A 143,092-nucleotide genomic window follows, 5' to 3' on the forward strand; every position below is an offset into this window, starting at 1 on the left:
GGACTGATGCGGACGGGGAGCCGGGGATGGCGAATGGTTGATGGGCTGGCGAGTGTTTGCCGGGCTGGCGAGTGTTTGCCGGGCCTTGGAGCAGCCTCAGTTCAAGAGTCATGGGCTGTCGGAGGCGTCGGAAGCATTGTGCCACTGCCGTGAGAGTCTCTATTCCAAATTTGCCCAGATGACTGGCATGGATCAGGCTGCGGCTCGGTGCATCCTGGAGGACAACCAGGGGCTGCTGGAAGTAAGTACCAAGAACTGGGTATAAGCGGTGGAAGATAGTGGCCTTCAAATTGGGGTGGTTGGAGAAAGCATCCTGCTTGCCTGCTAGATTTTCACTTACTGTAACTGCAGGAAAAATGTTCCCGATATTGGGGGAGTTCAGAACCAGGGGTCACAGTTTAAGAATAAGGGGTAGGACAGTTAGGACTGAGATGAGGACAAACTTTTTTCACGCAGAGAGTTGTGAATCTGTGGAATTCTCTGCCACAGAAGGCAGTGGAGGCCAATTCACTGGATGTTTTCAAGAGAGAGTTACATTTAGCTCTTGGGGCTAATGACATCAAGGGATATGGGGGAAAAGCAGGAAAGAGGTACTGATTTTTGATGAACAGCCATGATCATATTGAATGGCAGTGCTGGCTCGAAGGGCCGTATGGCCTATTCCTGCACCTATTTTCTATGTTTCTATGCTTGAGTACATGGCAATAAAACTCGGTCACTTGATTTTGAAGCATTCATGCATGGTGGAGGTATAATGTAGTCATTGAGTGATACAGTGTGAAAACAAGCCCTTCGGCCCAACTTGCCCATATCCGCCAACATGTCTCAGCTACACTACCTGCTTTTGGTCCATATCCCTCCAAACCTGTCCTATCCATGTATCAGTTTAACTGTTTCTTAAATGTTGGGATAGTTCCTGCCTCCTCTGGCAGCTTGTTCCATACACCCACCACCCTTAAAAAGTAACCTCTTAAAAATACTTTACACAAAAAACATTGAAATCATACTTCTATGATGCACTAAAACATGATTTTAATACATCAAATTTCAAAAAGTCCCTACCGTGGGAAGGGGAGACACCCTCCTCCCACACCCTCCCCCACTTGGTCGCTCCACTCCCTTGCCGAGTACCCCCAAGGCCAGTGATCGCTCAGCCCCCCCACTTTCAAAAACGCTCCGCAGACCCTGGTTCAGATGGAGGGCACTGCCAGATGTGAGCGGGGAACTGAGGCCAATTGTCCGTGATGTCTGGATCACAATGCTCAGCGCTTCATGTTTCTGAGTTGGCTAATGTTATTGATTTGTAATTAGCCTGATTTGTAATTAGTTGACAAAACCTTAATTTATTAATCCGGAATATCCAGGGGGATGGGATATCTGTAATATTAAAATGACATGCAGGGTGTCAGGCTGTCTGTCTCAACATACAGCCCTGATTATTTCCTTCAGTTAAATATTGGGAAGGTAGCACTATTGTCATTTGCCACATAACTATTATGTTTGTTTACCTCACTGACTATTTCTAACCCCCCCCCCCCAAATTCCTTTGACAGGCTGAATAGAAATGTCCCCAATCTCATTGTTTTATTAATTGAACACGTAGATGAACATCCTCAAGGAGTATAATCAGAATTGGGCCATTTGGCCCATCAAGTCCACACCGCCATTCAATAATGGCTGATCTATCTCTCCCTCCTAGCCCCATTCTCCTGCCATCTCCACATAACCTCTGACACCTGCACTAATCAAGACCTGTTTCTAATTATGCAACGTTCAGGGATTTTAGATTTCCTGCCAGTCATTTTATTTTGAGGAGATAAGAGTGTATTTGTAACATCTCTGGAGAGAAGGAATGGGTGACGTTTTGGGTCAAGACCCTTCTTCAGACTGATTTTTCAGTCAGTTTAAAGCAGAAGGTCATTCAGTCCATCCAATCCATGTTATCGCCAGTCAAGCAATCCTCTGCCCTGAAGATAGACATATAAAGTTGGAGTAACTCAGCAGGGTCAGGCAGCATCTCTGGAGAGAAGGAATAGGTGACTTTTTGAGTCGAGATCCTTCTTCAGACTCAGTAAGAAGAAGGGCCGCTACTCAACACGTCACCCATTCCTTCTCTCCAGAGATGCTGCCCAACCCGCTGAGTTACTCCAGCTTTTCGTGTCTATCTTCAGTGTAAACCAGCATCTGCAGTTCCCAATGGTCACCACCCAACACAAAACAACTTTGTTGAGTGGTGTGGGCTGAATCACCTGCAGCTCAACACCAACAAGGCTAAGGAGATTGTGGTGGACTTTAGGAGGAGAGGAACACCCCTGTCCCCTGTCTCCATCAATGGTGTGGATGTGCAGTTTACCAGGGAGTACTAATACCTTGGAGTTTAGCTGGACAGTAAACTGGACTGGTCCAGGAAAGCTGAGGCCCTGCACAAGTTGGGACAGAGCCGGCTGTATTTTTTGATAAGTCTCCACTCCTTCAACATCTGCAACAAGATGTTCTACCAATCGGTGGTAGCCAGTACCATCTTCTTCGCTGCCATGTGCTGGGGCAGCAGGGCAAAGGCTGCGGACGTCAATAGGATCAGCAAGCTCATCAGGAAGGCTGGCTCCGTCCTGGTGGCGGAGTTGGAGTTGGATTCATGGGAGGTTGGTCTTGGAGGGGAAGGATGCTCCTCAAACTGTGGAGCATCCTGGACAATACAGCTCACCCCCTCCGTGACACACTGGTCAACCTGAGGAGCAACTTCAGTAACAGACTGGTTCCACCAAGACGCAGCACAGAAGGCCACAGGAGATCCTTCATCTCTGTGGCTATCAAACTGTACAACTCCTCCCCCTTCTGTCGTGGGGTTAGACTGAGACTGACCCCTCACCTCCCCAATCTTTGCACATCCCCCATCCTTTCCACTCGTCACTTTAATTTCATGTTTTATGTATTTGGTGCTTTATTATGACTGTTGGCAGATCAATTTCCCTCCTGGGATAAATAAAGTTCCATCGTATCATGATGAAAAGGCATGATCACATTGAATGGCGGTGCTGGCTGCTGGAAGGGCCAAATGGTCTACTGCTACACCTAGTATCTAAGGTAGACAAAAGTGCTGGAGAAACTCAGCGGGTGCAGCAGCATCTATGGAGCAAAGGAAATGAGCAACGTTTCCCATTGGGTCCCAGCATCACACGGGAGGGCTAGTCACCAACGCAATATTCCACCTCTCCACCAATTCCAATATTGCTCGCCAGTGGGGGGGGGGGGGGGCTTTCTGTTGCGCTAGTATGGGTGTTGTGGGTCGAAGGTACTGGTTTCCAGAGCGCTAGGATTAGGTATGTTACAAAACCTACCTGAATCGCCATTGGGAATCTGCCCTCAGCCAGGCCCGCGATTTTGGCGCTGTTTGGAGGGGGCGGGTTTAAAACGCGATTTTTACTAGGCTGTACTAATCGCACATGTTCAACCTAGTAAATCATTAACGAAAAATCGCTGCAAGACCCGGTCGCAAAAGGTATTATTAGTTTTATAGGCCTCGATAATATAGTTCTAATAGATTTTAAATTACTGTTTCATCTCGCAACCATTCGCAGCCCCAGGGTTTTATAGAGCAAACAATTAAAGGTATGTACCTTATTTTTACATTAAATGGGGCATATATATAACCCTATATATCAAATTATCTATAACGAATAGCTCATTTTGGGCTTTTTATATCCCGCAGTATTTTTCTCGGCACTTGAGGGCACTAATCCAGCGCTATGTCAACGTTCTAAACCGGCGCGTTCCACATGAACCCACTAGAAAGCCGATTTAAATGAGCATTTATTTACAGCAATTGAACACTAAATTCCTTCCATTTGGCCTATAAATTAATGTAAATTAGATATAAAAATCATGTTATATTGTGAATTATTTGTGAATAATCTTTGGACACTTAGGCTATTTAAAAATGTTAATCTTTCCTTAAGAAATGGCCTGTTGACTATCCAAGATCACAGCTTTTTTGTAATGTCCATTGAAAATCAATAGGGAACAAGATGCTAATTTCCGAGTATGAAAATGGTCATAACTTTTTTAATACTTGAGATATGAAAGTGAATTTGGTGACAAATTAAACTTATTGTTATGCTTTATCTGATGGGATAAATTGCAGACTTGATTTTTTAAATCTCAAAATTTTGTAACATTGCTACTAGGATAGACATTGTGGGCCAAATGGATTCTTGGGCTGGCAGCCAACTGTTGCAACTGTTTAAAATCCAAGCCAAGGCAAACAATTTGGCTGCAGCCACCTGATAACCAAATTCCATTTTGTGAACACAAACTTTTTAAAAAGGCGAGGCAAACAATTGGGTTGCAGCCACCTGACAACCAAAATTCATTTTGTGGACACAAACGTTTTTAAAAAAAGGTAAACAATTTGGCAGCAGCCACATCGAGGGGACTCACCGTGGAGTAGACGTCCGTTCAGTGTTATTTGCAGCTCAGAGAGCCGTGATCCCCTCGCTACCTGGGTCTGGCAGAGACTGAGTGAGGCATGACACTTCTGGGTTTTATAGTCCCTTCCCCATCCCGCCAGCGGGGGCAGCAGAGAGAATGGGGAATTTTTAAAAACACTAATATCTCTCTGATTTTTCATAGATGGGAAAAATCCTCTGGTCCCGCAAGGCGGAGGGGGTCTCTGAGCGAGGTGGCCAAAAATGACAGCCGTAGGTGGCGGCGTTCTCTCGGAAATCTCGCCACAGTGGGCCAAAAGCGGTCAAGATCAGTCATTTAGTAATATATATATATAGAATATGATAGAACCGGTAGGCGGCGCGGCTCTGGCCAGCAGCGGCCTCTGCAGCCTGTCCGCGTTTTTATTATTTTTGTCTGTGTTTTTATGTAGTTTTTGTTATTTTATGTTGGGGTGTGTGTGTGGGGGGATGGGGGTGGGGTGGGAGGGGGGGGGGGGAAACTTTTTGAATCTCTCCCTGCACTGGAGACCCGACCTTTTCTCGTCGGGTCTCAGTCGTCGTTGAGGCCGCAACGAGGAGCGGCCTCCAACAGGAAGAAGCCGGGGACTCAGGTGCCGACTCACCTCACCGTCGCGGAGCTGGCCGAGTCCGGAGCGGTGGAGGAGCGCTGCTGCTGCTGCTGATGCTGTTGCTGTTGCTGCTGCTGCTGCTGCTGCTGCTGCTGCTGCTGCCGGAGAGTCGGAGGCTCTCTACAGGTCTGTGGACGACGGCGCCGGGAGCCCACGGCTCCCTGGAGGGAGACCGCTTTTCGGGGCTTCTGCGGCGGCGACTTCTCCCGCCCGAGTTGCGGGGTCGAAGAGCTCCTGGAGCGGGGCCTGACACCGCTGCCCCGCGCGGCTCCAACACCAAGACCCGGCGTGCGACCTCGCACCACCCGGCGTGGCTTTAATGGCCGCGGGACAATCGCCATCGCCAGCCGGGGGCTTTGACTTTGACTCTGCGGGGGGGGGGGGGAGAGTGCAGTGGAGAGATAAGTTTATTTGGCCTTCCATCACAGCGATGTGATGGATGTTTATGTTAAATGTAATTATGTTGTGTCTGGGGTCTATTTGTGGGTAATGTATGGCTGCAGAAACGGCATTTCATTTGGACCTCCAGGGGTCCAAACGACAATTAAATTGACTCTTGACTCTTGAAGATAGATAGAGGATGTATCGGATCATTGAGGCTCGCTGCGCTGCCGCCGCACGGCCGCTGGGGGGCGCACAGGAGGCGGGCGCTGCCGGTCTGAGTGACGGCACGCCCGGCCAATCGCAGGGCGGGTTTCCGAGGGTCGGAGGGGGAGCGCGTCGGATGGGCGGGACTTCCGGCGGGTGAGTGAGAGTCGGGTCGCGGCGGGCGGAAGTGAGTGGAACGTTGTGTCGTCCCCGGGAGCGAGTGGAACGTTGTGTCGTCCCCGGGACACAGAGATACAGCGGTGGCGGCTGCAGCCCGAGCCCCAGCCCAGCGGCCTGCAGGTACCTCTCCTCACCCTGCAACAGCGGCACGGCCTGCAGGTACCTCGACCCGTGCAATGCACCGCCACCCGTGCAATGCACCCTGCAGCCCTTGGCCTGGCCTGCAGGTACCTCTCCCCACCCTGCAACAGCGGCACGGCCTGCAGGTACCTCGACCTGTGCAATGCACCCTGCAGCCCTTGGCCTGGCCTGCAGGTACCTCTCCCACACCTCCCCTCCTCACCCTGCAACCCTGGCCCGGCCTGCAGGTACCTCGACCTGTGCAATGCACCCTGCAGCCCTTGGCTTGGCCTGCAGGTACTTCTCTCCCCCTCCTCACTCTGCAACCCCGGCACACAGAGCAGCCAGGCGCATCTCGACCCATGCAACGCACCCCGTCCTCCTCACCCTGGAAGCCCTCGGCCTGGCCTGCAGGCACCTCTCCCCTTCACCCCCATTTATGCATGCAATGCACCCATCTCTCCTTTCACTGCAACCCCGGGACGAAGCGGCGGCGGCAGCTGCAGCCCTTGACTCGGCCCGGCCTGCAGGTAGCTCTCCCACCGCCATTCACGCCAATCCTCTTCATGTTTAGGCCTGGAGGTACCTGTACCTCTCTCTCCATCGTGACCTGTGCAATATACCCCCCCCCCCCCTGCCCTGCAACCCTCGCCACAGACATGCTGTTCACCCCCCGCCCCGCCTGTGCATGCACGATGCACATTTTGCAGCTCAAATTCTCTCCAGAGATGCTGCCTGTCCCGCTGAGTTGCTCCAACATTTTCAGTTCCTACACATTAATGTGCAAAATGTTTTTGCCTCCCCCCCCCCCCCCCCCCCCCCCAAACTCTTCCTCAATGTGGGTCAACAATTGATGCAAACATCGTGGGATGAGAATCCGGGACTAGATTAGCTATTTAAGGGATATACAAATGGATGCAAAATCATATCTGAGGCACATGAGGCCAACGAGGGAGCAGCCACATAAGTGACATTTCCAGCTGCTTGTGAACGAAGGCCCGGGCTTTTAATTTACAAAAAAAAAAACCCCACTATTTATTTTGGAATATCTCATTCCAAAGACACTTAACAGCTTAATATGTATTTATAAATATGTATCATTGTCTGAAGAAGGGTCTCGACCCAAAACGTTGCCCATTCTTTTTCTCCAGAGATGCTGTCTGTCCTGCTGAGTTACTCCAACATTTTGTGTCTACCTTCAATTTAAACTAGCATCTGCAGTTCCATCCTGCAGCTAAATATGTATTTGTGTTACTGCATGCCAGAAATACCGAAGACTGGTTGTGACAATGTTTAATAGATGTTGATCAAAGTGATCGTTTGTCAATTGCAATGCCTTGTCAATTTCAATTCCTTGTCAAGTTCGAGACCTGAAGGGGAGGCCACAACATGGCAGGTTTGAGGATTTGAAGGTGCCGACCCTGAAGTTTGGGTCTTGGGACCAGTCTTAAGACAAAGAAGACGGATCTTTACTTGCAGGTATTCAGTCCCTGATATAACTATTGATATTCAGTCCCAGATGTAGGAGCCCCTGATAATGAATCTGACAATTTCCCGTGGGGAAAGTATTCAAAGCCTGACACCAACTCTTGTGTTCAGGGTCTGATGGTAAATAAGAAGCCAAATCTGAAGAGTGGTCCTGACCTGAAATGTCATTTAGGTTAAGAATAAGGAGTAGGCCATTAAGGAGTGAGACGAAGAAAAACTTTTTCACACCAAGAGTTGTGAATCTGTGGAATTTTCTGCCACAGAAGGCAGTGGAGGCTAATTCACTGGATGTTTTCAAGAGAGAGTTAAATATAGCTCTACGGGTTAACAGAATCAAGGGATATGGGGAGGAAGCAGGAACGGGGTACTGATTTTGGATGATCAGCCATGATCATATGGCGCGAAGGGCTGAAAGGCCTACTCCTGCACCTGTTTTCTATCTGACCATCTGACCATTCCCTCCATAGATGCTGCCTGACCCGCTGATTTCCTCCAATAGTTTGTAATTTGCTACAAAAACAAACACTAGCTTCAAAATGATACACTTTTTAATTCTACAAATGTACCCAGAAACAGTTATGTTGGTCTTCATTATGAAGTGAGTCAAATTAAAAATGTAATCAAACAAAACAGAAGTGCTTGAGGAATTTGGCAGGTCAGGTGGCATCGGTGGTGGGAATGGAAGGACAATGTTTTTCACACGGAGAGTAGTGAGTATGGAATTCTCTGCCTCAGAGGGCAGTGGAGGCCGGTTCTCTGGATACTTTCAGGAGAGAGCTAGAATTTCACAGACTCGCCACTCTCTGCGAGAAAAAGTGGATGAGAAAGTGGGATAACTATTGTGAATGGGTGATCGATGGTCAGTGCAGACTCGGTGAGCTGAAGGGCCGTTCAATGCTTTATTGTTTTTTTTTAACAGATGCTGCCTGTCCTGCTGAGTTCCACCAGTAATTGTGATCTGCAGTATTTAATCCCTGAAACTCTCCATCCCACTCCTCATCTGTTCTTTGCAGCCTGTCCTTCTGACCAAGCTGATGGGCACCTGTCCTAAAACTTTCTAAAATATAGGAGGCCATTCAGGCCTTTGAGTCTATGCTACCTCTCAGCAAACCAATCCCATCGGACCCATTGTGTAGGAAGGAACTGCAGATGCCGAATTAAACCGAAGGTAGACGTTACATGCTGGAGTAACTCAGCGGGACAGGCAGCATCTCTGGAGAGAAGGAAAGGGTGACGTTTTGTGAGCAGTGTTTGGACCCCATATCTGAGGGGGGATGTGCTGGCGTTAGAGAGGGTCCAGAGGAGGCATAGTGGCCTGAACTGAGCACAGCGGTAAAGTTGTTGCCTTGCAGCGCCAGAGACCCGAGTTCGATCCTGACTATGGGTGCTGTCTGTACAGAGTTTGTACACTCTCCCTGTGACTGCGTGGGTTTTCTCCGGGTGCTCCGGTTTCCTCCCACTATCAAAAGATGTACAGGTTTGAAGGTTAATTGGCTTCAGTAAAAATGATATATTGTCCACAGTGTGTGTGGGATAGTGCTAGTGTACAAGGTGTTTGCTGGTCCATGCAGGCTCAGTGGGCCGAAGGGACTATTTCTGTGCTGTATCTCTAAAGTCTGAAGAAGGTTTACGAGAATAATCTGGTGATGATTGGGATATGAGGAGTGATTGAAGGCTCTGGTTCTGTACTCACTGGAGTTTAGATGGATGGAGGGGGGGATCTCATTGAAACTTACCAAATAGAAAAGGCCTGTATAAAGTGGATGTGGAGAGGATATTTCCACTCAAGAGAGAGTTTAGAACCAGAGGGCACAACCTCAGAATATAAAGATGTGCCTATAGAAAGGAGATGAGGAGGCGTTTCTTTAGCCAGAGGGTGGTGAATCTGTGGAATTCATTGCCAGGCCAAGCCAGGCCATTTTTAAAGTGGAGATTGACAGCTTCTTGATTAATAAGAGTGTCGGGGGTTATGGGGAGAAGGCAGGAGAGAGCGATTGTGAGGGAAAAAATGATTGACTGTGTTTGAATGGTGGAGCAACTCTAGGTCGGGCTCCAGAGATGCTGCCTGACCCATTGAGTTGCTCCATGTCCTACTTTGTACTCCAGTGATGCTGCCTGACCCACTGTAAGACTGCTTGGTATTTTTTTTTAATCAAATTCTTTGCTGTTAAGATTCATTGCTAGTAAACCTTTTCCCTGGCCGATTCTGTTATAGAAACAGTGATTTAATCGGGAGGACGTTGGCGAGTCCTGACGGAACGACGAGACTGGCTTAAGGTCTACGCGAGACATCATAAACCTTGAGGTAAACGACTGTTGTTTCAGCTTGAATGCAACAGAAAGCGCATTGAGTGAAATGGTTGTAAAAGGTCGGCACAGTAATGCAGTGGCCATTGCTGCTGTCTGTGTGGAGTTTGCACGTTCTGAGGGAACTCTAGACTCTCCTATATCCCAGACATATGCAGGTTAATAGGGTCGGGTGGAGTTGACGGGCAGGTCATTGTCAATGCTGCTATGTTTGTCACAGTTTCAACTGCCCAGTGAAATTATTTTTGGATATATTCATCATCATCATCGGCGGTCACCCGAAACAAGTATGACTGTCCTCCCCTCTCCGTCCCTATATGGAGGACACCTGTGCGTGACTTTATCGTGGGGAGACTGGTGCACAGACGGCCATCCTTGACAGATCTGGGTCAGGATCCAGTGGCGTGGAGTCCAAGACGACCGGAGACCCTTTCCTGCTGCAGCCTTCATCCGCCTTCCCAGCCGTTGTGACGTTAGCTCCACTAAGGTCAGCCATCGTCCTCCGCCTGTTCCACCGTTGAGGTCTTGGTTGGATTGCTCGTTGTCAAGAGACCTCCCCCTCGACCTTACCGCCATGGGTGGCCCTACCAGCAGCGTAGCTCCAGACAGCATCGCTCTCAGGATCTCAGGACCACAAGCTTCTCCACCACGACAAGGTGACAACCCACGGAGACAATTACACATGCGGACGCCACCATTAAGTTCAAAGTCTGGTCGGCCCGCTCGGTCGATGTACTTCTGGAGCAGTTCCCGTGAACTAATGTCCCCTCCCATCTCACCCGTCCATCTTTGTGTCCTGGTGGCGCCTCCTGCAGCCTACCTGAAGGCACTGCAGGCATTACCACCCCTGTTCACCCTCCTACCCGACTTCCGGCATGTCTGGCCCCCTCATGGTTACACCGTCTGATGGGCCGTCAAAACCCACCGAGAGAAACAAATGAGGGAGGGGGCCTTGCTGCCACAGGCGAGGACATGTTGTCGACATTGGGTTGAGTTTATCCCTCTGATTCCCGGGAGAACGCTGAGCTTCTGTGTGGGAGGGGGAGCGAGATGGACGGGTCAGGGGATGCTGCTCCATCTGCTTCAGGGAAGCACGATGACTAATGGCAGGACTGGGGCCGGCCACGTGCTCCAGCTCCCGAGAGACAAGGTGTGGAAGAAGTTACTCCACTGGTTATATTAAATCTTTCCCCTCGCACCTTAAACCAATGTCACCTGGTTTGTGATTCCTCTACCCCGGGTCAAAGACTGTGCATCCACCCACTCTTTTGACCTCATGATTGTATACACGTCTGTAAGATCACCCCTCAGCTTCCTGCGCTCCAAGGAATAAAGTCCCAGCCTGCCCAACCTCTCCCTACAGCTCAGTCCTGGCAACATCCATGCAAATCTCTTGTTGGACTATCATCCAGTCTGTTGTATTAGTAGCTCATGGTTGTAGACTGTCTGTTGCAGTTGTACAAGACATCGGTGAGGCCACATTCAGAGCATTGCTTTCAGTTCTGATCACTCTGTCATAGTGAAGATGTTGTCATGTTGGAAAGGGCGTAGCGAAGAGTTATGGGGATGTTGCCAGGACTCAAGGGCCCAGATATAAAGGGAGAATTTGGCAGATTAGGTTTAGAGGGATATGGGCCAAATGGTGAGACTAGTGTAGATGGGGCATGTTGGTTGGTGTGGGCAAGTTAGGCCAAAGGGCCTGTTTCCAAACTATATTGGCACTATAACTCTATCTGTGTCAAAGCATGACATGATATGCTGACTGATGCCCCATATAGAGTTGCTGCCTTACAGCACCAGAGACCCGGGTTCGATCCCGACTATGGGTGCTGTCTGTACGGAATTTGTACGTTCTCCCCGTGACAGTGTGGGCTTGCTCCGGGTGCTCCAGTTTCCTCCAACACTCCAAGGACTTGCGGGCTTGCAGGTCAATTTGTTTCAGTAAAGATTGTAACTTGTACCCAATGTGTCGGATAGCGCTAGTGTGCGGGGATTGCTGGTTGGCGCGGACTCGGTGGGCAGAAGGGCATGTTTCCGCCCTAAACTAAAAAGCTCAATTTAATTCGGAGACTCGAACATTCTCTGCACTAGGGGCCAGAATGTTCACCAGTAAAATGAGTTTTTTCCGTAAATTGGCTTTTAAGAACCAGCAATGTAATTTCCTCAGAACATGTTGTGCAGCAAAGCAGATGGTAACAGTTCCAGCATTTATCTTTAAGTTGTTGGCAGTGCTTGAGATGAGGACGAGAATAGTTTCAGTTTAGTTTAGAGAGACACAGTGTGGAAACAGGCCCTTCAGCCCATCAGATCCACGCCGGCCGTAGATCATTTGTCCTCACTGATTCTGCGTTACCTCATTTTCGTATCATAGAAACATAGACATAGAAATTAGGTGCAGGAGTAGGCCATTCGGCCCTTCGAGCCTGCACCGCCATTCAATATGATCATGGCTGATCATCCAACTCAGTATCCCGTACCTGCCTTCTCTCCATACCCCCTGATCCCCTTAGCCACAAGGGCCACATCTAACTCCCTCTTAAATATAGCCAATGAACTGGCCTCAGATTCCACTCTCTGTGTGAAAAAAAGTTCATCTCATCTCAGTTTTAAAGGATTTCCCCCTTATCCTTAAGCTGTGACCCCTTGTCCTGGACTTCCCCAACATCGGGAACAATCTTCCTGCATCTAGCCTGTCCAACCCCTTAAGAATTTTGTAAGTTTCTATAAGATCCCCTCTCAATCTCCTAAATTCTAGAGAGTGTCCACTCCCTACACGCTGCAGGCAATTTACAGAGGGCCCATTAACCTACACATCTGTACGTCTTTGGAGTGTGGGAGGAAACCGGAGATCCTGGAGACAACCCACGGGGTCACTGGGAGAATGTGGGTTTCTGGCCCCTGATAGGCAGCAGCTCTAATGCTTGATGCAGCTTTACATGCGCTTCAGACGGAACAAGGCAAAATTAATATGAAATAAATTATCCGTTATTTTAGTGCATGTGCTCCCCGTGGGTTTTCTCCGAGATCTTCGGTTTCCTCCCACACTCCAAAGACGTACAGGTTTGTAGGTTAATTGGCTTGGTGTATATATAAATTGTCCCTAGTGTGTGTAGGATAATGTTGGTGTGCGGGGATTGCTGGTCGGCGCGGACTCTGCGGGATGAAGGGCCTGTTTCCGCCCTGTATCCACCCTAAACTAAACTAAATAAACTAGAGTACACAAAATTGCTGGAGAAACTCAGCGGGTGTTGCAGCATCTATGGAGCGAAGGAAATAGGCAACGTTTCGGGCCGAAACCCTTCTTCAGACTCATAAACTAGGGTAGCGCAGATGGTATGAGGAGGCACTGCCTCACACCGCCAGAGACCCGAGTTTGATTCTGACCTCGCGTGCTGCCTGTGTGGAGTTTGCATGTTCTCCCTGTCACTTCCCTGTGTATCTCTAAACGCCCAATGCACTAATGCTTCGGAAGGTGTGACTACAGTGGCTGCTTTCTGGGAAACTGTTGAACTCATCACGGACATCTTGGTCTCACATTTAGATCGGGTTTGTAGCTGAGCCGCCAGAGCCCCACGGGGACGTCGGGCCCCACCGGAGCCGCAGACCCCCCACCAGGCTTCACCCCTGGCCTCCACCCCCGGGACAGCATGAGTCAAGAGGTGCTCAACTCTGCTGCTGTTCCTCTCTATGCCGAGGACATCCAGGGAGACGGACGCTGGCACTCGCTGGTAAGTGGAGCCGGCCCTGCCTTACACAGCTGGTACATCTGCAACTCTGGGGTGTGTGTGTATGTGTACGGATATGTGTGTGTACATACACACACGCGCATATACACATATTTATATATTACATATATGTATATTTGTGTGTGCGTGTGTACATAAACACATAGATATATACACACTATATTTGTATATACATGTATGTATATTTGTGTATCTGTGTGTGTATATATATTTGTATATGTGTGTGCACATACACACACGCATATATTCACATATATATGTCAGTGCAGGCAGGGAGGGGCCGAATGGCCACCTGGGGCTCTCGCGCCGTCCGTGTCCCAGGCGAACGTTAACCCCGCTTCCACTCGGTGTCGGCCACGATAACCTCGAGCACCACGGGATTACGCCGGGTTTGCCGTGAAGCGGACACCACAGTCTAAGCGCTCTCTCCGCTTGCAGCACAGTCGTTTCGTCTTGGACTGCAAGGACAAGGAGCCCGACATTCTCTTTGTGGGTGATTCCATGGTGCAGCTTCTCCACCAGTACGAGGTACGTGTGTGTGTGTGTGTGTGTGTCCCCCCTCCCTTCCTCCTTCCTGGATCTCCCCCCCTCCCCCACTCTCCCCTCTTTCCCCTCTCTCCCCCTCTGTATCCCCCTTCTCTCCCCTCCCCCCCTCTCCCCTGTCTCTCCCCTGTATGTCCCCTCCCCCTCTCTCCCCTCCCCCTCTCTCCCCTACTCTCTCCCCTCCCCCCCCCTCCGCTCCCCCTCTCTTCCTCTCACATCTATCCCCTCTGTCAGTCCCTCTCCCCTCTCCCCCTCCCCCTCTCTCCCCCTCCCCCCCTCTCCATCCTCCTCCCTCCCCCTCATCCCCCCTCTTTCCCCCACTCCTCTCCCCCCCCCCTCCCCTCCCCCTCCCCACCACCCCCTCCCCCCTCCCCCCCCCCCTCCTCCCCTCCCCCTCTCTTGTCCCCCCTCTCTCCCCCTCCGCTAACCTTCCCCCCTCCTCCCCCTCGCCCCTTTGCCCTCTCCCCCGGACCCCCCTCTCCCCTCCTCCGCTCCCCTCCCCTCCTCCGCTTGCAGCAGCCTCCCTCCAGTCGTTTCGTCTTGGACTGCTCCCCCTCCTCCCCTCCCCCCCGACATTCTCCTCCCCCTCCTGATTCCATGGTCCCCCTTCTCCTCCTCCCAGTACGAGGTACGTTCCTCCCCTCCCTCCCCTCCTCCTCCTCCCCCCCTCCCCTTCTCCTCCTCCCCCCCCCCCCCCCACCTCCTCCTCCCCCCCCCCTCCCTCCCTCCCTCTCCCTCCCCCCCCTCCTCCTCCCTCCTTCCTTGATTGTCACCTGTAACTAGCTGCAGTGAGATTCTTTATTTCTGCACACACAGTAGACCAGAGTCACCACAAAGGCGTCGATAAATTTACAAAATGTCCTCATCCCCCCCCCCCCCCCCCCCCCCATTTTCCCCCTACCCCCTCCACATCAGCCCCCTCGAAGCTGTGATCTCGTCCGTGGGGACTCCGACCCCACCATCTCGCTCAGCCACTCGCCCCGTGCCGGCCAGCCGCGGTGCCCGTGGGCGAGACCTCCGCGGTGGGCGTGTCGCCGGTGCTGCCGCTGCGGTTGACCCCGACACTCCACTGTCCCTGGTGTTGCTGAGAACACGGTCGTCTAAGGAAGAGTACGTCCCCAATACACTAGAAGGTAAATAAGGGCGGACACCACAAGACTCTGAGTTTAGCTTCGAGATACAGCACGGAAACTGGCCCTTCGGCCCACCAGGTCCGATCCGACCAACGATGACCCCGTATACCAGCCCTATCCTACACGCTAGGGACAGTTTACAATTTACAATTTTTATGGAAGCCAATTAACCTGCAAACCTGGAGTGTGGGAGGAAACCGGAGCGTCCAGAGGTCACGGGGAGAACGGACAAACTCCGCACAGACAGCACCCGTAGGTGGTCAGGATCTAACCCGGGTGGGTGGTGCTGTCAGGCAGCAACTCTACCGCTGGGCCACCGTGCCGTGCTGTGCTGTGGTGGAATGGTGTGTGTCCTGGCGTCTGGTTCGCGCTGATTTAACTGTGCCGCCGTGCTCTTTGTCACGACAGATCTGGAGGGAGCTGTTCTCGCCTCTACATGCGCTCAACTTTGGCATCGGCGGCGACACCACGCGGCACGTGCTCTGGAGGCTGGAGAACGGGGAGCTGGAAAATATTAAACCCAAGGTGCGGGGGCAGAGGAGTTGGTCCCAAACAGACCCACGGGGTTGCAGCGTTCAACCTCCCATGAGCCAGGTTATTGCCTTGAAATTGCATGACCTAAGCTGCCTGTTTGCCAACACCTTGGTCTGTAGTATTAATATTCCTTTCGGCAAGAAAATGCGGCGTCTTTACCTGGTCCGGCATCTCGGGTGAGCGCTGGCTCACCAATGTGGTTAGTTGCCTCCTCAAGGTTAGTTTAGTTTGGGGATTCAGTTTGGAAACGGGCCCTTTGGCCCGTTGAGTCCGTGCCAACCAGTCATTGGGGGTTGGGGGTATTTGGGAATGGCCAATAACTGCTGATGTTGCCACGAAGGTCCGTCTCCTGTAAGTAGATAGTTTAGTCTGTTATTGTCATGTGTACTGAGGTACAGTGAAAAACTTTTCTCTTCTGTTTAAATGAGACTGGTCCACATTTTAGACTTAAGTTCATTGAGGTTGGTGCAATACATGTTTATTTTAGCGATACAGCATGGAAACAGGCCCTCCGTGTCCACGCCAAACATCGATCGCCCATTCACACTAGTTCCGTGTTATCCCACCCTCTCCTCCACTCCCGACACACCAGGTCCAATGTTACACCGGGCCAATCGACCCTGCGAAACCGCGGGTCTTAGAGATGTGGGAGGAAACCGGAGCACCCGGCGGAGACCCGCGCGGTCACAGGGAGAGCGTGCAAACCCCCGCACGCAGACGGCACCCGAGGTCAGGATCGAACCCGGGTCCCTGGGGCTGTGACGGTTGATGCTGAGTCGGGATGTTCGCTGCTTGTTCGCAGGTGGTCGTACTCTGGGTGGGGACCAACAATCACGAACACTCGGCAGAGGAAGTGGTCGGAGGGATCGAGGCAATCGTGCAGCTGATTAATGGCCGCCAGCCCCAGGCTAAGGTGCTGGTGTTGGTGAGTGAACGCTTTACCCTGCCCACTGCTTCTCAGATTCTCTTCCTGTTCCTCCTTTCCATCCTGTTCTTTTTATTTCTAACCCATTCTATTTTCTCTATTATCATTTTTAGTGTTAGGCTTGTATTCGCTGGAGTTTAGAAGGATGAGGGGGGATCTTATAGAAATATATAAAATTATATAAGGACTGGACAAGCTAGATGCAGGAAAAAAATATTCCCAATGTTGGGCGATTCCAGAACCAGGGGCCACACAGTCTTAGAATAAAGGGGAGGTCATTTAAGACTGAGGTGAGAAAAAACTTTTTCGCCCAGAGAGTTGTGAATTTATGGAATTCCCTGCCACAGAAGGCAGTGGAGGCCAAGTCACTGGATGGATTTAAGAGAGAGATAGATAGAGCTCTAGGGGCTAGTGGAGACAAGGGATATGGGGAGGAGGCAGGCAGGCACGGGTTATTGATAGGGGACGATCAGCCATGATCACAATAAATGCACCTATTTTCTATGTGTTTAAGAAGGAACTGCAGATGCTGGAGAATCGAAGGTTACACAAAAAAGCTGAAGAAGGGTTTCGGCCCGAAACGTTGCCTATTTTGCAAATGGGTGGATATAGTCTTCGAGTTCATCCAGCAGTTTTGACGGAGAAACAAGGAACTGCAGATGCTGGATTCCAAAGAAAGACACAATGTGCTGGAGTAACTCAGCCGGTCAGGAAACATCACTGGAGAACGTGGATGGGTGACGGTATGAAAAGTCACCTATCCATGTTTTGCTGCCCATCCCGCTGAGATAGTCCAGCACGTTGTGTCTACCTTCTGTGGGCAGGTGATGGTTTGGGTCCCGACATGGAGCGTCACCTCTCCACGCTGCTGCGTGGCCCGCTGAGATAGCCCAGTACGTTGTCTCACCCTTGGTAGACCGCGCTGCGTGCTGGTGTTATGGTGTCCACGTTACACGCTCTCACTGCCTGCTGACCCGTGCTCTGCTCTTCTCCCCATCAGAGTCTCCTGCCCCGGGGGGAGAAGCCGAACCCACTGCGGGAGAAGAACGGGCAGGTGAACCAGCTGCTGAAGAGCTCCCTGGTGAAGTTCCCCAAGATGCAGCTCCTCAACGTGGACGCGGGCTTTGTGCACTCGGACGGCACCATCTCCCACCATGACATGTTCGACTACCTGCACCTCACCCAGATGGGCTACGCCAAGGTGTGCAAGCCCGTCTACGAACTGCTGGTTCAGCTGCTGGAGGAAACACCCGAAGAGAAGCAGGCCACCCTGGCGTGATCACTTCACGGTCCTTCCCCCTCTCATCGCCGGAGCGGAGCCAACTCTCGAGACCCGTCACTGCCTGGAGCACCCAAGTAAAGGCACCTTTGTTGTATCAGTACAAGTGTAGGGTCCTCTCCGAATTGGATGCATTCATTCCCCATAGCAAAGCAGTCCATGCATTAGAGGCCACAGCGCAGCTAAATATATACATTGCTCTTTTTACTGTCGTTAGGCAAAATGTCTTTCCTATTAAAACATAAGTGTGTGTCTGCAGTAATTAGCCAGTGGTTTTCATGCAGTAGAATCAAGCACTCATGAATCGCACTGATTTTATAGCTGATTTGATATAACGGGCCCACTTCCAGCCAACTCTCTTTTAAACGTAGAGCAGCCAGAGTAGTTATAATATTTCCTTCTATATGGTGCAGAGTTCCCTTGTGTGTGTATATAGTTTCTCCACTGGGTGACACCAGTCTACATTGCTGTAAGTAACTACTGCCCGGTGTGGAGTTGCCATCTAGTGGTAGTGAGTGGAACACACAAGGGCTTGCATATTGACAATATTTCCTGCATTGTGTAAATATAGTATGTCACAGGGGAGGGGAGGGGGCTTTCTATTCACATCTCCAAGTTTTTAACCTGTTGTATTTGAATTGGAAGGAGAAAAATCCTGGTGCCCGTGTTGAGACGTTAACTGGTACTGATACAGTTTGCCCGAACAAGAATCAACGACGCCTAATGTGAAGGGAGGAACTGCAGGTGCTGGATACAGACAAAAAAAGCTGGAGTAACTCAGTGGGACAGGCAGCATCTCTGGAGAGAAGGAATGGGTGAAGACTGAATCGTCACCTAACCCTTTTCTCCTGAGATGCTGGCTGACTTGCTGAGTTACTCCAGATTTTTTTGGGTCTGTATCAGCCATCCTAACATGGGTTGCAAATTGAGCCTTTAGTTCGTTTTAATCGCTTTTAATGTCCTCCTCCCAGCATTTTATGATAGTTCCGGTTCCCCCTTACTTGTGCTGCCGGGAAAGTGATGTTTCGGTCTGGGTTTAGACACCTGCATGACGTTGTCTGAATCTTCGAGTTAGTTACTGCCGACCCAGATTCTGGATGCTCCATTGCAGTTAAGAGGTTTGCAGCAATTGCATAAAATGCACGGCTTCCCGCCCGCGACACATCGTAAAACTGCAGCGTTGCACAGGGTTGAGGTTCCTGACAACGTCAAACCATCCGCCAGAATAACGTGGCTCCCGCTGTGTTTACGGGCGGGTCAGGTGATTAAATCAATGAGGACACACAAGGAACTGTGGATGCTGCGAGCTTGCGTGGAACACAAGGTGCTGCAGTAACTCAGCGGGCCAGGCAGCATCTCTGGAGGACATGGATAGTTGACGCTTCCCAGTTTGAAGTACGGCTCCTGGCCTGAAACATCGCCCATCCACGTGCTCCACAGAGGCTGCCTGACCCACTGAGTTACTCTGGCACTTTGTGTCATGGTTAAATCAGTGATTTGCAGGGCATTGAATCCAGGAGAATGGAAGAGTGTTTAGAATGAGTTAGGACTTGGCCCCTCTGAGGAAGAATAAATATCTCATCGCCCTCGTCTGCATGCTGACTCTGACTTTACTAGGTGGCTTTTGCTTGGGTTCGCTGTGGACAAAGAGAAAACACTATTTACCCTGCACAGTTTGTCTGCAGGCATCTTTGTGTGTGTGTATGTGTGTGTCAGGGAGAGGAACTTTCTGTGCGAGCCCCTCACATTCTACTTTAAGTTGGATTAGTTTGCTAATCACGGGAAGCAAATGCTTGTGCTGATTTTAAAACTCTTTTTGTCGCTTAATCTCCACTGATGCTCTTTGCCGGGATCATGTTGCGCAGGGCACTGTAATGCAGTACGTACCCATCGCAGGCTGGGATTCACATTTCACACCAACCTGGTTTTGTTTCCTTCCATAGCCTGAGAAAAATTATTGTTTTTCTAACAAGAAATCTAAGAAGGAAAAAAAAAAAATCTTCTTTTATTTAGGTTCCTTATTTTTAAATCCTGATTGAAAAATACTCATTTGTAACCAAGGCCTCTGCACTGAGCCTGGTGAAGGAATGCGGGCTAATGCAGGCTGTGGGTTGTAGTATCTACTGCATCACTGCGCCTCCCAGTGGCTGAATGACCCCACTCCACCTAGAAGTGTACATGTTATCCAGTATTGGCATTGGCAGCTTACCCCATTAACCCTGCGCTGAATCAGATACCTGCCTGCTTTCTGAAACACCCCTGGCAGCGCTAAGCTTGTATTTTAACTTCCTGCCCCCTTTCAAATTCTTATGGAGTTGCTGCCACAGACTGACCGCGTCTTGTCAGTGGGGTAGTCACTGTGGGGTTCATCTTCCACATTAGTTCCACGCTTTTTGGAAAGGTTTACAGGTCGCAATAGGACTGATCCCGGAACTGGTCCCAGTGTTGGCAGGGCTGACAGTGTGGGGCCCAGGATAGGCGTGATCTGCTTATAAAGGGTTTGGTAAATAGAAAAATCGGTCTTTGCTAGAAGTACAGGTAAGAGACCTCCACACACACGGGCACTGTTTAGATAAAAACACGCACTCCACAGTAGAGATGCTTCACTTAAAGAGGAAAGTAGACCATGATCAACTAAATCCTTTAAATACCCACATGACGAGCTTTATAGACACCTCGAATGCGGCCGTTGCACTTTGTGTTTTTAGATGCCTGGTTTATTGTGATATATTTTTAACTTAATTCCGGCAAGTTGTGTGGCTTTGGGCAGCCCTGCTCTCGACTATCACCCAGACGTCACTCTTGGTTTGAGGGAGGGAACTCTGCAGAAGGACTCTGTAGCGGCATTGCTCCCGGAAATCTAATGAGAAAATGACTTGCTTTGGCTACTTTGACCCCCGAGTTCTTCGGCAAAACAGTGAATGCCAGCCGCGAGCCACTCCAGCGAAGGGGGTCACTTGTAGATTGGTCACTTGCAAGCGTGCTGTAGATTTTCCTGATGATCTGAGTGTATCTTCAGCGGGACCGAGTCTGTTCTTGTGCGGGAAGGATTAACAATTTGGTGTGTGTGTGTGTCGGATAAGGTAGTGACTTCATGTAATTTATTACCCTCCATCTACATTGAATGTACCTGAAAATGCCCCAGTTTAAAATACATTGCATTGCAAGATGCATTACTGACCTTGCAGCCTAACGATAAGATATTTTGACATTACACAATCTTCTGAAATCCGCAAAGTAGATGTTGACGTCAAATTATAAGGGATTCCTGCACGTACTTCCTCCCTGGGTAGTTGAGCAGAGCCGTAGATTTGCTACACAGGAGGAGGCCATTTGGCCCATTGTATCTCCTGCTACTTGGAAAAAGAACTCCCCTGTCTAATCCCACCCATCGGGCATGGTCCGTAGTCCCACAGTTTGCGGCTCACCAAGTTCACACCCAAGTTCCCCAACTTAAATTCTGGGTAATAATGAATGGAGCAGCTTCTACAAGACTACAAGCTCGTAATAGAGGGTGAATGTATACTTGGTATGGAGAAATGTTCCTTTTACAGAGTCCTTGATTCCAAGGGTTTATTCTCTTCCATTCCCCATACACAGATAAAACGATACATTATTTTTTAAGCATATATGGTTGTAGAGGGCTATCTGAAACATGGGACCACGTTTGTTGGCACACTACATGGTTTGGGAAATATATCCTCCAATTGCTTTTATGAACCTCTTTCCTCCCTGCTCATATTTTACGATTGGCATGTATGATCTCTGCATCAGACTATGCTTCCAGAAACACATTGTATAGTGATGCTTGATAAAAACTGCTGTAGCCAAATACTTGTCTGTAATATTCAAGAGTGAAGAAAGCATACAGTACTATTTGTGTCTTGTTTTGAGTGACTCGCTGAATGGTAGTGTGTATATGCTTATTTAATAAACAAGAATGTGTAACTGTTATCAGAGATCTGAGCAGTGGTGTGTTGTGCTTCCACGTACTGTCATTTATGCTTCCATGTAATACTGTAATATTAAAAATAGTTTGAAACTTTGCAGCTGGTTCTGACGTGTGGTAGGGGCGTGATCTCCACACTCGGGGACTGATGTTTCACTGAGGCCCATCTGGCCCCTGCATTCAGTATCGCTGCATTGGGAAAGGAGAATCCGTCACTGATACTGCCTTGAAACGTACGAAGGCCCCCGCTAAAATATTGAGTATAGAAGTTGGCAGCTCATGTTGCAGTTGCATAAGACGTTGGTGAGGCCGCATTTAGAGTAGACGAAAGTGCTGGAGAAACTCAGCGGGTGTGGCAGCATCTATGGAGTGAAGGAAATAGGCAACGTTTCAGGCTGAAATTCTTCTTCAGAGTTTTTAAGAGTATTGTGTTCAGTTCTGGGCACCATGTTATAGGAAAGATACTGTCTCATGCTTTGAAAGGGTACAGAAAAGATTTACGAGGATGTTGCCAGGCCAGAGGGTATGAGCTATAGGGAAAGGTCGAGTAGGCTGGGTCTCTATTCCTTGGGCAGGAGGGTGAGGGGTGATCTTATAGAGGTGTACAAAATCATGAGAAGAATAGATCGGGCAGATGCACAGAGTCTCATGCCCAGAGTAAGGGAATCGAGGACCAGAGGACATAAGTTCAAGGTGAAGGGGAAAAGATTTAATATGAATCTGAGGGGTAACATTTTTACACAGGGGTGGCGGGTGGATGGAACAAGCTGCTAGAGGAGGTAGTTGCGGCTGGGACTATCCCAACGTTTAAGAAGCAGTTAGACGGGTACATGGATAGGACAGGTTTGGAGGGGTGTGGACCAAGAGCAGGCAGGTGGGACTAGTGTAGCTGGGACATGTTGGCCGGTGTGGGCAAGTTGGGCCGAAGGGCCTGTTTCCACACTGACTGTCACACTTATTTACAGAAAGGAACAGCAGATGCTGGTTTATACCGAAGATGGACACAAAGTGCTGGAGTAACTCAGTGGGTCAGGCAGCATCTCTGGAGAAATATGATGGGGCCCAACTCGAAGCATCAGCCATCCCTTTTCTCCAGAGATACTGTCTGACCTGCTGAATTACTCCAGCACTTTGTGTCTGTGTTCTGTTGTCTTGTTGTACTTGTGTTTGCCTTGATTATATTCATGTATAGAATTTAATTTAATTGGGTAGCATGCACAGGAAATAGTTTCATTGTTTCTTGGATACAGGTGACAGCAATAAAATTCAACTGCACTTTTGGTGAAACTATTTTTTAAAGCTGAATTTAAAATGTCAGAGTGGGGAACTACTGATGCGTTGATAGTTTGTTATCAATTACTTGACTAGGTTTAAGTTTACTATCATCACGTTTATCAAAGTGCACTGAAAAGCTTTGTTTTGCATCCGATCTGATCAGATCAGTTAATACAAATACAATCAAGTCAAACTCAATTACAATAGGTAGAGCAATGGGGAAGATACAGAGTGCAGAATACAGTTCCCGGCATTGTAGTGCATCAGTTCCAGAGACAAAGTCCAATGTTCGCATGGGGTGGAGGCGAATCAGACAATACCCTAGCTTGTGGAAGCCTGACATCAAAGTAGAGAAGACAAAATGTGTAGGAAGGGACTACAGATGCCAGTTTACATCGACGATAGACACAAGAAGCTGGAGTAACTCAGCGGGCTAGGCAGCGTCTCTGGAGAATAAGGAATGGGTGATGTTTCTGGTGGAGACCTTCATTCTCGACCTGAAACGTCACCTGTCTTTGTCCTTTTCCTCTGAGGCACTGCCTGAGCCACTGAGTTACTCCAGCATTTTGTGTCTATAGAAGGGGAGAAGTTGTTCCCGAGTCTGGTGGTGCATGCCTTCAAGCTTCGCTACCTTTGCTGCCTGACAGGGGTGGGGAGAAGAAGTAATGACCAGGGTGGGGCGAGTCTTTGATTACATTAGAGGAGTGTAGATGGAGCACTGTTGCAGTAAACTGAACTGCAGTTGTGAAACCTGAGGGATTCATGTGATATTAGCAAGGGATTGCAGCGAGCCAGTAGCTCAGCTGCACAAGGGGATAATTGGCTTGTTTTTAATTGTTTTCCACTTACAGGTTGTTACAGCGTTAATTTCCACTGAGACCCCCCCTGTGTGATTAACAGGAAGAATTGAGGTAGTGGTTATGCTTTCACTGCTGGTGAATGGCACAACATCATAGCATCTAAGCACAATTGCCAAAGTGGTAATTAACAGTACATGAATTATGTATTTGAATATAAAGTGAAGTACTGAGAGAGTGGCATAGTCTCCGAGTTGGCATTTTAGTTTAGTTTAGAGATACAGTGCAGAAACAGGCCCTTCGGCCCACCAAATCCATGCCAACTAGTGATCCCTGCACACTAGCACCATCCTACCCAAACACTAATGACAATTTACAATTTTACCAAAGCTAATTTTAACCTAACACTAGTCTTAATGTCTCCAAAATTGACGTCTCTAACTTCAGATAGCCTTTGCTTTCTCTCTCCATCCCCTTCCCCTTCCCAGTTCTCCCATTAGCCTTACTGTCCCCAACTACATTCTACCTTTGTCCCGCCCCCTCCGACATCAGTCTGAAGAAGAGTCTCGTCCCGAAGAGTCGCCCATTCCTTCTCGCCAGAGATGTTGCCTCACCCGTTACTCCAGCATTTTGTGTCTACCTTTGGGTTAACCTACAAACCTGTACGTCTTTGGAGCGTGGGAGGAAACCCGGAGCTCCCGGAGAAAACCCACGTAGGTCACGGGGAGAATGTGCAAACTCCATACAGACAGCACCCGTAATCAGGATCGAACTCGGGTTTCTGGCGCTGTAAGGCAGCAGCTCCACTGTGTACCTCAGTACACGTGACAACAAACTAAACTGAAGTCTGAGATACCATTTACATTTGTTGGACCTACAAGAACTTAGGATGTTCTGAAAAGATTGGCTTTTCCTGGCAAATGCTTACTCATCCATCAATGTTACTGAAACATGTGCTTTGGCTGTGACCACATTGTGGAAGTTGCTGGGGGCTTTTTGGGCTCTTCCTAGATTGCAACATAAAGGCTACATCTTCTCTTGCTGTGAGGAACTATTCATTTCGCAAGCCAATGCAGCAAGGAGCAACTCCACGCTCCAAGCCTGTTTGTCTGTTGACTCCCTATTTTTGAGTAACCACAAGATCACACATTAATTATGAAACCATTTCTCAATCATAAATCTTTTTTTTTTTTAAACTCACGTTAGATATTTCTCGGCATTATCCCTTTACATCAAAGTCTTAATAAACATGAGTCTACACCCTGAGGTAGACACAAAATGCTGGAGAAACTCAGCGGGTGAGGCAGCATCTATGAAGAGGTCTACACTCTGACTTCTCTTCCCCATAGCACAGGAAATTCTGATAATAGAGACAAAGGAGGCTTAGATTAGTTTAGGAACCAGGCCCTTCTTCGCACTGACCAGAAATCCCCGTACACCAGCATTACCCAACACACGAGAGGCAACTTACAATTTTTATCGAAGCCAATTAACCGGCAAACCTGTACGTCTGGAGTGTGGGATGAAACCGGAGCACCCGGAGAAAACCCACAAGGTCACAGGAGGAATGGACAAACTACACGCAGACAGCACCCGTGGTTAGGGTGGAATCTGGTATCTCTGGTGCTGCAAGGCAGCAAACAAAGATCATAGAGCAGAAGGTGACTCCGGACTGTCAAAGCCACCACAACCAGGCATAAAAACAGCTTTTTTTCCCACGAATAGTAGCTCTACTCATCACCAAAAGTGCAGAAACTGGCCCTTCAGCCCACCAAATCTTGAGCTGTATTTTGTTTCATTCTTCACATGTGTAAATTATAATGTTTTATTTTAAATTGTCTAGTACTGTATATTGTGTTGTTACTTGCGACCAAATTACCAGGGCAAATTCCTTGTATGTGTATATACTGGGGTCAAAAAAAAATTAATTCATAGGTCTTAAAATCTTTAATAGGAGGAAAAAATGAAGTGAAGAACGACATTCAGGGAAGCATCTCCTTGATGCAGTGGTTGTGGTGAAGCTGTGTGAGGCCGTGGGGACACTGATGTGAATTCCACACCAGCCGCCTTTTGCCACCAAAGTAAAGCCCCACCCAAGCTGGGAAACAAGGTGTGGATTCCTATCACACCGACCATCACAATGTTTCAGAAGCATCTGGATGAGCACTTGAACTGCCAAAGAAAAGTGGATTACTGATCCAGGGACTCATAGTCACACAGCACGGAATATGTAGGAAGGAACTGCTGATCCCACTCTCTCTGTTCCTCCCCTACCCTAGTTCTCCGACTAGTTTCACTCTCCCTGATTAATTTTATTGATTGTATGCCTCGTTGTCACCTTCCCCTCAGCAGTGAACCATTCACTTTGATCTGTCTTTTCCACACCTTACCCTTCCATATCTCTAGTCTCCCTCTCCCCTGACTCTCAGTCTGAAGAAGAGTCTCGACCCAAAATGTCGCCCGTTTCTTCTTTCCAGGGATGCTGCTTGTCCCGCTGAGTTACTCCAGCATTTTGTGTCTATCATACAGCACAGGAACGGGGTCTTCAGCCCAACTTGCCAATACTGACCCAGTTGCCCCATCTACACTAGTCCCACCTGCTCCCACTTTGACAGTGTCGTCTGGCCAGTGTCCTTTGACAGCTCGTTCCATATACCCTCTGTGTGAGAAAATTGCCTCTCGCATTCGTATTAAATCTTTCCCCTCTCACTTTAAACGTATGTTCCCTGGTTCTTGTTCCCCAACTCTGGGTAAAAGACTCTGTGAATTTACACTATCCATTTCCTTCAAAATCATACACACCTTTATAACATCACCCCTCATCCTCCTAACCTGCCCAACCTCACCCCACAGCTCAGGCCCTCATCTCCTGGTCTACTCTCTGCACTCATTCCAGCTTTAACAACATCCTTCCTAAAGCAGGGTGACCAAAACTTAAAACCATACTCCAAATGCAGCCTCACCAGTATCTTGTACAACTGTAACACAACATCCCAACTTCCATATTCAATACCCTGACTGATGAAGGCAATGTACCGAAAGCTTTCTTCACCATCCTAGCAACCTGTGACACGCGTTTCTAGGTACAATATACCTGCACTCATAGATCTCTCTGCTCGGTGACACGTCCCAGGGCTCAACCCTTTACTGTGATCATCCTGCCTTGGTTTGACTTCCCAAAATGTAGCACTAATCTACATTCAACCCCATTAACCATTCCTCAGCCCACTTGCCCAACTGACAATAGACAATAGATGCAGGAGTAGGCCATTTGGCCCTTTAAGCCAGCACCGCCATTCAATGTGATCATGGCTGATCATCCCCAATCAGTACCCCTTTCCTGCCTTCTCCCCATATCTCCTGACTACGCTATTTTTAAGAGTCCTATCTAGCTCTCTCTTGAAACTGATCAAAGTCCTGCTGTAATTTTTGGTAATCATCTTCGCTATCTTTGATACCAGCTAGTTTAATTGTCAGTTATAAGTTACTAATTATGCCTTGTACATTCTCATCCAAATTGTGACTACAAACCACAACCAGCAATGGGCCTAGCACCAATCCCTGAGGCAATCGCATAGCCTCCAGTCCGAAAAACAACCTTCCACCAACACCCTATATACATAAATATAATGGGCGGTTTTCCAAATGGTTATTGATTTGACTGGGGTTGGGATAAGCAGCTGCGTGTCTCGGAGGTAGACACATCCTTGTTCTTTAAAATGGGTTTTTTCCGTACACGTGGGAAAATAGGCAGGGTTTGGGGTTAAACTCTTCCCGGTACCTGTGGCAGAGTAGCACCCAGTGCCAACATACATTGTTTGTACTGAAGTCTCCAGACAGCATTGACTGATTCACTGCTACCTGAAATGAGGCAAACGTGACACAGTAAACAGCTAATAAATCTATATCATGTTTTGTTTTTTAACACTAAAATCCCCTCCGCAGAGTCTTGCAGACGGTTGTGAAGGAATTGAACCAGGGGGGTGTCAATGGGGGGGTTGCTTTTCGTGTAGGTCGGAGCTCAGCTGGAAGGCTTGGCTGGCGGCGGATGACGTCGCGTTTGTTTACCCGGGGCGGCTTGTTGCAGCAGCGGCAGCGGCAGGGTCGAGAGGACGGGGCTGGAGGGAGCGGCAATGCAGGAGGTTGTGGCCGGGTTGTGATGAATAAGGAGCGGCGGCCAAAGTGACCGGTGGCAGCAGCAGCAGCGGCCACTTCCTGGTTGGACCTTTGTGTGGGCTGGCAGCGCGCTCGCCATTGGTGGAGGCGGCGGCAAAGTGATACATTCTCCGGCCGATGTAGCAGTTTGCGGTGTCTCCGCTCCAACACAACATCATCGCTGCTGCTTCCAGCACCACCACCACCACCACCACCAGTCCGCTTCCTCCCTAACCCCCGTGGGCATGGCTTCTTCCCACTGCCCCGAGAACGCTGCAGCCCACACACAGGAAGCCTGAAGCCCGATCCCAGTGCAATGCGGGCACACCAGTCCACATTACACGGCGGCGGCGGCGGCTCCACCATCTTCACCATCATGCCAACCCGATCCCGTTCAGCCTGGACTTTACTACTGCACGTCTTTCTCCTCAGCTCCCCGGTGCCCACGGGGGTCCTGGGACAAGAGATTATCCAAGTCAAGGGTGTTTTCGACAGAGTCTATCTGGTGGTTGTCAACAACAGCGTGCAGAAGATATTCGCTTTCAATCACACGGTTTCCCGGGACAAGGTATTTGCTGTGTGTGTGTGTGTGTGTGTGTGTGTGTTGTTTAACTTATTGCGGTTGCTCCTATTTCCATCTGGCAGTTGCAAGTTTGGCCACCCATCCCCCCACTCCTTTGGTGAAATCACAAGACGAGTACCGATGCTGTTATTGTGACAGTAACGGCGGGCGGCGGCGGCCCGGAAGCAAGGGGTTGGCCGATTCTTGCAACCCGGATCCGATAGCGACAGATAGACACACACAAAACGCTGGAGTAACACACAGCAGGGCAGGCTGACATCATCTCTGGAGAGAAGGGATACAACATGGGTGACGTTTCGGGGTCGAGACCCTTCTTCAGACTGAGAGTCAGGGTAGAGGTGGGCGAGAGATATGGAAGGGTAAGGTGTGAAAACGACAGAGCAAGGCAGACGGTGACCAAGGAAACGTAAATGTTTAAGAAAGAACTGCAGATGCTGGAAAAATCAGTCTGAAGAAGGGGGTCTCGTCCCGAAACGTCACCCATCCCTTCGCTCCATAGATGTTGCCTCACCCGCTGAGTTTTTCCAGCATTTTTATCTAAGATTACAATAGAGGTAGCAGTGTCACCCAGATGCTGTCCGACCTGGAGTGTGAAACGCTGGGAACAAGAAGGGCAAGGAACAGACTAGCCATGTTGTACAAGATTCAAAAGGGGATGGTGGGCATAACTGCAGATAGATACATTACATACTCAACAGAAAGCAGAACAAAAAAGGGAAATGATATGCAAATAGAATCCACATTCGCCAGCACAGATATTTATAAGAACTCATTCTTTGTAAGAACCTTAAGGGAATGGAATAAACTAGACAACAATATAGTCAAATCACCTTCACTAGACAGTTTTAAGGGGGCACAAACAGCACGTTAGTCTGCACAGCACATCCATGTTGGCGATATGCACAGTGCTGCCCTGCTGACTACAAGTTCAGAAGATTCAGAAGTTAAGGAAATGTAGAATGGTCTGAAGAAGGGTCTCATCCATCCCTTCTCTCCAGAGATGCTGCCCGCCCCACTGAGATACTCCAGCATTTTGTGTCCATCTTCGGTTTAAACCAGCATCTGCAGTTCCTTCCTACACATTTAGAATAGTTCATTGTTGGTTGAGGGGAAGGTGGCAACAATCAGTAAAATTAATCTGTAGGACAGTGAAACTAGGCATAGAACTAGGGTGGGGGAGGGACAGAGAGAGAGGGGGAAAGCAAGGGTTATTTGAAGTTAGAGAAATTAGTCTGGTCTGAAGAAGGATCTTCTCCACAGATGCCACCCATCCCGCTGAGTTACTCCAGCATCTTCAATATTCATGCTGCTGGGTTGTAAGCGGCAACAGGGCCTTGCGAAACAAAAACAGGCAGCCTCCTGCACGCTTCTTGAGTTTTGGAGATATCTCATGAAATTAAGGCAGAGTGGAAGGGAGAACATTCAGCACATCCTTCCCCAGCCGTGGGTTTTCCAACAGCAACCCAGTCTCAACACCTCGCCAGCGGCCCTGATACCCCCCTTTCCAATTACCTCTCCTATTCCCTTTTGACAATCCCGATTGAAATTTATAAATCATAGAAGTAGAATTATGGCCATTCGGCCCATCAAGTCTACTCTGCCATTCATTCATGGCTGATCTATCTTTCCCTCCCAACCCCCTGCTCCTGCCTTCTCCCTGTAACCACAAAGGTCCTTCCATCGCCCCCGATGATGGAATTGCATCCACTCTCTGCAAAGAGTTTGTTTCTTTCTCGCCCCAGTTCTTAGTTCTTCAAGCTGTGGCCTATATTTTTGGTCTGAAGAAGGGTCCCGACCCAAAACATCACCCATCCTTTTTTTTCAAGAAATGCTGCCTATTTCCATGCTGCAAGAGAGAGTTACATTTAGCTCTTGGGGCTAACTGAATCAAAGGATATGGGGGGGGGGGGGAAAGCAGGAGCAGGGTACTGATTTTGGTACACAAAAAAGCTGGAGAAACTCAGCGGGTGCAGCAGCATCTATGGAGCGAAGGAGATAGGCAACGTTTCGGGCCAAAACCCTTCTTCAGACGAAGGGTTTCGGCCCGAAACGTTGCCTATTTCCTTCGCTCCATAGATGCTGCTGCACCCGCTGAGTTTCTCCAGCTTTTTTGTGTACCTTCGATTCTCCAGCATCTGCACTTCCTTCTTAAACACTGATTTTGGTTGATCAGCCATGATCATATTGAATGGGGGCGCTGGCTCAAGGGGTGAATGGCCTACTCCTGCACCCATTTTCTATGTTTCTTTGACTCTACCTGGTACATAAACCACATCAGATGTGTAAGGCTGGAGTTCTCTCGGAAGGGCCTGGGTGGATGCCATGAATACATGATTGTAATCATGTGCAACGCCACCGTTTAACCACATTAAACTGTGAATGAATTTATGTCAACATGTGCAGAGCAGGGAATTCAATGGAAAGGAGACAAGATAACAGTGGTGTGGATATTGCTAAATGGCAAACTGGCATTTTAATAAGTACAGGCCCACCACCAATCTTTCCGGTTACTGATGGTCCAGCACCTCCTTTGGTCCGGACAAAATCCAGAGAGCGCACTGTGGCCAGTTTCTACTCTGGGAGATCTCTACTCAATGAATGCTGCTAATTTCCTGCTGATTCTTTAATTCACTAACTATTTAACCAAGTGGACATCGCAAGGATGAATGGATGGGTAGAGGGAATTCTAAGTAGTATTCCCTGCCTTTTTTTAGACAGAAAAAGCTGGAGTAACTCAGCGGGACAGGCAGCATCTCTGGTTAGAAGGAATGTGTGACGTTTTGGGTATAGACTTTTCTTCAGACCATATTGATTTCCCTACCTTCAAGTAACCCTTGCCATCCCTCTCTTCCTGTCCCTCCCCCACCCCAGTTGTCCGACTAGGTTCACTATCCTCCTGATTATTTTTACTGAGTGCACGCCTCGTTGTCACCCTCCCCTCAGCTAACAAATCCTTGAGCGTCATCTACTGTCGTTTTCACACCTTGCCCTTCCATATCTCTAGTCTCCCTCTCCCCTGACTCTCAGTCTGAAGAAGGGTCTCGACCCGAAACGTCACCCGTTCCTTCTCTCCAGAGATGTTGCCTGCCCCGCTGAGTTACTCCAGCTTTTTGTGTCTACCTTCGGTTTAAACCACCATTTGGGTAGAGATATCAAAGACCAGTCAGCGTAGCTTTAAGTTGAAAGGGGCAAAATTTGAAGTAGAAGTGTGGGGCAAGTTTGTTTTTACGCAGAGGTTGATGGGTGCCTGGAACGCGCTGCCAGAGGTGGTGGTCGAGGCAGATCCGATAGTGGCGTTTAAGAAACTTTTGGACAAGCACATAGCTATGGAGGGATATGGATCATGTGGATATGTATTTGAGTATAGGAGCAGAGAGGTTCTACTGCAGTTGTACAGAGTCTTGGTGAGACCACACCTGGAGTATTGCGTACAGTTTTGGTCTCCAAATCTGAGGAAGGACATTATTGCCATAGAGGGAGTGCAGAGACGGTTCACCAGACTGATTCCTGGGATGTCAGGACTGTCTTATGAAGAAAGACTGGATAGACTTGGTTTATACTCTCTAGAATTTAGAAGATTGAGAGGGGATCTTATAGAAACTTACAAAATTCTTAAGGGGTTGGACAGGCTAGATGCAGGAAGATTGTTCCCGATGTTAGGGAAGTCCAGGACAAGGGGTCACAGCTTAAGGATAAAGGGGAAATCCTTTAAAACCGAGATGAGAAGAACTTTTTTCACACAGAGAGTGGTGAATCTCTGGAATTCTCTGCCACAGAGGGTAGTTGAGGCCAGTTAATTGGCTATATTTAAGAGGGAGTTAGATGTGGCCCTTGTGGCTAAGGGGATCAGAGGGTATGGAGAGAAGGCAGGGATGGGATACTGAGTTGGATGATCAGCCATGATCATGTTGAATGGCGGTGCAGGCTCGAAGGGCCGAATGGCCTGCTCCTGCACCTAATTTCTATGTTTCTATGTTTCTATGTGCAGACAGAGGAGATTCATTTTGTTTGGCATCATGTTCGGCACGAACATTGTGGGCTGAAGGGCCTGTTCCTGTGCTGTATCTTTAAGCATTTCACAGGGTTTGCGGTATGTATTTGACTGTGTGGAAAAGTTTAGTTTCGATAGATACAAATTACTGGAGCAACTCAGCTGGTCGGGCAGCATCTCTGGAGATAAAGGATGGGTAAAGAGCCTGTCCCAATTGGCGGTTTTTTTTCGGCGACTGCCAGCGTCGTATCAGTGTCGCCAAAAGATTTTGAACATTTCAAAATCCAGCGGCGACAAAAAAAATGTTGCGACACTTGGGGGGAAAAAAACGCTCGTCAATACGTCATTATGCCGCGTCACGCCGTGAATTTTCCGTTGCCCTGGTACGTCAGTCAATGATGCCGGCAGTCGCCAATAGATCGGCCAAGTGGGACAGGCCCTTGACGTTTCAGACTTTAGTTTAATGTCACATGCACCGAGGTACAGTGAAGAGGTGCTGGCTCGATGGGCCGAATGGCCGACTCCTCCACCTATTTTAAGGATAAGGGGGAAATCCTTTAAAACCGAGATGAGAAGAACTTTTTTCACACAGAGAGTGGTGAATCTCTGGAACTCTCTGCCACAGAGGGTAGTTGAGGCCAGTTCATTGGCTATATTTAAGAGGGAGTTAGATGTGGCCCTTGTGGCTAAGGGGATTAAGGGGTATGGAGAGAAGGCAGGTACGGGATACTGAGTTGGATGATCAGCATTGATCATGTTGAATGGCGGTGCAGGCTCGAAGGGCCAAATGGCCTACTCCTGCACCTAATTTCTATATTTCTATTGTCTATTGTTAGGGTTGAGAAAGGTGGGGGGTGGCCACTGTTGTCGCTGATAGAGTCTGAAGCCAAGGGTGGTCTGTGAAAGGGATTAGTGTTCAGTGCGTGTGTGTGTGTGCATGTGTGTGAATTAACTGTGTTCTGTCCCTTCTGCAGACAGAGGGGGTGCGTGTCCATGTTAACGTTCTCTCCGAACAAGCCAAAAACCCTGTGCTCTTCGTGATCCGGCAGCAGAAAGCGGTGGTCTCCTTCCAAGCACCACTCATGCTCAGGGGACTGTGAGTATTGATGGAGCCCCTCGTGTAAGCCCAAACTCCCCCACCCACCCCACCCCACCCCGCCCCGTCGCTGGTAAACCCCCGTGCTGCTTTTAATCCGTGGGCCCCCGTCATCTCGTAATCTCAAGAACAAAGAGGGAACAATGGGGACCTAATAGTAAGTAAGTCAGTAAATTGTATTTCTATAGCACGTTTAAATCTACTCCTGTTGAAACCAAAGTGCTTTACATAGAATAAATAATTAAGTTTCCGCACATCCATAGAAAAAAAATGTTAAAAAAATGGACACAACACGTTATAGAATTCAACATGAACGTCCCCCCCACAACAGAATCAAGATTTCCCACTGTGGAGAAAGGCACCAGAAAGTTAAGTCCTCTTCCTCTGTGATCACCCGAGGTCGGGGGTTATTTGTGGCCTCCGCAGCCAGTCCGCTATTTTCAGGCCCTCTTGCCGGGGAGATGGAACTCCGGGGTCGGGTGAAGGCTCCTCAGCGGCTTGGAATGTCTGGAGCGGCCGCTTCCTCCCCGGAGACCGCAGTGGTCTTGCCAGCACCCTATGTGGCGGCGACTCTTTGCATACTTTGTGTACGCAAATCGGAGAATCCCGCGTGCTGGCGGTGGGCCCAGTTCACCGCTGCGAGAAGGTCAGACTATTGGAGGAGCTTTTTTGTAACTTTGCCATCTCCAGATATGTTGTGACTCTTTGGGAAATGCCCAGGTGAGGTCTGCTGTATGAACTTTGATTTCTCTTACCGGGTTGTTGGCAGAGACAAAGAATATGTGTACACATGACAATAAAATATAACTGAATCATTAAATTATAGAGTCTTACGGTGTGGAAACAGGCCCTTCGGCCCAACTTGCCCATACTGGCCAACATGTCCCATCTACACTAGTCCCACCTACCTGCGGTTGGCCCATATCCCTCTAAAACTGTCCCATCCATGTACCCTGCCCTCCAACTGTACGACACTCCACTGTGATATCTCCTCAAGGTATGCCTACTTTGAAAAAGCTCCCATCCTCTCTCTGGAGACAATTTCACAATCTCCTCTCTAACTGCCCGCTCTCTGTGATCCCCCCTGCCATCCAACTGTACGACCCTTCTCCCTGCCACCCCCTATCAGTCTGAAGAAGGGTTTCGGCCCGAAACGTTACCTATTTCCTTCGCTCCGTAGATGCTGCTGCACCCGCTGAGTTTCTCCAGCATTTTTGTGTACCTTCGATTTTCCAGCATCTGCAGTTCCTTCTTGAACACCATCCATGTACCTGTCTAGATGTCTAACATTGTAATGGGTTGGAGGGATCAGGGCCAAAGGCATGCAACTGGGCCAAGCTTAGAATAAAGGGGAGCTCATTTAAGACTGAGGTGAGAAAAAACGTTTTCACCCAGAGAGTTGTGAATTTATGGAATTCCCTGCCACAGAGGGCAGTGGAAGCCAATTCACTGGATGGATTTAAGAGAGAGTTAGATAGAGCTCTAGGGGCGAGTGGAGTCAAGGGATATGGGGAGATGGCAGGCACGGGTTATTGATAGAGGACGATCAGCCATGATCACAATGAATGGCGGTGCTGGATCGAAGGGCCGAATGGCCTCCTGCACCTATTTTCTATGTTTCTAAGCTGAGAGGGGGCATCTTGGTCGGCAGGGGCAAGTTGTGCTGACTTGCTCTGCCCCACCCTTTGCCACTTCAGTCTTCCTCACTTCCTGCACCAATCTCTCCTCTCTGCTCCTTGGAAAGCAGGCAGGAGGCCTTAGTGCCTCAGGCTGTTACGAAGTATATTCTGTTTGAACTGCAGCAGTTCATAAGTGGAGCAGGATGAATAATGCATCAACAATGCCACCACATGTTCAACCAGAAACAGTCTGATGGTATCCAAACATCTCAGACCTGGCAACTAGGTTCAAACGTAGCGTGCAGATTAATTAAAGGCCAATTACTGGAGAATCTGTCACGCTCAAAATCCTGCACGCTCGCAGTATAATTTATGCTGCTATTATTGCCACAGACCGCTCGCTGTTGAGGCCAAGACGTTGGGTATTTTTAAAGCGGAGTTTAGAAAGGTTCTTACGGGCATCAAAGATTACGGGGGGAAGGCAGCATCTTTGAAGAAAAGGAATAGGTGACGTTTCTGGTTGTGCCCCCCTCTTCAGACTGAGAGTGAGGGGAAAGGGAAGGGAGAGATATAGACGGTACACAGAACAAATGAATGAAAGATACGCAAAAAGCAACGATGAGCAAGGAAAGGTGGAGCCCACAATGGTCCATTGTTGGCTGTGGGGTAGGTGATGGAGATCGGTGCCACTCATATTATGAGTCATGCTTTTGTAGTTACGTCCACTAGCTTCACAGTAACCTCTCCTTGCCTGGTTCCCTTAGAATTAGAGAGACGTGTAAGTGTGGAGTCATATTTGCCATGTAGTTAATAAAGTCTTTGGGACCTTTATCGTGGTGTAAAGCTTCAGTTATTTACAACAGCCGAAACACAACAGGTGATAACGAGTTATACAGATGATGAAGTTGAACAGGGCGATAATGGATAATGAAACTTGGGTGGGGGACGGATGATGAGAGAGTTAAAGCAAGGGATAGATAAATCAACGTCCATACTGCTGGGTTGTGAGCTGCCCAGGCAGAATATGAGGTGCCGTCCCTCCAATTTGCTTCGCTCTCCTGCACACCGCGAGGTTCACGAGAGCTGTTACCGTGCTGTTAAGTCGTGGCCCAGCCTGCCTCACTGTATCTCTCTGCAGGTACCAGAGGAAATACATCTACCAGGATGTGAGTCGCACACTTTGCCAATCGGAGGTGAAGAGTGAATTGCAGATGCAGTACTTCTATGTGGATGTCTCCACCCTGTCGGAAAAGAACGCCTCTGTCCAGCTCTACGTCAAACGCATCAAGCACTTCATCCTCGGGTAAAGTTGCGCAGTATCATCGGCTAGAACTCCGTGTCCGTTAGGTTTAGGACTTAGACAATAGACAATTGGTGCAGGAGTAGGCCATTCGGCCCTTCGAGCCAGCACCGCCATTCAATGTGATCATGGCTGATCATCCCCAATCAGTGCCCCGTTCCTGCCTTCTCCCCATATCCCCTGACTCCACTATTTTTAAGAGCCCTATCTAGCTCTCTCTTGAAAGCATCCAGAGAACCTGCCTCCATCGCTCTCTGAGGCAGAGACTCATGTCATTTTGCTGCGGTCTCCGTAATAGGAAAATGCTTGGTACTAGTGAAAGGATCGGACTTTATTCCTTGGAGCGCAGGAGGATGAGGGTTGATCTTATAGAGTTGTGCAAAAATCATGAGAGGAATAGGTCGGGTTAAATGCACAGAGTCTCTTGCATGGGAATTGAGAACCAGAGAATCATGGTTAGGGGTAACTTTCTTTACACAAAGGGTGGCGTGGGTATGGAACGAGTTGCTGGAAGAACTAGTTGAGGCAAGTACTATCACAGGTTTAAAAAACATTTAGACAGCTACACGGATAGGATAGGTTTAGAAGGATATATGGGCCTCGAACAGGTAGGTGGGACTAGTGTAGATGGGGCATGTTGGTCGGTGTGGGACTAGTGTAGATGGGGCATGTTGGTCGGAGTCGGGGTGGGACTAGTGTAGATGGGGCATGTTGGTCGGTGTGGGACTAGTGTAGATGGGGCATGTTGGTCGGGGGGGGACTAGTGTAGATGGGGCATGTTGGTCGGGGGGGGACTAGTGTAGATGGGGCATGTTGGGGGGTGGGACTAGTGTAGATGGGGCATGTTGGTCGGTGTGGGACTAGTGTAGATGGGGCATGTTGGTCGGGGTGGGACTAGTGTAGATGGGGCATGTTGGTCAGGGTGGGACTAGTGTAGATGGGGCATGTTGGTCAGGGTGGGACTAGTGTAGATGGGGAGTGTTGGTTGGGATGGGACTGGTGTAGATGGGTTTGTTGGGGTGGGAGACTAGTGTAGATGGGGCATGTTGGTCGGGGTGGGACTAGTGTAGATGGGGCATGTTGGTCGGGGTGGGACGGTGTAGTGTAGATGGGGCATGTTGGTCGGTGTGGATTTAGTGTAGATGGGGCATGTTGGTCGGGGTGGGACTAGTGTAGATGGGGCATGTTGGTCGGGGTGGGACTAGTGTAGATGTGGCAGGGTGCTCGGTGTGACACTAGTGTAGATGGGGCATGTTGGTCGGTGTGGGCAAGGCAGCTGGAAGGGACTGTGTCCACGTTGTGTGGCTGTTTGCTGGAGTAACTCAGCTCGTCAGACAGCAACTCTATAGAGGACGTGAATAGATGACTCATCGGGTTGGGGCCCTCCTTCAGAAGGAACGGGTGAATGTTTAGTGCAGCAAACCTGTACAATGGTGGAGTGGTGGCAGGTAGCAGGACTTGATCCTTATCATACTGTGGGCCTGGCACAGAGTCAAGGAACCTGGCTCCTTCGTTCCTGATTCCCTTTTAAATATATCTCCAAACAGCGGCACGTTGGAGCAGTGGTCGAGTTGCTGCCCTACAGTGCCAGAGACCCACGTTCAATCCTGACTGCGGGGTGCTGTCTGTTCGGAGTTTGCACGTTCTCCCCGTGAGCTGTCTGGGTTTACTCCGGGTGCTCCAGTTTCTAACCACACTCCAAAGACGTACAGGTTTGTAGGTCAATTGGCTTCGGTAAAATTGTAACTTTTTCCCCCAGTGTGTGTCGGATAGTGTAAAGGGCCTGTCCCACTTGGGTGTAATTTGCGTGTAATTTACGCGACATCATTTACGCTCACAACGCACGACACGTGCGCATGGTGCGTGGGCAGTTATGCGCGGTTTCACGCGGCGCCCCAGGATTTCGGGATTCACAAAATCTTCGCACGCCATCCAAGTGGGACATGCCCTTTGGTGTGCAGAGACCGCAGGTTGGCCCAAGGGCCTGTTTCTGCGCTGTATCTCTAAACTAAACTAAACTAAGCGACTGAAATAAACTGTTTGATTTTGTAAATTTTTTAAAATTCCTATTCCAATTCCTTCCTATTTGTCGCCTCCCTTTGATCTGGTATTTTGTTGGTTCACATGCTTGATCAACGGTGTTTTATCATTAATGTTTTATTATTAATGTTTAGTGTTTTCTGAGTCATTCGTAACTGTCACTGTATGTCATGTTATTACTTGTGGGCAGAGCACCAAGGCAAATTCCTTGTATGTGAATATTTGGCCAATAAACTTATTCAGTTTACTAACTTACTTACTTATAACAGCTGGTGAGACTCGTGTCTGAATAATGCCCTTAACATTTTATATTCGTTTATCCAACAGAACTGCAGAACCGTTCAAGTTTAACGCAACACCGTCTCAGCCGCAGGTAAGGACAGACATGTAATATTATAAGGACCTGCGCTGAGAATCCTCCAGGAAGAATTTCCCCTCTGTTCACCGTTTCCGAGCGGGCAGCGGGTAGTGCGGCTGTGGGATTTTGTACTGTTTTTAAAAAATGACTAGAATGTTCAAAAATACAGTGTGTTTGGGGGAAAAAAACACCTCTTTTAAACTTTCCTCCTCACTGTTTAAATCTATGTTCTCAAGTATTTGAAATTTTTGTCTCGGGAGAGAAAAATACTCTGACTCTCTCCCCCGGTCAGGTAGCTGTGGCAAATTGGAGGAACAGCACCTCATATTTTGCTTCGGCAGTTTACACCCCAGCGGTATGAATATTGATTTCTCTAACTCTGTTACCCTTGCTTTCCCTCTCTCTCCATCCTTAGCCCATCCTAGTTCTCCGCCTCGTTTCACTGTCCTCCTCATTAAATATTACTGATTATACACCTCGCTGTCACCTTCTCCTCAGCTAACAATATAACATTTTGCATTTCCTTGATCAACGTCCCCTTTGATCTGTGTTTTCACACCTTGCCCTTCCATATCTCTAAGTCTCCCTCTCCGCTGACTCTCAGTCTGAAGATGGGTTTCAACCCGAAAGGTCACCCATTCCTTCTCTCCGGGGATGCTGTCTCACCCGCTGAGTTACTCCGGCATTTTGAGTCTGCCTTCATCATCATCAGCGGACACTCTAAACGAGTATGACTGTCCTCTCCTCTCCGTAGGGGCGTCTACTTGTTTGTCTGCGGATGTCTGTAGGGGCCGATCCATGATCCACACACCAGTGGAGTCAAAGGGGGCTCGATGACTACCAACAGCCCACCGCCAGTCTCCACTGCCCGCGTTGGACCAAGGTGTGTGCGGATCAGACTCTACAGATATCCGCAGACCCACAAGTAAACTAATGTAAAGTTGGGATGTCTACTGTGATGAGTTTACGATGTGGTCATTGTTGCCCTCCTGTTCACCCTCAGTACTTTAGGTACACGTTTTCTGATGGCGAGGAGTCCGTAATCGTGAAAGTGACCTCGGATTCCGTGTTTCCCTGCTCCGTCCTCTCCATTCAGGATGTTCTGGTGAGTGGGGAGTCAGTGTCCAGCACCAGGGTCTTGCATAAGGACCGTACGTACGTACGTACATGCTCCTTACAGCGCCAGGGACCTGGGTTCGATCCTGACTACGGCTGATGTCTCTATGGGGTTTGTACGTTCTCCCTGTGTCCCCGTGGGTTTTCTCCGGGTGCACAAGGCTCCTTCTCGCACAAGGACTGCACCCCAATCACGTGTAGACTTATCTTGGAAAAGAAGCACCAACTTGAATTGAATATTAGAACAAACAACATGGCCACTTGAGAGTTAAGCAACAGTTTTCAATGTGGTTTTAGTTGTCAAATATGCAACTGCAGAGTGAAATTATTTTTCCATCCACCGCCATGTTTGGCGCCATTGATCAAAGTCCAGTCAGCCCGTGCGCTGATGTAGTTCCAGCGAACCACGTCCCTCTCCTTGCCCGGCCATCTTTGTGTCCCAGGGGCGCCTCCTGCAGCCAACCTGGAGGCATTACGTCGGTTCACCCTCCGAGCGAGTCCTTCCTCCTCGCCACCGATGTTTCCAGCTCCCTCCCGGTCCCACCGACCGACGAGCCTTCTGGAGGGTTCCTGAGCGAGACGAGCCTTCTGGAAGGTTCTCGGAGCCTTTGGGCTGGCTACAGGGTCAGGGCGCCACGGGAAGGCCTCTGCTACGTGGAACAAGGGAATCAATCTAGGTAACTGGTGGCAAAGGGAAGACAAATCACATCTCCATCTGTGTGGAGTTTGCACGTTCTCCCCGTGATCTGTGTGGGTTTTCTCCGAGATCTTTGGTTTCCTCCCACACTCCAAAGACGTGCAGGTTTGTAGGTTAATTGCCTTGATAAAAATGTAAAATTGTCCAAGTTGGCGATATGCAGAGTACTGCCCTGCCGACTACAACACTCAGAAGGTTCAGAAGATTCAAATCCATCTTCATTTGTTTTGACTTTCAATACGGACTTATTGGGCTTCATTTGGTTTGGACTAATATTGGGGGTTTTATATTTATTGAGCTTTTTTTAAATGATATTATGTATTGGATACTGTGTTTGCAGAGTTGTTATGCTGCTGCAAGGAAGAATGTCATTGTTCAGATTAGGTACATATGGCATTTAAACATTCCTGACTCTTGAAACACTTTACGCAAAGGGACAAGGAGATCACCTGAAAGTGAATGTTACAGTTCTCTTTCTTTCAGTAATCTGTGAGAGTGAGTTATTGAAACGTCCCAAGCTGTGAATGATTTATTTTTGTAAGATCGGGCAGAAGAGGGCTGGTTTTTTGTGGGTCTGGATCATTTTTGTTTATCTCCTTAAGGTGTTTATTGTTAATATGTCGTGTGGTCTAGTTCTTTTAACTAGTTGATTGTTTGTCAAAGCTTGGTGCTGTCCAGATAATGTCCCGTTGCTGGCTTCTTGAACAGCGCGGAGTAGTGCAGCAGGTAGTGCTGCTGTTCCCCCCGATTCCGGGGACCTGGGATTAATCCCGATCTCCTGTGACGCTTCTGTAGACGGGCGAAAGGAGAATCGGGGAGAGTTGGTGAACGCTCGAGAGGGAATACATTATACGCAAACAAGCATGGGAATTGGACTAAGAGCTGGCAGGGAGTTGAGAGGCTGAATGGCCTCCTATTATAAGTTCTAGGAGCAGAATTAGGCCATTCAGCCCATCAAGTCTACTCCGCCATTCATTCATGGCTGATCTATCTTCCCCTCTCAACCCCATTCTCCCCATGTAAGAGAAACAAATAGAATTGTGGAAATTATGAAATTAGATCGTAAGGTATGAAGGAATGCATTAAAAGTGTGGAATTGTCAGGAGCTGGGATCTTCTTTAAGAACTAGACTCTCGTTGGATTGGGAGTTTATTTGCTGATGTTCATCATTTTGTATTTCTTTCAGTGTCCTGTCAATGACCTGGACAACAATGTGGCGTTTAGTGGTACCTATCAAACCATGACCAAGAAAGGAGCCATAACCATACAGGTAAACGACACTGCTTGCTTGAGTAACCTGTGTTGGTGTTGAGAACCAGTGTGTGTACTTCCTTGGCTGAATTGGTAGCCCTCTTGCTTCCAGTCAGGAGGTAGTGTGGTATGAAGTCCCACCCTTGGCCCGCAGGTCCAATCTTTAGACTTTAGAGATACAGCGCAGAAACAGGCCCTTCGGTCCACCAAGTCTGTGCTGACCAGTGCACTAAAGGGGCTGCCCCACTGTACGAGCTAATTCGAGAGTTCGCCCGAGTTTCCCCTGATTCGAACTTGGAGAATTACGGTAATGGCCGCTCGTAGGTACTCGGGGCTCTCGTGGACATTTTTCAACATGTTGAAAAATCTTCACGAGCTTACCGCATTTCCCGAGTACCTGCCGTTAGCGTTACGAGCCGCTAAGAGACGTCCCCGAGCTCCGACGTACCTGCTACGTACATTCTGCGAGTTTGATTTTTTTTTTTAACTCGGGAGAGTTCTTGAATTATCTCGTACAGTGGGACAGGCCCTTTGCTCTATTCTGCACACGCGGGGCAGTTTTACTAAACTAATAACTAGGGTCACTTTTACATGGACACAGAGTGCTGGAGTAACTCAGCGGGTCAGGCAGCATCTCTGGAGAACATCGATAGGTGACGTTTCAGTTCGGGACCCTTCTTCCATTCATCTTGACAAAGTTATTTATGAGAAAGACTACAACAGCTGACTACTTGATCAGTTTCGGGTGTCAGGGGTTACGGGTAGAAGGCGGTAGAATGGTGTTGAGAGGGAAAGATAGATCGGCCATGATTGAAATGGCGGAGTAGACTTGATGGGGCCGAATGGCTCATATAACTATAAACTATGACCCACGAGAAGGGGAATATCGCCAGTGACATGCGTTGCAGATGTGACCCAAGGCGAATATCTCCACAACCATTAAAAGGTCACCTTTGGTGTCTCTATAAGTAAGTAAGTTTATTGGCCAAGTATTCACATACAAGGAATTTGCCTTGGTGCTCCGCCCACAAGTAACAACATGACATACAGTGACAGTTACGAATGACTCAGAAAACTCTAAACATTAATAATAATCAGACATTAATGATAGGTTGTGTGTAAAGGGCCTGTCCCATGAGCGTGCGACTCCATGCGGCAAGCGCGACCTAAAGCCCGCAGCCGCCTCGACGCCGTACGCACGGAGGTCGAGTGAGTGGCGTGAAGTTCGAGCGAAGTCCGACGGGCGTACGGCGCTGAGACGCTGCGTACGGCCCCAATGCGGCTGCGGGCCGGCAGGCCGCTGCCCCGCGGAATTTTTTGAACACGGACAGTTTTTCGGAGCCCCGCGCGATGTCGGGACCAGCTCCGCACAACTCCATACGGCTCCGGCGATCGAAGTGGGACCGGCCCCGGCTCAAGCGACCACGCTAGGTCGCGCTTGCCGCATGCAGGCGCACGCTGGTGGGACCGGCACTTTAGGCCCCCCCGCTTGCCGCATGGAGTCGCATGCTCGTGAGACAGGCCCTTAATGATAGAGGTTGTGTGTAAAGTTAACGCAATGGCATCCACGCCTTTCACGATCATCAAGCATTACTTGTTGCTGTCCCAACAGCGGAAGGATTTCCGAAACAGCAGTTTTTACGTGGTGGTGGTGGTGAAGACGGAGGACGAGGCGTGTGGAGGGGCCCTGCCCTATTACCCCTTGAAAGAAGGTAGGAACAGAGGGAGGTGGGAGCGAGTTTACACAATTACTAATATTATTATTTGTCTACCAAGATACAAAGCTTTTGTTTGCCTGCTGTCCAATGAAAGACAATACAAAATACAATCAAGCCATCGGTGGTAGACAAAAGTGCTGGAGAAACTCAGCGGGAGAGGCAGCATCTATGGAGCGAAGGAAATAGGCAACGTTTCGTCCCGAAACGTTGCCTATTTCCTTCGCTCCATAGATGCTGCCTCACCCACTGAGTTTCTCCAGCACTTTTGTCTACCTTCGATATTTCCAGCATCTGCAGTTCCTTCTCGAACAATCGAGCTGTCGACTGTGCAAAGATAAAGGATGAAGGGCCCAACATTTAATGCAACGATATGACTTTCGTTCAACATGGGTGGGCGCAGCGGTAGAGTTGCTGCCTTAATGCCCCTGTCCCACTTAGGAAACCTGAACGGAAACCTCTGGAGACTTTGCGCCCCACCCAAGGTTTCCGTGCGGTTCCCGGAGGTTTTTGGTCAGTCTCCCTACCAGCTTCCACTACCTGCAACCTCCGGCAACCACCTGCAACCTCCGGGAACCGCACGGAAACCTTGGGTGGGGCGCAAAGTCTCCAGAGGTTTCCGTTCAGGTTTCCTAAGTGGGACAGGGGAATTACAGCGCCAGAGATCCGGGGTCAATCCTAACTACGGATACCGTCTGTACGGAGTTTGCACGTTCTCGCCGTGACCACGTGGGTTTCCTCCGGGTGCTCCGGTTTCCTCCCACACTCCAAAGTCCCTGGTGTGTTGTCTCCAACTTGTGCAACGGCTGATCGCTGGCAAAAGCCGTTTCAGTCTTGGTTTCAGATTTCCTATGGGGCAGTTTTTTGTAATGTTATCCACAGTTTTGAGTTTGGTTTTTGCTGCCAAGTTCTTTACGTAGATTTTTGCTGTGGAGTGAACGGAAGACAATGTCAACATTTAAAATACATTTTTTCCCCTCCAATAATACAGTTTATTCAGAATTGAAAAAATATACAAAACAAAAACTGTGCTAAAGCTCATGTTACATTCTCAGTGTATGTACAGAACATTAATTGGTGTTATATTTAGTCGTGGTTGCTCTGTCTATAAACATAGAAATATAGAAACATAGAAAATGGGTGCAGGAGTAGGCCATTCGGCCCTTCGAGCCTGCACCACCATTCAATATGATCATGGCTGATCATCCAACTCGGTATCCCATACCCGCCTTCTCTCCATACCCCCTGATCCCTTTAGCCACAATGGCTACATCTAACTCCCTCTTAAATATAGCCAATGAACTGGCCTCAACTACATTCTGTGGCAGAGAATTCCACAGATTCACCACTCTCTGTGTGAATTTTTTTTTCTCATCTCGGTCCTAAAAGATTTCCCCCTTATCCTTAAACTGTGACCCCTTGTTCTGGACTTCCCCAACATCTGGAACAATCTTCCTGCATCTAGCCTGTCCAACCCCTTAAGAATTTTGTAACTTTCTATAAGATCCGCCCTCAATCTTCTAAATTCTAGCGAGTACAAGCCGAGTCTATTCAGTCTTTCTTCATATGAAAGTCCTGACATCCCAGGAATCAGTCTGGTGAACCTTCTCTGTACTCCCTCTATGGCAAGAATGTCTTTCCTCTGATTAGGAGACCAAAACTGTATGCAATACTCCAGGTGCCCTTGCCACTCTTGTAAGATCCATTCCACCAGACTCTGCCACTCAATGTCCAGCAGCGGAAAGACCTTAGACGGGTACATCGGCAGGAAAGGGATTTGGGTCAAACACAGGCGAATGGGACATGCTCAGTTAGACATCTTGGATGGGTTGGGTAAAGGACATGTTTCCATGCTATGTAACTCTACAATAGACAATAGGTGCAGGAGTAGGCCATTCAGCCCTTCGAGCCATTCAATGTGATCATGGCTGATCATCCCCAATCAGTACCCCGTCCCTGCCTTCTCCCCATATCCCCTGACGCCACTATCTTTAAGAGCCCTATCTAGCTCTCTCTTGAAAGTATCCAGAGAACCTGCCTCCACCGCCCTCTGAGGCAGAGAATTCCACAGACTCACAACTCTCTGTGAGAAAAAGTGTTTCCTCGTTCCCGTTCTAAATGGCTTACTCCTTATTCTTAAACTGTGTGGCCCCTGGTTCTGGACTCCCCCAACATCGGGAACATGTTTCCTGCCTCCAGCATGTCCAAACCCTTAATAATCTTATACGTTTCAATGAGATACCCTCTCATCCTTCTAAACACCAGAGTGTACAAGCCCAGCTGCTCCATTCTCTCAGCATATGACAGTCATATACAGATGAAAGAACATGCAGATTTTCTGTAGTTGCAGCTCTGTGGAACACCTCGATCTGATGATAGACACAAAATGCTGGAGTAACTCAGCGGGGCAGGCAACATCTCTGGAGAGAAGGAATGGGTGATGTTTTGGGTCGAAAAACCTCTTTAGGGCCTCAACCCAAATCGTCACCCATTCCTTCTCCCCAGAGATGCTGCCTGTCCCGCTGAGTTACTCCAGCATTTTGTGTCTATCTTCGGTTTAAACCAGCATCTGCAGTTCCTTCCTACACGGCAAATGGTACAGAAGTGTGAAAACGCACACCTCCAGATTCAGGGACAGTTTCTTCCCAGCTGTTATCAGGCATCTGAATCATCCTACCATCAACTAGAGAGCAGTCCTGAGCTACTATCTACCTCATGGAAGACCCTTGGACTATCTTTGATGGACTATACCGTGCACTAAACATTAATCCCTTTATCATGTATCTGTACACTGTGAATAGCACAATCGTAATCATGTATTGTCTTTCTGCTGACTGGTTAGCACGCAACAAAAGCTTTACACTGTACACATGGCAATAAACTAAACTCTCTCTCTCTCTCTCTCTCCCTCCCTCCCACTCGCTCTCTTTCTTTCTCTCTTTCTTTCTCTCTTTCTTTCTCCTCTCTCTCTTCTCTCTCTCTCTCTTTCTCTCTCTCTCTTTCTCTCTTTCTCTCTCTCTCTCTTTCTCTTTCTTTCTTTCTCTTTCTTTCTCTCTCTCTCTCTCTCTCTCTTTTTTTCTCTCTCTCTCTCTCTTTCTCTCTCTCTGTCTCTTTCACTTTTTCTCTCTCTCTGTTTCTCTCTTTCTCTCTCACCCCCTCTTCCCCTCTCTCCCTTTCTCTCGTCAGATGAGCCAATGGGTTTGGGAAATCGGAGCAAGATTCTGACAGTAACTGTGGTGCCAGCTGTGAATTGTAAGTACTTCAGCTTGGGGAGTTTCCTTGGTTGGAGACCGTCTCCACAACCGCTTTATATAAGCAACTCAAGTGCCAGAGATGGACACAAAATGCTGGAGTAACCCAGCGGGACAGGCAGCATCTCTGGAGAGAAGGAATGGGTGACGTTTCGAGTCGAGATCCTTCTTCAGACAGTATATATGTAGGGAGTGGTTGGGAGAGTGGGATAGCATAGAACTAGTGTGAACGGGTATCGTGGTCTCAGTGGGCTGAAGGGCCTGTTTCCTGTAAGAAGGGTCTCGACCCGAAACGTCACCCATTCCTTCACTCCAGAGATGCTACCCATCCCGCTGAGTTACTCCAGCATTTTGTGTCTATCTTTGGTGTAATCCCGCACCTGCAGTTCCTTCCTGCACATTTCAAGTGCCAGAGATTTTGTGTTGGAGTCAACATTTAAATTTTAGTTTCGTTTTTAATTGATTTTTCAAGCATGGAAGGTCTCATTTCCTTAAGGACATGAGTGAACCAGATGGGATTTGGTGACAATTCAAAAATATGACGACTTCAGTGCCTCTTGTTCCACGTTTAAAGTTGCCCAGTGGCACTGTTGGGATTTGAACTCATGACACAAGGTCAGGAATCATTCGCCCTGGTGTCTGGATTACACATCCAGCGTTATAACTATGGTTTTTTTCCCCCCCAAATAAAATCTTATCTGAGGATTATGGGGAGAAGGCAGGAGAATGGGGTTCAGAGGGAGAGATGGATCAGCCATGATTGAATGGCGGAGTAGACTTGATGGGCCGAATGGCCTGATTCTGCTCCTATCACTTACGATCTACTGTGTTAGAAACATAGAAACATAGAAAATAGGTGCAGGAGGAGGCCATTCGGCCCTTCGCGCCAGCACCGCCATTCATTGTGATCATGGCAGATCATCCCCAATCAATAACCCTGCCTGCCTTCTCCCCATATCCCTTGACTCCACTAACCCCTAGAGCTCTATCTAACTCTCTCTTAAATCCATCCAGTGACTTGGCCTCCACTGCCCTCTGTGGCAGGGAATTCCATAAATTCACAACTCTCTGGGTGAAAACTTTTTTTCTCACCTCAGTCTTGAATGGCCTCCCCTTTATTCTAAGACTGTGTGGCCCCTGGTTCTGGACTCGCCCAACATTGGGAACATTTTTCCTGCATCTGGCTTGTCCAGCCCTTTTATAATTTTATATGGTTTCTATAAGATCCCGGTTAGCATTAGTTAACGCTCTGAGTCAAAGAAAAGAGAGTTCGTAAGTTCGTAACTTATTCACCAACCCGCCTGTGTTTATGTCCATGTCACATTAATTAGTGATGAACCATATTTTGATCCCGCAACTCTCCTGTTCCCTCTTACAGCTCTGGCCTACGTCAACGGGGTGCTCTTCAGCCTGGGGATTTTCCTGGCGTTTTACCTGCTCACACTGCTCATCGCTTGCTGGGAGCACAGCAGGTAACGGCACTGCAAATGTTTGCATCATTCACACACGGGCGATCCAACTGTGGCCCATTATTGAAAAAAATATCACGGACACGGCAACTAAAATGTTGTTACCTTTCCTGTTGTGGTGTCCATCCTGCTGCAGTCTGGCTGAGGGCCTTGGAAAGGATGTTGTTTTCTGGTGGAGATCTCTACTGGAATGTCTTTTGAAAACTGCCTTGTAGACTTGCACTGCTCAAGATCAAGATCAAGAGAATTTATAGTCATGTGTCCCAGATGGGACAATGAAATTCTTGCTTTGCTTCAGCACAACAGAATATAGATGGCATGAATACAGAACAGATCAGTGTGTCCATATTCACGTTTTATCATGTATTTTCACTAAACATACCATTTATCCCGCAGTTGCACTAATCCTTATTTCCTTTATACTGTAACTGTTCACTCTGGACGGGTTGATTGTCATCAGTTCAGTTTAGGTACAGTGAAAAGCTTTTTGTCGCGTTCTATTCAGTCAGCGGAAAGACAATACATGATTACAATCGAGCCATTTACAGTGGATAAATAGATACATGAGAAAGGAATAACGTTTAATGCAAGGTAAAGCCAGTAAAGTCCGATCAAAGATAGTCCAAGGGTCGCCAATGAGGTAGATAGTAGTTCAGCACAGCTCTCTAGTTGTGGTAGGACACAAACTGTCATGTGTTGTCTTTCCGATGTCTGGTTAGCAGGCAATAAAAAGCTTTTCATTTTATAATAGACAATAGGTGCAGGAGTAGGCCAGTCGGCCCTTCGAGCCAGCACCGCCATTCAATGTGATCATGGCTGATCATCCCCAATCAGTACCCTGTTCCTGCCTTCTCTCCATATCCCCTGACTCCACTATTTTTAAGAGCTCTATCAAGCTCTCCCTTGAAACATAGAAAATAGGTGCAGGAGTAGGCCATTCGGCCCTTCGAGCCTGCACCGCCATTCAATATGATGGCTGATCATCCAACTCAGTATCCTGTACCTGCCTTCTCTCCATACCCCCTGATCCCTTTAGCCACAAGGGCCACATCTAACTCCCTCTTAAATATAGCCAATGAACTGGCCTCAATTACCTTCTGCGGCAGAGAATTCCAGAGATTCACCACTCTATGTGTGAAAAACGTTTTCCTCATCTCGGTCCTAAAAGATTTCCCCCTTATCCTTAAACTGTGACCCCTTGTTCTGGACTTCCCCAACATCGGGAACAATTTTCCTGCATCTCGCCTGTCCAACTCCTTGAAAGCATCCAGAGATCCACCTTGGTCCTTGTGACAAAAACTGAGCTGAACTAACTACACTAAATGATTGCATGCACTATCTTCAGATACATCGCCTCGTGACCAGATTTAGTGATCTTGCTTTTCAAATTCCTCCTCAGGCAACAAAACAAAAGGGAGAGACTTCTGGGCAAAATGTCACCTCCGGATCAGTGTGGTAACTAGAACATCATTTTACTCTCTTTGGAGAATGGATCTGTGTATTTTCTTCCTGTAGTTTCCACAGGAAAACAGCTAGCGTTGGTTACTGTCGGGGTTTCTGTGATTCTCCAGGCCTGTTCCCACCTAGGGCTGGGATCCATGATACGTTGCGAGTGTCTTTGAAACTTTCCCCTGTGCAGCGGTAGAGTCGCTGCCTCACAGCGCCAGAGACCCGGGTTCGATCCTGACTGCAGGTTCTGTCTGTGCCTTCTCCCTGTGACCTGCCTGGGTTTTCTCCGGGATCCCCAGTTTCCTCCCACACTCCAAAGGCGTACGGGTTTGTAGGTTAATTGGCTTGGCTTAATTGTAAATTGTCCCTAGTGTGTGTAGGATAGTGTGTGTGTGCGGGGATTGCTGGTCGGCGCGGACTCGGTGGGCCAAAGGGCCTGTTTCCGCGCTGTATCTCTAAACTAAAGTAAACAGACAGCCAGGCCGTGCACCGAGATGCCGGTGGCTGCAGTCCATACCACATTGCAGGGGTGAAACTCGTGCATTCATGGCCTGGGTCTCTAGAGGATTTAGCATGGAGAGGTAACGCAACCCACCGATGTACAGTTGGGGTTATTCCAGAGACCCAGGACTTCAACCATCTGCAGGTCCCAGTGTTGTCCTGGGCAGAGCTCTCCGAGGTGGCACTCCCACAGCATCTTTAGTGTGTTACTGCCTAGTCATCGTTCCACTGACACAATTGCTGAGAGTCTACAGGAACATTAACACAGACACACTCTTTCCTTTAAGGTCAGCAAATCTCACCTGCTCCAGCTTCTGATGTACCTCATCCCTGGGATATTCCACTTTATCTGCTATCTACTCCCTCTGAGATATTGGCTTTCTTCCTGGAGTTCTGCACCCTGAAATGTGCACAACACTTTATGATGGCTCGGCTTAAGTTTTATAACCAAAGAGACCACATCCATTTTTCGAAGCTCTCTGAACTTCACCCCCATCACTTTCAAAGAATGTGTACACACACCCCCGGGTCATCCTGTTCCTGAGCTGCCTGTAAACTCGTTACACAGAACGGTATAACAAATATTTGTGTCATTCTCAGATAGACACAAAGTGCTGGAGTAACTCAGCGGGTCACACAGCGTCTCTGGAGAAAAAGGATGGGCGACGTTTTGGGTCGGGACTTGGACTCAAGAAGGGTCCTGACCCAAAACATCGCTCATCCATGTTCTCCAGAGCTGCTGCCGGACCCGCTGAGTTACTCCAGCACTTTGTGTCTATCTTCAGCATTGGTCTCTGCTTCTCTGGGGAAGAAGTATGGTTGCGGACCCGTCTGCTATTGTAATTCTCTGTCTCCCCAAGACGGTTTCTCTCCCACTGCTTAGTGAGACTAAATGTGACGACATGTTCCTCTGTTACACGGTAATCTTCTCTCTTTCTCGCTGCTGGGTCTGAACAGTAATTTTTTCCTTTTGTATTTTTTGGCTGCTGGTCACTCTGGCTGCAGATCCGTTACTAGGTAAGGCTCGTGTTTTCACTCACTTTACCGTCAAGCAAGGGGGGGGGGAACTAGGGACAGACTCGGGCAAGTTCACATCCAGTCACCGTGTGGTGGGGCATCGGTTTGAAACAATTTGTTGTTGCTCTCCGTGACACACACCATAACCGAAATCGAGACACGGAATGGAATTGGCCAGCCCGTCAGGAGTGTAACAAAATGCTTTCCACTGAGAACATAGAATATAGAACAGTGCAGCACAAGTGCCTGTGCCAAACATGTACCTGCACATAGCACATATCTCCCCATTCCCAGCATATCCACGTACCCTTGTCTTATGAAGAAAGACTGGTGTCTTATGAAGAAAGACTGGATAGACTTGGTTTATACTCTCTAGAATTTAGGAGATTGAGAGGGGATCTTATAGAAACTTACAAAATTCTTAAGGGTTTGGACAGGCTAGATGCAGGAAGATTGTTCCCGATGTTGGGGAAGTCCAGGACAAGGGGTCACAGCTTAAGGATAAGGGGGAAATCCTTTAAAACCGAGATGAGGAGAACTTTTTTCACACAGAGAGTGGTGAATCTCTGGAACTCTCTGCCACAGAGGGTAGTTGAGGCCACAGTTCATTGGCTATATTTAAGAGGGAGTTAGATGTGGCCCTTGTGGCCAAGGGGATCAGAGGGTATGGAGAGAAGGCAGGTACGGGATACTGAGTTGGATGATCAGCCATGATCATATTGAATGGCGGTGCAGGCTCGAAGGGCCGAATGGCCTACTCCTGCACCTAATTTCTATGTTTCTATGTTTCTATGTACCTATCCAAAAGTATTTTTTTAAATGCCACTGATGCGCCTGCTTCAACTACCAGCCCCCGACAGGCACTCGCCATCATCTGTGGAGAAAATACTTGTCCCGCACATCGCCTTTCATCTTTGCCCCTCTCACCTTAAATCTATGCTGTCCAATGTTTGAGTTTCTATACTGGAGAAAAAGCTTTTGACTGTCTACCCTGTCTATGCTTCCCATCATTTTACATGCTTCTGTCAAGAAAGAGGAAGAAGATGGAACTCTCTTCCCTTCCATCTCAATGAGGAATGTGGAACCCACTGTGGTGGATGTTTATGTTAACTTTCATGTGGTTGTGTGTCTTGTTGCTTTTCACTTAGCATGGCTGTCTGGTACCTCACATTTCACCGTACCTTGTGTGAGAAAGAATAGCAGGTGCTGGTAAAATCAAAGGTGGACACACAAAATGCTGGAGTAACTCAGCGGGTGAGGCAGCATCTATGGAGAGAAGGAATGGGCGATGTCTCGGGTCGAGACACTTCTTCTTCTTCAGAGTCTGAAGAAACTGTCGGCCATTTCTTCTCTCCATAGATGCTGCCTCACCTGCTGAGTTACTCCAGCATTTTGTGTCCACCTTTCACTGTACCTTAATGTACATGTGACAATAAACTGGCCTTGAAACATTCCTCAACCTCTTCCATTCAAGAGAAACCAAGCTGACCTCCCCCTGTAGCAGATATGGAGCAGGTCCCTCTGAATAGAGTGTCAGGCCTGTCCATTGACTCCAGACACACATCTTGGGGTGCTGCCACTTGCCCAAGATACCCACATCCTGAGACAAGGACGCACAGTGGAGAGATGTAACATGTCCTTTTGTATTAAAACAGTGCTGCAGCGGGTGGAGCCGCTGCCTCACAGCAGCAGAGACCTAGGTTTGAACCTGACCTCGGGTGCTGTCTATGTGGAGTTTGTGCGTTCTCCTTGTGCGTGACCTTGTGGGTTTTCTCCGGGTGCTCCGGTTCACATTCCACATTCCAAAGACTTGCAGTCTGTAGTGTGGATTGGTGCTTTACTTCATTTGTCACATGTCCCGAGGTACAATGCAATTCATTTCTGTATACCCTTCAGTACAAGTATCACGATACATAGGCACTTAGATTAATTCTCCTCTGTAAAATTGCCCCTAGTATGTAGGGAGCGGATGAGAAAGTGGGATAACTTAGAACTGGTGTGAAAGGGTGATCGTCGTGGACCCGGTGGGCCGAAGGGCCTGTTTCCATGCTGTATCTCTAAAGGACAGGGCCAAGGGTGGGATTGAAGGAGTCTCTCCCACTGTGGGTCGGGGGTGAATGGTCAGACCTGACACTCTATCCCTGCATAAGACTGGTGTCAAGTGCAGAGCCATTGCCAATTTGGCTCAATGCTTCCGAAACCTTTGTGTCATTAAAAATAAATGAGCTGACTGTGAGATATTCGGTTCACAGGCTGGGTTAAGACTGATCGATGCAAGTGAAGGTCGTCAGGAATGCTCACAATCAATGTGACTTCCAGTGTGTGCTTCCGTGGCTGATGTTAGTGCTGCTCTGTCCTCTCCGTTCGAGACTTCTCTTGTGTTCCTTTAACACTATCAGACATCCAAATTCCAAAGTACAAGGATGAGGGGGGACCTCATTGAAACTTACCGAATAGTGAAAGGCCTGGATAGAGTGGCTGTGGAGAGGATGTTTCCACTAGTGGGAGAGTCTTGGACCAGAGGTCATAGCCTCAGAATTGAAGAACTAAAGTTCCTTTAGGAAGCAGATGAGGAGAAATTGATTTAGTCAGAGGGTGGTGAATCTGAATTCATTCCCACTGAAGGCTGTGGAGGCCAAGTCAGTGGAGATAGTGCAGAGAGAGATCAATTCTTGGTTAGTACAGATGTCTGGGGTTATGGGGAGAAGGCAGGAGAATGGGGTTAGGAGGGAGAGATAGATCAGCCATGATTGATTGGTGAAGTAGAATTGATGGGCCAAATGGCCTAATTCTGCTCCGATCACATGAGATGAAATGGAGACGGGTTCTCTGGATACTTTCAAGAGAGCGCTAGATAGGGCTCTTAAAGATAGCAGTCAGGGGATATGGGGAGAAGGCAGGAACGGGGTACTGATTGGGGATGATCAGCCATGATCACATTGAATGGCGGTGGTGGCTCGAGGGGCCGAATGGCCTACTCCTGCACCTACTGTCTATTGAAATCCATTTGAAGCTTATGTATTTCATTTATACTGGTACTTCTGCACACTAAAACTGGCTTATTTTGCAATCCCTTGTCCTCATCACTCTTCCGTTTATACCCAGATGCCTGGGCCCCGAGTTCAACAATCTCCATATTAAACCTGAAGAAGGGTTTTGGCTCGAAACGTTGCCTATTTCCTTTGCTCCATAGATGCTGCTGCACCCGCTGAGTTTCTCCAGCAATTTTGTGTACCTTCCATATTAAACCTCTCTGCCTTTCTGACCTCTCTCAGTCCCTTTATGCTGTTTCTCAAAAAAAAACCAGTCCTCGGACTAAGCTATCAGTTGCCTTTTGTAGAACAGAGAGCAGTGGAGTACACGTTTCCCAGGAGCATCGCACATAAAACTTAAAACATTTCACACATAATAACAGTCAAAACAATCTTAGATACTTTTATCGTCCCCCCTCGACCTCAGATGTTTCAAGGAAAAGAAATCCAGGTTTATTCAACCTCTCCTAGCTAATACCCCCTAATGCAGGGAGCATTGTGGTAAATCTCCTCAGCACCCTCTCAACCCCCTCTGCAACCTTCCTGTAATGGGGTGACCATAACTGTACGCAATACTCCAGACCTTCCTTGTGTCGCCCACGCTCCTGTGAAATGTCATGGGTAATGTTATCTCTACGATAACCTCTTGTGTTATGTAACGGGCTGCACAGTGGCACAGCGGTAGAGTTACCGCCTCCCCGTGCCAGAGACCCAGGTTCGATCCTGACCTCGGGTGCCGTCTGCGTAGCGTTTGTACGTTCTCCCTGTGACCACGTGGGTTTTCTCCGGGTGCTCCGGTTTCCTCCCACATCCCAAAGACGTGGCTTTGTAGGTTAACTGGCGTCTGTAAATTGTCCCTAGTGTGTAGGATGAACAACTAGTGTATGGGGGATCGCTGGTCGGTGTGGACTCAGTGGGCTGAGGGGCCTGTTTCCACGCTGTATCTCTAAACTAAAACAAAAGCCAAGATTTCCACAAATGGTGTTGCCATGCAAGCAATTAAAGCCCCCAGCCATCTCCTCGTGTGTTCTATTTTACCACAGGCATTGACCCAGTTATAACAATGTTAAGTGTGTCTTTGCTAATTCTCAAGTCATTACAAAACTAGAATTTAAGTGCATGCAAAACCTTGGTCACCAGCTTTTTTTTTTTTTTTCTATCCAACATTATCAACATCATTTTAAATACATTAAATCAGGCAACAGCAGACTGCCTGTTTTCTTTCTCAGCCCTCTGTTGTTTGTATGAGGGCTAAATACTGACCAACGTCAGTCACATTTGGCCCATCAAGCCAATTTTCATATTTACTAAACCAATTAACCTACAAACCTGAAGGTACACAAAAAAGCTGGAGAAACTCAGCGGGTGCAGCCGCATCTATGGATCGAAGGAAATAGGCAACGTTTCGGGCCGAAACCCTCAGGTGGAGGCAGGTTCTCTGGATGCTTTCAAGAGAGAGCTAGATAGGGCTCTTAAAAATAGCGGAGTCAGGGGATATGGGGAGAAGGCAGGAACTGATTGAGGATGATCAGCCATGATCACATTGAATGGCGGTGCTGGATCGAAGGGCCAAATGGCCTATTCCTGCACCTATTGTCTATTGTCTATTGAATGTAACCAGTGCATCTCAGCCTCGGTCACAGTTATGAATGTGGGAACCAGGAGAAATCAGTGACATTTCTTCCAATTATCTGCTCAGATAACATTATCGACATCTTCCATGTGTGCTTCAATCATTTTCTAATAAAAAAGGAATCATGAAATATTTCACAGAGAAATAAGAATCTCTCCCCGCTCATCATCTTTAAACTTTGCCCCTCTCACTAAAGCTGCGCCCTCTAGTCTTTGACATCTCCACCCTGAGTGAAAGGTTCTGACTGACTGACTTGCTAATTAATTTATTAGAGACACCCACTTGCCAATGAGCCTAACTGGCTCCACGAGGCCCTTTCATCTCTTCCTTCCTGGCAGGCTGTCAACATCCTTTCCACTGGCCAATTAAGTCACTCAACAGGAAATCCATTGTCTCAAAGTCCAACTGAGCCAAGTCACGCACTAATGAGGTACAGGGAGTTTTTTAAATAAGTGCACAAGATCGATATTTGTTTTGGGTCATCGTTATTTTTGATCCCAGTGAGAAATATTATAAGGGACTGGGGTGCATCACTTTGTGCGCTAAAAGGGAATTCATACGGGTGGCACAGCGGTAGGGCCTTACAGCGCCAGAGACCCAAGATCAATCCTGACTACAGGCACTATCTGTCCAGAGTTTGTACGTTCTTCCTGTGACCTGCGTGGATTTTCTCCGGGATCTCCGGTTTTTCCCACACTCCAAGTTTGTAGGTTAATTGGCTTCGGTAAAAAAATGCAAATTGTCCCTCTTGTGTGTGTAGGAAAATGTTAGTGTGCGGGGATCGCTGGTCGGCAGGCCGAAGGGCCTGTTTCTGTGCTGTATCTCCAAACTCGACTAAACAAAATATGGCCCTCCCCCTCTTGATCAAGGGTTCCCTTCCAGGCTGAGATGATTCTATCTCCTCCGCCATTTTCAATTTGATCTCCCTCTGCTGTAAGATCTGAATTAACAGCGGCCAGGCCGGGCATGTTTCACCTGGCGAGGTTGCCCACCATCCACCACAAACGCAACAAAGGTGACGGCAGGTGGACAACCTGTTCCGCACCCAATATTTCCACTGAGGGAAATGGAGGAATAAAAAAAAGACACAAAGTGCTGGAGTAACTCAGTGGATCGGGCAGCATCTTTGGATGCATGGAACATGGATAGGTGACGTTTCGGGTCAGGGCCCATCTTCAGATCGATGAACTGCAACTAGTAATGACTAGAATAGTTGATAACTATTATGATAACTAGAAGAATAATGGGGATGAAGTAAGGAGGCTTGTCTATTGGCCACGACTGCTGGTAAACAGACACCTTTGTATTTTCATGTCATAAAAAAGGAACGACAGATACTGGTTTATACCAAATATAGACACAAAATGCAGTCGATCAGGTAGCATCTCTGGAGAAAATGGAGAGGAGGCGATTTGGGTCGGGACCATTCCTCAGACTGATGAATGTAAACAAATCTGAAGAAAGGACCCAACCCAAAACGCCACTTGTCTATTTTCTCCAGAGATGTTGCCTGACCCGCTGTGTTACTCCAGCATTTTTGTGTCTATCCTTTGTATCATCAGTGTGGCGTGAGACGGGACAGTGTTTCCACAGAGAATTACATGTTGTCTTCCACGACTTCTTTAAAACTAGGTACTGTGTTTTATTTCAGGAGGTGGTTACAATTCCCAGAGTCCCGACCTCTACACTGGAAGTCCAGCATGTCCGAGCTACGGATCCTGTGGTAAGTCCAGCTATTGGTGACGTATGAAGGGGAACAACTGCATTGGTAAGCTAGACACCCATGGTTATTGATCCAGAGACGTGAGTTCAAATCCCCGGTGGGGAAAATGAGCGGCCAAACTTTAGCTCAGGAGATTAGATTCCTCTAACTGACCAGTCTAAAGAAGAAGCCATCGCAGTATTAGTATCCATGAAACATATTGTAAAAGTCCATCTGGAAGTCAGGTTCAAAGTCAAAGTCAATTTTATTCGTCACATGCACCCGAAGGTGCAGTGAAATTAATTTGCCAGCAGCGATACACTTAAAAATATCACACAATACACAATAGAATTTAACACAAACATCCACCACAGCATTCTTCATGTGGTGGAGGCAACAAGGTTCAGTCAGTCCTCCTCCTTTGTTCACCCGTGGTCGGGGCCATGAACCCTCTGTAGTTGCCGCTACGGGCGGCCCGATGTACAGGCCCTCTCGCCGGGATGATCAAACCTCCGACGTCGGGCCGGTCAAACACACTCCGTGGCTTGGAGTGCCCGAATCGGCATTTTCCTACCTAAGCCGCAGGAAAACTCCACGCTGCTCCTGCTGCTGAAACTCCTGTTATAATTTTCAGTTGTTCAAGAACTTAATTCAAATTATATAGTCGTACAACAATAGACAATGGACAATAGGTGCAGGAGTAGGCCATTCGGCCCTTCGAACCAGCACCGCCATTCAGTGTGATCATGGCTGATCATCCCCAATCAGTACCCCGTTCCTGCCTTCTCCCCATATCCCCTTGACTCCGCTATTTTTATGAGCCCTATCTAGCTCTCTCTTAAAAGCATCCAGAGAACCGGCCGCCCTCTGAGGCACAGAATTCCACAGACTCACAACTCTCTGTGAGAAAAGGTGTTTCCTCGTCTCCATTCTAAATGGCTTACTCCTTATTCTTAAACTGTGGCCCCTGGTTCTGGACTCCCCCGACATCGAGAACATGTTTCCTGCCTCTAGCGTGTCCAAACTTGTAACAGGCCCTTCGGCCCAGCGTCCATGTCAAAAACATGCCTATATTATACTCGTCCCATTTGCCTGTGTTTGACTCGTATCCCTTTAACCCTTTCCTATCCATGTACCCGTCCAAGTGTCTTTTAATTCTAATCTGTCTGTTATCTGTTGCAGAGAATGGTTCCACTCTTGGCTCTGAGGCCATTACAGACAGCATGGAGTCCGATTCTACGTACGGCTACATGGGTAAGGTGACAACTGCTTCCCACACCAGCGCACGTCCATAAGTCGTAGGAGCAGAGTTAGACCATTCGGCCCCTCGAGAATACTGTGCCATTCAATCCCGGCTGATCAATCTCTCCGTCTCAACCCCATTCTCCTGCCTTCTCCGCATAACCCTTGACACCCGTACTAATCAAGAATCTGCCAATCTCTTTTTTTAAAATACCCAAAGTCTTGGCCTCCATCGTCGTCTGTGGCAATGAATTCCATAAATTCACCACCTTCTGACTAAATAAATTCCTCCTCATCTCCTTTCTATAGATACTTCCCTTTATCCTGAAGCTGTTCCCTCTGGTCATAGACTCTCCCAGCAGTGGGAATATCCTCTCCCCATCCACTCCATCCAGGCACACAACCCTATACAGACTCTAGATTAACTCTCACTGCAAGACCATCAGAGTACGTGTGGCCCTGATGTAAAGAACAATTTACAGTCTGCGGGACAAAAACATGTTGCGGCAAAAACTTCTCTTCAAACAGATGTGTTTCAAGAGTTCAACACAAAATGCCGAAGACCCTTCTTCAGACTGAAAGTCGCGGGAAAGAATGAATGAATGAATAAGTTTATTGGCCAAGTGTATTCACATACAAGGAATTTGCCTTGGTGCTCCGCCCGCATGTGACAACATGACATACAGTGACAGTTAGGAATGACACGCAAAACATAAAACATTAATAATAAAACATTATCGATTAAACATGTGAGTTGAATAAAATACCAGAGCAAAAGGAGGCTTCAGATTTTTCGTTATTGAGCAGAGCTACTGCTAGTGGAAAAAAAGCTTTATGCCTGGCTGTGGCAGCTGTGACAGTCCGGGAAACTAGAGCTATAGATGATGACGTAGAGAGATATATAACAAATGAATAAAAGACATGCCAAAGAGTAACAATGATAAAGGAAACGGGTCATTGTTATGCCCCTGTCCCACCTGGAAACCTCTGGAGACTTTGCGCCCCACCCAAGGTTTCCGTGCGGTTCCCGGAGGTTGCAGGTAGTGGAAGCAGGTCGGGAGACTGACAAAAACCTCCGGGAACCGGACGGAAACCTTGGGTGGGGCACAAAGTCTCCAGAGGTTTCCGTTCAGGTTTCCTAAGTGGGACAGGGGCATAAGCTGTAGCTCGGTGAGAACTAGGCCAGGAGTATTGGAAATCAGAAAAATTAGTTTAGTTTAGAGAGACAGCACGAAAACAGGCCCTTCGACCCGCTGAGCCCGTGCCGACCAGCGATCCCCGCACACTAACACTATCCTACACACACTAGGGACAATTTAGTATTTTACCGAAGCCAATTAATCTACAAACCTGTACGTCTTTGAGGTGTGGGAGGAAACCGGAGCACCCGGAGAAAACCCACGCCGGCCACGAGACTATATACCCTTCGCCCTTGGTCGGATCCTTGGGCTGCCATGTGTGTTTGCACCAATGTACCCTCCTCGTTGCCCTCACAGAGCGCCCCCTGGAGAACGTGATCCGCCCACGCCTCGATTCCCTCAGCTCCATCGAGGAAGACGAGTACGACACACTGGCGGACATCGACTCCGACAAAAACGTCATCAGAACCAAGGTGCGTGAGCTGAGAGGCCTTTAGCGATAGGAGCAGAATTAGAGCCGTTCGGGAATATAAATGGAAACCAGCGGATTTATTAAAGTTCCAAACTAATCAATGCCATACAAATTGTCAAAAGGTCATAGGTGATAGGAGCAGCGTCAGGCCATTCGGCCCATCAAGTCTCCTCCGCCATTCAATCGTGGCTGATCTATCTCTCCCTCTCAACCCCATTCTCCTGCCTTCCCCCCATAACCTCAGACAACCGTACTCAGCAAGAATCTATCAATCTCCGCCTTAACAATATCCATTGACTTGGCCTCCACAGCCGTCTGTGGGCGGAAAGCCGGCAGTCTCAGGAAGCAGCCGTGTAACATAAAATAACAAAAGGATAAAATAGATAAAAAGATAAAATAGATAATAGTGGCGGCACTATTAGTGGCTCTGGGGAAGAAGCTGTTGCAAAAACCTGGCCGTTCTGCTCCTTGTACTGCGATACCTTTTGCCCGAGGGCAGCAGAGTGAACAGTCCAAAAATACATTTTGTAAATGAAGGTTTATGTCAGTTTTTCACTGTAACCGCCCCTCCCCATTCCCCATCATCATTTACATTTTGATTCCAAATTTTAATCAAAATATCATATGTTCAAAACCTTATATGAAACCAGCAGGGTAAGTGAATGAATAATTGATTGAGTTCCTGTACAGACCAGCATTATAGGTTTCACGGGATTACATGCTGATCGATACACGCTCGCTAACACCAGGCACAATGAAAGAGCAACAAACTTTTATTTAAAAAAAAAAAAGATATTTCTCTCTTTTCCGTTTGCAGAAGTTTCTGTACGTCTCCGACCTTTCCCGGAAGGACAAGCGTGTCCTCAGTAAAAAGTACAAGATCTACTTCTGGTGAGTCAGTTCTCTGATCCGGGGAAATTGACAAACTCCTGCTAATTTCCACAGTGGACCACCAATTTTATCCTCCTCCCACCTCAAACCACAAGGACATACTTGTCATAGAGGGAGTACAGAGAAGGTTCACCAGACTGATTCCTGGGATGTCAGGACTTTCATATGAAGAAAGACTGGATAGACTCGGTTTGTATTCGCTAGAATTTAGAAGATTGAGGGGGGATCTTATAGAAACGTACAAAATTCTTAAGGGGTTGGACAGACTAGATGCAGGAAGATTGTTCCCGATGTTGGGGATGTCCAGAACAAGGGGTCACAGTTTAAGGATAAGGGGGAAATCTTTTAGGACCGAGATGAGGAAAACATTTTTCACACAGAGAGTGGTGAATCTGTGGAACTCTCTGCCACAGAGGGTAGTTGAGGCCAGTTCATTGGCTATATTTAAGAGGGAGTTAGATGTGGCCCTTGTGGCTAAAGGGATCAGGGGGTATGGAGAGAAGGCAGGTACGGGATACTGAGTTGGATGATCAGCCATGATCATATTAAATGGCGGTGCAGGCTCGAAGGGCCGAATGGCCTACTCCTGCACCTATTGTCTATGTTTCTATACAACGTTGTACGGTGAATTAGAGGCCGCAGGCCTGATTCTGATTCACTCTATAATATCAGAAGCTGACATGACACTTGGCAAGATACATGAAACATGAAATTAAAGTGTCAAGTGGAAAGGATTGGAGGTGTGCAAAGATTGGGGAGTGGGGTAGGAGGGGAGTCAGTCTACCCCATGTCAGAAGGGGGAGGAGTTGGACAGTTTGATAGCCACAAGGAAGAAGGATCTCCTGTGGCGTTCTGTGCTGCATCTTGGTGGAACCAGTCTGTTGCTGAAGGTGCTCCTCAGGTTGACCAATGTGTTATTGGAGTGGGTGAGCTGTATTGTCCAGGATGCTCCGCAGTTTGAGGAGCATCTCCCCCTCCAGGACCAACCTCCAGTGAATCCAACCCCAGGACAGAGCCAGCCTTCCTGATGAGTTTGTTGATCACGTTGGCATCTGGGTCATTGGCCCTGTTGCCCCAGCACACGGCAGCGAAGATGATGGCACTGGCTACCACCACTAGGTAAAACATCTGCAGCCTCCTACTGCAGATGTTGAAGGAGCGGAGACTTCTCAAAGAGTACCGCTGGCTCTGTCCCTTCTTGTACAGGGCCTCACTGTTCCTGGACCAGTCCAGTTTACTGTCCAGCTAAACTCCAAGCGATTCCATCCTGGGATAAATAGCTCTTTGTATCGTATTGTATTTGTACTCCTTGGTAGATCAGGTAGCAAGCACCAGTACTTCATGGTGTTCACTCTCAGGATGTTAATAGAATTTTTTTTTAAATGTTTTAAAAAATATTTTTATTAGAAGCTTGTAAAGTATAGTTACATATTATAGTAAAAAAGACTTTTCATATACATCAATCATCCCTTATTAAATTTTTCAATTGTCGATTAATTCTGCTAGTGTTTTTTTTAATATAGATAGAAAGAGAGAGAGAGAAAGAGAGAAAGAATTACACATATCAAATAAGAGAAAAGGTGCAATGAATGGCTTATAATACGTCGTTGGAGATAGGTTCGTAGATTATAAAGTATAACTTTTCATCTAATCCTGAGTTCAAGTTTCAGTTGGGTTTTCGTGCCGAGCCAATCTATCCCTTCAAATAATAATAGAATATTTTGGTGCACAGGAGTTTGTTGATCATCTTATTTTTCTGTGGCAGGAACATTGCGACGATCGCGGTTTTCTACGCCTTGCCGGTGATTCAGCTGGTGATCACGTATCAGACGGTAAGGAGCTGAATTATTCACACAACTGCAGGTCGCCCTGGCATTTGTACACTGGAGTTTAATGTTGGGACTGTGAGTCCTGGCAGTGGGCGTTGAAGGCTCTAAACATGGGTCTGTGTTAAAAGGTTTATGAATGAATGGATGATGCATGCATGAATGAATGAATGACTGAATGAATGAACGGATGAACGAACTAATGAATAAATGTATGAATAAATGATAAATGAATGATAAATGAATGAATGATAAATGAATGTATAAATGAATGGATGAATAAATGTATGAATAAATGTATGAATAAATATATGAATAAATATATGAATAAATATATGAATAAACGTATGAATAAATATATGAATAAATGTATGAATGAATGAATGATTGATTGATTAAATGAATGAACGAATGTATAAATGAATAAATGCATGATTGAATGACTGAATAAATGAATGAATAAATGTATGAATGAATGAATGAATGATTGAATGAATGAAAGGTGGATTTAAAGGTGGATTTTACAAATGGGTTAACAATGGCAGAATGACGGGTTAAAGGGCCTGTCCCACTGTACGAGGTAATCTCCCGAGTTTAAAAAAAAGATCAAACTCATGCTAAGTACATAGAATGTACGTAGCGGGTACGTCGGAGCTCGGGGATGTCTCTTAGTGGCTCGTAACGCTAACGGCAGGTACTCGGGAAACTCGGTAAGCTCGTGAAGAATTTCCAACATGTTGAAATATGTCCTCGAGAGCCCCGAGTACCTACGAGCGGCCATTACCGTAATTCTCCGCGTTCGAATCGGGGGAAACTTGGGAGATTTAGCTCGTACAGTGGGACAGGCCCTTTATCCTTCACAATCCTGTGGCAGTTATAGCGTCATACAACGTGGAAACAGGCCCTTCAGCCCATCTTGCACACACCGACCAACACGTCCCATCTATACGTGTCCCACCTGCCTGTGTTTGGCCCGTATTTCTCTAAACCTGTCCTATCCATGTATCCGTCCAAATGTCTCTTAAACGTTGCGATAGTACCTGCCTCAACTACCTCCTCCGGCAGCTCTTTCTATACACCCTCCAGCCTCTATGTGAAAAAGTTGTCTCTCAGGTTCTTCTCCCCCCTCACCTTAAATCTATGTCTCCAGGTTCCATTGCGTTATATTTTCAACAGAGGTCCCAATGATCAGAAGTGGCCGTTTTCGAGCAGACACGTAGAGGGAAAAATAGATTTCATTTTCTCTCCATATGCTGTTGTGTGGACCTCACTCGATCCACTGCAGGGCAGTGTAATCTGGTTGCAATTGAAATTGGATGTGGAGAGGATGTTTGCAGCAGTGGTCATAGCCTCGGGACCAGAGGTCAGAGCCTCAGAATAAACGGACGTACCTTCAGGAAGGAGATGAGAAGGGATTTCTTTAGCCAGAGGTCGGTGAATCTGCGGAATTCATCGCCACAGACGAGAAAATGGGAAAACTAAGAGGTGACGGAAGAGATGGCCACAGAGGCGAGAATCTTGAACGAAACACAAAGTGCTGGAGGAACTCAGGGGGTCAGGCAGCTACTGTGGAGAGAATGGACCAACCTCGTTTGGGTCAGGACTGAAAACATGTTGGTCTTGAGTGGCAGAGAAGGTGGGGGAGTGGAGTGGGTGAAACAGGAACGTCTACAATAAGTAAAATGATGTGGCCATGTGCTGGAACGGAGATGAGGAGGATTTTCCTCAGTCAGAGGATGGTGAATTGGTGGAATTCATTGCCACAGGTGGCTGTGGAGGCCAAGTCAACGGATATTTCTAAGGCAGAGATAGATAGTTTCTCGATTAGGACAGGTGTCGGGGGTTGTGAGGAGATGCCATGAAAATGGGGTTAGGATGGAGAGATAGATCAGCCGTGAATGAATGGCGGAGTAGACTTGATGGGCCGAATGGCCTAATTCTGCTCCTATCGCTTATGTACGACTGAGCAGGCCAGGACACACAACCTGGAGCGGAGAAACGTGGGGAGGGAAGTGAGAAGCATAAATGGCCGGTCTGATACAGACATAAAAATGGGCATCTGACGATTCGGATTAGGGTTAGGAAATAGCCCTTGAGAAACACCCGGTGGTTTTATGAGGATGTAATGGGTTGTCAAGATAAGGGACGTGGCATCATTGGAGTTGCAGAAAGTGTCTGACAATGACCACTGAAATAGTTAAACTCAGTGGCGTTGCAGCGATGTAATGGGTTAGACTGAACATTGACAAACAGGCAGGCAAATGATAACATGATAAATGGTCTGTATTGTGTGGCAGGCAGTATTTAGATGGCACTGAAGCCTCGAGCCTCAGCTATTTAGAGTGTACATTACTGATAGGACTGAGGTTACAGGATGTTATGTCTTGAATTTTACCGATAACACTAAACCGGCAGGGACTATCAGTTGTGAGAAGGATGAAAAGAGACTTAGACTTGTGTAGGAAGGAACTGCAGATGGTGGTTAACACCAAAGATAGACACATAACACTGGAGTAACTGCGGAACAGGCAGCATCTCTGGAGAGAAGGGATGGGTGACGTTTCGGGTCGAGACCTTTCTTCAGACTGACTCTTGACTCGAGGGACTGAGCTACAGGAAGAGGTTGAGCAGGCTAGGGTTTTATTCCTTGGAGTAGAAGGTATAAAATCATGAGAGGAGTAAATGCACACAGTCTTTTGCCCAGAGTAGGGGAATCCTGAACCAATGGACATAGGTTTAAGGTGAAGGTGGACAGATTTAATGGGAACATGAGGGGAAACATTTTTTACATAAGAAGGAGGTGATTGTATGGAACAAACTGCTGGAGGAGGTAGTTGAGGCAGGTACTATCGTAATGTTTAAGAAACATTTCGACAGGTGCATGGATGGGGCAGGTTTAGAGGGATATGGGCCAAAAGCAGGCAGGTGGGACTGGTGTAGATGGGCCATGTTGGTCGGCATGGGCATATTGGGCTGAAGGGCCTGTTTCCACGCTGTATGACTTGTCCTGTGATCTGATAGTTCTGGGTCTGGTTTTTTGCAATGCTTGATCAGGGTTTGTTTCAGATTCAGATTCAATTTTAATTGTCATTGTCAGTGTACAGTACAGAGACAACAAAATGCATTTAGCATCTCCCTGGAAGAGCGACATAGCAAATGATTTGAATAAATAATAATAAGTGTCCTGGGGGGGGTGGTGATTGGCAGTCACCGAGGTACGTTGTTGAGTAGAGTGACAGCCGCCGGGAAGAAGCTGTTCCTCGACCTGCTGGTCCGGCAACGGAGAGACCTGTAGCGCCTCCCGGATGGTAGGAGGGTAAACAGTCCATGGTTGGGGTGAGAGCAGTCCTTGGCGATGCTGAGCGCCCTCCGCAGACAGCGCTTGCGTTGGACAGACTCAATGGAGGGGAGCGAGGAACCGGTGATGCGTTGGGCAATTTCTCACGTTGTCTGGGATTGTGGAGAGTTGAGTCCCGATCGAATGATCTGATGTGTTGGGGACCAGGCAGTGGCTGAAGGACTCACTGATTGTTCCCCTCTGACAGGTTTTCAATATCACAGGGAATCAGGATATCTGTTACTACAACTTCTTGTGTGCTCATCCCTTGGGTGTGCTGAGGTGAGTGATCAAACCTGCTCTACCGCGACAAACTATTCAATGTGGTTTCCCTTTGCCCAGATAATGGTGTCACACAGAGAGAGAGAGAGAGAGGGAGAGGGAGAGGGAGGGAGAGGGAGAGAGAGAGAGGGAGAGAGAGGGAGAGGGAGAGGGAGAGGGAGAGACATCTTGCATGATAGTGACCAGAAATCCAAGCTCTTCTGAACTGGCCAGTTGTTCGTTGGCTTTGTTGTGGACAACATCACTGGGAATAGACACAGAGTCAACACTAAAACAGGCCCTTCGGCCCATCACATCCATCAAGCGTCCATCTACGTACCAGCACTTGGTCTGTAGTCTTCTGATCTTTGGTGATTCAAGTGCTAGTCTAGGTCTTATTAAAAGTTGCGACTCCATCTCCACCATTTTAGAAACATAGAAACATAGCAATTAGGTGCCGGAGTAGGCCATTCGGCCCTTCGAGCCTGCACCGCCATTTAATATGATCATGGCTGATGATCTGCCTTCTCTGGTGATCCCCTTTCAAGTGCTAGTCTAGGTCTTATTAAAAGTTGCGAGTCTCCATCTCCACCATCTTGTCCCACAGTGCGTTCTAAACTCCAATCATTCTTCTGTCCCCTCTAAATAAGTAAGTTTATTGGCCAAGTATTCACATTACAAGGATCATCCCCAATCAGTACCCCGTTCCTGCCTTCTCCCCATATCCCCTGACTCTGCTATTTTTAAGAGCCCTATCTAGCTCTCTCTTGAAAGATTGGGGACGATCAGCCATGATCGCAATGAATGGCGCTGCTGGCTCGAAGGGCCGAGTGGCCTCCTCCTGCACCTATTTTCTATGTTTCTATGACCCATTACTCCAGCACTTTGTGTCCTTTTGTGGGTTAACCAGCATCTGCAGTTCCCTGTTTCTACCCTTCGATGTGATGTTGTCTGTGCGTGAATCAGCGTGTTCATCGCAACCTCCTGGTGATTGTGTGCTCTTGTTCCAACAGTGCATTCAATAATATCCTGAGTAACCTTGGTTACCTGATGCTGGGCCTGCTGTTCCTTCTCATTGTTCTGCAGCGTGAAATCCTGCACAAACGAGCCCTGATGCGGAACGACGTCTGTGCCCTGGTATAAACCCAGTCAACCCCCCCCCCCCCCCCACCCCCCGCATGTATCTCCCACGGTTGCCGTACAATGAACAGTTTTGGGAGCCCACGAAAGGCCTGAGTAGAGTAGATGTGGAGAGGTTGCCTCCACGAGTGGGAGAGTGTAGGATGCAGAGGCCACAGCCTCGGGGTTAAAGAACGTGCCTTTAGGAAGGAGACGAGGAGGAATTTATTTAGTCAGGGTGTGGTGAATCTGTGGGATTCATTGCCACAGAAGGCCGTGGAGGTCACGTCATTGGATATTTTGAAGGCAGAGATCCGGGCAGTCACGGTGGCGCAGCGGTAGAGTTGCTGCCTTACAGCGCTCATAGCGGCGGAGACCCGAGTTCTATCCCCACCACGGAGTTTGTACAACCTCCCCGTGACCTGCGTGGGGTTTCTCCCAGCCCTTCGGTTTCCTCCCCCACTCCAAAGACGTACAGGTTTGTAGGTAAATGTAAACATTATCCTCTATCCTACATCCCTAGTGGGTGTTAATGTGCGGGGGTCGCTGGTCGGCGCGGACCCGGTGGACTGAAGGGCCTGTTTCCGTGCTGTATCTCTAAACTAAACTCAAGATAGATTCTTGATTAGTACGCGTGTCAGGGGTTATGGGGAGAAGGCAAGAGAATGGGGTTGAGAGGGAAAGATAGATCAGCCATGATTGAATGGCGGGGTAGACTTGATGGGCCAAATGGCCTAATACTGCTCCGATCACACATTAACATTGGTGTTAAGGAGGGCACGACTCCATATGCAACCACCTTTTAGTTAATGAAATGATGCCTTGTCACATTATCACTCAAATACTTCCAGCAGGAAATATCTTTGATAACTTAAAATAGTCCTTAATGAAAATGGTATGTGTATAATAGCTAAAATAGTAGGTATATAAATATCAAATAAAGCCATTAAGATTTTGTGAGTTTTAAAATGCAACTTACCCAACTTAAAGTTCTTCAGTGTGAATCAGTAACTTTAGATTTCCGTGCTGGGTGCTGTGGGTCTGCCGGTGGAAGCAATGACATTGTATCAATGACATTGGGTCAAGTATAACGATGGGAAAGTTTAAAGAGATGTGAGTCAAACGCAAACGAGGGAGTGGTTATAAAAATATCGCTGATGAATAAGGGGGATAGTTTTCCAAATAGAGTCATAGATTCACACAGTGTGGAAAGGGGCCTTTCGACCCACCAGCCCATACCGACCAACATGCCCCATCTATACTAGTCCCACCTGCCTGTGCATTGGGCCCTTGTCCCTCTAAACCTGTCCAATCCATGTACCTGTCTAAATGTTTCCTAATAGTACCTGCCTCAACTACCTCCTCCAGCGTTTCGGGCCGAAGGAGTCAAGTTGAAGTCGCCAGTGGCAGAGTTGATCTGATTTTAAGCAACATTATCTGTCTCCGACTTGCAGGAATGTGGAATCCCAAAACACTTTGGGTTATTTTACGCGATGGGGACGGCGTTGATGATGGAGGGCCTCCTCAGTGCCTGCTACCATGTCTGCCCAAACTACACCAATTTCCAGTTTGGTGAGTCTGCATTTATTTCTAATGCCTGGAGATGGTGAAGTCCAAGTCCAAGATCAACGAGCATTGGGCCCAGAACCTGGTGCTTAAGATACAGTTTGGAATGGGCACCTGGACATGCTGGGAGTGGAGGGATATGGAGCCCATGTGCAGGCGGAAGACACTAGGTTATCTTGGCATTGTGTTTGGCAAGGCCGCTATAGGGGCAAAGGCCTCTTGCTGTGTGATACTGAAGATACACAGACACAAAATGGTGGAGTAACTCAGCGGGACAGGCAGCATCTCTGGAGAGAAGGAATGGGTGACGTTTTCGGGTCAAGACCCTTCTTCAGTCTGAAGAAGGAATGGGTGACATTCCGGGTCGAGACCCAAGGGTCTCGACCCGAAACGTCACCCATTCCTTCTCTCCAGAGATGCTGCCTGTCCCGCTGAGTTACTCCAGCACTCTGTGTCTTTCTTTGGCGTAAACCAGCATCTGCAGTTCCTTCCCGCACAATGATCTCTCCACATGGGTTTCCTGGCTCAGTATCAATGGAGGAAGGTTCCCAAATGCCTGCTAAAAAACGCCCATGAAATTCCCCCTTTGATGAGTAACTAATCATATTTAAAATATTGAACCCCGCCCATGCTGTACCGTTCTATAAACGCATTTACGATATACGAGGTTGGTCCTCCGTGCCCCCTCGCGAAACTGGGAGGAATGTTGGAACACGGGCAGCTGCAGAAGCTGGGATCTGGCGCAAGGAATCAACTACTGGAGGGACTTAGTGTTGGAACAGTGAGTGTGGATGGTGGACGTTTCATGGTGGAGACCCCTGCATCAGGACCAGGTGGAGTTGCTGCCACACAGCGACAGAGACCCGGGGACTGCGGGTGCTGTCTGTGCGGAGTTTGCACGCTCTCCCCGTGACCTGCGTGGCTTGTCTCCGGCTGCGTGCTCCGGTTTCCTCCCACGCTCCAAATACAGACAGGAGACCCATTTTAATTCTTGATGGTGGAAGCTTTTCCAAGTTGTAGTCACGTCTCTTTCCGTTTGGTTGACAGACACGTCCTTCATGTACATGATAGCCGGCCTTTGCATGCTGAAACTCTACCAGAAGCGTCACCCAGATATCAACGCCAGTGCCTACTCTGCCTACGCCAGCCTTGCCTTGGTCATCTTCATCTCCGTGTTGGGAGTGGTGAGTTCCAGCCAGCACCGCCATTCAATGTGATCATGGCTGATCATCCCCAATCAGTACCCCGTTCCTGCCTTCTCCCCATATCCCCTGACTCCGCTATCTTTAAGAGCCCTATCTAGCCCTCTCTTGAAAGCATCCAGAGAACCCGCCTCCACCGCCCTCTGAGGCAGAGAATTCCACAGACTCACCACTCTCTGTGAGAAAAAGTGTTTCCTCGTCTCTGTTCTAAATGGCTTACTCCTTATTCCTAAACTGTGGTTCAGGACTCCCCCATTTTACTGTATAAAGCTTTGTGGAGATGGAGGAATGCTTTACATAAAACAAACATGCCCTGCCCATCTAGGGAACATGGTGGCATCGAGGAGCTTAACACCATCAAGGAGCAAACACCAGCCAAATAGAATAGAAGTACTACTGGGGTTCAAGAATGTCGTTCACCCCAAACCTACTCGAGAACAATTAGGACAGGCAGTAAATGTTGGCCGTGTTGACATCCAGTAAACAGTCTGAAGAAGGGTCTCGACCCGAAACGTCACCCATTCTTTCCCTCCAGAGATGCCGCCTGTCCCGCTGAGTGACCCCGGCACGTTGTGTCTATCTTCGATGTAAACCAACATCTGCAGTTCCTTCCGGCACAATAAATGTTGGGAGTTGCCTGTGACGTCAGATTCCAAGAAATAACGCCAACACATTGTAAAAGGTGGGGCGGAGAGGGGCATCGAACCAGAGGACACAGATTTACGGTGAGAGGGGCAAGATTTAATGCAGGAACCAACTGGCAACATTTTCACTAGGAGTGTGTAGGAAGGAACTGCAGATGCTGGTTTAAACAGACACAAACAGCTGGAGGAACTCAGCGGGACAGGCAGCATCTCGGGCGAAAAGGAGTAGGTGGTGTTTCAGGTCGAGACTGTTCCTCAGACTCTTACATGCATTTGCAGTTCCTTCCTACACATTTTGCCAGAGGGCACAGTTAAGGCAAATGCATATCAACATTTAAAAGACTCCGTGGATAAAAATGTTTACAGGGATATGGGCCAAACGTGGGAAAGCCGTACTAGCTTAAGATGTGGCATCTTGGTCAAAATGGACAAATTGGCCCACCGAGTCCACACCGACCAGCGATCCCCACACACTTGCACTATCCTACACACACTAGGGACAATTTACAATTTTACTGAAGCCAATTCACCTACAAATCTGTATGACTTTGGAGGGTTGAATGACTTAATGACTTCAAGTTCTCTGCTTTCTTTTTATTTTCTGTGCCAGGTCATTGGAAAGGATTACATTGTATTCTGGGCAGTTTTCTCCTTCATTCACATATTGGCCACACTGCTGCTCAGCATACAGCTCTATTACGTGGGTCGCTGGAAACTGGGTAAGTATCGACCCTGTCTAAACTGAATTGAATTGAATTGAATTGAATTGAATTGAATTGAATTGAATTGAATTTCCTTTATTGTCATTCAGACCTTACGGTCTGAACGAAATTTCGTGCCTGCAGTCATACATACAATGATACAATAATAACAACAATAAACACAAATTAACTTCCACCACAGTGAGTCCTCCAAACACCTCCTCACTGTGGTGGAGGCAAAAATCTGTGCGAAAAGCTATAGTCCCTGCCTCAACTACCTCCTCCGGTATCTCGTTCCATACACCCACCTCACATTTTTCAATGAAAAATATACCCCTCAGATTCCTATTAAATCTTTCCCCCCTCACCTTTTTTTTCCTCTCAATTCCCCTACTCTGTGCGGTCTCTGTTTCACTGCCAAAGAGGAACAAAGGCCCGCGGGTTTAGTGGAGACACCAACGCGATGAGATAGACCTAAGATAGACACAAAATGCTGGAGTAACTCAGCGGGACAGGCAGCATCTCTGGAGATAAGGAAATTAAAACGTCACCCATTCCTTCTCTCCAGAGATGCTGCCTGACCCACTGAGTTACTCCAGCATTTTGTATCTATCTTCAGTTTAAACCAGCATCTGCAGTTCCTTCCTACACTATGACTTTTGACCTGTTTGTATGCCGGTTCTCTATGGTTTTGTTGATAGGGAAGATTTTAAACAGTGCATCTTTCCTTTTACAGATGTAGGGATATGCAGAAGGATTATTCGTGTAATTTATTCTGACCACATCAGGCAATGCAGTGGACCTGCTTATATAGTAAGTGCCCTCTAAATGGTTTACCATCACAGCTGTAATCTCCCGTTTTACAGTCACAGAGTGATACAGTGTGGAAACAGGCCCTTCAGCCCACCTTGCCCATACCGGCCAACATAGCTCATCCATGCTAGTCCCACCTGCCTGTGTTTGTACCATATCCCTCTAAACCCGTCCTATCCATGTACCTGTCTAAGTGTTTTTTAAACATTATGACCAGACCTGCCTCAACGGCCTCCTCATAGTCACTGAGACATGGGACTTTTAAAGTGGAGATTGACAGGTTCTGGGTGCCTAAGGTTACGGGGAGAAGGCAGGAGAATGGGGTTGAGAAGGAAAGATGGATCAGCCATGATTGAATGACGGAGTCGACTCAATGGGCCGAATGGTTTCATTCTGCTCCTGTGACCCATTATGACAGTCATATAGGCTGGTGACAAGCAAAACACTGCTGGAAGAAATCAGTGGGTCAGGCAACATCAGAGGAGGCAAATAGACAGATTACATTTCAGGTCGGGACCCTTCTTCAGACGGATGGAGTCGAGGGGTCCTTGGCTGGTAGAGAGAGGTGAAGGGAAGGGATGGGGCAAGAGTCAGAGGAGGATGCAGGTGAGGGGGGTCCAGGTGAGGGGGACCCAGGTGAGGGGGGTCCAGGTGAGGGGGGACCCAGGTGTGAGGGGGACCCAGGTGAGGGGGAGGGGTCCAGGTGTCAGGTGAGGGGGGTCCAGGTGGGGGACCCAGGTGAGGGGGACCCAGGTGAGGGGGGTCCAGGTGAGGGGGACCCAGGTGAGGGGGGGCACAGGTGAGGGGGGGGGTGAGGGCGGGTCCAGGTGGGGGGGGGGGGGGGGGGTGACAAGGGAGGGTTTACTAAAGGCCATTGTCTTTTTGCTCTCAGGATCGGATGGTGTTGCTGATCATGGGGAACATTGTGAACTGGTCATTGTGAGTATTAGAGTGCTCCCCCTCCCCTGACTCACGCCCGCCCGCCCACCTGAATCCCCCCCAGACCTGGGCAACGTGTTTAACTGAGACTGGTGCATACAAACATAGAAGATAGGAGCAGGAGTAGGCCATTCGACCCTTCGAGCCAGCACCGCCATCCATTATGATCCTGGCTGGTCATTCCAAAATCAGTACCCCGTTCCTGCTTTTTCCCCATAAGCTAAATGCTAAATTGAATACTCCTGGCCTGACCCGGGACTAACTGATGGGTTTATTTTTCAGAGCTGCATACGGACTTATTCTGAGGCCGAAGGATTTTGCCTCCTACTTGCTGGCAATTGGGATCTGCAACCTGCTGCTGTATTTTGCATTTTACATCATCATGAAGGTAATAGCACTGATTTAGTTTATTGTCACGTGTACCAAGGTACAGTCAGTGGAAAGATAATACATGATTACAATTGGGTCGGGGGGATTATGGGGTCGGGTCGGGGGTTATGGGAAGAAGGCAGGAGAATGGGGTTAGGAGGGAGAGATAGATCAGCCACGATTGAATGGTGGAGTAGACTTAATGGGCCGAATGGCCTAATTCTGCTCCTATCACTTCTGACCTTCTGACCATTCACGCTGTACAGACACGATAAGGGAATAACGTTTAGTACAAGCTAAAGCCAGTAAAGTCCAATCAAAGACAGTCTGAGGGGTAGACGTTGCTGGGCTTTTCATGGCTGTTTGCTCTTGGTCCCCAGTTGCGGAGTGGTGAACGGATTCGAGCCATTCCACTGATCTGCATCATCTGTACGGCGGTGGTCTGGGGATTCGCTCTCTTCTTCTTCTTCCAGGGTCTCAGCACATGGCAGGTAAGGGGCATTGATCTGGTTAAATTTAAGACTGCGCAAATCATGTACAAAGCAAGAAATCATTTACTTCCAAGAAATATACAAAAACTGTTTATGGAAAGACAGGGTGGGTATAATTTGAGAGGGGAACATAATTAAAAAAAACTCAATGTCAGAACAACTCTTAAAAGTATGTGCATAGCAATCTGTTGTGTGAATTTGTGGAATGGTCTGGAACAGGAGATAAAACTTAGCACAAACATAATTCAGTTTAAAATGATGTACAAAAACACTTGTTTAAAAGGATATTGGGATGAGGATAGGTGATTGTGATATTTGTTATACTGATTGTATTGGGAAGGGTGACTATAGAGTGATGGGTTGTACATATGACTAAGATATTGTATAGTATCTGCGGCTTTTTTATTTTCTTTTTCTTTTTTGTATGGCTTTGTAAATATTTGATTAGTGTTCAAATGTAAATAATTTGGTGTACATATAGTGGCTGGTGTACATATAGCTGCTAAATTTGTATGAGATAATTACAAGCAGTTGAATAAGGGGTGGGAATTAATCAGCTTTGGCTTCTTCCTGCTCCTTTTCGGACACGTATGATTTAATTTATTTATAGATATTGTTTATGACACTTTATAAATATTTGTGTTTTGTTTTTTTGTACGCTGTTTCACATTTGCTTTTTATTCTTTCATTCTGTCCGAAATAAATATCTAATAAATTAAAAAAATTGTTAGTTTGTAATTTTAGAGATGGGGCCAGTTTCCTTGCTACATCTCTAAATTCTAAAGTAATGTCTATGCTGCTGTTGTTATTTAATTGTAGAATCTATAATAATAGCCCTGTCCCACGGTACGAGTTCATTCCAAGAGCTCTCCCGAGTTTAAAAAAAAAGAAACCCGTGATAAGCACGGAGAATGAACGTAGCGGGTACGTCGGAGCTCGGGGACTTCTCTTAGCGGCTCGTAACGCTAACGGCAGGTACTCGGGAAGACTCGCTAACGGCAGGTAAGCACGGGAAGATTCGTGAAGATTTTTCAACATGATGAAAAATGTCCACGAGAGCCCCGAGTACCGACGAGCGGCCATTACCGTAAATCTCCGAGTTCGAATCAGGGCAAACTCGGGAGAACTCTTGGAATGAACTCGTACCGTGGGACAGGGGTTTAACAATTCAACATTCTGAATAAACGTCTGCTTTCTTTCCCAATGTGAAGAAAACGCCGGCAGAATCCCGGGAGCACAACAGAGACTGCATCCTGCTCGAATTCTTTGACGATCATGACATTTGGCATTTTTTGTCCTCCATAGCACTATTCGGATCTTTCCTTGTGAGTAAACTTCTCCATTGGCTCGTTGTTTTATCATTAATGTTTTATTATTATTAATGTTTAGTGTTTTCTGAGTCATTCGTAACTGTCACTGTATGTCATGTTGTTTCCTTGTATGTGAATACTTGGCCAATAAACTTACTTACTTACTTGTTCCACCGAGATCAGAACCACCTCTCCAGATCATCCTCGTTTGTCTCATAGTCAAATTTTAGTCCGGCATTGCACCAAGTTAAAAGGTTCCGTTCAGTTTTGTTTATTGTCACATGTTCCAAAGTACAGTGGAAAATTTTTGTTACGTGCTAACAAAGGCTAGCGGAAGGACAGTACCTGATCGCAATCAAGCTACAGTATTTACAGTGTACAGATACATGATAAGAGAATAGAGGAGATTAAGAAGACCATAGTCGGGATTCAAGAGTGTGGAACGATTGTAATATGTGATTGTAGATCTGCTTCTGGGGCCAGCGCTCAGATAGTCGCCCGTGTCGGTGCTTTGTAGTTGAATTGTTGATGCAAATCTTTTAACTGCCTCTTTTTAACTGTCATAGCCTCAGAATAAAAGGATAGAAACATAGAAAATAGGTGCAGGAGTAGGCCATTCGGCCCTTCGAGCCTGCACCACCATTCAATATGATCATGGCTGATCATCCAACTCAGTATCCTGTACCTACCTTCTCTCCATACCCCCCGATCCCTCTAGCCACAAGGTCCACATCTAGCTCCCTCTTAAATATAGCCAATGAACTGGCCTCAACTGCCTCTGTGGCAGAAAGGATTTACCTTTAGAAAGGAGATGAGAAGGAATGTAACGGCACCAAACGTGGTGTATAAACAGTTGCTTTATTCAGACATAATAGGTTCAGAATACACACACGTTTGGTCCACTAACATATTGTCAATGCTGCTGCAGCTGAGCGAAGGTGTTGGCTCGAGCTCACATACCTGTCGACTCACGATCTCCAGGTGAGATCTGCTTAAGTACCAGGACACTCCCCTTAACCCATGACGTCATCTGACAACCCTGGTAACCACTTACGACGGTTCGACCGTGAGTGGTCTGACCATCAGGTGGCGCCACAGGAATTTCTTTAGTCAAAGGGTGGTGAATCTGTGGAATTCATTGTCACACATGTCTGTGGAGGCCAAATAAATAAATATTTTTTAAGTACCTTGATTCAGTCCTATTTCCCCCCCCCCCCCTCCGTCCATTCCCTTCCAACCTACCTAGGAGACTCCCCACATGCCGGTAGAGTTGCTGCCCTACAGCGCCAGAGACCCGGGTTCGATCCTGGCTAGGGGGGTGATGTCTGTGCGGAGTCTGTACATTCTCCCCGTGACCTGCGTGGTTTTTCTTCGGGAGCTGCAGTTTGATCCCACACTCCAAAGGCGTACGGGTTTGTAGGTGAATTGGCTTCCGTCAAGTGTAAATTGTCCCTAGTCATTAGGATTATGCTGGTGTACGGGGTGATCGCTGGTCAGCGCGGACTCGATGGGCCGAGGGGACCTGTTTCCACACTGTATCTCTAAAGCCTTCAAAAACGTTCATTGCCCAAGCCCCTGTTGTCTCATCTTTACCATGGACGTCCAATCCCTTTGCTGCTCCAACCCCCACCAGTAAGGTCTCAAGGCCCTCCAGTTATTAACTTAATCTTAACAGAGATTTAAGGGCCTGTCCCCCTGTACGAGCTAATTCAAGAGTTCTCCCCGATTCGAACTCGGAGAATTACAGTAATGGCCGCTCGTAGGTACTCAGGGCTCTCGTGGACATTTTCCAACATGTTGAAAAATCTTCACGAGTCTTCACGAGCTTACCACGTTTCCCGAGTGCCTGCCGTTAGCGTTATGAGCCGCTAAGAGACGTCCTGAGCTCCGACGTACATTCTAGGTGCTTACCACAAGGTCGATTTTTTTTTAAAAACTCGGGAGAGCTCTTGAATTACCTCGTACAGTGGGACAGGCCCTTTAATCAATTTTCCCTCCACAAACACTCTCCTCTGCCCTGGCCGAACTTGCCCCCACCCTCAATAACTTGTCTTTTAACTCCCCTCAGTGTCCCCATGTTAAGGTTGTAGCCATGGGCTCCTCGCATGTGCCACAGCGATGCCTGCCTTTTTGCCAGGCATTGACTCTTCCAGCTTTCTTCCCCCCCCCCCCGCCTTCATCCCCCGTACTTATCCATTGTCAACTCTTTGAGGATTCCCAAGGAAGGAGGGGGGAGTGGGATTCATAAGTTCTAGGAGCAGAATTAGGCCATTCGGCCCATGGGGGAACTTCTTTACTCAGAGAGTGGTGGCTGTGTGGAATGAGCTTCCAGTGAAGGTGGTGGAGGCAGGTTCGTTTTTATCATTTAAAAATAAATTGGATAGTTATATGGATGGGAAGGGAATGGAGGGTTATGGTCTGAGCGCAGGTATATGGGACTAGGGGAGATTATGTGTTCGGGCACGGACTAGAAGGGTCGAGATGGCCTGTTTCCGTGCTGTAATTGTTATATGGGTTATAAGTCTACTCTGCCATTCAATCATGGCTGATCAATTTTCCCCCTTTCAACACCATTCTCCTGCCTTCTCCCCAAAGTCGCTGCAGTATGTGTTGTTTTATGTGTCCCCCCCCCCCCCCCCCTCCCCCCCCCCCCCCACACCCACTTTGGTTTCACAACTGTGTGCTTTTTAATTTCAGATCTTGCTGACCCTAGATGAAGACTTGGATGGGGTACCGAGGGACAAAATCTACGTGTTCTAAGGGCTGGAGGAGCTGATGTACAGGAACAGGGACTGCACTGCAGACGTGATGCCTCCATCACTTGCGGCACCTTCCTCCGGAGGCAAGGGGGTGGGGGGTGGGGACAGGACCTGCAGGGCCGTTGCCAGCAAGTTGAGGAGGCGCTGGGGCCAGTTGCTTTGTGCTAGCCCATGACTGCTGCCTTGCCGCAGAGCCTCCAGGAGGAGGGCATGGAGCGAAGACGGTGGCTTGGCTTTGTCCAATGTTGATTGGCCCTGCGATTGTTCCAGACCCAGCATCATCTCCATCTTGCCTCCCAATGTTACTTGTCTAAGAGGCTGCTCATGTTCGAAGAAGCCGGATAAAACGGCGGCAAAAATGGAAAATGATTCTTCAGTGGCGACCCTTCTCTCCCCACTTGTATCAGTCCTAACCAAAGCCGCACAGCCGAGAGGAGAGAATGATATCAGAAGAAGAAGATATCCCTGGTTTTAAAAACAAAATAGCCTTGTTGGTGCCGTGCCACAGCCTCGCGAATGGAAAACCGCGCAGGTGAAGCGTTTGCGGAAACGTAGACTGGGTTAGGTTGTGGGATCGGCGTTGGACCCGCCCCGGCGTTGGACCCAGCCCCGCGGAGCTCATGCATTAAGCCCAACCCAAGGGGTGGTCTTTGAGTTCCCGGTGACCAACCTGTGGGGCAACATTGGCTTTCAAAGCGCCAATAAAACTTGTTTGTTGGCTAGGACGTTGGTTTAGCCAACGCATGGGCCCCAGCTATGCCTGCAGAAAATGAAGGCCGAGATCCGTACCTCTAAGCCAAACTAAGATGGTGGACCTCTGTTGGCCAGGAGATCGTAGGTAAAAGTCGACTGAATCTTGCACTGGTTCCTGAATCATGTCAAAAGGAACGTGTCAGAATGAAACAATGACAAACTTGATCTAAACGTTGGTGCTTATCCACCCTGCTGGTTGAAGTTTGGCGTTAGGTTGCACTGAAGTGGCCCCCACTTGTGTTCAGTTCACAGACACTGCAAGCAACACTTAGATTATGTTTGGTATCTGCACCATGCACAACTTGCCCTAAAAACCGATCCCTGGCTGGTAGTTCTACACAGTTGCAGGACGGGAGGGCAGAGTATAATATGTCTCTATGCTGTATGTCCCTGCTATAAACCAGGGCTGAATTTCAAGGGAATTTTACTTTTGCTGGGTGTAATATGAAAATATTATTTCCTCTACGTTTTACTGTAGAATATCTCCCCCCCACCCCCCACCCCGTTGAAGAACCTTCCCCAGCATGGGATCAGTATTCAGGACTATGTTTTACATTGTAAGCTGCTTTCATTGTTTGACCACGGGTTAACACTTGCCTACTTCTGTTGCGTTGACTTGGTGGTTTAATCCAAGATGTGTCTTCTGTTTAAAGTGCTCAGGTTAATTTTCGCGGGGAGTTTGAGTAGGTTTTCCCGGTACTTCTCTCCAAGTTAGCCGCCCGTATCCGCACGGTATTACACGGGCGGTATCTCCAGTTGTCACTTCCATGCATTAGACTTTCAACGTGCCGTGTCTGTGCTCCCACTCACAAACGTTGCCTATTTCCTTCGCTCCATAGATGCTGCTGCACCCGCTGAGTTTCTCCAGCACTTTTGTCTAGCTTCCCACTCACAAAGACGTCTCTGAGCAGCGGAGAGAGACACAAAATGCTGGAGCAACTCAGCGGGACAGGTAGCATCTCTGGAGAAAAGGAATGGGTGACGTTTCGGGTCGAGACCCTTCTTCAGACTGAGAGTCAGGGGAGAGGGAGTCCAGAGATATGGAAGGGTAAGGTGTGAAAATGACAGATCAGAGCAGACAAAGATAAGGAAATGTAGAATGTTTCATTGTTGGCTGAGGTCAAGGTGACAAGGGCTCGTACAATCAGTAAAATTAATCAGGACTGTGAAACTAGTAGAAGAACTGGGGTGGGGAGGGACGGAGAGAGAGGGAAAACAAGGGTTACTTGAAGTTAGACAAATCAACATTCATACCACTGGGTTGTAAGATAGACACAGCAAGCTGGAGCAACTCAGCGGGACTGGCAGCATCTATGGAGAGAAGGAATGGGTGACGTTTTGGGTCCAGACCCTTCTTCAGACTGGCTGCCCAAGCAAAATAGGAGGTGCTGTTCCTTTAATTTGTGTTGGGCCTCACTTGACAGTAGCTGTTTGGCATTCATGGGCATACAGTCATGCCAGGTATGTGCCTGATAACTGCATGGATGCAGCTTAACCCACAGGGCTCATTTCGATTAGAGACGCCAGCAATGACAGTGTCCGACTGAAGGCTGCACTGGTTGGGAAAGTGATATCTAGCTTCCTTGATGTGTGGGATGTATCATTTATTTTTGTTTTGTATTGTAACTATTCTTTGTGGGGCAAAGGTACGATTTTGCATGAAATCCCACCAATGGCAACACTTACTTACAAGGTGTACAATTTACCATCCAAAGACCAAATGGTTTGCAAGACAGCACAAGTGCCATTGTCTGCGTTTCGATTGTTTGCAGCGCACAGTTAGAGACATAATACATAAAATACATGGGGACGGAGTCTTGGGGAATGACCCTTCCAGCGTTGCTTCTCAGAACAGCAACTATAGATAATATAGTCTTCTTCTTGCGTATGGCGTGCACAGCCTAAAGTTGTAGGACAACTTGTTCTATTTGATCTTATTTGATTGTGCACGCCAGGTTGATTGCATTCGTCGAAACAGGGCGGACCACGTGAAGGTTGCAATCTCCTACCCCAGGTGTAGTTAAGTCCTATGACTAGAGGTCAGCCCGTTATTAATTGGATAGCCAGAATTTAGTAGGCTGTGGACATTATTTGATGATGTAGATGGAATACCACGGCATCAAATCTCCGTCCTATAGTTGGTGTTGGAATGATGATGTGCCTGAACTACTTGTAGAAAATTCTGATTTTGGCTGGCTCAGGGAATTGTTCAAGATTTTGGGTACGTTTATTTTTTAAGAAGATACTTTGAGTTAATTACCAATTTTTTTTTTTTTTTGGCAACATTGCATTTGCAGAGGCCCCTGTTGACGTCTTCATTTCACTGGCATCGTGTGTGAAGAGTTTGGAGGGGCAGTGGGTTCACAGGGTGTAGATGAGTGAGAGGGTGTTGGCATTGGGAGTGGGGTGTCTTTACCACTAGGTGGTGCTGCTCAACCTTTGTCTGAGCTGGAGAGAGATGGTCAAAGCAAGATATTCCATTGTACCCGTAACTAACGCCAACCTGTGCATCTGACAATAACTCAACTTGACTTGACGAAAGTCTTATTTCTGATGTTCATATGAATGGGATCATATCAGGGATAAAGGGATCAGGGGGTATGGAGAGAAGGTAGGTACGGGACACTGAGTTGGGTGATCAGCCATGACCATATTGAATGGCGGTGCAGACTCGAAGGGCCGAATGGCCTACTCCTGCACCTAATTTCTATGTTTCTATGAATGAGTGGCCCATTCAGTTTGTGGGGGGGGGGGGGGGGGGGGGGGCAGCAATTATTTTGCTGTTTTTAAATGGAAAAAAGCAAAATGTGAGATTATCAGCATAAGGCACTCTATCTTATATACTCATGTATAGTATGATTTGTCTGGACAATCTGCAAAGTTTTTCACTGTACCTCAGTGCACGTGACAATATTAATAAACCAATGTGTAGGAAGGAACTACAGATGCTGGTTTAAACCATAGACACAAAAAGTTAAAGAGTAACTCAGCTGGTCAGGCAGCATCTCTGGAGAAAAGGAATAGGTGTTGTTTCAGGTAGAGACCCTTCTTCAGAATCAATAGTCACCTTGAGATCAAATAGGAATTCAAAATATCTTTTGCCCAGAGGTGGGACTTCCACAGGAGGAAGAGTTGTGAATGAAGGGAGCTCTGGGAAGCCAAGGGAAAGGGAATATAGGATTGTATCAATCAAACTTGAAAGAAGGCTCAAGATATCACTGGCTTGGGGTGGTGCTGGTTGCCCTGTTTCTGCCCAATTTGGCTTTTTTTGTTTTGCCATTTTCACAAAATAATCGCTCTGCTCCCCACAACTGTGTGGGCCCACATTCATCTGAACATCAGAAATACTTCTGTCAAGTCGAGCCTTGCAGCTTTCAGATGGGCTGTGCGTCGGGAACAAACTCTGTTAGCCAATCTCACATTGTCAGTGACCAATGCTGGCATTGTTGGGCTGCACAAAGTGCAGTTGCTGAAGTACTAACTCCAGGAAGTTTGCTGCTTCTACCTTAGACTTAGACTTCCCCCATCGACATTGTGAATGCACACCAGATTTGCTCTGTGTTCACATGGGGATGAAGGTTCTCACCTGAGGAGGACTGTCCGCAAAACTCCAGCCGTAGCAAGTGGTGACACTTTCAAAATGTGCTTTCTTATCACAATTGGTGAGACCAGTGTTTATTCTTTAGAGTTAGAATGCATGCCTTAAGATGGAGGTTGAGGTGAACTGACTTGACCCCAGGATATCTTTGCACAGGTCATTGTTAGACAATGAGGCTCAACGCGTTGACTTTGAAGCTTTGACAGCGACCTGGGTGGGGGAGGATACAAGAGTTACTTGAAAGTATTTTATTTTTCTGCCTATTTCTAAGCAAACGAGTTGTCCAAGCACAGAGTGAATGTATGGATTAATGCTATTGTGTTATAGTTGAGTGTATATGTCTGGTTCATCAATAGCAAGGGCATTAAACTATATTTGGGTAAATGAGGGTGGGAGGAAGGTTCAAGATACAACCTTGAATACTGTGTGAAGCAACCGGGAGATATATATCGTTCTATTCCTGGATGCTTTTCAAATAGATTTCTCACCGTGAAGATATTTGACACTTTTTTTTCCAACAAGGGAATTTGTGATACAAAACTTTGAATCAGGTTTGTTAAAAATCACAGATACATCTGGTCCGCGAACCGTCCATCCCGTGACTCTGACTGTGGTGACTGTAATCAGGTTCCATGCACAATGCTCTTCGATCGTCCTGGCCTTTTCAGCCTTGTGAAGGCTAAAGGGTGAGGAATTCACTTTGTTTACAAAACACAAAGAATGATCATGCCTTTGTGGTGAAGCGGCTCGCTTGGAGCCATTTTACTGAAAGGTGTACCATTCCTTTACTGTTCATTTTACTACTTGCCGTTTCAGTAAAGCATATAATGTCACAAATCGTTACAATAAAACCTAAAGCCTATTTTGTGTCTTTGAGACTCCTGTTTTAGCTTTCCTACTGAATTAGGAGCTGGGGCGTTTGTGTGCAAAACACAAAGTGCTGGAAGAACTCTGCCGGTCAGGCAGCATCTGTGGAGGGAATGGAAAGTCAGAATACTTCAGATGCTTGGGATGGGAGAAGCATAAGATGGGAGTTTAGAACGCTGGCTGCCATCACTTTAAGTCTTCAATGCACATTAATCTGCAGGTGTTCTGCTGATAATGGCCCTGTCCCACGGTACAAGTTCATTCCAAGAGCTCTCCCGAGTTTGCCCTGATTCGAACTCGGAGATTTACGGTAATGGCCGCTCGTCGATACTCGAGGCTCTCGTGGACATTTCTCAACATGTTGAAAAATCTTCACGAGTCTTCCCGTGCTTACCTGCCGTTAGCGAGTCTTCCCGAGTACCTGCCGTTAGCGTGACGAGCCGCTAAGTGACGTCCCCGAGCTCCGACGTACCCACTACGTTCATTCTCCGTGCTTACCACAAGTTTGATTTTTTTTTAAACTCGGGAGAGCTCTTGGAATGGACTCGTGCCGTGGGACAGGGCTCTTAGACTTTAGTCGTTAGAAATTTAAAGCTTTTAAAGAAAAATTATCAATATTTTATAATAGTCACAGGGTGGAAACAGGCCTTTCGCCCCAACTTGTGTCCACCAACCAACCTGCATTTGGCCCATATCCCTCTAAACCTATCCAAATGTTTCTTAAACATTGCAATAGGACCCTGCCTCAACTGCCTCCTCCGGCAGCACGTTCCACACATTGATCATCCTTTGTGTAAAAAAAATTACCCCTCAGGTTCCTATTAAATCTTTCCCACCCCCCTAACTTCAATCTATGTCCCCAGGTTCTTGATTCGACTACTCTGGGCAATTGACTAATGAAACGTTTTAACAGCGAATCCTTTAAGTCATTTGGTGTCGGCACTAAGGGCCAGAAAAATTCCACGTGGACATGTTGAGTGATCTTTATACTTGCAGAAGAAATTCTCTCTTTTCCATTTCACAAGGATGTTTCCTGTTCTACAGTTATGGGGATTTGGAGAACTCGCAATACATAGACATGAAGTAACCACTGTGCACTCTGTGTAGAATACCAGGAATACTTTCATAAGGCCCATTAATACATTTTATTGCATTTGACATTTCCATTACAAATGACCTCTAATGTAAACTCCATATGTTCAGGGACAAACATGTCCAACGTTGACTAAATATCGGTAACTTTACAGTAACATTAACATTACCTGAAGTCGGTCACGTCCATTGCACAGTGCCAGTTACACAAAATTCCCAAGGAACCAACTAAAGCCATCGGGATCTGTGCAGATTTGCAATAGAATTCTTTGCAAACATTCTCAGCATCCAAATTCCAATCATAAACTAGGGGTATAGACTGGATCTCCCAATCTACCTCATTGCGGCTGTTGCATCGGAAGAGCAGTATCATCAAAAGTGGAACGCACCAAGCAGGAGGATGGGAATAGATTATATTTTGGGTCGAAACCCTTCTTCAGACAGGAGGAACTGCAGGAACTGCTGGTCTAAAGGTATTTACACATATCTTCAGATTCTGTGCATCTCATGGCTATCAACAGTTACCATCTATCTTTGCTCACAGGCACCTCTTCTGCCCCCTTTATCCCAGTTAAGAACCTTGCATTTGTTTCTTCCAACGTGAAAAGTTCTTTGAACCTAATTCCAAGTCTGAGGAAAAGTCATCGACCTGAAATATAAAGGCGTTCTCTCTCTCCCATGCCTATTTCCTTCGCTCCATAGATGCTGCCGCACCCGCTGAGTAAGTATTAGCTGTGAATAGATTTCCCATTGTTCGAGAAGGAACTGCAGATGCTGGAAAATTGAAGGTAGACAAAATTGCTAGAGAAACTCAGCGGGTGCAACAGCATCTATGGAGCGAAGGAAATAGGCAACGTTTCGGGACGAAACGTTGCCTATTTCCTTCGCTCCATAGATGCTGCCGCACCCGCTGAGTTTCTCCAGCAATGTTGTCTACAATAGATTTCCCATATCCTCTTACGGCATCGGAGGGAACCCTTCAGCCCATCGAGTGTATGTCAGCATGCAATGCAATCCCATCAAGCACATTCTCCCCACTTGAATACAGAAACGGTATGAACGGGTGATCGATGGTCGGCACGGACTGGATGGGCCGAAGAGCCTGTTTCCATGCTGTGTCTGGATGGTGTTTAAGAACCATCATCTTTCATTCAATTTTAGATTATTCTCTATGGATTTCCAATTGGAATGATGTACCAAGTTCTCCGCTGATCTGAGGCTGATTGGGGATGATCAGCCATGATCACATTGACTGGCGGTGCTGGCTCGAAGGGCCGAATGGCCTACTCCTGCACCTATTGTCTATTGTCTAAATCTCTCGAGTCAAGAATGAAGACTGTTTTACTGTCATGTGTCCCAGATAGAACATTAAATTCTTACTTGCAGCAGCACAACAGAATATGGAAGCATAGTACTATATAAACTATATAATAAACAAGGAAAAAAGTTCAGTGTGTGTATATACACATAAACACAGGTAAATATACACATAATTATATATATGTGTGTGTGGACAGACACAAAATGCTGGAGTAACTCAGCAGGACAGGCAGCATTTCTGGAGAGAAGGAATGGGTGACGTTTCGGGTCTGAAAAAGGGTCTCGACCCGAAACGTCACCCATTCCTTCAAATTCCTTCTAGAGAGCTGCCTGTCTTGCCGTTACTCCAGCATTTTGTCTATCTTCGGTTTAAACCAGCATCTGCAGTTCCTTCCATATATATGTGTCACCGAACTAGCTTTTTTCTGGGGTGGAAGATTGCAACCTTCACGTGGTCCGCCCTGTTTCGACTAATGCAATCAACTCGACGTGCACAAACGGAAGATCAAATAGAACAAGTTGTCCTACAAACTTTAGGCTGTGCACGCCACACAAAAGAAGAAGCAGCTTTTTTTCTCGTTTATTACACAGTTTACCGTGTGCTATGTGTACATAATTAGCGAGCGTACTTATTTTGCAATGAAGGGTAGGATATGATTAATGAATCTCCATTATCCAGAATGAACCCTCCAGCAACCTGTAATGTATCAAAATAAATGGCAGGGATAAACTAAATGGCGGGGATTGAGGCAGGGCTGATTTAGGGCTGAGAAGTCGGCACTAACCAGCCACGCGATCTCCCAAAACACTTCATGACCAATTAAGTACTTTTGAAATGTCGTTCCTTTTACCTCACTGACGAGAAATGCCTCCCACTTCAGGGCCAGTTCCAAAGTTCACCTCTAAGGATGTTTTTTTAAGAGCTTTGCCAGTCAGTACTGTTTACTCGAGAAAGCCTTTTCACTGGTTGAAGCCATTGAATGGCATAAGTGTTACATGCAAGGATAGTTACAGGGATTTGGCTTGTAGCATTTCTCTTAATCCAGGGACAATCCTTCCATTGTGATGGATGGCCGTTAACTTATTATCTGTTACATTGCGATAAATGCTTACGTGCCAAGGAAGAATCTGACCCTCATATTTCAGCACGGTGGTAAGTATTAGCTGTGAATAGATTTCCCAATGTTCGAGAAGGAACTGCAGATGCTGGAAAATTGAAGGTAGACAAAATTTCTGGAGAAACTCAGCGGGTGCGGCAGCATCTATGGAGCGAAGGAAATAGGCAACGTTTCGCCCCGAAACGTTGCCTATTTCCTTCACTCCATAGATGCTGCCGCACCCGCTGAGTTTCTCCAGCAATGTTGTCTACAATAGATTTCCCATATCCTCTTACGGCATCGGAGGGAACCCTTCAGCCCATCGAGTGTATGTCACCATGCAATGCAATCCCATCAAGCACATTCTCCCCACTTGAATACAGAAACAGTATGAACGGGTGATCGATGGTCGGCACGGACTGGACGGGCCGAAGAGCCTGTTTCCATGCTGTGTCTGGATGGTGTTTAAGAAGGAACTGCAGATGCTGGAAAATCGAAGGTAGACAAAAGTGCTGGAGAAACTCAGCGGGTGCGGCAGCATCTATGGAGCGAAGGAAATAGGCAACGTTTTTCGGGTCGAAACCCTTCTTCAGTTTTGGCCCGAAACGTTGCCCATTTCCTTCGCTCCATAGATGAAGAAGGGTTTTGGCCTGAGACGTTGCCTATTTCCTTCGATCCATAGATGCTGCTGCACCCGCTGAGTTTCTCCAGCACTTTTGTCTACCTGTGTCTGGATGGGACAGGTTTGGAGGAATATGGGCCAAACGTGGGACTAGTGTAGCCGGGACGTGTTCACTAGAAACATAGAAACATAGAAAATAGGTGCAGGAGTAGAGGCCATTCGGCCCTTCGAGCCTGGACCGCCATTCAATGTGATCATGGCTGACTAGTGTGGGCCGAGGGGTCAGTTTCCACGCTGTGTGCCTCTGTGACTCGATGTTCAACCGAGACTGGACTAATGCAGATGGGCTTTGGTTAACTTGTGGATGAGGTCGTCCACCACAGAGAGCAGCAGCTTCAGGTCCTCGGGCCGGGACATGCGGTGGTCGGCGTTCTTGCGCAGGATGATGTCGGCGTCGTCGCTGGCCAGCTGCTCGGCCACCCTGACGGAGTTGCGCCAGGGGACCACCTCGTCCTTCATGCCGTGGAGAAGCCGCACCGGGCAGGCCACGGGGATGCCGCTCCCCAGCACGCAGTGGTCCTCCGACTCCTTTATAAACTCGTGACTCAGCGTGTAGAAGCCGTCGGCACTGGACCTGGAGGGCAACTTCCACTCGCCCGTCTCCTCCACTTCCCTCCGCGACTGGAGATCAAACAAGAGAGAATAAAACAGGCAGCACGGGCACAAGATGGATGAAGAAGGGCCCTGACCTGAAAAACATGTAAACATAGAAACATAGCCTAAATGGCCTAAACTGTGGCCCCTGGTTCTGGACTCACCCAACATTTTTCCTGCCTCTAGCCTGTCCAATCCCTTAAGAATTTGGTATAGAAATATAGAATATACGTGCAGGAGTAGGCCATTCGGCCCTTCGAGCCTGCACCGCCATTCATCCAACTCAGTATCCTGTACCTGCCTTCTCTCCATACCCCCTGATCCCTTTAACCACAAGGGCCACATCTAACTCCCTCTTAAATACAGCCAATGAACTGGCCTCAACTACTTTCTGTGGCAGAGAATTCCACAGATTCACCACTCTCTGTGTGAATTTTCTTTTTCTCATCTCGGCCCTAAAAGCCTTATCCTTAAACTGTAAAACATTAAAACCCTCCAACATTTTCACCTCCAATGGGATCCCACCACTGGCCACATCTTCCCATCTCCTCCCCTTTCTGCTTTCCACAGAGAACGTTCACTCCGTAACTCCCTGGTAAATTCGTCCTTTCCCACCCAAACCACCCCCTCCCCTGGTACTCTCCCCTGGAACCGCAGGCAATGCTACACTTGTCGCTTTACCTCCCCTCCCCTCGACTCCATCCAAGGACCCAAGCAGTCGTTCCAGGTGAGGCAGAGGTTCACCTGCATCTCCTCCAACCTCATCTATTGCATCCGCTGTTCCAGGTGTAAACTGCTCTACATCGGTGAGACCAAGCGGAGGCTGGGCGATCGCTTCGCCCAACACCTCCGCTCGGTTCGCAATAACCAACCTGATCTCCCCGGTGGCTCAGCACTTCAACTCCCCCTCTAATTCCGAATCCGACCTTTCCGTCCTGGGTCTCCTCCATTGCCAGAGTGAGGCCCAGCGCAAATTGGAGGAGCAGCACCTCATATTTTGCTTGGGTAGTTTACACCCCAGCGGTATGAACAGTAGCAATGTTACAAAATTTTGAGATTTAAAAAATCAAGTCTGCAATTTATCCCATCAGATAAAGCATAACAATAAGTTTAATTTGACACCAAATTCACTTTCATATCTCAAGTATTAAAAAGGTTATGACCATTTTCATACTTGGAAATTAGCATCTTGTTCCCTATTGATTTTCAATGGACATTACAAAAAAGCTGTGATCTTGGATAATCAAAAGCCCATTTCTAAGGAAAGATTAACATTTTTAAATAGCCTAAGTGTCCAAAGATTATTCACAAATAATTCACAATGTAACATGATTTTTATATCTAATTTACATTAATTTATAGGCCAAATGGAAGGAATTTAGTGTTCAATTGCTGTAAATATTTAAATCGGCTTTCTAGTGGGTTCATGTGGAACGCGCTGGTTTAGAACGTTGACATAGCGCTGGATTAGTGCCCTCAAATGCCGAGAAAAATACTGCGGGATATAAAAAGCCCAAAATGAACTATTCGTTATAGACAACTTGATATATAGGGTTATATATATGCCCCATTTAATGTAAAAATAAGGTACATACCTTTAATTGTTTGCTTTATAAAACCCTGGGGCTGCGAGAGGTTGCGGAATGAAACAGTAATTTTAAAACTATTAGAACTATATTATCGAGGCCTATAAAACTAATAATACCTTTTGCGACCGGGTCTTGCAGCGATTTTTCATTAATGATTTACTAGGCTGAACATGTGCGATTAGTACAGCCTAGTAAAAATCGCGTTTTAAACCCGCCCCCTCCAAACAGCGCCAAAATCGCGGCCATGGCTGAGGGCAGATTCCCAATGACGATTCAGGTAGGTTTTGTAACATACCTATGAACAGTGACCTCCAATTTCAGGTAGTCCCTGCTTTCTCCCTCCTTCCCCTCCCCTTCCCAGCTCTCCCACAAGCCCAGTCTTCGCATCTTCCTTTCTTTTACCCGCCCTCTCCCTGCCCCCCACCAGTCTGAAGAAGGGTCTGGATCCGAAACGTCGCTTATCCCTTTTCTCCATAGACGCTGCCTCACCCGCTGAGTTTCTCCAGCATTTTTGTCTATCCACGTACCAAATACTTTTATTCAAGCAAGTATTACATGCCGATTCTCTTACCTCTGGAGGAAGCTGATTGAATCTATTCATCACGTAATCAGCCGCGGTTGCTATGCCGACCAGTCCAGCCACTTTCTTCGGCCTGGCGAGGGAAGCCAGTAACATGAGCCACCCGCCCATGCTGGATCCCACCAGGATCTGTGGTGTCAGAGGAAGAGGAACCAGCTCACCTCAGTCAACAATAAAAACTTTACACCAGTCATTTTCCGTTTAGTTTCGAGATACAGCGCGGAAACAAGTCCTTCGGCCCACCGAGTCTGCTCCAGCCCGCGATCCCCGCACATTAAGACTATCCCTACACACACTTGGGACAATTTACATATACACCAATCCAATTAAGCTACAAACCTGCACGTCTTTGGAGTATGGGAGGAAACCGAAAATCTCGGAGAAAAACCCACGCAGGGCACGGGGAGAACGTGCAAACTCCGTACAGACAGCACCCGTAGTCAGGATCGAACCTGGGTCTCTGGCACTGTAAGGCAGCAACTCTACCGCTGTGCCACTGTCTCGCGCAAAGAATCAGTGAAAATTGGAGTTATGGACATTTTCTCCGACATCACGCATACCCAACGCAACAAATACAATTCATACATTGTGTATAAAGGAACTGTAGAGGCTGGTTTGTACCGAAGATAGGCACAAAGTGCCGGAGTAACTCAGTGGGTCAGACAACGTCTCTGGAGAAAAAGGGTGGGTGACATTTTGGGTCAGAGCCTCTGAAAGTTATGGGGGGGGGGAACTGGAGGTAAGAAAAGGCCAGAACCAAAGCAGGACTGGCAACAGGTGACCAAGGAAGAATGGAGCCCACAATGGCCCATTGTTGGCAGGGCAAGAGGTGATAATGAAGGGATAGCAGGATGTGAACAGTGGAACTAGTAGGATGACATGGGTGGGGGAGGGAGGGCGGGAATGCAGGGTTACTTGACATTAGGGATATCAAGGTTCATACTGTCGGGTTGTAATCTGCCCAAGCAAAATACGAGGTGCTGTTCCTCCAATTTGCGTGTGGAGGAGGCCCAGGACACACTCCGTACAGACAGCACCCAGAGTCAGGATCGAACCTGCGTCTCTGGTGCTGTAAAGCAGTAATTCTACCACTGGACCACTGCGCTGCCCTTTGGTACATATGTAGTTCTGTGCAGGCACACGGTTGTTTGAAAGTGGCGTCACAGGTAGTTAGGGCAATGACGAAGGCTTTCATCAGTCAGGGTATCGAGTATAGAAGTTGGGATGTTGTGTTACAGTCGTACAAAACATTGGTCAGGCTGCACTTGGACTAGAGTGTTCAGTTTTAGTCACTCGGCTATAGGGAGGATGTCATTAAACTGGGAAGAGTGTAGAGAACATTTATGAGTCTGTTGCCAGGACTCAAGAGCCTGGGCTAGAGGAACATTTTGGTCAGGCTAGGACATAATTCATTGTCGTGCAGGAAGGATGCCGTTAAGCTGGAAAGAGTGCAGAGAAGATTTACAAGGATGTTGCCAGGACTTGAGGGCCTGAGCTATTGGGAGTGGTTGAGTACACTTAAAGACGTTATTCCTTGGAGTGTAGGAGGATGAGCGGTGATCTTAGAGAAGTGCGTGCTAATTCATCTTGCACAAGTCCCTTGATTAGATCTCTGAACATTCTCTCCTTTATATATTTAACTAATTAGCTTTCGAAATATGCTAATGGATAATTATTCCTAATTAACACCAGGGAAAGAGAATTTCATTACAGCTCAGTGAATAAAGAAAGTGGATAGGGTTGTCTGGGGTCTCGACTCGAAACGTTGCCTATTTCCTTCTCTCTATAGATGCTGCCTCACCCGCTGAGTTTCTCCAGCATTTTTATCTACCTTCGATTTTTCCAGCATCTGCAGTTCTTTCTTACACGGGGCAGTTATAAAAGTGGGTTCCCTAGACTGACCTGAGGTCCCGTGGTGAGATTATCCAAGACAGTGAGCACATCATTCTTCCAAGTCCCCAGCAAGGATTCCTCAGGGTTCCCCTCTGAGCTGCCGCAGCCAGTGTAATCAAACCTGAACAGAGAAACACCCAATGTCTCAAGTCAATTCCTGCCCACTTAGAAAAAGCTGATTTGTCAAGTGTCAGGAGTATTTAGTTTAGTTTAGTTTAGTTAGTGATACAGCACGGAAATAGACCGTTCGTCCAACCGAGTCCACATCGTCCAGTGATGCCCGTACACTAGCACCATCCTGTACATTAGGAACAATTTACAATTTTTACCGAAGCCAATTAACTTACAAACCTGTACATCTTTTGGGGAAAACCCACGCAGTCACGGGGAGACCATACAATAGACAATAGACAATACGTGCAGGAGTAGGCCATTTGGCCCTTCGCCAGCAACCGCATTCAATGTGATCATGGCTGATCATCCCCAATCAGTACCCCGTTCCTGCCTTCTCCCCCATATCCCCTGACTCCGCTATCTTTAAGAGCCCTATCTAGCTCTCTCTTGAAAGCATCCAGAGAACCGGCCTCCACCACCCTCTGAGGCAGAGAATTCCACAGACTCACCACTCTCTGTGAGAAAAAGTGTTTTCCTCGTCTCCATTCTAAATGGTTTACTCCTTATTCTTAAACTGTGGCCCCTGGTTCTGGACTCCCCCAACATCGGGAACATGTTTCTGCCTCTAGTGCGTCCAAACCCTTAACAATCTTGTATGTTTCAATGAGATACCCTCTCATCCTTCTAAACTCCAGAGTGTACAAGCCCAGCTGCTCCATTCTCTCAGCATATGACAGTCCCGCCATCCCCGGGACTGTACAAACTCTGTACAGTCAGCACTGGTAGACAGAACCCCTAGTCAGGATCGAACCTGGGTCTCTGGGACTGTAAGGCAGCAATTTTACCACTGCGCCATCGTGCAGCCCTTAATTGTCACATGTACCAGCAATGGAACAAGGAAATTCTTACATACACAAGCTTTTAACAGGCCTGGAAATACATTACTCATAGATCTATCTATCTATCTATCTATTATTATATAAAGGTCTGTGGCTGCCGCCTGCCGTCCGTCCGGCTGCCGGCTGCCTTTCTTCCTTTTGATTCGTTGACGGCTGCTCCTTCCTATCAGCTTCCAACACACTTCAAAACAAAGTTGCAAGACAGGAACACTCTGAACTTTTCACCTCAATGGGATATCACAGCAAGTGCTTCAACAGGAGGGGGAGGGCCAATTGGTACTGCAATTGGAACTGCTGCAGCAGGCAGGGAGGTGCAATTGGAATTATTTTTCAATCCACTGCTGAGGGAGGCAGGGGAGTTCTGGAATCTTACATTTGGGAGCGGGTTCAATTCCGTTGGAGGAGACGGGTGCATGGTGGAATATTAGGTTGGGGGATCACACCCTTGGGGGAGCAGACCCAACGGGTCTGCACTTGGTCTAGTAGCATATAATAAACAAAAAAAATAATCAATAAATTAATAATCCCAACACCAGTGCAACAAAGCCAGAGTCCTGAGTGCAACCATAGTTGATAGTTGAGGTTAGTAGAAACTGTTCTTCAAATGTCTGTAGACTTTAGACTTTAAAGATACAGCACGGAAACAGACCCTTCTGTCCACCTGCGATCCCCGTACACGAGCATTAGCCTACACACTAGGGAAAAGTCACAATCTTTTTTTAAACCAAAGCCAATTAACCTACAAGCCTGTACATCGTTGGAGTGTGGGAGGAAACCGGAGCACCCGGAGAAAACCCACGCCGTCGCGGGGAGAACGCACAAACTCCGTACAGACAGCATCATAGTCAGTACCTCCTGTACATCTTTCCCAATATTAGGTGTGAAATGAGTGGGCTCATGAATCATGTCTTCAACTAAAATTAGAAACATAGAAAATAGGTGCAGGAGTAGGCCATTCGGCCCTTCGAGCCAGCACCGCCATTCAATATGATCATGGCTGATCATCCAACTCAGTATCCTGTACCTGCCTTCTCTCCATACCCCCTGATCCCTTTTGCCACAAGGTCCACATCTAACTCCCTCTTAACTATAGCCAATGAACTGGCCTCAACTACCTTCTGTGGCAGAGAATTCCACAGATTCACCACTCTCTGCGTGAAAAATGTTTTTCTCATCTCGGTCCTAAAGGATTTCCCCTTTATCCTTAAACTATGACCCCTTGTCCTGGACTTCCCCAACATCGGGAACAATCTTCCTGCATCTAGCCTGTCCAACCCAATTAACCCACAAACCAACAAATTGACTTCAAATTTGATCTATAATTTGATCTATGATCAGCCCTCTGTAATTTAAAATAATAGTGCACTTTTTATATTAAAAATATGCTACAAAGCAACTGTAACGTAATTATAGGGTGGACAAAAACGCTGGAGAAACTCAGCGGGTGATGCAGCATCTATGGAGCGAAGGAGTAGGTGACGTTTCGAGTCGAGACCCTTCAGGTTTCTTCGCCCCATAGATGCTGCCTCACCTGCCCCAGATTCTCCAGTATTTTTGTCTACCTTCGATTTTTCCAGCATCTGCAGTTCTCTCTTAAATGCAACTCAATTATAGATTTCTTAAATTGACATCAAAGTTGCGACCAGTAGGTGGCCTAATGGCTCCATGGCATCTAGTTCAGTGGGGAACACTGGATCATTAGGCTACTTATATCTTCATTAGGATCATTCTTCAGACTGACTAGAAACCTGTTTGTGTGACAATATCTGTTGTCACAATGTGTGAATGCAACACTGCACTTAATCTTAGCTACACAGACAAGCCAAACACCCATGTTATTTTCTCTAACTTGCTCACACCGACCAACATGTCAATAGACAATAGACAATAGGTGCAGGAGTAGCCATTCGGCCCTTCGAGCCAGCATCGCCATTCAAGGTGATCATGGCTGATCAACCCCTATCAGTACCCCGTTCCTGCCTTCTCCCCATATCCCCTGACTCCGCTATTTTTAAGAGCCCTATCTAGCTCTCTCTTGAAAGTATCCAGAGAACCTGCCTCCACCGCCCTCTGAGGCAGTGAGTTCCACAGACTCACCACTCTCTGTGAGGAAAAGTGTTTCCGTTCAGCTGCTTTTCGCTGCAGACAAACTTTTGAAAGTTAAAATATCCACTGAAAATCTGAGAAATCAGGGTTCATCATTAAATAACTGCGTGTTAACTCTTCCAGGCAGAAATGATAGATTTGACTCTAAAGAGAATATATTCCATTAGTACTGATTAAAAAACCCCACAATAAAACAACCTGCATTTCTACAGTATTGTTCACAAGATCATAAGGTGCTTTACAGCAGTAAGGTACTTTGGAAGAGTAATCACTGTTCTGGTAAACATGGCAGCCAACTTGTGCATCAAAAAGTTCCAGCTAACTATTTAACTAGTTCTATGTTATCCCACTTTCACATAGATCCCCCTTTATCTATGAAATAACATAGAACTAGTGTGAACAGATGACTGACCTTCAGCATGGACTCAGTGGGCTGACGTGCCTGTTTCAATGCTGTTTGTCCAAGCAACACTAAATTAAACTAATTTGCTTCCCATGGAAATTATAACAATTAATTATTACAAATGACCACTAATTATGAATCATCTGGTGTGACTCAAGCCTGCAGATGTTCATTTATTTTTAAGAACGCACAAACTACGTGTGTGGAGAGGATTGGTTCCACCTGCAGTGTAAGGTGGTGAAGTGCTGGCATCACATGAAACATCATGCACACCCTCCTCTATCATCGCCTTGTTGATCTTCCTTGCACCACCCGTGATTGGGGTGGACCAGCCACACGGTCACAGAGCATCCTCTGTCTGGGAGAGTACCAAAAGTTCACAAGTCACTGCAGCAGAATCAGGCCATTCGGCCCATCGCGTCTACTCCGCCATTCAATCATGGCAGATCTATCTTTCCCTCTCAACCCCCTTATCCTGCCTTCTCCCCATAACCCCTGACACCCATACTGATCAAGAATCTGTCAATCTCTGATTTTAAAATACCCACTGACCTGGCCTCCACAGCCTTCTGTGGCAATAAATCCCATAGATTCACCCCCACTCATCTCCTTTCTAAAGAGACGTCCTATTATTCTGAGGCTGTGCCCTTGGGCTCTAGATTCTCCCACTAGAGAAAATATCCTCTCTATCCAGGCCTTTTACTAATCGATGTTGCAATGAGGTTCCCCTCTCATCCTTCTAAACTCCAGCGAGCCCAGTGCCGTCAAACGCTCTTCATATGTTAACCCACTCATTCCTGGGATCATTCTCGTAAACCTCCTCTGGACTCTTTCCAACACCAGCACGTGCCTCCTCAGATACAGTGCCCAATTCATAAACAGGGAGAATAAAGCAGGCATCCTCCCATTTCTCACAGGAGCCCAATGATCCCAGCTCCTCTGCGGCTTTCAGTAGCTGCCAGAAGCCACCACGGAACAAAGATCAAAAGCTAGACACAAAACGCTGCAGTAACTCAGCGGGACAGGCAGCATCTCTGGAGAGAAGGAATGGGTGACTTTTCGGGTCGAAACCCTTCTTCAGACTGAGAGCCAGAGGTGAGGGAAACTAGAGATATGGAAGGGTGAGGCGTGAAAATGACAGATCAAAGCAGATGGTGAGCAAGGAAACGCAGAACGGTTCATTGTCGGCTGAGGAGAAGCTTACAACGAGGCATACATAGAGTAAAATTAATCAGGATGGCAGTGACACTAGTCGGAGAACAATGGTTTGGGGAGGAACGGGGAGACTTCAAGAGTTAATTGAAGTTAGAGATAGTAATATATTCATACAGCTGGACTGCAAGTATGAGATGCTGTTCGTCCAACTTGTGTGTGGCCTCACTCCTGACAGTGGAGGAAGCCCAGGACAGAAAGATCAGTGTGTAAAGGCGGACATTAAGAGCTGACTGGTAGATCCTTGTAGACCAACCTCTCCCTCTCAGCGCCACCCAGTCCCGTGAGTTACATTTATTTGGCAAACTTGGAACACAGTCTGTACATTTTGTGATATTTCCCTATGGTAATAACCTCACAGATGCAGCTGTAAGGTCTAACATAATTTTCATAATTCGAGATAAAGGCAAATTGTGTCACCAAATACTTCAACTGATAAGCAAAAAGTTAATGGTTCCAGCCCCAGCTACACTTTTTAACCACCCATCATTATACTCTGGAAATAACTATTAGCCTGGGGGTTAGGAGCAGTAAATCCAACTTCAAATGAAAAGGTTAAAAGGTTCAAAGCACAATCCAAAAGATTTAAACATCCAATTTGGGCTAAAATTAAACTGAAGGGAGGGGCCTCACTGCCGGTGAAACCGTAAAACCAGACTCTGAATACGTTCCATTCTGTACTTCTCAAAACAAGAGTGGGGGATATCCCCAACAATGCCCAGCTAAATGTTATCCCACATCCAGAGATGCTGCCTGACCCGCTCCGGTTTCTTCCCACATTCCATAGACGTACAGGTTTGTAGGTTAATTGGCTCTGGTAGAAAATTGTACATTGTCCTTAGTGTGGAGGATGGTGCTAGTGTGCGGGGTCGCTGGTCGGCGCGGACTCTGTGGGCTGAAGGGGCTGTTTCCATGCTGTATCTCTAAACTACACTAAGACAGAGGTAGATGTAGGAGGGCTATTCTGCCCCCACGTTGCCTGTTCCATCGCATCACCGCTGATCTTTTACCTCAGTACAACCTTCCTGGACTCGCCATACATTCCTGATCTCGTTAAAATACTCAAAGCCATCAATCTATCCTGAATATTCACAGTGAATTAAACATAAAAAATATGTGCTGGAGTAGGCCATTCGGCCCTTCGAGCCAGCACCGCCATTCAATATGATCATGGCCGATCATCCGAAAACAGTACCCCGTTTTGGCTTTTTCCCCCATATCCCTTGATTCCCTTAGCCCTAAGAGCTAAATCTAACCCTCTCTTGAAAACATCCAGTGAATTGGCCTCCACTGCCTTCTGTGGCAGAGAATTCCACAGATTCACAACTCACTGGGTTGAAAAAGGTTTTTCCTCATCTCAGTCCTAAATGGCCTACCCCTTATTCTTAAACTGTGACCCCTGGTTCTGGACTCCCCCAACATCGGGAACATTTCTCCTGCATCTACCCTGTTCAATCCTCTAATAATTTTATATGTTTCCATAAGATACCCTCTCATCCTTCTAAATTCCAGCAAATACAATCCCAGTCGACCCATTCTTTCATCATATGACAGTCCCGCCACCCTGGGAATTATCCTGGTGAACCTACGCTGCACTCCCTCAATAGCAATAATGTCCTTCCTCAAATTAGGAAACCAATATTGCACACAATATTCCAGGTGCGGCCTCACCAGGGCCCTGTACAACTGCAGTAGGACCTCCTTGCTCCTAAACTCAAATCCTCTTGCAATGAAGGCCAACATGCCATTGGCTTTCTTCACTGCCTGCTGTACCTGCATGCTTACTTTCAGTGGCTGATGTACAAGTACACCCAGGTCTTGTTGCACCTCCCCTTCTCCTAATCTGACACCATTCAGATAATAATCTGCCTTCCTGTTCTTGTCACCAAAATGGATAACCTTACATGTATCCACATTATACTGCATCTGCCATGCTTCTGCCCACTCACCCAACCTGTTCAAGTCACCCTGCAGCCTCATAGCATCCTCCTCGCAGCTCACACTGCCACCCAGCTTTGTGTCATCCGCAAACTTAGAGATATTATATTTTACCCCCCCCCATCTGTCTGTATCCACCTATCGCTCACAAGACTTTGTCCTGCCCCCAATCTCTTCCAGTTCTCTCCCCCCTCATTATAATCAGTCTGAAGAAGTGTCCCAACCCAAAATGTCACCTATCGACGTGTAGTGAGGAACTGCAGATGCTGCTTTAAACCGAAGATAGACACAAAAAGCTGGAGGAACTCAGCGGGTCAGACAGCATCTCTGGAGAAAAGGAATAGGTGACGTTTCGGGTCAAGACCCTTCTTCAGAATCCTTTTCTCCGGAGATGCTGTCTGACCCACTGAGTTACTCCAGCTGAGTTGCCTATTTTGAGACTCTGACCCATGGATTCACACACTGCAGCCTGAAGAAACAATTCTGAATCTACCTGGACAAACTGCGAAGCAATGATTTGCTTGCATTTGACACCTCTCAACATCTGTGCCTTTCAATCTTTCACCATAACAAAAACCCTGCCGATCTTCCCGACCATAAAACGCCACCCATCCAAATGTCTGCCATGTTTAAAATCAGAGATTCACAGAGTAAATTTCATTCCGAATGGTCATCTGATCAATAGGGTCTTTACAGATCCAAGCCTTTTTTTGCAAATGCTAAATAACACATTCAGAATCCATTTAATCACAGAGACGACAAAAATAAACCGAGCGTCAGTCAGGGCCCAAGTAAATCTTCCAACGACGATAATCAAAAATGATTGTTAATTTAAATGTGGAACGTATTTGTGATTAGGTCAGTGAGGCTGAATATGTCGATCGCTGCTTAAGTGGCCAATTTTATTCGCAAGATTGGTCAATTTAATTAACGGAGTTTGAGACAGGAACATCTAAATGTCAGCTTTGCAGAACAGTTAATTAACGTGACATGATCATATTAGTCCATCGTGCCAATTTAATTCCTTCCACACAGTAAATTTTTAATAATTAGATTTGATTAATCTGATCTTGTTATTCATTTCTCATTCAGACTTATTTCTGTTTCACAACCAACAAACAGTCAAGCATGTGCATAATTTAGATCTGAGCACAAATCCCATTATGGCAGCTGGACGTTATTCAGAAACATAGAAAATAGGCCATTCGGCCCTTCGAGACAGCATCGCCATTCAATATGATCATGGTTGATCATCCAAAATCAGTACCCTGTTCCTGCTTTTCCCCCTCATATCCCTTGACTCCCTTAGCCAAATCTAACTCTCTCTTGAAAACATCCAGTGAATCGGCCTCCACTGCCTTCGGTGGCAGAGAATTCCACAGATTCACAACTCTCTGGGTGAAAATGTTTTTCCTCAGCTCAGTCCCAAATGGCCGACCCCTTATTCTTAAACTGTGTGACCCCTGGTTCTGGACTCCCCCCCCCAACAGCGGGAACATTTTTCCTGCATCCAGCCTGTCCAATCCCCTAAGAATTGTATATGTTCCTATGAGATCCCCTCTCATCCTTCTAAACGCCAGTGAATACAAGCGCAGTCGACCCATTCTTTCATGAAATAATAGCTGAAACTGAAGAAAAGCAGCGATATCATTAACGTGACCATGAAACTAGAGGGTTGTCATTACAAAGCAAAAAGTTGATTCTACAATGGCCTTCTCAGAAAGGAAATATCACTTGTTCCAGACCAACAACAATACTGCAATTATACACGGCCTTGGTGAGACCACACACTTGGTACACAGTGTGCCTGTTTCGTTTCCTTACCAAAGAATTATGCAGGAAATCTCTGATACTCCAACACTGCCAGGAAGTCAGTGATACCACTCCTGCAGATATTACAGATGAATGGTGATAATTCCTAGTCGGACACCCGGGTTCAATCCTGACTACGGGTGCCCTCTGTGTCGAGTTTGCACGTTCTCCCTGTGACCGCGTGGGTTCTCTCCGGGTGCTCTGGTTTCCTCCCACATACCAATCTCTGGCTCCAGCTCCGGTTCCAACTCTAGCTCTAGCTCCAGCTCCATCTCCAGCTAAATTGCCCCTAGTCTGTTGGATCGATGGTTGGCATGGACTTGGTGACTTAGTTCCCACGCTGTACATCCACACTCCAATACACAAAAATACTTCAAATTTGTGTTTTTTAAGTAAAGCAAAATGTACAAATGGCTTATTTTGCACCGTCTTTATTTGTAAATTCATAGGTTCTAGGAGCAGAATTAGACCATCAGCCCATCAAGTCAATTCCGCCATTCAATCATGGCTGATCTATCTTTCCCTCTCAACCCCATTCTCCTGCCTTCTCCCCATAACCCCTGGCACTCGTACTAATCAATAATCTGTCCATCTCCGCCTTAAAAATATCCACTGACTTGGCCTCCACCGCCATCTAAGGCAATGAATTCCACAGATTCACCACCCTCTGACTAAAGCAATTCCTTCTCATCTCCTTTCTAAAGGTACGTTCTTTTAATCTGAGGCTGTGGCCTCTGGTCTTGGGCTCTCCCACTAATGGAAACATCCTCTCCACATCCATTCTATCCAGGCCTTTCACTATTCGGTAAGTTTCAATGAGGTCCCCTCTCAACCTTCTAAACTCCAGCGAATACAGGCCCAATGCCTTCAAAAGCTCATCATATGTTAACCCAATCATTCCTGGGATCATTCTCGTAAACCTCCTCTGGGCCCTCTCCAATGCCAGCACATCCTTCCACAGAAATGCAGACCAAAATCGCTCACAATACTGCAAATGCGGTCTGACCACCGCCTTATAAAGCCTCACTCTCCTTGTGCTGATAAACCCCTGACCACTTTAGTAAAAAGACATGAGAATTTGGAGACACTACCTGATGAAGGAATGACCTGCTGAAGAACAAAACTCTTCCAAAGCCAACGCTTTCTCCCCGTTCATGTTGGACTTAAACCCCGGCAGGAAGACTACACCGGGGTCTCGGCCGCAGATCCGATGGTAGGCCAAGCGAGGCAGGGGGGGTCTGGCAAAAAACTGAAGGGAAGCCATGGCTCTGCAGCAAGAGAGGAGGGAAAAAGTAGAGTTATTCACTCCCGAAACAAGGGAAATATTACTTCCAACGCCGCAACAGAGTTTCAAGAGACAGGGTTCGTTCCCCATCTCTGACACGCTCTCTGTGTGAACTTTGCATCTCAGCGCACGTCAACTTCGGACCATCCCTCCAGGAACATTGCTTTCCCAAACCTGCCAGCTAAGTGTGGACTAATTGGCTGCTGTAAATCTCCGCGGGCTTGTCGGTGAGAGATTGAATCTGGAGCAACTGCTGAGAATGCGGGGAGAATAAAGATGGGATCAGTTTTATAGTGGGAGTTTGGCGGTCAGTGTAGCTTCAACACGCTGTTTAGGAATAGGAAGAGGAATACTTTATAGTCACATGTGACGAGGTACAGGGAAGTCCTTTGCTTCCATACACTATTCTGTATTGTTACCTCTAAGACACACCTCTATTTTCCTGCTTTCTCCCCCCTCTCCCAATACAATCAGCCTGAAGAAGGGGCCCCAACCCAAAACATCGCTGCCATCAGGAAGAAGGTATAAGTCTGAAAACTGTGACTTCAAGGTTCAAGAACAGTTTCTTCCTGACAACTGTAAGGCTCTTGAAAACAATAAAACACTATGAACTGTCTTGTGCAGGAAGGAACTGCAGATGCTGGTTTAAACCAAAGATGCTGGAGTAACTCAGCGGGACAGGTAGCATCTCTGGAGAGAAGGAAGGGGTGGCGTTTCGGGTCGAGACATTTCTTCAGAAGGTCTCGACCCAAAACGTCACCCATTCCTCTCCAGCTATCTGTCCCACTGAGTTACTCCAGCATTTTGTGTCTATGAACAGTCTTCATTGTACTAAGGACTTTGGGCTTTTTGCACTAATATTGGGGGAGTTTTGGGGGATTTTGTTTTTGTCATTTATTATGTTATCTAGTGAGCTCTGTGTTCACAGGTCTGTTAGGCCGCTGCATAAGTAAGAAGCTCATTGTTCTGTTGTTGGTGCTTGAGATAACTGAACACTGGAAGTGGAATATTAGACCATAAACCCATCGGTACTGGTCCAGGATTGAGCCTGCCAGATGCCTCGAGCACCAGATGGTTTCATCCAGTATCATCACCTCACACATGCACCATGATCTTCTTTTATAAAATTATATATTGCATTTTAATTAAATTACAACTAAAAACTCTCCACTGTGAGATTCAGGCAGCATAGTTCCAAACAACCTTTTGCCTGATCATTTGCTTTGTAAACCCATCATTTACAAAATTAAAATAGAGAATGCTGTCATTGGAATGTACATTTCACACTTAGCTCTTGTAACTTGCAGACATATGATTTACATTCCACTAAACATGGACTGGAGATTCTATCTGGTCCCAATCATGGATGATTTCAATACACACAAACTGAATGGTTCTGTAATCCTAAATTACCTGCTTTTTTTAACAATGAAACGGTGTGCTCCAAATACACTTTCAACTTTTTCAAAAAGAGCTTGCGAATGATGTGCAGAATGAATTCAAAACAGCAGGCCAATCTGATTCTTGTGGTGATCTGAAATAAAGAACATAAAATGGCAGCATTATCCAGTTTGATCTTAAATCTGAAAACATAATAGGGTCTGAAGGAGGGTCTCGACCCGAATTGTCACCCATTCCTTCTCTCCAGAGAAGCTGCCTGACCCGCTGACTTACTCCAGCATTTGGTGTGTGTGGAATTCTCTGCCTCAGAGGGCGGTGGAGGCAGGTTCTCTGGATGCTTTCAAGAGAGAGCTAGATAGGGCTCTTAAGAATAGCGGAGTCAGGGGATATGGGGAGAAGGCAGGAACGGGGTACTGATTGGGGATGATCAGACATGATCACATTGAATGGCGGTGCTGGCTCGAAGGGCCGAATGGCCTCTACTCCTGCACCTATTGTCTATTGTCTATCTTCGGTGTAAACGAGCATCTGCAGTTCCTTCCTACACAACATAATAGAATATATGGATGTCAAAATAAGGTTCCCACTGTTCAGATATCCACATTGCACGCACAATAGTTCAACAGGGGACTTGTGGTGTTTTCTTAAACTAACTCAAGACAAGCAGCTTAGTATCTTCACAATAAACAAATTGTATTGTGGTCTCAAAATTATTTTCTGAATCACACTCAGAAAAACCAAATAAGACATATTAAGTGGTCAGTGGCAGAGTCTATAAGGCAAATTAAATACTCAGCTGTATAAACTGCATTGATTCCATGATGATTAATGGCACAGAATGGCATTTCGGATGGGTATATAGATAGGAAAGGTGTAGAAGAATTTGGGCCAAACGCAGTCAGGTGGGGATTAGGTTTCTTCCCAGCGGATATCAGGCAACTGAACCGTCCTAACACCAACTAGAGAGCGGTCCTGAAACGTTGCCTATTTCCTTCGCTTCATAGATGCTGCTGCACCTGCTGAGTTTCTCCAGCACTTTTGTCTACCTTCGATTTTCGAGCATCTGCAGTTCCTTCTTAAACACTGAGACTATCTTTACTGGACCTTATCTTGCATTAAATATCATTCCCTTCATCCCATATCTGTACACTGTGAACAGCTTGGTTGTAATCGTGTAATCTCTCCGCTGACTGAATAGCACGAAACAAAAACGCTTTTCAGTGTATCTTGGCACGAGTGACTATAAACTAAACTAAATTAAAATTGTGTAGATGGGGCATCTTGGTCAGCGTGGACTGAAGGGCCTGTTTCCATGTTATCTGACTGAATTAGGCCATTCTTCTCATTGCATCTATAGCATTTAAAAACAAGCATTTCATTCCAATCCTACTTGAGGCAACAGAGTGGCGCAGCGGTAGAAACATAGAAACATAGAAATTAGGTGCAGGAATAGGCCATTCGGCCCTTCGAGCCTGCACCGCCATTCAATATGATCATGGCTGATCATCCAACTCAGTATCCCGTACCTGCCTTCTCTCCATACCCTCTGATCTCCTTAGCCACAAGGGCCACATCTAACTCCCTCTTAAATATAGCCAATGAACTGGCCTCGACTACCCTCTGTGGCAGAGAGTTCCAGAGATTCACCACTCTCTGTGTGAAAAAAAGTTCTTCTCATCTCGGTTTTAAAGGATTTCCCCCTTATCCTTAAGCTGTGGCCCCTTGTCCTGGACTTCCCCAACATTGGGAGCAATCTTCCTGCATCTAGCCTGTCCAACCCCTTAAGAATTTTGTAAGTTTCTATAAGATCCCCTCTCAATCTCCTAAATTCTAGAGAGTATAAACCAAGTCTATCCAGTCTTTCTTCATAAGACAGTCCTGACATCCCAGGAATCAGTCTGGCGAACCTTCTCTGCACTCCCTCTATGGCAATAATGTATTTCCTCAAATTTGGAGACCAAAACTGTACGCAATACTCCAGGTGTGGTCTCACCAAGACCCTGTTCTTCTACACCTTTCCTGTAGAGTCGCTGCCTCACAGCGCGAGAGCCCCAGGTTCGATCCTGACTGCAGGTGCTGTCTGTACGGAGTTTGTACGTTCTCCCCGTGACCGTGTGGGGGTTCCATGGGTGCTCCGGTTTCCTCCCACGCTCCAGATTTAGTAGGTTAATTGGCTTTCTGTAAAAATTGAAAACTGCCCCTAATGTGTGTGGGATAGTGCTAGTGTAACGGGGATTGTTGGTCGGCACGGTTTCGGCAGGCCGAATGGCCTGTTACTGTGCTGCATCTCTGAACTAAAAATAACTGAACTAAACTTCCCAGCTCTCGTTCCCTCACATCAAGCGCTCATCCAAGTATTTCTTAAATACACCGAGGGCGTCTGTGGAGACCACATATTTATGCAGTGATCTCAGATGCCACACCACCCTGTGAACCAAAGCATCTGCAATTCCACACATGCAACTGTCATTGGGTTTTAATCTGAGGCTGGTAAAGAAACACTTATAAGGTATAGGTCCCCCCGGCCTGGTTACAGCCAGAAGCTCAGTATAAACACCTTAAACCCCATCGTTCAGCCTGAGCACATTCCTTCCCAATCCCCCCACTCCCCATACCCTCCCCCCTCCCCTCACCCCTGCACCCCTCCCCCTCCCCCCTCTCCCCTGCACCCCTCCCCCTCTCCCCTGCACCCCCCCCCCCTCCCCCCTCCCCTGCACCCCCCCCCCTCCCCCTCTCCCCTGCACCCCTCCCCCTCTCCCCTCTCCCCCTGCCCCCTCCCCCCCCCTCTCCCCTGCACCCCTCCCCCCCCCCCCCTCCCCCTCCCCCCCCCTCCCCCTCCCCCTGCCCCCCCCCCCCCCCCCCCCACCCCCCCCCCTCTCCCCTGCCCCCCTCCCCCTCCCCCTCCTGCACCCCCCCCCCTCTCCCCTGCACCCCCCCCCCCTCCCCCTCTCTCCCCCTGCACCCCTCCCCCCCCCTCCCCTGCACCCCTCCCCCTCTCCCCTGCCCCCTCCCCCCCTCCCCCCTCCCACCCCTCCCCTCCCCCTCCCCCCCCCCTCCCCCCCCCCCCCCCCCCCCCCCCCCCTCCCCTCCCCTCCCCTCCCCCTCCCCCTCCCCCTCCCCCTCTCTCCCCCTCCCCCTCTCCCCCCCCCCCCCCCCCTCCTCCCCCCCCTGCACCCCTCCCCCCCCCCCCCCCCCTCCCCCCCCCTCTCCCCCTCCCCCCCCTCTCCCCTCCCCCCCCTCCCCCTCCCCCCTCCCCCCCTCCCTGCCCCCCCCCCTCCTCTCCCTGCCCTCCCTCCCCCCCCCCCTCTCCCCCCCCCCCCCTCTCCCCCCCTCCCTCTCTCCCCCCCCCCCCCCTCCCCCCCCCCCCCCCCCTCCCTCCCCCCCCCCCCCCCCCCCCCTCTCCCCCCCCCCCCCCCTCCCCCTCCCCCCCTCTCCCCCCTCTCCCCCTCCCCCTCCCTCCCCCCCCCCCTCCCCTCCCCCCTCCCCCCCCCCCCTCCCCCCCCCCTCCCCCCCCCCCCCCCCCCTCCCCCCCCCCCCCCCCCCCCCCCCCCCCCCCTCCCCTCCCCCCCCCTCCCCCCCCCCTCCCCCCTCCCTCCCCCCCCCTCCCCCCCCCCCCCCCCCCCCCCCCCCCCCCCCCCCCCCCCCCCCCCCTCCCCCCCCCCCCCCCCCCCTCCCCCCCCCCCCCCCTCCCCCCCTCCTCCCCTCCCCCCCTCCCCTCCCCCTCCTCCCCCTCCCCCTGCCCCCCCCCCCCTCCCCCTCTCCCCTGCTGCCCCCTCCCCCTCTGCCCCTCCCCCTCCCCCCCTATCTCTCCCCCTCCCCCCCCTCCCCCCTCCCCCCCCTCCCCCTCCCCCCCCTCTCTGCCCCCTCCCCCCCCCTCCCCCCCCCCTCCCATCCCTCCCTCCCCCCCCCCCCCCTCCCCTTCCCCCTTTCCCCCCCCCCCCCTCCCCCCCCCCCCCCCCCCCCCCCCCTCCCCCCCCTCCCCCCCCCCCCCCCCTCCCCCCCTCCCCCCCCCCCTCCCCCCCCCCCCCCCCCCCCCCCCCCCCCCTCCCCCTCCCCCCCCCCCTCCCCCCCCCCCCCTCCCCCTCCCTCCCCCCCCCCCCTCCCCCTCCCCCTCTCCCCCCCCCCCCTCCCTCTCCCCCCTCCCCTCCCTCCCTCTCCCCCCCCCCCCCCCCCCCCCCCCCCCTCCCCCCCCCCCCCCTCTCTGCCCCCCCCCTCCCCCCCCCCTCCCTGCCCCTCTCCCCCTCTCCCCCCCCCTCCCCCTCCCCCCTGCCTCCCCCCCCCCCCCCTGCCCCCTCCCCCTGCCCCCCCTCCCCCCCCCTCTCCCCTGCCCCCCTCCCCCCTCTCCCCTGCCCCCTCCCCCTCCCCCTCTGCCCCCCCTCCCCCCTCTCCCCCCTGCCCCCCTCCCCTCCCCCTCTGCACCCCCCCCCCCCCCTCTCCCTCTCCCCCCCCCTCTCCCCCTCCCCCCCCCCCTCCCCCCCCCCCCCCCCCCCCCCCCTGCCCCCCCCCCCCCCCCCCCCCCTCTCCCCTCCTCCCCCCCCCCCCCCTCCCCCCCCCCCCCCCCCCCCCCCCCCCTCCCCTCCCCCCTCCCCCCCCCCCCTCCCCCCCCCCCCCCCCCCCCCCCCCCCCCCCTTCTCCCCCCTCCCCCCTCCCCCCCTCCCCCCCCCCCCCCCTCCCCCCCCCCCCCTGCACCCCCCCCCTCTCCCCTGCCCCCCTCCCCCCTCCCCTCTGCCCCCTCCCCCCTCCCTCTCTGCCCCCCCCCCTCCCCTCTGCCCCCTCCCCCCCCCCCTGCCCCCCCCTCTCTCCCCTGCCCCCCCCCCTCTCCCCTCCCCCCCTCCCCCCCCCCCCCCCCCCCCCCCCTCCCCCCCCTCCCCCCCTCTCCCCCTCACCCCCTCCCCTCCCCCTCCTCTCCCTGCCCCCCCCCCCCCCCCCCCCTCCCCTCTCTCTCTCCCTCCCTCTCCCCCCCCTCCCCCTCTCCCCCCTCCCCCCTCTCCTCCTCCCTCCCCCCCCCCCTCCCCCTCCCCCTCCCCCCCCCCCCCCCCTCCCCTCCCCCCCTCCCCCCCTCCCCTGCACCCCCCCCCCCCTCCCCTGCCCCCTCCCCCACCTGTGCCCGGATCGATCACCTTCACCTTCACAGATTACACAAGCGCAGCATGGGAGCAGCGACGGGGAGAAAACGGAGACAAAACGCGGCGCCGGCGCTCGCTCCTCCCCCTCCCTGTTGCTGCAGCTTCCAATCCTCCCTCTCCCCCTCGCCTCTGTATCTCCCCTCTCCCTCTCTCCTCCTCTCTCCTCTCCCCTCTCTCCTCTCCCCTCTCCCCCCCCTCCCCTCTCTCCTCTCCCCTCTCCCCCTCGCCTCTGTATCTCTCCTCTCCTCCTCTCCCCTCTCTCCCCTCTCTCCACTCTCCTCTCCCCTCTCCCCTCTCCCCTCTCCCCCCTCTCCCCTCTCTCCCCTCTCCCCTCTCCCCCTCTCCCTCGCCTCTCTATCTCCTCCTCCCCTCCTCTCTCTCCTCTCCTCTCTCTCCTCTCTCTCTCCTCTCCTCTCCTCCTCTCCCCTCTCCCCTCTCCCCTCTCCCCTCTCCCCTCTCCCCTCTCCCCTCTCTCCTCTCTCCCCTCTCTCCCTCTCCCCTCTCCCCCCTCTCCCCTCCTTCTCCCCCCTCTCTCCTCCTCTCCTCCTCTCCTCCTCTCCTCTCCTCTCCTCTGCCTTCCCTCTCTCTCCTCTCCCCACTCCCCTCCTTTCTCCCTCTGCATCTCTCCTCTCCCCATCGCTCATCAACCCCCGCCTCATCTCCCCTGCCTTCTCTCTCCTCCCCACACTACTCCTCTCCCACCCTCCTTTCCTCTCCTACCTCTTCTCCCCCTCTCTCTCCTCTCCCCCCCCCCTCCTCTCTCACCTCTTCTTTCCCCCATTGCTCTTTCCCCCCTTTCCCCCCTTCCTTCCCCTCCCTCCCTCCCCCTCCTCCCCCTCTCTCTCTCGCATCCAGTTCCCACCCTTCTATGCCCCCTTCCCCTCCTCACCCACCCCTCTCCCTCCCCTCCTCCTCCTCCCCGTCCCTCTTTGCCCAGTTCTGATGGCGGGACCAGGACTTGCTATCTGTTGAGCTTTCCACAGATACTGCTTGACCTCCCATGTGTTTCTGGGCAGTTTTTGTTTTTATTTCAGTTTCCTAGCATCTGCAAATGTTTGATTTTCATCATCAATCAATCTTTACCCAGTGCCCAAAACAAGATCCAAAATAGCAGAAGTATTGAATGATAAATTAATTCACCTTTCACCTTACAATAGCAAATTTCATTATCCCATTTTATAAAGTTTCGTAATTGTCGTGGTGCCTTTTTACACACCTCCAATTTCCTGACTGGAGCCAACAGCCACTTTGTGGCCTGTAAATAACTCCGCCGATGTCATCTGCCAATGTTGATGTTCGTAGCAGGAGGGAGAACCCACAAACAATGGAACAATGTTGGATGAAATATCACGGCATCACTCACTATGTCAAGGTGACCTCTACAGTACCATGAATACCACTGTTCAATGTTGATCCTACTGGCCTCGTGGCTACATATACATGCACACCCCACTTACCTCCATCCTCCCTTCAGATCCAGTATGGTGTGAAGAAGGGTCTCGACCCGAAACGTCACCCATTCACACAAGTGTCAGAGGTTATGGGGAGAAGGCAGGAGAATGGAGTTAGGAGGGAGAGATAGATCAGCCACGATTGAATGGCGGCACAGACTTGATGGGCCGAATGGCCTAATTCTACTATCACTTATGACCTTATGACCTTAAGGGTCTCAATCTGAAACGTCAATTCCTTCTATCCAGAGATGCTGCCTGTCCCGCTGAGTTAGTCCAGCATGTTGTGTCTGCCACCTACAAATACAAGTGTATCTTCATACATGAATCAAGTCCACAAAGGGGGTAATAAAATGGTGTGGGCACATGGAACTGCAAGTGCTGGAATCTTGAGGAAAAATACAAAGTGCTGGAGTATCTCAGCAACTTGGGACAAAATGGACAGATAATGGTTGGAGTTGGGACCCTTCTTTAGGTTCGATAATAAAAGACTCAGTATCTCACTGTAGCTCAGTGCATGCACCAGCAAACTCAACTAAACCAAACAATTGTCAAAAAGTAGTTTGGTTATTGTCATCCATTGAGGAGAAAACTACCAGAACTAGGGGGGAAGGCCACTTGTTGGGAAGCATGTGGCGTGGGGGGTGATACTCAGTTGGGGTATTTAGATTAGTCATAAGGTCATAAGGTCATGTGATAGGAGTTGAATTAGTTCATTCGACCCATCAAGTCTACTCCGCTACTCAATCATGGCTGATCTATCTCTCCAGTTTAGAGATACAGCAGAGAAACAGGCCCTTCGGCCCACCGAGTCCACCCTGACCAGCGATCCCCACACATTAATACTATCCCACACACACTAGGGACAATTTACATTTATACCAAGCCAATTAACCTACAAGCCTGTACGTCTTTGGAGTGTGGGAAGAAACCGAAGATCTTGAAGAAAAATACGCAGGTCACAGGGCGAACGTGCAAACTCTGTACAGACAGCGCCCGTAGTCAGGGTCGACCCTGGGTCTCTGGCGCTGTAAGGCAGCAACTCTACCACTGCGCCACCGTGGCACTACCATGGGTGAGACAACTCTCTCAGATGCAGAACCTCACTGGGTCAGAAGATGCAGCTTCCTCCTTCTCACGGAGAGAGGAATCACTCAGATGCCCGATGGATGGGTTCCTTTATAGTTAATATCTCCAGAAAACACTCAAGTGAATCTTGGGAATGAACCATTGTGGCTGCCTGTACAGGAGCTATTCACTCAGGTGTAACCCTATCTCACTAGCAGAGTGGTCCGAGAATCTTTCTCCAGGATACATCCAGGCTGCAGAATGGCACAGCGATAGAGTTGATGCATCACAGCGCCAGAGACCCGGGTTCGATCCTGGCTATACGGAGTTTGCACGTTCTCCCTGTAACCTGCGTGGGTTTCCTCCGAGATCTAAGTTTTTTTCCCATACTCCAAAGCCGTACAGGTTTGTGCAGGGATAGTATTAGTGGCCGGGGATCGCTGGTCGGCGCGGACTCGGTGGGCCGAAGGGCCTGTTTCCACGCTGTATCTCTAAACTAAACATCACACCAGGAGCTAAACGATGAACTGTGCAGTGACAGAGGTCAGGCCAGGCTCAGTGTCAGGAAAGCTCCACCAAAATAGGGCTGGACAGAACGTAATTAGCCTTTGAAAAAACGCAGCTTTTCAAATTCCTATGACTGTGATTATGAAAACATTCTCAGCGTTAGCTTTCTTCAGGCTGATGAAAATGTTCTTCAGTGGGGAAAATATGCGTGGTATTTTCAGGGGAAGAATAGTTTGTGTTGAAAAGAATTCCACTTCGATTGCTTGAAACCAACAGTACAAAGTCTAGCCTCTTGCAGTTTTAAATTTAGCTTTATGGAGTTTAAAATGATAAATATACTGAAAGAAAAACAGAGCGAGATGATCATTGCAAAATCGCATTGGAACTTGTTAGTTTGTAGGTTAATTGGCCTCTGTAGTGAGTGGATGTTAAAGTGGGATAACATTGAATTGGAGTGGATGGGGGATTGGTGGGTCTGTGTGGACTCACTGAGCCAATGTGGGGGACCTGTTTTCAGACTCCAGACCCTCTCCAGACACAAAATGCTGGTGTAACTCAGCGGGACAGCTGGCATCTCTGGATAGAAGGAATGGGTGACGTTTCGGGTTGAGACCCTTCTTAATAATAATAATAATAATAACAAATACCTTATTAATCCCCTTTTCAGGGGAAATTCAGATGGTCCTTGCAGCACACTAATAAAAATACAACATAACATTAAAGAAGAGAAATTTAACATAAAAACATCTTCAGGCTGTAGTTCCTTCCTACAGAATATAGAGGGAACTGCGTCTGCTGAACATAATTGACTTTTAATGAATTCAAAATGTATTTCCATTATTTCCTTGCACTGATTCAAGTCCTCAAGGTTAGACACCTACAAACCAAGCTCATTCTGAGCAGAAACACACGAATAGCTACACCCATGAACAAATATTTCCAGCAGAGTACAGGACATATTCCTCTTTCTTCAGAATGCATTCTTCTATACTGGGAAAATGACTTCATTTCAAACATAAAACTATGATTTGAGGCACATTATCGTTGAACTGTGACCCTTTGTGCTTTGTGGATTGAAACATAGAAACATAGAGAGGTAGAAAATAGGTGCAGGAGTAGGCCATTCGGCCCTTCGAGTCAGCACCGCCATTCAATATGATCACGGCTAATCATCCAAAATCACTACCCCGGTCCTGCTTTTTCCCCATACCCCATGATTCCGTTAGCCGTAAGAGATAAATCCAATTCTCTCTTGAAAACATCCAATGAATTGGCCACCACTTCCTTCTGTGGCAGAGAATTCCACAAATTCACAACTCTCTGGATGAAAACATTTTTTCCTCATGGTCTAAATGGCCTACCCCTTATTCTTAAACTGTGACCCCTGGTGCTGGACTCCCCCAACATGGGGAACATTTTTCCTGCATCCAGCCTGCCCAATCCCTTAAGAATTTCTCTAACATTGGAGTATTGCAGATTGATTGCAGAAATGTCACACTGACCTGGCTTTTTGATGAATGGGATCTTTAAAATCAGAAGGCTATTTAGCACGAGACCTCGCCATCTTCATAACATCAGGGCCGGTTCTAGACCACAGTTTTGGATCTCGAGGATCTTGCTCCACACATATCGACCTCGCGTTAGCAACAAAAAGTCTGTCACCGTTGCTGCAAATCACGCACAGACACTCCAAGGTCATAGAGAGTTCATGGAGTCGTACGGCACAGAAGCAGGCCCTTCGGCCCTACTTGCCCATGCGGACCAAAGTCCCCTAATCTTCACCAATCCCACCTGGGTTTTAGTTGCGTGCTAACCATTCAGTAAAAAGACCAGACATGATTACAACCGAGCCATCCACAGTGTACAGATACATGATAAAGGGAATAAATGCTGCTGGTCTGGGTAGAGTGGATGTGGAGAGGATGTTTCCACAAGTGGGAAAGTCTAGGATCAGAGGACACAGCCTCAGAATTAAAGGACGTGCCTTTAGAAAGGAGATGGGGAGGAATTTATCTAGTCAGAGGGTGGTGAATCTGTGGAATTCTTGCCACAGAAGGCTGTGGAGGCCAAGTCAAAGTATATTTCTAAGGCGGTGATTGGCAGATTCTTGCTTAGTATGGGCGTTAAGGGTTATGGGGAGAAGGCAGGAGAATGAGATTGAGAGGGAAAGAAAGATCAGCCATGATTGAATGGCGGAGTAGACTTGATGGGCCGAATGGCCTAATTCTGCTCCTATCGCTGATAAACTTATGAACCAAGACTTCAACCGTCTCATGCCCAATTCCTGCTGTTACACTTGAGTTGAACATTTGAATTAGCCGATTCAGGGCAGCATGCAAAATGCTTTCAGACTCCTGGTGGCTGACTAGAGCACATCTAGGAGCTTCCAATTCCCAATCTGATGAAAATCTGACAAAATAGCATTTTCAATCCAAGTTCACCCTCCTTCACCTGCTCTCAATATCCAAGGAACAATCTGAAGACAATCTGGACTTCTTTAAGAAAGTTTATGTGGTGCTGTCTCTCTCTGTTACCCTGTAAGTGGCTCGATTGTAATCAAGTATTGTCTTACCGATGGCTGGTTAGCACGCAACAAAAGCTTTTCACTGCACCTCAGGGCATATGACACAATTTAGTTTAGTTTAGATATACAGTGCGGAAACAGGCCCCTCGGCTCACCGAGTCCGCATTAACCAGCGACCCCAGCACATATTAACACTACCCCACACACACAAGGGACAATTTTACATTTACACCAAGCCAATGAACCTACAAATCTTTATGTCTTTGGAGTGTGTGATGAAACTGAAGATCTCGGAGAAAACCCACGGGGAGAATGTACAAACTCCGTACAGACAGCACCCATGGTCAGGATCGAACCTGGGGCTCTGGCACTGTAAGGCAGCAACTCTACCGATAGGTTGACGTGATGTCCTTTTTACCACTAATTCTCCAACTGGCCTGCTATTACACTTGAAGAGTTTTGTCCTTAATAGTTTCCATGGCTTTAACACAGTCTAACTGGCAGCCTAAATGGTTAGGAAGTAAGTAAGTTTATTGGCCAAGTATTCACATACAAGGGATTTGCCTTGGTGCTCCGCCCAGGAATATTTCTATCCCACATTAATTGCATATGGTTTTTATTTTTTAAATATATTCTGGACATCATTAGATCTCAATAAGTCTGCTTCAATTATATTACGAGGAAATCCTCTTTAGACTCACCATTAACCTTTGAGATGTTACACTTGCCTCCTTACTGACAGCTGCTTAGTTTAGTTTAGAGATACAGCGTGGAAACAGGCCCTTCGGCCCACCGAGTCCACGCTGACCAGCGATCCCCATACACTAGTACTATCCTTCACACTCGAAGCATATTTACAATTTTTTTTAACCAAAACCAATTAACCTACAAACCTGTGGAATGTGGGAGGAAACCAGAGCACCCAGTGAAAACCCACGTGGTCACCGAATGAATGTACTAACTCCGTGCAGACAGCACCCGTAGTCAGGATCGAACCCGGGTCTCTGGCGCTGTAAGGCAGCAGCTGTGACACCGTGCCAGCCTGTTGGCAAAACAGACCCAAGCTGAACTATAATGCATGTGTTATACTGAGGCCATATATCGGAGGCAGGAACAGATTGGACGGTGACTTGGAGTATTTAATCATAAGGTTCAGATGTCTGTCCAAAACTACTGAATGCCTGACTCTTCCAAGTAAGAACTTTCCCACTATATCTGAATCAAGGCTTAATACTATCCCCCATAACCATCTTTGCCTAGAAATTTACAGAACTCCCCCTATTTTCTGGAATTTTATTGAAAAACTATTTGCGTAAAGCTGTCAGAGGAAGACAGGAACACAAGCAGGCCACTGGGTCCATGACTGCTCAATCCATTATTTCAGAGCTGATTTATACTTTCCCCACATATATGTTACCTGATATCATACCACTGTCATAACTTCCTTTCAATACAATGAAAGGTTTTTTTTTGTCCTGAGGGATAAGCATGGAAACTCTGCAGGAAGGCAGGCTTCCCAGAACTGACGGCTGGTGCAGTGCTCAAGGTTCCAGCACTGTGATTCTGGAGTTGAGGTATGCAGGTTTTGGCTGCCCTTTAACCAGCTCGGGATTAGAAGCTGCCTGCCAGAAAGCTGGACTGGGAGTGGATAAACCTCATTTCATGCAGGACCACTCACACAGCTAATGAACTGGGAATATTTTCACATCATCACTCTGCACTGGACCTCCTGTGGTGTTGGCGCTGGTTTATTAATGTTACGTGGGGCGGCACGGTGGCGCAGCGGTAGAGCTGCTGCCTCACAGCGCCAGAGACCCGGGTTCGATCCTGACTACGGGTGCTGTCTGTACGGAGTTTGTACATTCTCCCTGTGACCGCGTGGGTTTTTCTCCGGGGTCCCCGGTTTCCTCCCACACTCCAAAGGCAAAGATTCTAGAGCAACTAAAATCTGCTGGAGGAACTCAAGGGCTGGAGCAGACGGTTCAAATCCCTGTCCCACGGTACGAGTTCATTCCAAGAGCTCTCCCGAGTTTTAATAAAAATCAAACTCGTGGTAAGCACGGAGAATGAACGTAGCGGGTGCATCGGAGCTCGGGGACGTCTCGTAACGCCAACGGCAGGTACTCGGGAAGACTCGCTAACGGCAGGTAAGCACGGGAAGACTCGTGAAGATTTTTTCAACATGATGAAAAATGTCCACGAGAGCCCCGAGTACCGACGAGTGGCCATTACCTCCAAGTTCGAATCAGGGCAAACTCGGGACACCTCTTGGAATGAACTCGTACCATGCGACAGGGGTTTAAGTTTAGTACAATTTCTGGTGTGCTGCAGCAAGCAAGAATTTCATTGTCCTATCTGGGCCACATGACAATAAAACTCTCTTGACTTGACTTGATTTACTTTAGTTTTAGTCATTATTGTCACGTGTGACAAACACAAATACAGTGAAAACCTATTTTGTTTTTTAGTTACAAGCAGTATAAAGACTATACAAGATTACAATCAAGCCATCCAAATTTGCCATGCAGATTTCCCAATTAATTGGCTCTGTTAAAATTTATAAAATGTTCCTGAGTGCGTAGGATAGTGAGTGCAGGAGCATGATTTGATTTGACTGGATAGTTCACCATTTTTCAGATGCCATTTAAAAGGTCGCATTGAACATTGTAAAAGAGCAGGGCAATATCATTGGAGACTGCGGATGCTGCGATCTAAAGCAACATTAAATCTTCCAGAGGAACTCAAGGGTTCGAGCAACATCTTTAGTTTAGTTTAGCTCATTATTCACTGGAGTTTAGTGTCATTGTGTAGGAAGGAACTGCAGATGCTGGTTTAAACTGAAGATAGGCACAAAATGCTGGAGTAACTCAACGGGACAGGCAGCATCTGTGGGGAGAAGGAATGGGTGACGTTTAAGGTTGAGACCCTTCTTCAGTGTCATTTATGTATAACTTTGTATAATAATGTATTATGTATAATAAGATTGAAAAGACTAGGCTTATAAAATTATAAAAGGACTGGACAAGCTAGATGCAGGAAAAATGTTGATTCCTTTCATCTCTTTGGGAGGCGAATGCTTTAAGAGAGATTGTTATGACATGCAATTAATGAATCTTATCATTACTTAAGATTAGAGAAATTGAATTTTTCTCCGCGATCTTAACCAAACACAGGTTGTTATGGTATAAAGACACGTGGAACTGCAGATGTTGGAAGCTAGAGACAAACACAAAGTGCTGGAGTAGTCTGAAGAAGGGTTTCGGCCTGAAACTTTGCCAATTTCCTTCGCTCCATAGATGCTGCCTCACCCGCTGAGTTTCTCCAGGCATTTTTGTCTACCTTCGATTTTCCAGAATCTGCAGTTCCTTCTTAAACAAGTGCCGGAGTAACTCAGTGGGTCAGGCAGCATCAATGGAGAAAATGGATAGGTGACAAATTTGCGTCTGAAGAAGGATCCCGACCCGAATCGTCACCGATCCACGTGCCACAGAGATGCACCCTGACCTGTTGACTTACGCCAGTACTTTGTGTTCCCTCTCGTTATAGGGTAGTATATCCTGTGTTTCATTTTCAGAAAAATCATTAATAGTGACTGCACTCTTTGCTAGCTTATGCTTATCCAACCTAACCAAACCCTCTGTGGCCGGGTCTCAAGTTTTGTTTTAATGCAGTCCTCTAAATCTTCATATGTCTTTATAATTTGTTAAAAGTGTTCTATTCATAATGTCTTCTTCTTCTTTCGTATGGCGTGCACAGCCTAAAGTTGTTGGACAACTTGTTCTATTTGATCTTCAGTTTGTACATGTCGATTTGATTGCATTAGTCGAAATAGGGCGGACCACGTGAAGGTTGCAATCTTCCACCCCTTCAAAATGTTGCTTTATAACAATAACAATCCTGTCCATTAACCTGTTAGTTATAAAACTGTACACTTTAGGATAATTATACCAGCACAGGCTTGAATAGGTGATAGACTGTATTGCTGGTTTCAGTGATGTGCTGTACAACTGGTGGCTGGAGCACAAACAGTCCTTTATGGTGGCTGAGGCGTGGAGTTCCTCCACAATACTGTGGCACATGTACCTGCATGTCGGAAAGGTGCAGCGGAGGTTTACCAGAACGCTGCCTGGATTACGGGGCACTAGCTACAAGGAGAGATTGGATAGACTTGGATTGTTTTCTCCAGAGTGTTGAGTGGAGTCCTGATAGAAGTACATAACATTATCTTCTTCTTATCGAGTCCACACACAAGACTAGCCAGAGCTGAACACACTTTTTGGCATCTGCATACAATAGACAATAGACAATATATGCAGGAGTAGGCCATTTGGCCCTTTCGAGCCAGCACCACCATTCAATGTGATCATGGCTGATCATCTCCAATCAGTACCCCATTCCTGCCTTCTCCCCGTATCTCCTGACTCCACTATTTTTAAGAGCTCTCTCTTGAAAGCATCCAGAGAACCTGCCTCCACCGCCCTCGGTCCTAAAAGATTTCCCCCTTATCCTTAAACTGTGACCCCTTGTTCTGTTCTTCCCCAGTGGAGGGGGCGACGTTGGGGGGGGGGGGGGGGGGGGGGGGGGGTGGGGGGGGGGGGGGGGGGGGGGGGGGAGGGAAGAAGTGTATGTGTAGCTATAAACACAAGCCAGTCATGGCCATGTGGCACCACTGTTAGAAGGTTGAACACTGAGGGAGTGCTGCTTTACGGAGGGGTTGATTTCCAGACTAAATATTAAGCAGTTGTACCAGCTGATATCTCAGCAGGACATAACACAGCTTGTAACACTATCTCGGGAGAGGCTGATATCTGGCCAATATTTATCTTAATGCAAGAAGGAAGTTAATTATGTGGAATCGAGGAGAAGACAGACCTCAAGCCGTTAGTATATTTCTTTACATCGTGGCTGATTTGGATTTCTCTTTTTTTTGTGCGTATTTCCTTTCTCTGTGAGTAGCTAAATGGTGAATTTGTGCAATTCATTGCCACAGGAAGCTGTCATGGCCAAGTCAATGGATATTTGGATTCTTGATAAGTACACATGTCAGGGGTTACGGGGAGAAGGCAGGAGAATGGGGTTAGGAGGGACAAGTAGGTCAGCCATGATTGAATGGTGGTCGACTTGATGGGCCGACAATAGACAATAGACAATAGGTGCAGGAGTAGGCCACTTGGCCCTTCGAGCCAGCACCGCCATTCACTGTGATCACGGCTGATCATCCACAATCAGTACCCCGTTCCTGCCTTCTCCCCATACCCCTTCACTCCTCTATCTTTAAGACGCTCTATATAACTCTCTCTTGAAAGCCTCCAGAGAATTGGCATCTGACGCAGACAATTCCACAGATTCACAACTCTCTGGATGAAAATGTTTTGGCCTAATTCTGCTCCTATCACTTTTGAATCTATGAACTTAAATTGCAACAATGACTATCTTTCCAAGGTTCTTCTTGGCTGGGTGGTAAGTTGGCCTGTTTGAAAACTGGTGTGAATGCAAGTCCTTTTGTCACTCTTTCTAAGCATGCACTCCAACAAAACAGTTGCTAGACCATTCCTGATGAGATTTGTCCAAGAACATCAGGCTTGTACTCACTGGAGTTTAGAAGGATGAGGGGGGAGTCTTATAGAAACATATAAAATTATAAAAGGACTGGACAAGCTAGATGCAGGAAAAATGTTCCCAATGTTGGGCGAGTCCAGAACCAGGGGCCACAGTCTTAGAATAAAGAGGGGGTCATTTAAGACTGAGGTGAGAAAAAACTTTTTCACACAGAGAGTTGTGAATTTATGGAATTCCCTGCCACGGAGGGTAGTGGAGGCCAAGTCACTGGATGGATTTAAGAGAGAGTTAGATATAGGGACTAGTGGAGTCAAGGGATATGGGGAGAAGGCAGGCACGGGTTATTGATAGGGGACGATCAGCTATGATCACAATGAATGGCGGTGCTGGCTCAAAGGGCCGAATGGCCTCCTCCTGCATCTATTTTCTATGTTTCTAAGGACAGAACAAAGCAGACAGCACAGATAGCCAATGTTGGCTGGGGAAGCGATGCAAAGGAAGGGATATGAACAGTGGAACTAGTAGGATGACTAGGGTGTGGGAGGGATGGAGAGATGGAGAATGCAAGGGTTACTTGTAATTAGAGAAATCTGTACTCAGCCACTGGATTGTAAACTGCCCTAACTCTTTGTCTGAAGAAGGGTCTCGACCCAAAACGTCACCCATCCCTTCTCTCCAGAGATGCTGCCTGTCCCGCTGAGTTACTCCAGCTTTTTGAGTCCACCCTCCACAGACGCTGCCTGACCAGCTGAGCTGCTCCAGCACGTTGGTGCCGATAGTATCAGGATGAGAGGAAGAGGGGTTTGGGAAATAAAGCCAGATTGGTCTTTGCCTCAAAGCAGCTTTCACAGATAAAATGCACATATCCGTGTCAGACATATGGAGTTAACTATCGCCTGAACCCATGGCAATGTTAGTAGGGTGGATAGTCCAGCAGGCGGCAGTGTAAACGACCACCCTTGTGGTAGGGAAAGATATGGATATAGAGCCGGATATAGAGGTAACCAAAAGCTTCCCATACCACAGTCAATAGGAAACTACAGCCCAGCCTCACAATATTAATGCTTTATCAGAACTTTGAGTGGAAGATGCTGTTGACAAACGTTGGCTGAACCTGTGGACACGGGAACTGCTGAAGCTGGAGTTGTGAGCAAAGGACAAAGTGCTGGAGGAATATCAGCGGGTCAGGCAGCGTCTGTGGAGACAAGGAGGGACGCTGAGTCCACCCTCCACAGACGCTGCCCGACCTGCTGAGTTCTTCCAGCACTTTATATATTTGAATAACCCACAAAGACTTGTCACTCCAGACTGAATCTCACCCTCACTTGTGGAGTCAAAAGTCCCATAAATCTCGCTCAAAGGTTTCCAACCCAAAAACTGATCCTTTTCAATTATATTAACAAACTCCGTCACTTCTGGGTGACTAACTTGGGGGGGGGGGGGGGGGGGGGGGGGATTTTTTTTGTTTACAAACCACTGCTTCAGAAAACACTTTTTTCCTAAAGGGGCTATGTTTCAGCTCTCCATAAAAGGGTTAGGACGACACTACGCCTTCCACCACACTGCCTGCCTGCCTGCCTGCCTCCTCTGGATGGAGCATAGGTCTGGAATCCGGAGAATGTGTCAGTTTTAACGAACCAACCTCTCGCTTATTGACTCCCTTTGTGCCTTTCACCAAATAAGGACCCAGCCCCAACACTCACAGCCCATGTAAGGCGCTTCTTTCCTTTACTTAATAAACTGACGTCATGATGATAAGGAGATTTTTTAGGCGGGTTTGTGAGCATCGCCTTCACAGTCTGTGATCAGCTCTCAAGCCGCCAACATCTGTCTAAACCCTGCAAGAGGTAAGAAACGAAGCCTGTCTGTCTGTCTGCATGCTCTCGCTCCCCCCTTCTCTCCAATGTAGTCCACGTCTTGCAACTAATTGAATTGAGATATTGAGATGATTTAACTTTTTTTCCCCAAGTTTAACCAGACAAAATGAAATCACTTTGGGGGTTTTTTTTTTAACACAAGTTTTCAACGTGTGTACATCGCAGAGTTAGCGTTTCTAACTTGTGTTATTGCAAAGAGTAAGTTTCTAACTTAATGCCGGTAACAAACATTGATAGAGCTGGCAGTTAGTTAGTTCCCCGCCGACCGCGTTGTGTAGTTTCTGTTGCTGTTACAGGGTGTGGCTGTTTGTGGTTGCAGCCAAACTTTTCCTCACCAATCTGTGAATAAATAGTTCCCTGTACATTTCCCCGGTGTTTAAAAACAACCCCCACTGTTTAATTGTAAAACCCGTGATTCCAGAAGAAACCCCCCCTATTGTTTCGATATAATATATTGTTATGGACTTGCGGCATCGCTTTGAATGTTCACAGTGACGTTTTCAGATTCAGATTCAATTTTAATTGTCATTGTCAGTGTACAGTTTTGTCATTAATGTTTGGGACTGAAGCTTGCTGACTATGGTAAAATAATAAAATTGCAACATAAAAACGAACTCAACGTTGAGAAATAACTCGAATCCAACGCGAGAGAATGGAGCAAAATGATCCAAAATGTTGATTCTTCTTCTCGGCTGCCCGACTGGTTGCAACATTTTATTTAAATTGTTATTGGTTTTGCAATCTGTGGGTTTGGCGTGGTCATCGTCCCATCGAAACCCATGTAGTGGCCAGTGGACAGTGCCCCAGTGGACAGTGCCCCAGTGGACAGTGCCCCAGTGGACTGTGCCCCGGGTAAACAGTGGCCAGTGCCCCGGTGGTCAGTGGCTCTCAGCAGCGGCTGTGGCATCGCTTGGTCTGCGGCTCCCGGGACGGGGGGGGGCTGTCACTAACCCCGTCCCCCAGGTTATCAGACTGGGCAGGGCTGTGTGATTGATTGTGCCAGAAACACTGCCCCTCGTTGCAACTTTCTCGCCGCGTGTACGATGCGATATTTAGTGTTTAGATGCGAGTTTCTAAAACAGCAATGTTGGTGTCCACCTGCCTGTGGTCCCGCTGATAGACTGTTTAAAGAAAGGACTGCATATGTTGGAACAATTGAAGGTAGACATAACATGCTGAAGTGACTCAGTGGGTGAGGCAGAATATTGCTTCTCTCCAGAGATACTGCCTCGCCCGCTGAGTTTCTCCAGCACTTTGTGTCTACCGCTGATAGACTTGTCCGTGCCCCCTCTCACTCACTCACTCTCTCATTCATTCTCTCACAACTCTCTCTCACTCACAAGCTCCCCCCTCTCACACATTCACACTCTCTATCTCTCTCACACAATCTCCTCCCACTCGCCCACTTACACAACTTCCCCTGCCCACTCTCCTGGGACACTCGCGTCTTCAAGCCCAGGAACCTCGTCGGATTATTTCTTTGGCAGCCAGCGCCGGTCGTGTACAAAAGGCCACCCCTAGTCGCGCTGTTGGCCATCTCTCCCCCACCCACCTTGTTGCTGGCTGTGTGGAAGGGGGCTGTTCCTCAGCCTGGGCGTTACAGTCTTCAGGCTCCAGCAACTTCCTGATGGTCTAAAGTCTAAGCTCTTTTAATTAGCAATATAATAACTAATCTGTTGTGTTTTGACTAGGGAACTGGGAATGATTTAAATTTGAAATGAGATCTTTAAAAAATAAATAAATAAAAAAAAACCTCAGATGGATCTTGTATATCTTGAACAACTCCAATCAAATCAATCAACCATTTTTATTCGTCACATACACATACAAGTGCGGTGAAATGAATTTGCCAACCAGCCCTTCATTGTTCCTGCTACATCCTTTATTAGAATAAAGGGGAGCTCATTTAAGACTGAGGTGAGAAAAAAACGTTTTCACCCAGAGAGTTGTGAATTTATGAAATTCCCTGCCGCAGAGGGCAGTGGAGGCCAAGTCACTGGATGGATTTAGAGAGAGTTAGATAGAGCTCTAGGGGTTAGTGGAGTTAAGGGTTATGGGGAGAAGGCAGGCACGGGTTATTGATAGGGGACGATCAGCCATGATCACAATGAATGGTGGTGCTGGCTCGAAGGGCTGAATGGCCTCCTCCTGCACCTATTTTCTATGTTTCCAGCAAGGCCGTCCCACACTACTGTAGGGCCTGGAGTGAGGGTATCTGATTGTCCAGACACCAACAGTGGGAGGAGCAGTGCTTCTCAATGGTGTTCTCTCCAGAATTATTATTATCAATTTATCGATCATTTTTCTTCATGATGGGCAACAATTCCAAAACTAACAGAAGGAACAACATGAAGATGGGATAGGCAGCAGCAGCAGCTGGAATCCTGAGCAAAAAAAAAACCCCAAAGTGCTGGAAGAACTGGGCTGGTCAGGCAGCATCTGTGGAAGAGAATGGACAATGTTTCAGGTCAGGACCCTTCTTCGGGCCAGAAATGCCGCCTGTCCACCCTCCTCGCCAGATGCTGCCCGATCACCTGAGTTCCTCCATCGGTTTGTTTTTCGAAGAAGGGTCTTGACCTGAAATATTGTCTATTCATTTTGCCTCCACAGACTGACCGGTTCTCTGGATGCTTTCAAGAGAGAGCTAGATGGGGCTCTTAAAAGTAGCAGAGTCATGGGATAATGGGAGAAGGCAGGAACGGGGTACTAATTGGGGATGATCAGCCATGATCACATTGAATGGCGGTGCTGGCTAGAAGGGCTGAATGGCCTGCTCCTGCACTATTGTCTATTGTCTATTGTTTGGAGGCCAATTGGCTTCTGTACATTGTCCCTAGCGTGTAGGATAGTGTTAGTGAATGCAAATGATTGCTGGTCAGTATGGATTCAATGGGTCGAAGGGCCTGTTTCCACGTTGTATCTCTCTCTAAACCCCATGAAAAGATGATTTCCTGCTCTTTATTGGGGGGGGAGGGGGGGAATACACCATCACTTTAGGGAATATTGTCAAGGGGACAATTAACTCATGGGCTTTGGAAGCTTGGGAGTTTTTAAAATTAAGATTACTCTGGGCAAAATATTGTTACATTCATCATAATTGTTACATAGGCAGTTAACATTTTGGGTCTAGTGACTGAATCTGCAATTGAGCATTGACAAAGGTACACAGAAATGCTGGAGAAACTCAGCCACAGAATCAGATCTGAAACCACATATGACATTCGCTCCACACTTCAAAATCTCTCTGTACATTGTGGCTCGATTGTAATCATGTATTGTCTTTCCGTTGAGTGGCCAGCACACGACAAAAGCTTTTCACTGGACCTCGGTACACGTGACAATAAACTAAACTAAACCCTTAATAAAATACCCTCTGCTCATGGAGCATCTTTGCCCTTGCTCGAATGCACCTCTTTCAGTGACCAACCCAACACATCTGTTTATTCCCTTATTGGTGGTGGAATTATGGACTTGGATGAAGAAGAGACATGGGTCTATTCTTGCACTGTTATTAGCAAGGGGGCGACATCATTTGGAAACTTAACATAGTTTATGATGCTTTGTATCTCTGAATCGCTGATATTTTGGCAGTTATCCTTTATATTAGGACTTCTAGACCAGGCACGACTGTACCTCTCTGGGCAATTGTTAGATTTTCCCAAAGGCAGCTGTTGATGCTGGAAATCCAAAATAAATGAGCAAAGTTCAGCTTGCCGCATCTATGGAGAGAGCTGGCTGGGATGTGAGTCACTGACTGGCCATTGCAACTTGTGGCAATGTTTCTAGATGTAAATCTCTTTATTTCCTTGCCTTCGCCCCAATTTAGTTGTTATTTAGCAAGATTTAACGAGACCCTTCTTCAGACTTCTAACCTGCTGAGTTATTCCAACATTTTGTGTCTATCTTTGGGATAAACCAGCATGTGGACGTGGACTTTGAGTCCACGTTTAATGTGCCGTGTTTGTACGTGTAATGTGGCTGTTGATCCATCATAGGCTTTTGCTACCTCAGTGGGCATTCCTTGCCCGATGAATAGGCAGGCATGTCCTGCAGATAGACACAAAAAGCTGGAGTAATTCAGCGGATCAGGCCGCATCTTTGGAGAAAAGGAATAGGTGACATTTCGGGTCGAGACCCTGCTGAAGTCGGATGAAACGTCAACCCAGAATGTCACATATTCCTTTTCCCCAGAGATGCTGCCAGACCCACTGAGTTACTCCAGTTTTTAAAAAATCTATCTTCAGTGTGAACCAGCATCTGCAGTTCCTTCCTACACAAGAATATCTAGCAGCCGGCAACGGTGCCTCACTTTGTGTTGGTGACATTTTGAATGAGTGCAAAGCAGAGACTGCCCACATAATGCGGCTCGGCCCATTTCCTTCCCTTCCCTTCCCTTTAAGGTATAGAGCTGGCTACTTGAGTTGTTTCAATGTAATCAGTAGACCATTTATAGAATTGTGGTGATGAAAAGGAATGTCTCAATTCTGAACAGCTAACTATACTGGGCCGTGGACTTGGAAGTCAAGGCCTTGGGATGGTGAGAACAATGGAACAAGCGCCATTAATGTACAGGATACTTGACCTTAGAAACCCATTGTTAAATTATACATCAAATGCCCATGCACGTGGTCTATAGAAAAATTCATGCTGATGAATGAGACATTTTTCCTTCTTTGTCTTGTCGTTTTATTCTGTCTGAATGCTTCCTATTTTATGGTTGAAGGGTTCGATTGAAACAATTGGAAATTCTGTCACATCTTGGTGATGCAAAAGGGCTGGCTGATCAAAATAAATGAATATACTTCAAATGATTTCTTTATTATCAAGTGTACCAAGGTACTGTGCAATACGTTTTGCATACAGCTCACCAAGACCCTCCATAGATAAGCACAGACTCCCTGGTTAGTACAGAACAACCCACTGAGTCTATATGCAAGATATGCAACAGCTGGCCACAAAGGCTCATTGCAGTCGTCACCTCCATTCCAGTCCACTCCTCCGACCTACATTCAATATGTGTAGGAAGGAACTGCAGACGCTGTTTTAAACCGTAAGTAGACACAAAAAGCTGGAGTAACTCAGCGGGTCAGGCTGCATCTCTGGAGAGAAGGAATGGGTGACGTTTTGGGTCGAGACCCTTCTTCAGACTTCTAACCCGCTGAGTTATTCCAACATTTTGTGTCTATCTTTGGGGTAAACCAGCATCTGCAGTTCCTTCCCACACGTACTTGTTACTTGCCGGGGACACTTGACCTCCAACCTGTGACCTCTGCCAACAGGAAGGACAAGGGCAATATGCACATAGACAATAAGTGCAGGAGTAGGCCATTCGGCCCTTCGAGCCAGCACCGCCATTCACTGTGATCATGGCTGATCATCCACAATCAGTACCCCATTCCTGCCTTCTCCCCATATCCCCTGACTCCGCTGTCTTTAAGAGCTCAATTAGAACACATCTTGTAGTTCCCCTCAAGGCCCCATGACATCCTGACTAAGAAGGATCTCTTTTTTTCATTGTTATTGTGTCTTAAATCATGGAACATCTTACCATGAGGAATGGAGTTGTTGAGGGTGAAAGCTGACTACCACTTGCGGTGAACATGGGGAATCAATTCTGGCTTTGGCTAGATTCTGGATAACAAATAAATAGAAAAATCACTGCACAATTCTGATCTTGTGGTCATCCACAAGAACATGATTGGAGGATTCCAGCACCATCCCCAGGAATGAGTGGGTTAGCTTATCATGAGCATTTGAAGGCACTGGGCCTGTACTCGCTGGAGGTTAGAATAATTAGGGGGGACCTCATTGAAAAATGTACTGAATACTGAAAGGCTTGGATAGAGTGGATGTGGAGAGGATGTTTCCACCAGTCTAGGACTAGAGGTCACAGCCTTAGAATTAAAGGATGTTCCTTTCGGATGGAGAGGAAAAGGAATTTCTTTAGTCAGAGGGTGGGGAATCTGTGGGATTCTTTGCCACAGAAGGCTGTGGAGGCCAAGTCAATGGATATTTTTAAAGCAGAGATAGATAGATTCTTGATTAGTGCAGGTGTCGGGAGTTATGGGGAGAAGGCACGAGAATGGGGTTAGGAGGGAGGTAGATCAGCCATGATTGAATTGCGAAGTGGACTTGATGGGCCAAATGGCCTAATTCTGCTCCTATCACTTATGACCTAACCAACATCAAGCAGCAATTGATTACCCAACATTACAACTCGGGGGATGTGAGTTTGTGGAGTGAGCTGGCTTTTTCAGGCATTTGTATTGACATTAGTCAGGACATATATCAATGTCCCTCTCTGAATCTTAATGCAAATCGAGTACATTGGAATAAATATCACTGAAGGGAGTTAGTGTTATACCAACTCTGTGGTTCTGTTTCTGTGTTGTGTAGATCTCCGATAGCAGGCCCTTCAGCCCACCTTGTCCATATTGTAGCAAATTGGCATACTGATCCCATTTGCTTGCATTTGGCCCATAGCCCTTTAAACCCATCCAATGCACATATATGTCCAAATGTCTTTTGAAATGTCATAATTTAATCCAGTTGTACAGCTTCCTCTGGCAGCTCACTCCAGATATGGACTACCCTCAGAGTTATCCCTCAGGTCCCTCTTAAAGTAACACTTCTCGTGTCTTATTTCCCCATATATTACGTACAAAGCATAGACGATTATTGTGACCATGTTTGTTATTCGGGTTGGTTTTTCTCCATTTTTGAAATTCTTCAAATCTCAATTTCTGTGAAGAACTATTATTGTACAACAAGGTGACTGCACCAAACAAAATGTTGATAATTAGCTCAATTCTGACTGGGGTGTAGAGTACTGTGTAAATGTCAAATATAATACAGGGAAGATCTACTGGGAAGGCTTGGATAGAGTGGATATGGGGAGGATGTTTCCACTAGTGGGAGAGTCTAGAACTAGAGGCCACAGCCTCCGAATTAAAGGATGTTCTTTTAGGAAGGAGATGAGGAGGAATTTCTTTAGAAGGCGGTGAATCTGTGAAATTCTTTGCCACAGAAGGCTGTGGAGGCCAAGTCAGTTGATATATTTAAGGCAGAGAGAGAGAGATCCTTGGTTACACAAAAAAGCTGGAGAAACTCAGCGGGTGCAGCAGCATCTATGGAGCGAAGGAAATAGGCAACGTTTCGGCACGAAACGTTGCCTATTTCCTTCGCTCCATAGATGCTGCTGCACCCGCTGAGTTTCTCCAGCTTTTTTGTGTAACCCTCGATTCTCCAGCATCTGCAGTTCCCTCTTAAACAGAGAGAGATCCTTGATTAGTACGGGTGTCAGAGGTTATGGGGAGAAGGCAGGAGAATGGGTTTGGAAGGGAATGATCGATAAGCCATGATTGAATGGTGGAGTAGACTTGGTGGGCCGAATGGCCTAATTCTACTCTCTCTTATGATCTTGTCAGGAGGTTATTTTTACTGATGGAAAAATCATTAAACGGCTCGTATTTAAATGTTCCTCATATTGAAACATTTTTGAGGAAGTGGTGTGTTCTGTTCACCCTTCCAAGCACCTCGCCTTTCATTTTCCAGTTCGAACACATTCCTTATATATCATGAAGTCACTACTTAAAATATTAGGATTGATGCAGTTTTCAAATTTGAAACTTGAAAACACGCCACTAATTTTGTGGTAAGTTACTTGTGAGGCTGGTTGGCTCCAGCATCGTGACCCTCCAAGGCTGCCTTGGCCACAGCAACAGAACCAACCTATCTGGTGATATAAGGAACTGCAGATGCTGGAGGAACTGGTCGAGTCAGGCAGCACCTGAGGGGGGAAATGCACAAGCAATGTTTCGGGTCGGGACCCTTCTTCAGACTATTTGGATCAAGGGGGGATAGTTGGAAGGGCAAGATCAGTTTTGTCACTTCTTTGTGTATATTGGGTTTTTTTCTCCGTGTACATAACATTTACTGCAGCTACCTTTTTTAAGGTGACATTTCTTAACTAAAATGAATTGGCTGGGACCCTGAGCAATATAAATGACACATAACGCTGCTCTGGTTTCAAATTAATTTGGATGCTTTCTTTTTTTTGTAATCTTCATTAAACTTTCGTTTTTTTATATAGAGGTACAGTGCGGTTAACAGGCCCTTCGGCCCACCGAGTCCGTGCTGACCAGTGATCCCGCACACTAACACTATCCTACACACACTAGGGACAATTTACAAATGTATCAAATCAATTAGCCGACAAACCTGCACGTTTTTGGAGTGTGGGAGGAGACCGGGAGCACCCGGAGAAAACCCACGCAGGTCACGGGGAGATGGTACAAGCTCTGTACAGGCAGCGCCCGTAGTCAGGATGGAACACGGGCCTCTGGCGCAGTGAGTCTGCAATTCTATCGCTGCACCACCAGTTTGAGCAAAGTTTGTCTGATTTGTGAACTGCCAAAGACATTGTTATTGTGTACCTTTCCCCATGACAAAATATAGCTTTGTCTTTTTGCCACGCACGCATACCGAGGTACAGTGAAAAGTTATTTGTTGCGTGCTAACCAGTCAGTGGAAAGACTATACATGATTACAGTTGAGCTGTCCGCAGCGTACCGATACCATGTACCTCAGTTAATCCCGGCTCACCGCTATTCTGATCTCTGTTTCTGTTACAGACTTTCCCAAACAGTAAATATGTCCAACTCTGGACCCGTTTATGGATTCAGCCGGGCTGTCCAAAGCAAGATCGAGAAGAAGTATGAACCCGAATTGGAGGAACGGCTGGTGGAATGGATTATTGCACAGTTAGGCGCAGATGTCTCTCGTCCTGAGGCCGGGAGACCAGGGTTCCAGGTTTGGCTTAAGGATGGCACTGTGAGTATTCCGTTGCATGTAACTATGGGTTACAGATCTGTAATGCTTTGGCCCATATTTGACACAGTGTGTGATGTTAAATTTAGCATTAATCACCACCCAGGGCAATAAATGATTGACTGACCATTCGCTGAATGAAATGAGTTATCTCAAACTTTAAAGGACCCCGTGCTCTTCAACATGTGGAGTCTGTTTTGACTATTTTACTGTTGTAATGTTCTTTGTACAAACCATGTTCTCAGGGTATCTAAACCTACATTTTAGTAGTTACTTAAGTTATGACATCGGATGGAAGCTGCATACCCAAATCTCGTTGCACTTGTGTGCAATGACAATAAAATATATTATTATTATTACAAAGAACTGCAGATGCTGGTTTCTAAAAAAAAATGACACAAAGTTTTAGATCAGATTAGATTCGGTTATTGTCATTCAGACCTTTCAGTCTGAACGAAATTTTGTTTCCCTGCAGTCTTACATATAATTAAAAAATGACAAAAACACACAATCAACACAAATTTAACATCCACCAGAGTGAGTTCACCAAACACCTCCTCACTGTGGTGGAAGGCAAAATCTTAAAGTCTCTGTCTCTTCCCCCTTTGTTCTCCCTCTGCGTGCTGGAGTAACCTCAGCAGGATCGAACCTGGGACCCTGGGGCTGTAAGGCAGTGATTCTACAGCTGTGCCGCCAATGCTGCCCTGGTGATCCAACATGCAAGGGCACTAGTATGTCGCATCAATATTTGTGACTTGTCGTGACATCATCTGAAATGTTTGCCTTCTGCAGGTCCTGAGCCAACTGATCAACAGCCTCCACCTTGCAGACAAGAAACCCATCAAGAAGATTCAGACATCCGACAAAGCCTTCAAACAAATGGAACAAATCTCACAATTCCTGATCGCCGCTGAAAAGTATGGTGTCAACAAAATGGACATCTTCCAAACTGTGGACCTCTGGGAAGGTGAATGCAAGCGGAGCGCTCTTTTTATTCCTGCCAGTCTGCATGTTTCTCCGTTAACTTGATATTTGTATTATGTACATGGATAGATAGGACAGATTTAGATGGATGTGGGCCAAATGCCGGCAGGTGGGAGCAGTGTAGATGGGACATGTTGGCCGGTGTTGGGCTGAAGGGCCTGGTTCCACGCTGCAAGACTCTGACCCTATGACTCCATGTGTAGAAAGGAACTGCTGATGATGGATTATACTGAAGATAGACGCAAAATGCAGGAGTAACTCAGTGGGTCGGGCAGCATCTCTGGAGAAAAGGAACTGGTGACGTTTTGGGTCGGAACTCTTCTTCAGACTGAAAGATATCTTTCTTTATCTTCAAAGATATATATCTTTCAGTCTGAAAACTAATTCCGACCCAAAACACCACCTATGATTTTTCTCTGGAAATGCTGCCTGATCCGCTGGGTTACTCCTGCATTATGTGCCTATCTTTGATATTTGCATTGTTTTTATTTGATCTGTGCATGGGCCATTGGAGTATTGACTGAAACCAAAGGCATTCAGCTATTTGGAGAATATGGGTGGGTGACGTTTCTTCAGACTGATTGGGACAAACCGAGGCCTGATTTCTCCTGGTCTTTTCTTGCTTCCAGTTGCTCCATCCTCCTCTCCACCACAATCAGTCTGGTGAACGGTCCCGACCCAAAACGTCACCTATGCATTTTATCCCGAGATGCTGCCTGGCCTGCTGAATTACTCCACCAATTTGTGTCTATCTTTGGAAATAAACCAGTATCTGCAGTTCATTTTGATCACATTTTATTTCATTCAATTATTCTCAGCGCACACCTGACCTATTTTGTGTATGGGTTGTGGATATCACTGACCAGGTCAACATTTGCTGCCAGTCCTAAACTGCTCCTTAAACCGTGGGTTTGGTGTTAAATCCAGGCCACACACGGATGTGGATTTGCTGGAGGACAGTGGTTTTTTAAGAATGGCTAAGTGGTTTTGTATTTATGCGAGTTTTTTAATTCCTAATTTCATTTTCTTGGATTAAAATTCCCCACACAGCTCAGAAAATGATTTTTTGATAGTCTAGTGGTCTTATTTAACGTGGTAAACACTCACAAGGCTGCCATTAGTTGCATTAGTAACTATTAAAATTCAATCCATCTACCCAGTTTAGATGATGAGCTTCTACTTTTAATTTGGGCAGTCAAGGCTTGTAGATAGACACACACAATGTTGGAGTAACTCAGCAGGACAGGCGGCATCTCCGGATGGAAGGAACGGGTGACATTTCGGGTTGAGCCACTTCTTCAGACTGAGAGTCCGGGGACATAGAGATATGACAATAGACAATAGGTGCAGGAGTAGCACCTCCATTCGGCCCTTCGAGCCAGCACCTCCATTCAATGTGATCATGGCTGATCATCCACAATCAGTACCCCGTTCCTGCCTTCTCCACATATCCCCTGACTCTACTATCTTTAAGAGCCCTATCTAGCTCTCTCTTGAAAACATCCAGAGAACCTGCCTCCACCGCCCTCTGAGGCAGAGAATTCCACAGACTCGCCACTCTCTGTGAGAAAAAGTGTTCCCTTGTCTCAGTTCTAAATGGCTTACTCCTTATTCTTAAACTGTGTGGCCCCTGGTTCTGGACTCCCCCAACATCGGGAACATGTTTCCTGCCTCTAGTGTGTCCAAGCCCTTAACCCTTCAGACTGAGAGTCCGGGGACATAGAAACATGGATGGGTGGGGTGTGATCAAAGGGGATGAAGTTCATGGAAATTGTCGAATGGATCATTGTTAGCTGAGGGGAAGATGACAACGAGGAATACAATCAGTTTAATTTAATGAGGAGAGTAGAAATAGGATTGGGGGAAGAGAGGGGATCACGGCTTGTAGCTGTTTTTAAGTGTGAAGTTGAGATCTAGCATGAGCACAATGTGATTGGGTGGGTAGATGGATTGAATTTTAATATAGTTACTAATGCAACTAATGGCAGCCTTGTGAGTGTTTACCACGTTAAATAAGACCACTAGAACTATCAAGAAAACATTTTCTGAGCTGTGTGATATCTTTGTTCAGATGTTTAAACAGAAATTGCATCTCTGTAGAATTTGAGCCAAGTAAACCTCAATTAGGGCTCCCTTGTAACTGGTGGTTGCAATTAGCAGGGACTTGGCATGGTCATTAGCAATTGTGGAGAAGAGTTTGCTATGTTTTTTTTTTTTAGTGGAGCAAGTTTCAGCTTCTAACTAACACGAAAAATACGTTACCTAGACTGGGATGTACAGAACTTCAAGTATGAACAAGACCTTTGTATTCGCCAAAGATCCGATAGCGAGCAAGATGGTCCACTCGACGGAAAAGACGTAGTACGGTCATGGGCAGATTCATGGGTAATTTTTGGCCCCATTTCCATAACCGGCTTCCATCTCCGCACCAAAGATCCCGTAGCGGAGCAAAGATACTAGTGCGGAGACGGAAGCCGGTTACAGAAACATCCTCGTAAAAATAAAAGTTATTTGGTAAAAATCTTCTAATTTTCAGAATTTTAATTTATCAACACAAACTGTTCCCCCGCAACGTTGATTACACTGCGGGTCGGGTCGGGTTACTGAAATGGATGAAAAAAAGGCCCACGTTCCGTTCCGTTGCGTACTACACGTCAGCCCATTGCATTTAGCAGGAGTGGTCTATCTTGCTCCGCTATAGGATCTTTGGTATTCACGGCCCGATTTCCATCTGAACTCTGGGAGACTTTAAGAGGTTTGTTGTGTTCTTTCAGTCTCCTAAGGAGTTGCCCATCAGGGCAGCAGCAGCCTGGTGGGGAAGTCCATTCAAAGCCTCTGCATGGGATGTGCCTAGTTTGCTGTCAAATATCTGTGGATCTCAGAGGTATATTTACCCCGATGTTAGAATGAAGGGACTTACACATTTTCCATTCCATTGCAGCTAAGGACATGGCTGCTGTTCAAAGAACACTGATGGCATTGGGAAGTATTGCAGTAACAAAGAATGATGGATTTTACCATGGTGATCCAAACTGGTTTCACAAGTAAGAGAATTAACCCCTTTGGCTAATTAATGCAGAATAAATACTTTTAGTTTAGTTTTGAGATACAGCGTGGAAACATGCCCTTTGGCCCACAGCCCACACTGACCAGCGATCACCCCGTACACTAGTTCTATCCTACACACTAGGGACAATTTGCAGAAGCCAATTAACCTAACTGAAGAAGGGTCGCGGCCTGAAACGTCAACCATCCATGTTCTCCAGAGTTGCTACTTGACCTTTCATATCGCAACATTAATTGTAGTTTGAAATGTTCTAACAAGTTCCACTGCAACCATTTCCTCGAGGTATGATGATGTTCTTCAGAGATGCTGCCTGATCCAGCACTTTGTGCCTTTTTTGTAGACCAGCGTCTGCAGTTCCTTGTCTCCATCTCCAAACAAATTTTCAGAACAATTGCATTAGAATTGTGTCGAGGGTGGCACAGCGGTAGAGTTGCTGCCATACAGCACCAGAGACATGGCTTTGATCCTGACTTTGGGTGCTGTCTGTATGGAGTTTGTGCATTTTCCCCATGACCACAATGGTTTTCCCCGCATACTCCGGTTTCCCCCCAAAGATGTACAGGTTTGTAGATTAATCGGCTTTGGTAACAATTGTAAATTGTCGTGTGCGTGCGTGTGTGTGTGCGCCCGCTAGTTGTGGGGTGATCGCAGGTCAATAGACAATCAATCCAGCACCTCCATTCAATGTCATCATGGCTGATCATCCCCAATCAGTACCCCATTCCTGCCTTCTCCCCGGCGCAGGCTGGCACAGACTAGGTGGGCCGAAGGGCCACTTTCCGTGCTGCATCTCTAAACTAAATTGTAGGAGGTGGTTTATACATTGGCATTGTCTGGTGTGAATTCTGCGTTGTCTTTAACAGCTGACGTGCAATTTCTCCTCTGCTGCAGGAAAGCACAAGAGAACAAGCGCGAATTTACAGAAGAGCAAATGCGCCAGGGACAGAATATAATCGGCTTACAGATGGGGAGCAACCAAGGAGCATCACAGGCTGGAATGGCAGGCTACGGGCTTGGCCGACAGATCATCGGCTAAAAAAAAACTCTTGAACTCTGTAAAGCATGATTTTATCATTTCAAATTCGATAGAAGTCCAATCAGCCCAAAACACTAAATACCTTCAATGAAGTAAATGGTGTGATTTAGACAGGTAGTATTTATTATTTGGCCATTAAAAAAAAAAAAAATAAGTGTTTAGCCCTTTTAAAGTCTTGCAACACTTACTCCCCCACCCCCCACCTTCTGATCAGAGCTGTAATGTGGACAATATATGTAACATTTGCGCTGGTCCCCGGATCTTTCCACCGCACATTTATTCCTATTCATTAGAAAATCACCGATGGCTGCAAGGACTGCATGACACACTGCTAGCTTGTCATTGCATGTGGAGTTGTACAGGTGTATAATAACAGCATGCTGGCAAAGCTTGGTGGTCGAATGGCTTCACCAATCTGCTATACATCGCTTTAAATTTTAACATTTCGCGGCACTTGTCCTACTGTCGAGCTGGTCTTAAAAAATGGCCTCTTTATATAAAATATTGTACGGAGGTGGTTTGAAACGACTAAAATTGTGGTTTTTTTGTTTTGCTTTGAAAGGCATCTTTTTTTTTTGTTGCAAGAATTAGCATGTTAATTTTGATCACTGAACGTTTTGTTAAATGGCTAAAGGAATTTAAAGGGAGCGACCCAACTAACATTCCAATGACTTTTTTTAACAAAGAAAACTAAATTTTTCGCTGCTCACATTGTCTTCCATTGGGCATGTTCCCCTCGAATTGTGCAACCGTTTCTCTCCCTCGCGCACACGCACGCGCGCAAACACACGCACACACGCATACACCCACACACATGCTATAGCTGACTCTGTTTACTTATTAGTACACTAGGTTGCTAAACATACTCTTGAAGTACACATCAAAAGTAATGTGCACTACTTTGACCAAAATAAATCACGTCTTAGTTTTTGGAACTGAAGTGTTACAAACTGTCCCTGTCCTATGGTTAATAAACAGCTGAAGTTGTGCGGTTAAAAACAGCAGGTTATTTATGGGGAAGAATCTTCTGTGCTCAAAATCGCCTTTAAAAAAACAACCCCCACACCATCCAAATATCCCTGCTGAAAATCAACTTTTTTTGTTTAAATGTTGTACATTAATTTTTTTTTTTAATTTGTCCTTTAGCCCTATATTTGTACATTGTTTTGCTCTTGTCAACTGAAACAGTACCAACCTGAATAAAATTTTAAGATGGAGAGAAGTTGTGTGTGTTTATTGAATGCTGTGAATTAGTTAGTTGCTGCATAAGTAAGTAAGTTTGTTGGCCAAGTATTCACATACAAGGAATTTGCCTTGGTGCTCCGCCCACAAGTAACAACATGACATACAGTGACAGTTACGAATGATTCAGAAAACACTAAACATTAATAATAATAATAAGACATTAATGATAAAAAAAAAACACCATTGATCAAGCATGTGAACCAACAAAATACCAGATCAAAGGGAGGCTACAGATTTTTGGCTGTTGAGTAGAGCAACTACTCGTGGATAGAAACTGTTTTTATGTCTGGCTGTGGCAGCTTTGACAGTCCGGAGTCGCCTTCCAGAGGGAAGTGATTCAAAGAGTTTGTGGCCAGGGGGGGAGACAAAAGCTCTTGATTGCCAGACTGAAAGCACACACAACCCTCCACCGAGTCCGAGGGTGAAGAAAGGAATTGAAGAGGTCGGGTATAAAGGAGCGGGTTTGTGTTCAGTCCTTCTGTCACTGGAGGAGCTGAGTGAATGCCATGCCAGGCATCCTATCTACATGAAGTAAAGGATGTCGTACTGGGCTCCGTTTTACACTATTGAATGGCATTGAGGAATGTTTATGTGACACTGCATGCATTTCCTTGTCCTGTATTTGAACTTTGTATGAATAGTGAGAGAGTCATGCTGTTACTAATTATGAACATCAGGCATCTTCAGATAGATTAGGCCGAGACTCCATTGTAATCCAACAGTGCTTGGAGAACCACAGAGTACAGTGTAGGCTCTGGAACTTGCAGATGGCAGTTTCTAAAGAAATACACAACTTGCATGAGTAACTCAGCGGAATGTTGCCTGACTTGCTGAGTTACCCCAGCACTGCGCCTTTTCTTAGAGCCGTATTGCACAAGGACAGAACATTATGAAAGGACTGGACAAGCTAGATGCAGGAAAAATGTTCCCAATGTTGGGCGAGTCCAGAACCAGGGGCCACAGTCTTAGAATAAAGGGGAGGTCATTTAAGACTGAGGTGAGAAAAAACCTTTTCACCCAGAGAGTTGTGAATTTATGGAATTGTGTGCCACAGAGGGCAGTGGAGGCCATGTCACTGGATGGATTTAAGAGTGATTTAGAGCTCTAGGGGCTAATGGAGTCAAGGGATATGGGGAGAAGGCAGGCATGGGTTATTGATAGGGGATGATCAGCCATAATCACAATTAATGGCAGTGCTGGATCGAAGGGCTGAATGGCCTCCTCCTGCACCTGTTTTCTATGTTTCTAACAGGCCCTTTGGCCCACGATGTCTGTGTTGAACATGATGTCAGGTTATACCAATCTGCTCTGCTAGCTTGTGATCCATAATCCCTTCCACCCCGTGCCTTTCCAAAAGCCTCTTCGATGTCACGATCGTAATGCCTCCACTATCACCTCCGGCAGCATCTTCCAGGCACCCACCACCCTCTGTGTACAAAAGAACCGTCTGTGGTTCCTGAAGATAGACTCAAAGTGCTGGAGTAACTCAGCGGGTCAGGCAGCATCACTGGAGTAAAGATGATGAGGGGATTCGGGACCCTTGTTCATCCGGCCTGGCTCTGAAGCACAACATGGAAGATTGAAAGACAGGCTTGGTAGGGTTAGACTCAATGGGCCGAATGGCTTCATTCTGCTCCTACATCTGGTCTTATGGAGAATCTGTGGCAGGAAGGGAGACTCTAGGATGTCTCTGAGCAACTGCAGAACATTCTGCCCACACAACAAGCCAATTAACCAACAACAAACCCGCACGTCTTTGGGATGTGGGAGGAAACCCACTGAGTCGCAGGCAAACTCCACACAGACAGCACCCGAGGTCAGGTTTGAACCCGGACCTCTGGAGCTGTGAGGCAGCAGCTCTACCCGCTGCGCCATTATGCGGATGAAATTTAAAAAAATCTACAGCTGTTGGAATTTGGAAATGGACAGATAGACACAAAATGCTGGAGCAACTCAGCGAGACAGGCAGCTTCTCTGGAGAGAAGGATTGGGTGACGTTTCAGGTCAAGACCCTTCAGCCAGTTCTCTTTGCACAGATGCTGCCTGACCAGGATTTTCTGTGTTTGTTTCAGCAAGGAATTGTAGATTTCTATTCGAGTTGAGGATACTATAAATCCAGGTCAAAATAGATGCTGCAAAAGGAAGACCTGATTTCAGGTCACTCCTGCTGTTGAAACAGATGATTGTGATTTCACAGCCGAGATAGACAATAGGTGCCGGAGTAGGCCATTCACTCCTTCGAGCCAGCACCGAGATCATTACATTTTTAACACAATAAGGAATGGTCACTTTAAAGTGGCATTTTTTCACAAACTACAATGTCACTGGGTTTTGGGAAGGTGCACAATCCTAGATTTTACAGAGGTAAAAAGAAAAGTCATTTATTAATAGAACTAGGCACTGCCATGGGAACAGGGCTGAGAATGGAATGTGCTGTGTATACATTTACACAAGGCAAATCCTGGCATCAAGCTGAGGTCACTGGTTGAAGTTTTTTATTATGATTTTTAAATTGGCTAGACTTTTGATCGGGGAGGGTAAAGAACTACTTACAGTGTCAGATTGAGGAAACGGTTAGCAACCAGTCTCACTTTCACGCTGCCTTGGCGAGGCCAGCAGGCTAATCAAGGACCAGTCTCACCCCGGTCACTCCCTCTTCTCCCCTCTCCCATCAGGCAAGAGGTACAAAAGTGTGAAAATGTACACCTCCAGTTTCTTCTCAGCAGTTATCAGGTAACGGAACCATCCTATCACCAACTAGACAGTGGTCCTGAGCTACTATCTTAAGGGCCAGTGGGCGACCTCATCCTCGAGTTCTGGCGAGTTTGCCCTCGACTCATACTCGCAGCATGGTCGACACGAGGTCGTAGGAGGTCTTTGTAACTCTCCTTCATGCTCGAAAGTGGTCTCCGCGTACTCGAGGCCTCAGCTAGGTCGCGGCATATTTTTCAACATGTTGAAAAATGCCCGCGAGTAAAAAAGGTCGCCATGGAAAAAATCGATACTTTTTTACTCGTAGGTTTAGTCGTAGAAGGTCGTAGTAAGTCGGCATGTCAGTCGTAGGTATTCGAGGGTAGTCGAAGGTAGTTGCAGATAGTTTTCATCATAGTCGAAGGAGGTCTTCAACATGTCATTTTTTCAAACTCTCCTAAACTCGCCAATTAGGTCGCCCAAGTGGGACAGCCCCTTTAGATAGACACAAAATGCTGGAGTAACTCAACTCAACTCAGGCAGCATCTCAGGAGAAAAGGAATGGGTGACGTTTTGGGTCGAGACCCTTCTTCAGACTGAGAATCGGGGGAAAAGGAAACGAGAGATGAAGACAGGGATGTAGAGAGATATAGAACAAACGAACGATAAAAAAAAGTAACGATGTTAAAGTAAACGGGCCATTGTTAGCTGCTTGCTAGGTGAGAACGAGAAGATGGTGGGGGAGGGATGGAGAGAGGGAATGCAGGGGTTACATGAAGTTAGAGAAATCAATATTCATGCCATTGGGCTGTAAGCTGCCCAAGCAAAATATGAGATGATGTTCCTCCAATTTGCATTTAGCCTCTGACAACGGAGGAGGCCTAGGACAGAAAGGTCGGTGTGGGATTGGGAATGGGAATGAAAGTGTTTGACAACTGGGAGATCAGGTAGGTCCAGGTGAACTGAGCGAAGGAGTTCAGCGAAACGATCGCCCAGTCTATGTTTGGTCTCGCCGATGTTTACGAGGCCACATCTTGAACGACGGTTAAGGGCCTGTCCCACTGACGTGACCTTTACAGCGAGTGTCTTCGACCTTCAAGCTCGAGGGCACTCGCCTGGTAAACCTCGAGCTGGATCGACCGTTAGCGATGAAACCGCGAACCGGATCGACCGACCGCACGCACACACATCCAAACAAACACATCGCAAAGGCGGGGGCCAGGGAAAGCGGGGGAGCGCTGTCTGAAATTCACACCCGCGATGAACAGGAAGGAAAAAGACGGCTGCACAGTGTACGGTAAGTCCTTTAGAGAGCGGGGCGGGGGGGGGGGAGAGGGAAGGGGGGAGAAGGAGTGGAGACAGCCACACTTTTAAGAAGCCAGCCAACTTATAATAAAGTTTAGCAGGCATTTAAATTACCGGTCGGTTTTCCTTGGTCCTGAAAACTCCAAAGAGCCAATCAAAATGTAGGCAGAGATCAGCCATGACTGAATGGCGGAGTAGACTCGATGGGCCGAATGGCCTAATTCTACTCCTATAACTTGTGAACATGTTAACAGTTACCAACTTCTGGAAAAGGATGAATCATTTATGCGGAGTAACACAGGGCCTGACTATTAAGCACCAACTGTTCTATTTGTTTAATAAAAATACTGAATACCCGATGAACCCAGCTGCTCGGGCAGCAACGATGGAATGAGAGAAGGTTCATGTTTCAGGTTGAAATAATAACTGTCTTTTGTTCCAAAATGTTAACTGTTTCTCTTTCCACATATGCTGCCTGACCAGATCTATAGTTATAGATCTCTACAGCACAGAAACAGGCCCTTTGGCCCACCTTGTCAATGCTGACCCATATCAGGTGAGTCCCATTTGCCTACATCTGGCTCGTAGCCCTTTCAAACCTTCTTAGCCATATATCATATTGAGTATAGAAGTTGGGATGTAATGTTAAAATTGTAGAAGGCATTGGTGAGACCAAATCTGGAGTATGGTGTACAATTTTGGTCGCCAAATTATAGGAAGGATGTCAACAAAATAGAGAGAGTACAGAGGAGATTTACTAGAATGTTGCCTGGGCTTCAACAACTAAGTTACAGAGATAGGTTGAATAAGTTAGGTCTTTATTCTCTGGAGTGCAGAAGGTTAAGGGGGGACCTGATAGAGGTCTTTAAAATGATGAGAGGGATAGACAGAGTTGATGTGGACAAGCTTTTCCCTTTGAGAATAGGGAAGATTCAAACAAGAGGACATGACTTCAGAATTAAGGGACAGAAGTTTAGGGGTAATATGAGGGGGAACTTCTTTACTCAGAGAGTGGTGGCGGTGTGGAATGAGCTCCCAGTGGAAGTGGTGGAGGCAGGTTCATTGGTATCATTTAAAAATAAATTGGATAGGCATATGGATGAGAAGGGAATGGAGGGTTATGGTACGAGTGCAGGCAGGCGGGACTAAGGGGAAAAAAAATGTGTTCGGCATGGACTTGTATTGCCGAGATGGCCTGTTTCCGTGCTGTAATTGTTATATGGTTATATCAGTTCAAATGTCTATTAAAAGTCATAATTTCTTCCACTTCTCCATTTTTGATGACAGGTAAGTATTTCCGTTTGCTGTGTGTTTCTGTGCAAGAATACAAGAATTGGAAGTCAACAAATGACTTGCATCTGTGCAGCGCTCGCTCTTATCAGTGAAACCGTGCAGGAAGCTTTGCATACGCCAGATTAGCTTGCAAGTACTGAGACAGGAAACATCGTGTAGGGCCTGACATTGAAATCGTGCATTCGATCAATAACCCAAAATACATTTGATTAAATTGATCGAGGTCAAAAGTTTATCGGTGGTTGCAATTTTTTTATCTTGGTCCCAGAAAAACAGAAGTTTGATGTTTGGTCTCCTGGTA

General features: G+C 47.5%; 4 protein-coding genes across 10 annotated transcripts; 3 read left to right on the forward strand and 1 right to left on the reverse strand.

Moving 5' to 3' along the window:
- Positions 1-5,810: 5,810 nt before the first annotated feature.
- On the forward strand, positions 5,811-18,732 carry pafah1b2 (platelet-activating factor acetylhydrolase 1b, catalytic subunit 2). Of its 6 annotated transcripts, none has more exons than XM_055660597.1 (8): positions 5,811-5,962; positions 7,325-7,441; positions 9,666-9,755; positions 13,299-13,485; positions 13,942-14,031; positions 15,588-15,704; positions 16,516-16,638; positions 17,639-18,732. In XM_055660597.1, exons 4-8 carry the CDS (start codon positions 13,405-13,407, stop codon positions 17,915-17,917), a joined length of 690 nt encoding a protein of 229 aa, XP_055516572.1. In that variant the 5' UTR covers positions 5,811-5,962; positions 7,325-7,441; positions 9,666-9,755; positions 13,299-13,404; the 3' UTR covers positions 17,918-18,732. The 6 variants fall into 6 exon arrangements, with proteins under 6 accessions (XP_055516572.1, XP_055516574.1, XP_055516573.1 ...); XM_055660598.1 differs by having other exon boundaries at positions 5,832-6,001; XM_055660600.1 differs by lacking the exon at positions 5,811-5,962 and adding an exon at positions 6,086-6,108.
- A 5,821-nt stretch (positions 18,733-24,553) lies between these two features.
- sidt2 (SID1 transmembrane family, member 2) lies at positions 24,554-82,493 on the forward strand. Its single transcript, XM_055660603.1, has 26 exons — positions 24,554-28,661; positions 33,642-33,763; positions 36,521-36,685; positions 39,050-39,095; positions 40,084-40,185; positions 42,080-42,163; positions 43,757-43,856; positions 47,046-47,111; positions 48,489-48,582; positions 49,979-50,034; positions 57,863-57,934; positions 59,096-59,167; positions 60,652-60,767; positions 61,584-61,657; positions 63,423-63,489; positions 67,029-67,102; positions 68,095-68,218; positions 69,655-69,772; positions 70,814-70,950; positions 72,223-72,331; positions 73,050-73,126; positions 74,019-74,065; positions 74,348-74,453; positions 74,815-74,925; positions 76,137-76,250; positions 78,933-82,493. Exons 1-26 carry the CDS (start codon positions 28,410-28,412, stop codon positions 78,993-78,995), a joined length of 2,568 nt encoding a protein of 855 aa, XP_055516578.1. The 5' UTR covers positions 24,554-28,409; the 3' UTR covers positions 78,996-82,493.
- Positions 82,494-88,290: 5,797 nt separating this feature from the next.
- Positions 88,291-109,476, reverse strand: LOC129712298 (palmitoyl-protein thioesterase ABHD10, mitochondrial-like). Of its 2 annotated transcripts, none has more exons than XM_055660605.1 (6): positions 109,356-109,476; positions 104,242-104,362; positions 102,635-102,811; positions 93,069-93,180; positions 91,158-91,295; positions 88,291-89,024 (listed from the first exon to the last, which is right to left on the reverse strand). In XM_055660605.1, exons 3-6 carry the CDS (start codon positions 102,805-102,807, stop codon positions 88,677-88,679), a joined length of 771 nt encoding a protein of 256 aa, XP_055516580.1. In that variant the 5' UTR covers positions 102,808-102,811; positions 104,242-104,362; positions 109,356-109,476; the 3' UTR covers positions 88,291-88,676. The 2 variants fall into 2 exon arrangements, with proteins under 2 accessions (XP_055516580.1, XP_055516579.1); XM_055660604.1 differs by having other exon boundaries at positions 109,331-109,464.
- A 12,677-nt stretch (positions 109,477-122,153) lies between these two features.
- Positions 122,154-137,479, forward strand: LOC129712300 (transgelin-like). Its single transcript, XM_055660606.1, has 5 exons — positions 122,154-122,311; positions 130,975-131,173; positions 131,963-132,137; positions 135,096-135,198; positions 136,113-137,479. Exons 2-5 carry the CDS (start codon positions 130,994-130,996, stop codon positions 136,255-136,257), a joined length of 603 nt encoding a protein of 200 aa, XP_055516581.1. The 5' UTR covers positions 122,154-122,311; positions 130,975-130,993; the 3' UTR covers positions 136,258-137,479.
- The last annotated feature ends 5,613 nt before the right edge of the window (positions 137,480-143,092 follow it).

This window comes from Leucoraja erinacea, chromosome 32, assembly GCF_028641065.1.
Source record: "Leucoraja erinacea ecotype New England chromosome 32, Leri_hhj_1, whole genome shotgun sequence".
NCBI lineage: Eukaryota > Metazoa > Chordata > Chondrichthyes > Rajiformes > Rajidae > Leucoraja > Leucoraja erinaceus.

Excerpts from the sequence above, each read along its gene's own strand:
- pafah1b2 (XM_055660597.1), top strand. The coding sequence starts at position 13,405 with ATGAGTCAAGAGGTGCTCAACTCTGCTGCTGTTCCTCTCTATGCCGAG. Across the intron at positions 13,486-13,941 it reads ACGGACGCTGGCACTCGCTG|CACAGTCGTTTCGTCTTGGA; the intron begins GTAAGTGGAGCC and ends CTCCGCTTGCAG. Across the intron at positions 16,639-17,638 it reads AGGCTAAGGTGCTGGTGTTG|AGTCTCCTGCCCCGGGGGGA; the intron begins GTGAGTGAACGC and ends TCTCCCCATCAG.
- sidt2 (XM_055660603.1), top strand. The coding sequence starts at position 28,410 with ATGCGGGCACACCAGTCCACATTACACGGCGGCGGCGGCGGCTCCACC. Across the intron at positions 43,857-47,045 it reads CTATTACCCCTTGAAAGAAG|ATGAGCCAATGGGTTTGGGA; the intron begins GTAGGAACAGAG and ends TTCTCTCGTCAG. Across the intron at positions 72,332-73,049 it reads CGTGGGTCGCTGGAAACTGG|ATGTAGGGATATGCAGAAGG; the intron begins GTAAGTATCGAC and ends TTCCTTTTACAG.
- LOC129712298 (XM_055660605.1), bottom strand. The coding sequence starts at position 102,807 with ATGGCTTCCCTTCAGTTTTTTGCCAGACCCCCCCTGCCTCGCTTGGCC. Across the intron at positions 93,181-102,634 it reads GCAGGTCATTCCTTCATCAG|GTTTGATTACACTGGCTGCG; the intron begins GTAGTGTCTCCA and ends TTCTCTGTTCAG. Across the intron at positions 89,025-91,157 it reads TCAATCAGCTTCCTCCAGAG|TCGCGGAGGGAAGTGGAGGA; the intron begins GTAAGAGAATCG and ends TTTGATCTCCAG.
- LOC129712300 (XM_055660606.1), top strand. The coding sequence starts at position 130,994 with ATGTCCAACTCTGGACCCGTTTATGGATTCAGCCGGGCTGTCCAAAGC. Across the intron at positions 131,174-131,962 it reads TTTGGCTTAAGGATGGCACT|GTCCTGAGCCAACTGATCAA; the intron begins GTGAGTATTCCG and ends TGCCTTCTGCAG. Across the intron at positions 135,199-136,112 it reads GATCCAAACTGGTTTCACAA|GAAAGCACAAGAGAACAAGC; the intron begins GTAAGAGAATTA and ends CCTCTGCTGCAG.